The sequence below is a fragment of the Capricornis sumatraensis genome, chromosome 22 (genome assembly GCF_032405125.1).
Source record: "Capricornis sumatraensis isolate serow.1 chromosome 22, serow.2, whole genome shotgun sequence".
Taxonomy (NCBI): domain Eukaryota; kingdom Metazoa; phylum Chordata; class Mammalia; order Artiodactyla; family Bovidae; genus Capricornis; species Capricornis sumatraensis.
In genome coordinates, this window is record NC_091090.1 from 21273246 (window position 1) to 21395141 (window position 121896).

Below are 121896 nucleotides of genomic sequence, written 5' to 3' on the forward strand. Positions count from 1 at the left end.
AGAAATTGAGAAGTGTATGGAAACGATGAGATAGTGGGGGAACTTATTTAGATCAAGAGAGAAGTTTCTAGAAGAGGAGAGAAAGAAAAGGAAGGAAGGCTGGGGTATGGGTGGGGGGACACTGGAGTTAACAATTTGTGAGATACACTCAGTGCAAGGCCAGTGTTTGAATTTTTCTTTATGTATAAAAAAATAAAAATCTGTCAAGCAAGGTAGTTATTTAACTAAGAAAGAAGCATTGTAGTTATTAATAGCTTTGGAACCAGACAGATGTGTGTTCCAATCCTGGCTCTTTTCCTTCCTTTCTGTACTGACTCCAGTAAATTATGTAACCTCTCTGGGGGCCTGTGCCGTTGTTTCTCCCTCTGGATTGAGGGTTTACTTTGCAGAGGAAATTCACGAGAATTAATTGTGAGATCATGCATACAAAGGGTTAACAGTGCCTCACCCATTTGGAGCTTAGCTATCCTGCTTTTTAAAATTACTGTTGTTAAAAAAAAATAATAACGTTAAAGCAGTGTTTAATTAGACTAGTCTGCTAACAGTGAATCAATGAATGAATGGCTCCTTTAGAAAATTACTTTTTATCTTAAGTGAATAATCCCTGTTAGCCAGTATTGCCTTCCAAGACCTAGACATTGCCCCTTGAAATTCCTGTTAGTTTTCTAGTAGTATACTTTTATCAGAACAGCAGGGCATGTTTTCCTCCCAAACATTTAGAGATCAAATATAACAAATTCCCCTCTTGACATTTTTCAGCTCAGTTTATTATAGAAAAGACTGAGAAATTTAGTAGTAGAAACCTGACGTTACTTTAAAATCCACCTTCCAAAACTCAGTGTCCTGCAGAACACTGGTCTGCAGAATGCAGGTTTAAAAAATGCTGGGAAAGTTAAAAAAAAAAGGCATATGGTATTAGTTCAGGCTGCCATAGCAAAATACAGTTAACCCTTGAACAAAGTGGGCTTGAACTGCATGGGTCCACTTATGTGTGAAATTTTTTTCCCTGAATACATACTGCAGTACTCATGATCCGCAGGTGACTGAATCTACGGATGCAGAGGAGCTATCTATGTAGGGGACCCGACTATAAAATTATATGTAGATTTTCAACTGTGCAGGTGGTCATTGCCCCAGACCTTGGGTTTAAGAGTCAACTATATCATAGGCTGGATGTCTTAAACAGCAGAAACTTATTTTCTCCTATTTCTGTAGGCTGTGCAATCCAAGATCCAGGGTGCCACCCAGTTAGCTTGCTGGGGAAGGCTGCCTTCTTGATGTCCTCACATGAGCCCTGGACTCTCTTCTTACAAGAGCACCAGCCCTACTGGATTAGGGCTCTCCCTTCGTGAACTCATCTAATCTCAATTACTTCCTGAAGACTCTGTCTCTCTATTCAGTCACATCAGAGCTTAGGGTTTCAACATGAGTTTTGGAGGGGACACAGTTCAGTCCATGGCAGTCACTGGTAGGCAGTAGGAATCATAAGTGATCTTCATTTTCTTTATACATTTCAATATTTTGCAGACTTTCTGCAGTTGAGGGTGTTTGGGTGAAACTGGGTTCTACTTCTAGATTCCATTTATATGAGTTACCTAGAGTAGCCAAACGCACAGGGGCAGCAAGTTGGAATGGTGATTGCCAAGGGATAGGGGGAGGGGAAAGGGAAAGTTAGCATTTAGTGGGTAGAGTTTCAGTTTTTACAAGAGGAAAAAAACTCCTGGAGATGAATGTTGGTGATGGTTGCCCAACAATGTGAATGTTCTTAGAACCACTGAACTGGACAGTTGCAAATGGTTAAGATGGCGAATTGTATGATATGTTATTTTTACCACACATACACACAAAAATGCTCAGCCCTTTCTCCAGAAGGACCAAAAAAAAAAAAAGTAGAGAAAACCCACCTCCCTGAAACTTCTAAAAAATATTTATTGCTTTTGGAGTTAAACAGACTGGGTTTATTACATGCTGTTTCTGTGTTGACTTCATGGTACGCAGACATGGGTGTGCATCAGGACTGCGAAGGCTTGGTGAACACCCTGAGTTCCTGTTCGGGTGGGTCTGGAATGGGCCTCAGAATCTGGATTTTTGACACACTGCCATGTGATTGAGAAGCCTACGGCAAGTCTTGGTTTTCCTTGTTTAAATGGGTCTGAGAGCCAGTTGTGAGGCTTATCTGAGAGTACCTGATTGAGGAACTCTCAAAATCAATTTTGGTTTCTTTTTAGCAAATTTCTTTGTTTATATTTCCTTGAATAATTTATTTTTTTCTCATGTATTTAAGATAATTTTTCACAAACATGAAGAAATAACTTTTTTTTAGAAATATATGTTAAAGTCTTTAAGTATATGAGAAGCATGTAAAATTAACTTTGCTTCTTAGAAGATGAGGATTATTTCAGTCTAATGGCTAGACTAGGGTTGTCTTTAGAACTGATACTTAATATTCAACTTTTTCCTTTTCTAAATTATGTCCTTATGTATGTGTGTGTGTGCGTGCATGTGTGATACTCTGGTGAAAGCAAGTGTTATGGCAACTCCATTCCCTTCATCCCCCCTTCCTATAAAAAAAATCCCATCAACAAAACCTTTTGGAAGCCATATGTAAATAATTATTCATACCTTGTCAGTTGTTCTCAACTCTTAAGATTTCCACTTTGTGACTGTCCATAAAGACTAACAAGGGGCAAATGAGCCTGTAGGCCAGTGTTTTTCCTAAACTAAGTTCTATAAAAGAAAGTCTCCACATAACTGTCTAATATGATGGCCACAAGCCACATATTATGGCCATTAGTGCTTGAAATGCGTCAGTAGCGATGTACTGTAATTGTAAAGTCCACACCAGATTTTGAAGACTGTGTGTGAAAAAAAATGTAAAATATCTAGTTAATCTAGAAATGATTATCTTAAGTACTAAATAAAATCTTTAAAAATGTCCAAATATTTTTGAGTGTTCTGGACAAAATAAAACACAGTTGACCCTTGAACAATGTGGGGGTTAGGAGCACCAGCCCCCTAGCAGTCAAAAATCCATGTACTACTTTTTATCCCTCCTAACTTAAAATAACTTAAAACCTCCTGTTGAATAGAAGCCTCACTGGTTAACATATATGTGGTATATTTCTTATATGCTGAATTCTTACAAAAAGCAAGCGAGAAAAAAATTGTTAAGAAAACCATACAGACAAAAAAACACATTTAGAGTACTATACTGTATGTATCCGAATCATAAGCTTACAATATCTGTTCAGAAGATGAATTTTCTTGTCTGTCAATACCTATTTCAGTATTGTCTTATATAAAATGCTGTAGATGTTACATGTCTTTCTAATCAGTTCAGTTCAGTTCAGTTGCTCAGTCGTGCCTGACTCTTTGCAACCCCATGAACCACAGCACTCCAGGCCTCCCTGTCCATCACCAACTCCCGGAGTTTACCCAAACCCATGTCCATTGAGTCGGTGGCGCCATCCAACCATCTCATCCTCTGTCGTCCCCGTCTCCTCCTGCCCTCAATCTTTCCCAGCATCAGGGCTTTTCAGATGAGTCAGCTCTTCGCATCTGGTGGCCAGAGTATTGGAGTTTCAGCTTCAGCATCAGTCCTTCCAATGAACACCCAGGACTGATCTCCTTTAGGATGGACTGGTTGGATCTCCTTGCAGTCCAAGGGACTCTTCAGAGTCTTCTCCAACACCGCAATTCAAAAGCATCAATTCTTCGGTGCTCAGCTTTCTTTATAGTCCAACTCTCACATCCATACCTGACTACTGGAAAATCTAGTCTTTCTAATACTAGACATCAAAAATGAAAAGAAAATGTGAAAAAGATTTATGTATTTATGTGTAGGTATAGTGATTCATGCATTGGTAATGAAGAAGCAGCTATGTGATTGCTTTATGGTGGCCTAATGTCATTGGTCGGAGAAGGCGATGGCACCCCACTCCAGTACTCTTGCCTGGAAAATCCCATGGACAAAGGAGCGTGGTAGGCTGCAGTCCATGGGATCGCAGAAGAGTCAGACATGACTGAGCGACTTCATTTTCACTTTTCACTTTCACGCATTGGAGAAGGAAATGGCAACCCACTCCAGGGTTCTTGCCTGGAGAATCCCAGGGATGGGGGAGCCTGGTGGGCTGCCGTCTATGGGGTCTCACAGAGTCGGACACGACTGAAGCAACTTAGCAGAATGTCATTGGTATGATGACTTCACAGTAGCCCAGCCTCTATGTTAATGAATGAATCATTATCAGATGTTGATGGCATACAGTAACAGTCATATTCATAATACAGTATTGGAAACATTGTTATATTTTTCTTAAAGAAAACCCATGATGATAGGCAGATATGCAGGTTCTCCCGTTACAAGAGAGAGAGGCATATTTTATGGTGATGTAGGGAATGATGCTGAAGCTGAAACTCCAGTACTTTGGCCACCTCATGCAAAGAGTTGACTCATCGGAAAAAACTAGAATGCTGGGAGGGATTGGAGGCAGGAGGAGAAGGGACGACGGAGGATGAGATGGCTGGATGGCATCACTGACTCGATGGACATGAGTCTGAGTGAACTCTGGGAGTTGGTGATGGACAGGGAGGCCTGGCGTGCTGCAATTCATGGGGTCGCAAGTCGGATACGACTGAGCAACTGAACTGAACTGAACTGAATTGTTTGAAAGCAAAGTTACAAAATGGTAAGAATAGAAACATCATTAACTTTGTGTTAACTATCACTCAGCTATGCCTGTGTAAGGATAGGCTATATATACAAGTCTTGCATGTGATATTCTTTCTTGTATATATTTGTAAATGTATCAGAAAACACCTGTGTATAAATGGACCTTCACAGTTCAAACCTATATTGTTCAAGGATCAACTGTGTATTAAAACAAATTACACTGTAAAAATTTTACTGCTAGAAAATTTTGAATCTCAAAATGTGTGCCTCTCGCTCGTGCCTCGTGGTGTTTCTGTGGGACAGCTCTGCTGCTCTAGACCCACGGGAGTTCATGGGTGTTGGGAGTAAACTTGGGAGAGAATGGAGGGATCTGGGGCAAAGTCAGTGGGGGAAACAGTGACTTTTAAAAAGCAGGTGATCTGATGTGCACATACGAGAAGGGTATGTGATAATGTAGCATCTCCCGAAGTTACTTCATTATGGAGCCTCTGCCAGCCTTTTCTATTGAAAAGACTCCTCTCCCCCAAGTCTTACATGGAAAAAGACTGTAAAATGTCAGCCACAGTGTTCCCACAGCTCCTTTACCCAAGCCAGTTCTAATATATTTCTCCCTGCTTTTCACAGTGATAGATTTACAATAATGTGCTTCACTTTTCTCAGCAAAAATTCCAAGTTGATTTAAAATTTTAGAATTTTAATTGATGGAATAGTGAGGGTTTTTGCTGTGGGAGAAAATGTTTTTTAAGATTCTCACCGAATCTCACCATGCCAAATGACACGGGAAAATGTTGACAGAAATCAGACCTTCCAAGAATCATGTTTCCACTCATAGAGATGAGCACCAGCATGGGCTTGGGAGTTAGAGATTTGAGTTCAAACCTCTTGTCCCACTGCTTGTAAACTACAATGTTGGGCAAGTGTCTTACATTCTCACTTACAGGGATAATGATTCATACCTCTCAAGACTGTCAGAAGGATTAGAACTATGTAAAGTACATGGCGGGGGGGAAGGTACTTAACGTTAGCTGCTGCTACCGTCTTTATCACATCATGTCCCTTCATTTATTAATAGTAATTAATGTTGATTTATATTTTTATAATAGTAATAATAATTAATTGTAAAAAAGCCTTGTTATTGTAAATGTCCATGCTAGGATATGTTTATTTTCATGCACATTGATAATGCTTTCTACAGTTTGGAAAATTATTTCAGAGGTCTTGCCTTTCCAATAAGGTTATCAGTTTCTTGAGAGCTGGGACATATATACTTGTGTGGGGTCTTTTGTATTTCTTTAATCCTGTACCCTGCCCTTCCAGCACATGCTTATTTAACAAGTAAATAATCATTGAATCAAGTCATCATTACCATTAGTACGATAAATTACAGTACTGCGTAACATATCATGCTATTTTAATGTACTTTCTTAAAGAAAACTTGTGATATTAATGATCTGAGGATCATTAACAAAATTTGCACGCTTTCATTAGAAGTTTAAGGAAAAGTTAAATAATAACAAACCTTCATACAAAAGTGATTTTTACTAACTGAGGCAAAGTCAAAGAACTTAAAATATTTAAAGAGGTAAATAAGAGGTTCTATAGGCAAGACTATTAAGACACAATGAAGCAAGAAAAATTTATTCTAATTTGTCCAAAAGAGCAATATTGAATAATGGCACTAATAGCGCTATGAGTCTGTCGTATTTCAGAGTCTGTCCTATTTCAAATGACCCAGAAGTAATAGAAGAAGGTCAAACTGAATGAAAAGTCTTTACTTCTTTCCTAAGGAGAAGGGTTGTGTTGTAGCCACAAGTATCTCAGAAGAAGGGACTGTGTTCTAAACAGGTCATACAGTTTTCCCAACCCCATTTACTTCTTTTGTTTTTTAAACTTTTTATTTTGTATTGGAGTATAGCTGGTTAACCATGTTGTGATCGTTTCAGGTGAATAGTGAAGGGACTCAGCCATATACATACATACATACCCATTCTCCCCCAAACTGCCCTCCCATCCAGGCTGCCACATAACACTGAGCAGAATTCCCTGTGCTAGCAGGTCCTCGATGGTTTAACTTGTCCATCTCAGACTCCCCGTTTCTTCCCCTGGCAACCATAAGTTTGTTCTGTGTGAGTCTCTTTCTGTTTTGTAAATTCATTTGTATCATTTCTTTTTAGATTCCACATATAAGGGATGTCATATGATATTTCTCCTTTTCTGTCTGACTTGCTTCACTCAGTATCACAATCTCTAGGTCCATCCATGTTGCTGCAAACAACATTCTTTCGTTCTGTTTTTATGGCTGAGTAATATTCCATTGTGTGTGTGTGTGTGTGTGTGTGTGTGTGTATGTGTGTATATATATATATATATATATATATATATATACTACATCTCTTTATCCATTCCTCTGTCGATGGACATTAAGGTTGCTTCCATGTCTTGGCTATTATTGTAAACAGTGCCCCAACACTATTTACTTCTAGCACATATGACTGCCACCTTCAGAATGATGTGGTTTTAATTTCTAAAATCTTTTAATTACACTGAGTTGGCCTTAAAAAAAAATGTATTTTCATTCTTAGATCTCCAGAGGCTGTTTCTAAATTACTTGACTCTCTTATATGAAGGTTCAATAATCTATAATGGGATAGCCCAGAAGTGAGTATAGACAAAGGTGTTAATTTAGATATGTGTTCAGTTCCAAACATTCATGTAAAAACTGGAAAAGTTAATGATTATGTGACTATTTTCTGCATTGAACATTTGGGAGAATGAAGTACAAATTTTGACTAAGCTTTCCAGAAAGAAAAAAAAAAAACCAACTTGTTGCAAGTTTATCAGATGGAACTTGTAACTCACTCTGGTCCAAGGCTGAGAATGTTGATGGTCTTTTCCACTGCAGTGTCAGGCTTTTTAAATTGTAAAATGCATTTCTGTTGCTCTCTACTAAGCTTGCAGAAAACTAGGTTACTTGACCTTCCTCCCTCAGAGAATTCTTTGATAACTTTGGTGATGGTGAAGAGTGTCCTTTCTGCATTGTGAAAATTGGCAGCTTGCTGCTACTATCCTGTGTATCTGGCAGCACCTTCAGCATCTTTGTATTGCAAAAAAGTACAGTGTGTAGAAATGGCCATTGTGTGCTTAGCAAGTCTAAAAATATCTTGTGAATTATATTCAGATGTTCAGAATCCCATTGTGTTTGTTACTGGATTTGAGTTTATTTGTTTCACATGTTGAACAAACTGTGTTGGACCCTAGCAGGGCAAGGGCTCCATGGAGTGACCCCTAAAGGATCTCTGGGTAGAATTGGGAAGAGGGAGGCCCATGAATTTGAATATGAAAAAAGTCACATTTTAACTGGTCACATGGGTCCTCTCCATCCCCCAAAGGAAGATGAGGTAATCTGCCACACAGACCCCTTCTGTCCCCAATAGATGGGTTACCTAAGCCTGAAGTAATCCTTTTTGTTTATGACTTTCTCGTCTTGCCTTTAAAAATCTTCCCTTTCTGTAGCCCTGCTCAATGGAGGGGCTGTTGCATGATTCATGAATCATTCAATAAAGCCAGTTAGATCTTTTAAAGGAAAAAAAAATAAATTGCATGTTATTTTTACTAGACTCCAGTTGAAATCTATTATTTCCTAAATCTATAAGTAAAAGGCCACTAGCCACAGTATTATTGATATTAACAGTGCCTGGAAATATTACTTGTAGAAATATTATCTATCATATTACATTTGCTGATATCTTGAAAGATTACTCTCTCCTAAATGATAGTAGTTACTAGACTCACCACTGTGTATGTGTGTGCATTAAGTCGCTTCAGTCATGTCTGACTCTTTGTGACCCTGTGGATTCTAGCCCACCAATCTCCTCTGTCCATGGGATTTCCCAGGCAAGAATACTGGAGCGGGTTGCCATGCCCTCCTCCAGGAGACTCACCACTACATCTAGTATATTAATACATCGATGAAAAACCTTGTATACAACTCTCTTACAATATTTTTATAACCCTATTTCAAAAAATCTTCCATATATTATGCATTTTGAAATATTACTCTGAGGAGGGATCCATAGGTTTCACCAGACAGCCAAAAGGCACACCCAGGGTTAAGAACCCTCCTTCCTTCGCGTGATGATTTCTTTCTATTAATACATCTGTGCCCATCGGTAGTTGGGGGGTGATCTGCCTCAGCTTCTTCCACCCCACTGATTGTTGGGGTTAATTTTAACTGATGAATCATGGGTCCCTCATTTCCCCTCATTGAGCATCTGTCCTGATGCTGCCAGCTTGAGGGAGAGGATACTTTTCCAGAAATAGGAAGATTTTTAATCATAGATGTACAACTAGTTATTTTCCAGCAAACCCTTTTGGGTTATTTTTTAAAGTAGGAATATTCATAGATGATTTTTGTGTGTGTGGTAAAATATACGTGACACAGAACCTACCATTTTAGCCATTTGAAGTACAGTTCTGTGACATTACGTACATTCACATTGTCATGTATTTATCACTACTGTTTTTCCCAGAACTTTTTCATCTTCCTTAACTGAAACTTTGTATCTTATGGTATTTTGGTTGAAATAACTGGCAATTTAAATTCCAGTTCACATGGCATTTCTTAAAGTTTGTAAAAAAATTCACACTAGAGGGAAGTTTGTTTCTTAAATGGAGTTTAGCAGAGTGAGATTAATTCAACTTCTTTACAGTTTTTGTAGAAACCGGGAGATCTTTATTGGCATAATATACCCCATGTATATTTGCTGATATTCTTTTTGAAATGGTTTTTAAGGTTTAAAAAGTTCCTTATATTTTCTTCTCCTTAAAAAGTGGACTTCATGTGTACATCTTCCTTTTGAGCCTGCTTTTATAAAAGGGGATCTTCAGCATGTCTTCCTTGGTAACATTGTTGACTTTGTAAAATGGAATTTTGTTTGTTAATATTGTTAGTTGTTTTTATAGAGCTTGTTTTTCTTGGAACATACCATAAAACCAAAATATTTTTAATGTTACTCATTGACCGAAAGCAGTAAGAGTCAGGAGTTTGCGTAATAACTTTAACTGGATTGCTAATACTAAAGCTCAATAAAAGAAAAATAGTTTTGTTTATAATTACTGCCATTTCAAAGTATTTTAAAAAGCAGTTCTATAGAGACAATAACATGTACAAACTATGCTAACACAGAGCAATGGTGTCCTATTATATTTGAGGAAATACAAAGAAATGGCTTCCCTGGTGGCTCAGATCGTAAAGCATCTGCCTGCAATGCGGGAGACCTGAGTTCAGTCCCTGGGTTGGGAAAATCCCCTGGAGAAGGAAATGGCAACCCACTTCAGTATTCTTGCCTGGAGAATTCCCGTAGACAGAGGAGCCTGGTGGGCTCCAGTCCATGGGTCACAAAGAGTCACACAAGACTTTGATTTTTTAAATAGCTTATTATCATATTGTACTCTAGTGAATTTTGTGACTGTGGGATGGAAATGCAGATGGCAGTCCTTTCTCTGTATTTATCCACTGTTTTTCAAAATAAAAAAAATTTGCATTGGATTTTTCTTTTACTTCATTTAAAAGAAATGTTCTCTAAAAGAAATCCTTTTCTATTAGAAAAAACACAAATGACTCAGTAAATCTCCATTTAATAAAATATATTTTTCTGAATGAAACTAGAAATTTAAAAAGTGTCAAGGGCAGTTTGTGTTTAATATCCAGGTAGTTTGTTTTTATGGAGAGGATGCAAGTAAGACTTATTTTTGGCTTTCTTGTTTTTAATTCCTGTTCCTAAAATTTTGGCTAATGCGTTTTTGGTTGATGCATAACCAGGTTTGTCTTCATGAGTGTTTATTTCACCGTTGGCATTGCTTCTTTTTGCTAAGTCCAGTTCTCACTGGAGCCAATTCTCTGAATGACTGATTATTTTTAGTGGAAGAAAGTAATAAATATGGCAATCAGTGATTAAAACAAATTCACCTTTTGTTTGGAAGTAAAATAGAGTTCTTTGATTGAAATGTAGTAGTATAGCTGAAGAGAATTGACTCATTTTTTTTAGTACTTATTATTCTATGTAGTGATACATTGTGAATTATCACAAGGATAGTTTCAACTTAACTTTACTTATTTGCATTTAGCAGCAATTAGGACAGAAGCATTTCTTGGTCATTTCTCAGTCATTTCCTGTGTATTGTTTTCCATCGTCATTAAAATCTTGTCAATTATAAAATACAGTAAAGACATTACGAAAACATTTTTGGCAGAGCATCTGTTTTTCCTATATTGTAGAGTTGGGATTTTTTTTTTCCTGTAAAATCTAGTGTTGACGCCCTCAAAAACCCTACATGGCTATGCCAGAGGCTCTTCATCTTTTACTTCTGAGTCTTTTAATGAACACAGCTATTATTAATATAATAAATTAACTGCTCAAAATTTGGGGACTCTCAGAATTATTTTATGTTCATGTTCAGTGCATAAATCCCTGTTTTAAGGAGGTTTATTAAATATCATGAGCTTTGTAGGTGGCGCTAGTGATAAAGAACCTGCCTGCCTGTGCAGGAGACTTAAAGAGGCACAGGTTTGATCCCTGGGTCAGGAAGATCCCCTGGAGGAGGGCATAGCAGCCCACTCCTATATTCTTGCCTGGAGAATCCCATTGACAGAGGAGCCTGGTAGGCCACAGTCCATGGGGTCACAAAGAGCTGGACACGACTTAACTGACTTACACATACACACATTAAATATTAACAGGGTTATCATGGAAGGATACACAATATTTTTTATCATATGGATCTTAAAAAATGACATTTCCTTATGTGTCAGAGAGTTGAACCATCTGATCTGAAGCAGAGATGGGGAAATCAGTCAACCTTGCAAGGCTTTTTCTCCCCAGCAGGAATACCTGGCTCGATAGATCAGGGCCCAGCATAATGACCAACCCTGCATTCAAATCCTGTGCTTTGTGGTGGTGCTGAAGTGCTCCTGTGTAGCCTAGCTGCATGTTCTTGGAAACCAAATGATAAGGAACTGATATCACCCCTGAAAAAGTGAAGACTAAAATTTTAAGTAATTCAACTAACAGAACACGTTTATGGGCACATTTGTATCAGGTATTGCACTAAACTCTGGTGACATGAAGATGGAAAGAATTGACCTGGCTTTCATGGAACTTGTGAGCTAATAAAGGAATCAGAAAAGCAAGGTTTTGTGATACACATGTCAGATCTAGTAAAATGTCAAGTGTGCTGTAGGGATACAAATAAATAAGGAGTTTTGCTTCAGTAAATTTTTTTTTTTTTTTAAAAGAAAGGCATGGGCTTCCCTGATGGCTCAGTGGTAAAGAAATTGCTTACTAATACAGGAGACACAGGTTCAATCTGTGGTCCAGGAAGACCCCACATGTCTCAGAGCAGCTAAGCCCATGCACCACAGCTACTGAACCTGCGTGCCCTAGAGCCTTTGCTCTACAACGAGAAGCCCCATGCACGCAACTAGAGAGTGCCCCCCCACTTGCTGCAACTAGAGAGAAGCCCGCACAGCAACGAAGACTCCATACAGTCACAAATAAATGTATATTAAGAAAAAGAAAGGCAAAATCATTTTACTCAAAACCTTAAAAGATAAGTAGATATTGTCAGTTGACCACTTGGAGATTGGCAGAAAGGTCTTTTATCTTCTAAGTAAAGAGAAAAATGCAAAGCCAAAGAATTTGAAAAAGTAACATGTTAAATTTAGGGGACATTAAATGGTCAAGATGGCAGAGAAGCAAGGAGGCCAGAGCCTGTTGTAATGGGCCAGGGCTTTCAATTCACTGATAAAACCGTGCAGTCTAAAAGTTGCTTGCCTTTAGGATGGGAGAATTCACTGTACTCTTAAAGCATTTTATACTTCTTTTGTTTACATTTGGCTTCTGCTTTTAGTTGGGTATAAAGTCTTCTTTCATAGGCATAAAGCACAGGCATAATGAAGTTAATCACCCAGAACAGTGTCTGATGTCGCTTTTAGAATTCCGGTTTAAAGGACTTCCCTGGTGGCTCAGTGGATAAGAATCTGCCTGCTAATGCAGGAGACGTGGATTCAATCTCTGGTCCAGGAAGATGCCACATGGTGAGGAGCAACTAAGCCCGTGGGCCACAGCTGCTGAGCCCATGTGCTGCCAACTACTGAAGCCTGCACGCCTAGAGCCTGTGCTCTGCGGTGAGAGAGGCCACCACAATGAGACGTCCATGCGCTGCAATGAAGGGTAGACCCCGCTCGCTGCAGCTAGAGAAAGCCCTCGCACAAAGCAACAAAGCCCCAGTGCAGCCAAAAATAAATATAGAATTCTGAGTAGAAGACCCAAGAGACAACCTAAGGTTGTCAGAGAGAGACTCACAAAGGTAGAGTCAAACTAAGTTTTGAATAATGGATGGAATTTCAGTAGATGCAGAAGAGGAAGAACATTTCAGGTAAGAAAATTGTCACCTGGACAAGGGCAGATGCTGGGAAAGTGTGCATTGTATTCGGGGGCTAGAAGAGTGGCAGTTTGACCAGAAACAGAGTGCAGGGGAATAGCGGGACGTAACTTAGCCCCACTGTACATTCTAGATTTAGACATAATTCTTTGTTTTCCACTTTAGATTGCTCTCCCATAGGAATAACCTGGTGTCCAAAATAAGCATGCTTTCTTGGAAAACTGGTGTGTCTGATCCTGTTGCAGGGCTTTCCATTATGTGGCCGACATACTGGAAAGGGTGATAAGTTCAATTCAAAAACTGTTCATTGATCACAACAAGATACCATCCCACACCTGTTAGGATGGTTGCTATCAGACAAGTAATGACAAGTGTTGGCATGGATAAAGACAAAAGCAACCCTCATGCACTGTTGGTACGAATGTACACTGGTGCAGCCACTGTGGAAAATAGTATGGAAGGTCCTAAAAAATTTAAAAATAGAGCCACCATAGGATCCAGCAGCCCCACTTCTAGATGTATATTTTGGTGGAAATGAAATCACTGTCTTGAAGAGATATCTACACCCTCATTTTCATTGCAGCATTATTCACAGTAGCCAAGATATGGAGACATCCCAAGGGTCTGCTGGTGGATGGATGGATAAAGAGATTGTTACATATAAACATAAACATATGGATAGTTGGATGTATACAGACACACACACAATGGAGTGTTATTCAACCACAAAAAGAAGGAAATCCTGCCATTTTGTAACAAAATGGATGAAACATAAACGAAGTGAAATAAGTCAGACAAAGATATCTCATTTATAGGTAGAATCTTTAACTTGTAGAAACAGAGTAGATTGGTGGTTGCCAGGGACTGGGGTGAGGGGTAGAAATGGGATGTTGGTCAAAGAGTACAAACTTTCAGTTAAAGATGAATAAGTTCTGGGGATCTAATGCATAACATGGTGACTATAGTTACTAAAATATTTTAGACCTGCAATTTCTTGAGAGAGTAGACTTTAAATGTACTCACTATACCAAAAAATAAATAACTATATGAGGTGATGGATGTGTGTGTAGTAATCATTTCACATTGATAGACTATGTCAGATCATCAGACTGTACCCCTTAAACTTACATGGTCTTATTTATCAATTATATCTCAATAAAGCTAAGGATGTTCATTGAGCTCCTGACATGTGCCAGGCACTGGTCTGAGGTTCATGAGTGATCAGACAAACCTCTGCCCTGGTGGAGCTGACGTCCTAATGCAAATATAAGTCAATACAGAGACGAGGGGAAGGGAGAAATAAATTATTTGAGAGGGAGGAGTAGAAAGGGACAGGTATGAGGGTGGTCGAGAGTGATGCACCCTCAAATGAAATTTCACCCACAGCATTTCCTTCAGCCAGATCACCAAGAAGCAACCGTTCACCTGAGTCTGGAGGGTTGGTAGCCTCAGTGTGGGTCTCTGAGCTGACCAGAGGTCTTTGTTTGAAAGTCTCCCCTGCCTGGTGCAGAAAGAGAAGAACTGAAGAGCCTCTTGATGAAAGTGAAAGAGACGAGTGAAAAAGTTGGCTTAAAACTCAACATGCAGAAAACTAAGATCATGGCATCTGGTCCCATCACTTCATGGCAAATAGATGGGGAAACAATGGAAACAGTAACAGACTTTATTTTGGGGGGCTCCAAAATCACTGCAGATGGTGACTGCAGTCATGAAATTAAAAGACACTTGCTCCTTGGAAGAAAACTTAGAATATTAAAAAGCAGAGACATGACTTTGTCCACAAAGGTCCATCTAGTCAAGGCTATGGTTTTTCCAGTGGTCATGTATGGATGCGAGATTTGGACTATAAAGAAAACTGAACGCCAAAGAACTGATGCTTTTGAACTGTGGTGTTGGAGAAGACTCTTGAGAGTCCCTTGGACTGCAAGGGGATCCAGCCAGTCCATGCTAAAGGAAATCAGTCCTGAATATTAATTGGAAGGACTGAGGCTGAAGCTGAAACTCCAATACTTTAGCCACCTGATGCGAAGAACTGACTCATTGGAAAAGACCCTGATGCTGGGAAAAATTGAAGGCGGGAGGAGAAGGGAACAACGGAGGATGAGACGGTTGGATGGCATCAACGACTCGATGGACATGAGTTTGAGTGAACTCCAGGAGTTGGTGATGGACAGGGAGGCTTGGCATGCTGCAGTCCGTGGGGTCACAAAGAGTTGGACACGACTGAGCGACTGAACTGGACTGCCTGCTGGGGGGCCAGATTTCCCCAGTTTGCCTGAAATATGCCCAGGTATGTGCTGTGACAGGGAAAAAGAGGGACCAACCTCAGGGGGGCAGGGAGAAAGCCCCCTACAACCCTAGATTCCTGGTGGACCATAATCTCTGGAGTGGGCAGGGGAGACAGGATTCCATGTTTTTGATAACTGACTTCAGTCCATGTTTTGTGAAGCAAATCCCAGACATCTTAAAAGTTAGTTCATTCGTGCCTATTTCAGTGTGAGCTCTCTAAAAGGTATGAGTTCTTTTTAAAAATGTGACCCAAATGTCATTATTACACCTAAAAATTTTATTGGGATGTAATATATTTAATATGTCACTAGTAATTGCAAATTTTCAATGCGGGTGGACCTTGGGAAATTTTACATTTGTGAGGATTAAATTAGAATTATATGAATTTTTAAGACAGCACCTTTGGGAACACAATCTTTACACAAATCGCAGCTGCCCTACATTTAAACCCCAAATATTTTCAGTATTTATTATATCTGTTTATGTGCTATTTGCTGTGGATGTGAAGATGAATATGACAAGATTCCTGATTTTGAGGGTACAGTTCAGTTCAGTTGCTCAGTTGTGTCTGACTCTTTGCAACCCCATGGACTGCAGCATGCCAGGCCTCCCTGTCCTTCACCAACTCCTGGAGCCTGCTCAAACTCATGTCCATCGAGTTGGTAATGGCATCCACCCATCTCATCCTCTGGCACCCCCTTCTCCTCCTGCCTTTAAATCTTTCCCAGCATCATTGTCTTTTCTAATGAGTCAGTTCTTTGCATAAGGTAGCTAAAGTATTGGAGCTTCAGCTTCAGCATCAGTCCTTCCAATTAATATTCAGGACTGATTTCCTTTAGGATTGACTGGTTTGATCTTCTTGGAATCCAAGGGACTCTCTAGAGTCCTCTCCAACACCACAGTTCAAAAGCATCAGTTCTTCGACGCTCAGCCTTCTTTATGGTCCAACTCTCATATCCATACATGACTACTGGAAAAACCATAGCTTTGACTATGTGGATCTTTGTCAGCAAAGGAATATCGCTGCTTTTTAATATGCTGTCTAGGTTTGTCAGGGCTTCCCTGATAGCTTAGTTGATAAAGAAAACACCTGCAATGCAGAAGACCCTGGTTCAATTTCCTGTGTTGAGAAGATCCTCTGAAGAAAGAATAGGCTACCCACTCCAGTATTGTTGGGCTGCTCTTATGGGTCAGCTGGTAAAGAATCCACCTGTGATATGGGAGACCTGGGTTCAATCCTTGGGTTGGGAAGATTCCCTGGAGAAAGGAAAAGCTACCCACTCCAGTATTCCGGCCTGGAGAACTCCATGGACTGTATAGTCCATGGGGTCACAAAGAGTCGATGACAGCAACTTTCACTAGGTTTGTCATAGCTTTTGTTCCAAGGAGCAAGCATCTTTTAATTTCATGGCTGTAGTCACCATCTACAGTGATTTTGGAGCCTGAGAAAAGAAAGTCTGTCACTGTTTCCATTGTTTCCCCATCTATTTGCCATGAAGTGATGGGACCAGATGCCATGATCGTAGTTTTTTGAATGTTGAGTTTTAAGCCACCTTTTTCACTCTCTTCTTTCACTTTCATCAAGAGGCCCATTAGTTCTTCGCTTTCTGCCATAAGGGTGATGTCATCTGCATATCTGAGGTTATTGATATTTCTCCTGGCAATCTTGATTCCAGCTTGTGCTTCATCCAGCCTGGCATTTCGCGTGATGTACTCTGCATATAATTTAAATAAGCAGGATGACGGTATACAGCCTTGATGGACTCCTTTCCCAATGTGGGACCAGTTCATTGTTCCATGTCCAGTTCTAACTGTTGCTTCTTGACCTGTGTACAGATTTCTCAGGAGGCAGGTAAGATGATTTGGTATTCCCATCTCTTTAAGAATTTTCCACAGTTTGTTGTGATCCACACAATCAGAGGGTTTACATATAGTCAATGAAGCAGGTGTTTTTCTGGAATTCTCTTGCTTTTTCTATAATCCAATGGACGTTGGCAATTTGATCGCTGGTTCCTCTGCCTTTTCTAAATCCAGCTTGAACATAATTCTTGGTTCACGTACTGTTGAAGCCTAGCTTGGAGAATTTTGAGCATTACTTTGCTAGCATGTGAGATGAGCGCAATTGTGCGGTAGTTTGAACATTCTTTGGCATTGCCTTTCTTTGTGATTGGAATGAAAACTGACCTTTTCCAGTCTTGTAGCCATTGCAGAGTTTTCCAAAGTTGCTGATATATTGAGTGCAGCACTTTAACAGCATCATCTTTCAGGATTTGAAATAGCTCAGCCGGAATTCCATCACCATCAGTGAGGGTAGCACTGTAATAGTGTCTTATATATAAATCTGTTAGTAACATTTAGATTTGAGATGAGTCTTTTGGTCTACTGTACTTATTGTTGTTGTTCAGTTGCTAAGTCATGTCCAGCTCTTTGCAACCCTATGGATTGTAGCACGCCAGGCTTTCCTGTCCTTCACCATCTCCCAGAGTGTCATGTCCATTGAATCAGTGATGCCTTCCAACCATCTCATCCTCTGGTGCCCCCTTCTCTTCCCACCTTCAGTCTTCCCCAGCACTAGGATCTTTTCCAATGAGTCAGCTCTTTGCATCAAGCTGCCAAAGTATTAGAGCTTTAGCTTCAGCATCAGTCCCTGGACAGAGGAACCTGATGGGGTACAGTCCATGGGGTCACAAAAAGTCAGACACAACTGAGCAGCTAACACTTTCACTCCACTGTACCTGAGCCATAACTTAATACCCAGAGGTCTTTCCCACCAATAGCTGTGCAACAGAAGAGCAGACGGTTAAGCGTGTCCTCATATGCCGTGTTACTCTCAGAGTTTGGTTTCTCTTGAACCACCTCAGAGACTTTCAGAACTCAACCCCCAACCTCTTTTGATGTCCTCCTTTGTTTTAGACCCGCCCATCTACCCAGCCTGGCACCACATGGCAGTTGACATTAAAGGATGATAAAGAGAGGTGTTTTCCCCAGGACCATCTTCACATCAGTCAGACAGTGCATACACAGGTCTTCCATCAGTGGATTCCTGTTAAATCTCAAAAATTTGAGAGGCCTTCAGCAAACATGTTAAGCAGAATTTTTATCAGCCCTGAAATATTTCAGCATGTGTATTTCTGGCTGGTTTTAGAATCTGTTGATGTTTCTCAAACTTGAGAACTCAGACCAGCCAGGATTATTTCTTAAGATACCAGTTTGAGAAACACTGGTCTGTGTATGGTTAAATGGTTCTATAGCCAGTAAACGTGGGTCATTATCGCTATGTTGGAATTTTGCGCCTGGACCCCTCAGAGAATCCAAGGTCTCCAGGGATCAAAGTTTTAAAATCACTATCCTGGCTATTAACTTAATTAAGGATAAAAAAAAAAAACAAGCCCTGAAACATTGGAGTGTGTCGGTAGTTGTCAATGTCAGTGTCCAGAACAAGCCCTCTGACTTCCAAATTCAGTGGCCCCCCCACTCCACAGACCCTGTAAAGCCTGGCCAGACTTCTCCCTTACCCCCTCAGATCGGTCCCTCTTTCTCCCCATGTTATGGTACGTTGTGTAGTGAGCTTGATTCTTAATTTATTAGGTTTGTGTCTACTTCACCTCGTTCCAAGTTGAAAAGTAAAGCAACTTAAAAGCTTTCAAAGTCTTTTTTTTTTTTCTTTCTTTCTTTTCTTTTTTTTGGCTGCACAGCAGGATCTTAGTTCCCTGACCAGGGATCAAACCATGTTCCCTGCATTGGAAGTCCACAGTCCTAACCACTAGACCACCAGGGAATTCCCAAACTTTGCATTTCATGAGTTGAACCATGAAATACTGATAATTGCCTACATTAATAATGGCCATCTTTTCTGACTTCAAGGAATTCTTTGGTTCCTAACTTTCCCTCCTAATAATGTTTTAGTTTTTTCCACCTTTCTTCCTTGCTGCTAGTGGGCTCTAGCTGGTGACAAAATAAGTGAAGTTCTTGGTTGAATAACAATGGAAAAACTCAGAAGCCATCATGCTGAGTTTGACAGTTTCCTTTTATTACATATGGGTATAACTGTGAGGATATAGTCATTTTTTTTTCTAGCAAAGTGTATTATTTCACAAAAACGACCAGTGACTTCACCTGAAGAAGCTTGGGAACCCCCTGCAAAAGCTCTAGGACTTCTTACATTGCGTTGCGTTGAATTATTACATCTGTCTTCCAAAAGAGAGTGAGTTCCTTACAGTTAGGAACTGTGCCAGAAAGTCTGACACAGCCTTACAATTGCAAAATTTAACAGTCCATAACAATAACAATATAATAAAAGAAATAAGATGAGAATACTTTATATCCTAGGTGACATAAACAGTTACTTTCCCTGGGTAAGTGGCTGTTTTATGGTGTTAACTTGTTGATCATGACACTTATTGGGATATTGTTTGCTTAAATAAACACAGTAACTTACTTTTTGGCCTTGCTTTTACAGTCCTACAAAAATGCTAAGGGTATTTATATTTACCATTGCATTTTATGTCGTACTCATTCAACATTCCCAGTCCTTAACACAAGACCTGGCACATAGTGGGCACTGAGTGTTGGTTAAATATTTACTCTCTTCACCCACCGAGCAACTTCATTAAATGTAGTAATTAAAGAAGCAGGTTTCCCCGTTCCCTAAGCTTTTTTTCAGGGTAGAAAACAGAAGGAGGCAGGGCTAAAGCAATTTACTGTCCTCCTTTTCTCCTTCCCTCCTCCTTTTAGGATTCTCTGATCCCACAATTCATGCTAATGAACTCATATAAGCTGTTCTTACCTCCTAAAGTAATTTCTTCCGAAGATGGAATAATAGGGACTGGATTGACCTTCTTTCATAAAAGTTAAAAATTAGATAAAACATGGTTATTAGACATTGAGTATCAGGCAGCCCAGGACAGTGACTCATGAGAAAGAGAAAAGGCGTAAGATGGGCCCTGTAACTTCCCCAGTGTCCTGTCTGGGGAGAGTTTCCAAGCCACATGATGACACCTGGTAGTCTTGAGTTGGGCTGATGGTGCTGGCGTGTAAAAGTGGCTAAATTCGTTGGGGCAGAGCCCCAGAGAAGAGAGCTGCAGTGAGATAAATATAAAACCCTGGAGAGTGTCTCCCTTGACTCTTCAGCTGATACCCAGTCAGTCCATGCATATGGGGAAACTACCCAAGTCCTGGGAAAGGACCAACCAAAGGGATTAGAGGAATTAACACTTGGAGGTCACACAGGGCAGAGAATAGTTTGTATTTCCACTTGTAAGAGTGCAAAATCCTTACAATTCTGTAGTATCAAGTGAAGTACTCAGGTGGGTATTGGGCAAAACTGACCCTAGACTAAAGACTGACAAAGCTTAAAATCAGACCTCAAGAGAATCAAACTATTCCTACAACCAACCTAATTGTGTTCTAGAGAGAGTTAAAATAGAAAAATATCCAGTACTCAATAATGTAAAGTTAGCAATGTCTGGAATCCAATCCAAAAGATTACTCGGCATACAAAGGAGAAAAACACTACCCATTATAAGGAGAGAAAAGATCAGTCAGTAGAGACAGACCCAGAAATGATACAAATGATAGAATTAGTAGAGAGCGATATTAAAAAGTTGTCACTATTCTGCATAATTTCAAGAAGGGAGAGGAAAGATTGAACATATTAAAGACAAGAAAGGTATTTTTAAAAAAATACCCAACTACTAGAGATGAAAACTAAATGGTTGAAAATTTAAAAATACATTGGATAGGATTAATAAGTGATTAGACACTGCAGAAGGAAAGATTAGTGTGCTTGAAGACACAGCAATAGAAACTATCCTAAATGAAAACTAGAGATACAAAAGGGCACTTAAAAAGTTTCAAAACAGCACCAGTGAGCTGTGGAGCCACTTGAAAGCAGCACAATCATAGGTAATTGGAGTCCCTGAAGGAAGGGTAGGAGATAGAGAATATAAAGTAATGGCTGCAACTATTCAAGATCAGCTTACCTGCCTCCCGAGAAACCTGTACGCAGGTCAAGAAGCAGCAGTTAGAACCAGACATAGAACAACAGACTAGTTCAAAATTGGGAAAAGAGTACCTCCAGGCTGTGTATTGTCACCCTGCTTATTTAATTCATACGCAGAGTACATCATGTGAAATGCTGGGCTGGATGACTCACAAGCTAGAATCAAGGTTGCTGGGAGAAATATCAACAACCTCAAATATGCAAATGATATCACTCTAATGACAGAAAGCAAAGACAAACTAAAGAGCCTCTTGATGAAGGTGAGAGAGGAGAGTGAAAAAGCTGGCTTAAAACTCAACATTCAAAAAACTAAGATCATGGCGTCTGGTCCCATCACTTCATGGCGAATAGATGGGGGAAAAGTGGAAACAGTGGCAGATTTTCTTTTCTTGGGCTCCAAAATCACTGTGGATGGTGACTGAAGCCATGAAATTAAAAGATACTTGCTCCTTAGAAGAAAAACTATGACAAACCTAGACAACCTATGAAAAATCAGAGACATCGCTTTGCCGACAAGGGTCCATCACAGTCAAAGCTATAATTTTTCCAGTAGTCACGTACGGATGTGAGAGTTGGATCATAAGAAAGTTGAACACCAAAGAATTGACTCTTTCACACTGCGGTGCTGGAGAAGACTCTTGAGAGTCCCTTGGATAGCAAGGAGATCAGATCAGTCGATCCTAAAGGAAATCAACCCTGAATATTCATTGGGAGGACTGATGCTGAAGCTCCAATATTTTGGCCACCTGATGGGAAGAGCTGACTCATTGAAAAAGACCCTGCTGCTGGGGAAAATTGAGGGCAGGAAGAGAAGGGGGCGACAGAGCCTGAGATGGTTGGATGGCATCACTAGCTCAATGGGCATGAGTTTGAGCAAGCTCAGGGAGATAGTGAAGAACAGGGAAGCCTGGCGTGCTGCAGTCGACAAGGTCGCAAAGAGTCTGCCACCACTTAGCAACTGAACAACAAACGACAACAACAGTGGCTGCAATTATTCTAAATTGGAGGAAGATTACAAACTTACAGATTATGGAAATTTAATGAATCCCAAACACAAGAAACATGAAGAAAACATTGCCAAGGCACATTGTAATCAAAGTGCTTAAAACCAGTGATGAGGAGAAAAATCTTTAAAGTATCGGGGGTGGGGGATGAGGGTGGGGAGGGGAGACCTGTTCTGTACAAAAGGACAAAAGCGAGAACCACAGAATTCTGTTTAGAAACAGGGCAAGCAAGAAACAGCGTAGCAGTATCTTTGAAGAACCAAAAGAAAACAGGCTCAATAGACAGGAGTTTGAGCAAACTCCAGGAGATAGTGATGGACAGGCAGCCTGGAATGCTGCCGTCCATGGTGTGGCAAAGCACTGGACACGACTTAGTGGCTCAGTGACAGAACTATATATATCCAGTGAAATGCATTTCAAAAATTAAGGCAAAACAAACATTTAAAGACATATGAAAGAATTCATCACCAGATCTGTACTTCGAAATATTAAAGGAAATCCTTCAGAAGGGGGGAAAGGATACCAGATGAAAATCTGAATTCGGTCAAAGGATTGAACAGCACTGGAACTGGTAAATATATGGGTAAAAATAAAAGTGACTACAGCTCATTATACCTTCAGAGATCACTTGAGAAGACTACCCATTCCATAGCTCAGTTCAGTTTCAGTTCAGTCGCTCAGTCGTGTCCGACTCTTTGCGACCCCATGAACCGCAGCACGCCAGGCCTCCCTGTCCATCACCCTCTCCCAGAGTTCACTCAGACTCATGTCCATCGAGTCTGTGATGCCATCCAGCCATCTCATCCTCGGTCGTCCCCTTCTCCTCCGGCCCCAAGTCCCTCCCAGCATCAGAGTCTTTTCCAATGAGTCAACTCTTCGCATGAGGTGGCCAAAGTACTGGAGTTTCAGCTTCAGCATCATTCCTTCCAAAGAAATCCCAGGGCTGATCTTCAGAATGGATTGGTTGGATCTCCTTGCAGTCCAAGGGACTCTCAAGAGTCTTCTCCAACACCACAGTTCAAAAGCATCAATTCTTCGGTGCTCAGGCTTCTTCACAGTCCAACTCTCACATCCATACATGACCACTGGAAAAACCATAGCCTTGACTAGACGGACCTTAGTCAGCAAAGTAATGTCTCTGCTTTTGAATATGCTGTCTGGGTTGGTCATAACTTTTCTTCCAAGGAGTAAGCGTCTTTTAATTTCATGGCTGCAATCACCATCTGCAGTGATTTTGGAGCCCAAAAAAATAAAGTCTGACACAGTTTCCACTGTTTCCCCGTCTATTTCCTATGAAGTGATGGGACCAGATGCCATGATCTTCGTTTTCTGAATGTTGAGCTTTAAGCCAACTTTTTCACTCTCCACTTTCACTTTCATCAAGAAGCTTTTTTAGTTCCTCTTCACTTTCTGCCATAAGGGTGGTGTCATCTGCATATCTGACGTTATTGATATTTTTCCCGGCAATTTTGATTCCAGCTTGTGCTTCCTCCAGCCCAGCGTTTCTCATGAGGTACTCTGCATAGAAGTTAAATAAGCAGGGTGACAACATACAGCCTTGACGTCCTCCTTTTCCTATTTGGAGCCAGTCTGTTGTTCCATGTCCAGTTCTAACTGTTGCTTCCTGACCTGCATACAGGTTTCTCAAGAGGCAGGTCAGGGAGTCTGGTATTCCCATCTCAGGACTCTGCTTAAATAAAGTTTCCTACTGATCCCTGTGCTAGCTCAGCACCTTTTAAAGGCAAATTTGTGAATGATTGGAAAATTATGACATATACTGATACTATACCAAATGAACGCAAATAAAGCAAATGTCAGTAATTTTTTTTTGCATGTTGGTAAGATAACCTGTTTTATTGATTCTTGATGATCTTTTAAAGTTTTAGCTTACTAGTCATCATTTTCACTAGATAATGTTTTTGGAAGAAGAGAAAACAGAAAAGCATATAAAGGAGAGAGGAGAATCATTTGTGATGCAGTCACATAGCAGATTTCATTTTGTGAATTATTTGAAATCCTGTGTTATGACTTTTAATGTTTTCTTCTGCTCCTAGGTTATAATGTCTTAAATCAGTAGAATTGATTTGCTTAGCTAGCTTTCCTGAAATTTGTTCTTGAAACCAACGCATTTCTTGATATAAGAGCTCCGATTTTTTCCTCCTATGTAAATATATATACATATATATATATATATATATATATGTATATATATAGCCTACCATCTTCCTTTTTATCTCTGGCTTGGCAGTCTTTAAAATCTTTGTGTGATCTTGAATATCAAACTGTCTGTAAGGTATTTCTTCTGAGATAGCTGATGTAGGTTATTCTTGAGGGCACTGGACTGCTTGAAAATTTTCCAAGTATTTGATATCCAGTATGCTTACCGAGAGTGAGCCTGACTTGAGGTTCTTGTGTTTCATGGATCTCCCTATCCTCTTTGTTTTATTAATTATATTGGGGTGGGGGCCACTGCTCAGCTTGTTGGATCTTAGTTTCCTAACCTGGAATCAAACCCAGGCCCCAAACAGGTAAAGCCCAAAATCCAGCCACCCAGTTTCCCTCGCAGAAGCAGCTGGTATTGCTGGTTATTTGTGCCTTATTTCAGGGTCTGGATATTTATAAGCACATGTATATATTTTCCCTTTACCCAACACTTGGGTATCAATTATATTCACCTACACAATGGATTGTTACACAGCCATTGAAAATAATGAGGCAGATGCATACGAACTGACTTGGAAAGGTATATGATCAAAGGAACAAGAAAGGTGCATACCTCTTTCATTTCATTTTTTTTAATGCTTTAAATATAATTTCAATACCATAAGATTCACCCTTTAAAGTGTACAGTTTTCCGTGGTTTGATTCCACAACATTTCCATCACATTAAGAAGTCCCATACTCCTCCCCTCTAGGTTTTTATAGTCTGTTGTTAAAAACCAATCATGCTACAGTGGATAAGTGTGGAGACTTAGCCCCCTGACCGCTAGGGAAGTCCCCTGTATTGGATAGTCTTATACACACAGCATTTCACACTTGTGCAAGAATATCTGTAGGACAAGCACCTGGAAATGTTTGCTAGGTGACATGATTCATGCATTTAAAATTTTTAAAGTAGTTGCCCTCTCCAGAGTTTATGCTCTCACTGCTGCTGCTGCTAAGTCGCTTCAGTTATGTCTGACTCTGTGCGACCCCACAGACAGCAGCCCACCAGGCTCCCCCATCCCTGGGGTTCTCCAGGCAAGAGTAACGCTGTCACTACCAAAGTGTGAAAGTCTCTGCTTCCCATTTCCTGACTAGCATAGTCCTTAATCAAACTTTGTCTTTGCCAATCTGACAGATAATCTTATCTCATTGTAATTTTCATTTGCATTTCTCTTATTCTAAGTGAGGGTGATTACTTTTACACATTTAGGGGCTACTTGTCTTTCCTTTTTTATGGACTGATTTTTCATACCCTTTGGTTTTCTGCAGGGTAGCTGACCTTTTTAAAAATATGAGCTCTTTATATATTAGGGAGAAAAGCTGCTTGTGATATGAACCGAACGTGTTTTCCCCACTTTTTTCATTTGTTTTTAAATCTTTGTTCATTTTTTTTTCTTTTATCATGCATAATTAAAAAAATTTTTGTCATCAAATTTGGCAGACTTCTGCGTCTTGTGACATACTTATCCTTTCCCTACTCCAAGATTATAAAAACAAAATTCTCCCATATGTTTTTCTTAAACTGTAAGTCTCTTCTCCTCCCTTCCCCGCCCTCCGCACGTTTAACTCTTAGATCCATCTGGAATTTATTTTTGTGTAAGATAGGAGGTATGGATCCACCTTCTCTTCTCTAGAGGGCTAATGTTTTCTCCCGCTGACTTGAAATGTCAGTTTTACATTGTCTTCTTGATTAAGAACAGTATGAGCAATTTTAAATATTAGCTTTCACTTTCTAGGAGTGGTAGTCAGGGATTTCCCTGGTGACCCATGCTTAAAACGTTGCACTTCTAATGCATGGGGCGCTGATTCAATCTTGGATCAGGGAACCAAGATCCCACATGTGGCCAAGAAGTAAAAATAAATCAATTTTTTTTAAAAAAAGTGGTAGTCAGGTGTGTCTGGGCAGTGCCTTCTGATCTCTTGGGGCACCTATAGGAACTGCAGTCCCCTTCTCTCCCTGCCAGATCCTACTGCTGCAAACTGCTATCACCCAGGGGATGTGTCTTGCTCTAGTGTGTGAAACCAAGAAGTAGTTTGTAACCTCTGATCTAGGGACTTCCTCTTGGAAGAGGGGCGGCCAGAGGCCCATCTTGTGAATCCAGAGTCATTACTTTAATGAGGGCTTCAACGAGAGCCCAGAAGTAATGGGAGAATCTTTCCATGAAAAACTCAGCTCTTCACTTTGGAGTTATTAGTTTCTATCCTCAGGTTGACTTTCCGCTTTCGAATCCTAGTCAATTTCTACACATTCACTCTGGTAGATGTACTCTGATGGGGCCATCTGTCCTCCTGGGGAAAGAAATACTGGCTTGGGCTGCATGTGACTGTATTTGGGCACCATGTAGAGCTGGGTGTGTCGAGGTAAGAGTCATCTCTTCTAATCTGAAACTGTTTAGTCGAAAAGAGTGTGGCCCTTTAAAAAGAAGAATTCTCAGAGTACCCCTGACTATAAAGGCTTGTGGAATTCTACCCAAGGGGCGCTGGAGGAGAAGGTCTGTCTGGCAGGACTGATGCCCTGAGTAGGGTGGATGTCCCCAACGAGTGTTCTGTCAAGTGTCTGGGCAGCCCACTTGGTTTGGTAGGGGAGGATGTGCAGTGGCTTGTAATTTCATCCCTCTTGTACAATTGTTCTTGTATTGAGTCTACTCAGGGAGTAGCTTGTCACTGAACTATGGGGTAGCAGATGCTCTTCTGTGCTTGAAAGTCTTGGTGGCAGTGACACTTGGGAGGAGCGACTGGTGCTGCCTTCCTGTCTTGGTGTGTGTGCGTTAACCCTGGGGCATCTCACGCGCTGGAGGAGCTGATACGGGTGTAAAGGGAACCAGGGAGAGACGTGAACAGGTTCTGCCCTGATGCAAGCTGTTTTTCACATACATTTAGTTTGTTCTGAAAACAGACACTTAAAAAATGAATTTACAGAGGGTACAGTGGAGCTCCAATTAAATAGTCATATTTAAGTAAAGAAATAATATGCATTTTATAGGCTTAATTATACATCATGATTAGCTAATGTAGTCCCTGTGATTGGGATGTCTGGGAGACCAGCCCAGGAAACAGTAATGAGCAACAGCTAATGTGGTTCTGCAAGCTAAATGTCAGGATTTAAGGGCAGACCTTCACACAAATTTCTACCATATCTACTTGATGATAGTTTTCCAATTTCTCCTTCCTGTCCCTTTTCACCCCTCAAAAGCCATGTTAGTAAAGTCATCCTAGAATGCCCCTGGGTAACTCAACGTCTGAGCCCTAGACACAGATTTCACTTGGCCCGAGCTCCTCCCACAGTTGTGGCCATGGCTGTTAGCATTGGATAAGCTGTCCACACTGACCTCCTCCTGTCTCCCATCAGCTCTCCTCCCCACCGATGATCCAGAGGGATAATCCACAGCAGCTGAACCCTGTCACCCACCAATGGGGAGGTCCCACATGGGGGGATACTTACCCCTTCCAGACCCTTCCTGAGGAAAGCAAGTTTCCCTTCATGTGGCAGGAGTAATTTTTATATTTGTTTGGCCTTGTGACCGATAGGATGGGAAGTTGGGGGGAAGTGGAGAGGAGATGGCAGTTTTAACCAAGAAAAAAAAACCTTAGTAGAAACTCTGCCTTCTTCGGGCGTGTCCTTCTTCTGGGCATCTCTTCAGGATTTCATTCCTCCGTCCAACTGCCGTTCACAACTGCCCTTTCCAACGGCTCCAGAACTCTTGGCCTTGGCATTCCATGATGTAAATTATTCCACGCATGGCTCGAAATGGGTGCGAAGCAATGTTGCCAGGTGTCGGATCACTAGTGTAAGTTTCCCGGATCTCGGGGGAGGGAGGAGAAAGAAAGGGGGAGAACCACTCTTGGAATTTGTACAGTTGTTACTGTTTCAGCCAGAACACAGCAATTGTGCTGGCTGAGCTGGATGCTGTCGATGGCTGGGGAGAGAGGGAGCTTTGGGCTTAGAGCTGCGGTGAACTGGGAGTTGAGAGTTTCTACTTTAAAGATTGTAGTGTTAGGATGTACACTGTTTACAACTGAACAGTTGGCATTGCTGCTGCGGAGGGAGGAACTTGGGACCTTCAGTGCAAAGCCTTTCACAGTACTGCCTGGGGCAACGGTGCCTCTTCTGTCTCAAAAAGTAGGGAGAATTAACTTTTCTGTTTTCCTAAGGATAGCTAAAATATGGCTAGAAATCCAGATTGCTCACCAGGTTTGGAAACATCTAGTCACAAAATTCAAAGACCTCTGTATGCACGGGGTTTTCTTAAAAACAAAACTCTGAGTGCTCCTCTTGTTCACTGTACTTTTTGAGGAAGTTACTGTTCCTGGTTTACTCCCCTTGTGGGGAATTGCATGTGAAAGTTTGCTGCCAACCCCCTTAGATTTGTCCGGATTCCTTTTTGACTTGTAAGTTCAGGATTTGTGTTCAATAAAAACAATTTAAATTGAATATTTGATCTCTTGAATGACCACAAAAATTTTAAAAATCACATTCATAATAAGCAATTAGCGGGAAATGCACATGAATTACAGTTATTTATCTAGGAAAGTATAAGGTATATTTTTGTGTTGCGTTGATGCTGGTGGCTTTAATCTGCTCTGCTGAAACAGTGCTTTCTTATTCCTTTTCTTTATAGTTGTCATGGATGATGATGACGACTCGTGTCTCCTTGATCTTATTGGGTAAGACGCTCATTCCGGGATTGGGGTGAATTGAGTGTGTGAGGTCTGCTGTACTGACACACCCTAATAAGCGCATTGAAACCAAGTGGATTTTTTAAATAAAAATTAAATAATCATCATAGGTATAGTAGATATATATAGGTAGAGTAGGTAAGTATAATATGCCTACCTATAGGCATATATAGGTATAGTAGGAAGACAGAGTGACATGGATTAACATAGGAGTCATCATTAGGTAATCCTTTGTTACATTTATTTTCTAAGAAATCCTAGGAGGCCGAAATGAGTGCTAGTAGGAAATGGAATGACAGCAAAACAAAACAGATAAAAACTACTAATAGTTTTAAAGCAAGGAGAGGATTTTACTTGAGCTAATATGTTATTTTCTTTTTACCCTAGTAAAAATGACCCTACACATAAGTAATGCATTCATTTGCTGTTGTCTCTGGTTGTTGTTTTCTAGAGACCCACAGGCGTTGAACTATTTTCTACATGGACCTAGTAATAAATCGGTGAGTAATACGCAGGCTGTCACAGTCGTACGTTTTGCTGCTGCTTTTACAGTCTGAGTGATCATTTTTTTGAATTTGTACCTTTGCAGAGCAATGAGGACTTGACTAACGCAGGATATTCTGCAGCCAATTCAAATTCGATTTTCGCCAACTCTAGTGTGAGTATCGGAAACTGCAGTGATCAGGTGTTTCTGTCTCATTGATGCCTGGTGACTGGAAGCTATAATTGCTTTTGGATCATGATGGGAATCCTCATTTCGTCTTTTGCAGTTGCCACAAGAGGAAAATCTATTGAATTATGTTGACAGTTTCTACTTTTAACTTAGCCTATTAAGATTTTTACTTTACTATTTTCCTAAGCTTTCAGTTTTCTTTCTAAAATGCCACAGACACATAATCTGAAAAACTTAGAGGCTTTTGAACACTGTTACATAAGCTTTAAGAAAAAATCCTTCTGAATTATGGTTATGTTCTCATCCTTTTCATCTTAAGCGAGGAAAAGGTCATAGTAACTGACACCTGTTAAGCACTCAGTATGTTCTTGGCACTAAGAGCTTAACAAATATCAACCACACTAACCCTTACAATAATTCCGTGAACTATAGTAGGTTCTGTTAGTATCCATATTTGAAGATGAGGGAACTGAAGATTGGTACTTACCGAGTATTACACAGCCAGGAGTTGCAGAGCTTGGAATTGAACCCAGGCCACCAGGTTCCAGGGTGCAGGTCCTTAAATTCTAGGAGCATCCAGATAAGAAATCTGACCTGGGGGACAGGGGAGTCCTGCCTGGAAACTGTATCCAGATGGCTGTGTTTAAGCCCATGTTACTTTAATCTCTTAACTGCTTTGTTCTCCATGGATGATAGCCCAGAGTCCCACTGCCCAAGTTTGAATCCTTGCTCTGCCCCTTTCTAGCTCTGTAACCTTGCTTGTAGTACTAAATCTCTATGAGGCTCGGGTTCTTTATTTGTAAATCCAGGAGAATGCTAGCTCTACCTCACGGGCTGGTTAAGATGAATGGAACTAGTCCATGGGCACACTGTTCAGTTAATGTCAACTTATTGTCATCATCAGGGTCTTTATTTTCTTCATCCATAATATGGAGTACCATTGGAGTAGCATTTGGAAAGTTCTTAGGAACGTACAATTCTTTAAAGTATTTGAGTTGTGTACAAAGTATGTCAGATCCTCCACATGCTAGGGGTGGGTTTAAAGTCACAACACTATCTCCTGTAAGGCTTGTGAATCAGTAGCAATTCTGAAATTCATTCTGCATGGGCAATAACTGCATGCATGCCTATAGCCCATAAAGAAGGTATTTAGCCTGTTTCCCGACACTACTGATGTTTACTCACCAGCTCTCCCCCTTCCATCTGAGTATGATTCTAACTCTTCAGGCTGCTTCATGCAGGGTGTATTTGGGGGGACTTGTATTATGTCATGGCAGTCGAAATATTTTAAACGCTTTGCAAACTATGAAGTTTTAAACCCATGGTCTGTTAGTTTGTGCACTGTGAAAACATTACTGTGTATCACCACTCAGGAGATAATCCACTGTTGCCTTGACCTTTCTCTGCAGAAACAAGCAAACACACCTCCTTGGTTTCGGTGGCTTTCCCCCACTTCCTTTCAAGTGACTTCAAGTTCTAATTGGGTGTCAGGTGAACTAGTCTTGCTTTTCTACCTTGTTCTTCCCGTCTTCTAGCCCCCAGAACACCATACCTTACTAGCCTATGGCTGAGAATTTCTAGGGTTTTGAAAACCGGACTGTTCATTCTTCTTTTTTTTTTTTCAGTCACACTGTGCGGCTTGCAGGATCTTAGTTCCCCAGCCAGGGATTGAACCCAGGTCCTGGCAGTGAAAATACCAAGTCCTAACTGCTGGACCACCAAGGAATCCCTGGACTGTTCATTCTTGCTTGATCTATTTTTAAATGTTTTTCTTCACCTTTAAAAATTTTTAATTATGTTATACTATATATATAACAAGTTTACCATCCTAACCATTTTTAAGTATACAGTTTGGTAGTGTAAAGTATATTCACATTGCCTTCACCTTGTGTTAAATAACTATTGATTTCATTTTTTTTCTTTTGTAATCCTGTTGTATCCCATGATAAACTTCTGGCCCAGTGGAGTGTCTCTGACTTATCAGTAACTGTGTTCAGTTCTCCGCATATGCCTGTCTTGTTGTCTCTGATTGGAATGCCCAAACCTTAAGGACTCATTACGGACAGACACTAACACACAAGTGAGCACTTGACAAATGGTGACCAGCTTTTACTCTTGAATAGGACACTGATACAGTTTTTACAGCATCATAATGAGCTGATTACTTCTAAGAAACCAAATGCCCATTCACTCATTTCACATGGGAAGCTTCTTTTCATCCAGACTGATCTTGCCTGGATTGGGACAGGTTAGAACTAGGGGAGTTCTGAGAAACCTTGAAAGTCAAGGCTGAATCTGGGATACCGTCTGGACATCTAGTAGAACCACACTCAGAACTCGCAAAATTCACGTCTCCTCCTGTGGTACAAAGAACTAGACACTGCTGTCTCCTGGATATACACATACCCTAGGCTGAGTCCCATTCAAGCTTTGGACTTGGGAACAATCCTGAAAAATAATGTCTGTGCCACTATCTCAAAGAATAAAGCTACCCAGGTAGCCATGAGTATGTTTGCATTATTGATCTGTTCCCTATAAAATAATTTACCAAAATAAATAAATAAAAAAAATAAAATAATTTACCAGAGCAATGAATGCTTATACTTAGCCAAAAAAAAAAAAAACTTAAACATCATTACTAAGGAAATCAAGTGTCAGAATAAGATGAGCAGTTTGGAGAGTTGAATCTAAAAAGCAGACTGTTATGCTTTATTCATATTCAAAAGTGAGATTCGTTTTTTGTTCTAAGAATCTCTTTCAGAGGTGAGATACGCCGTGTAACCTCCCGCTTATTTTTTTAGAATGCTGATCCTAAGTCAGCGCTCAAAGCTGTAAGCAGCCAGCTTGGAGAAGGGCCCAGTGATGGACTGCCACTTTCAAGTAGCCTTCAGTTTCTCGAAGATGAACTTGAGTCTTCTCCTCTTCCCGATCTCAGTGAGGACCAACCTTTCGACATTCTTCAGAAATCCTTGCAGGAGGCCAATATCACTGAACAGACATTGGCAGAAGAGGCATATCTGGACGCCAGTATAGGTTCAAGCCAACAGTTTGCACAAGCTCAGCTTCATCCCTCTTCATCAGCATCCTTTACTCAGGCTTCTAATGTTCCTAATTACTCAGGTCAGACGCTGCAGCCTATAGGGGTGACTCCTGTGCCTGTTGGCACGTCGTTGGCAAGCAATACGGTGGGCGTGCATCATGGCTTCATGCACCACGTGGGGATCAGTGTGCCCAGCCAGCATTTGTCTAATAGCAGCCAGATTAGTGGTTCTGGACAAATACAGTTAATTGGGTCATTTGGTAATCAACCTTCCATGATGACTATTAATAACCTAGATGGATCACAAATTATACTAAAGGGTGGTGGGCAGCAAGCCCCCTCAAATGTGAGTGGAGGGCTTCTTGTTCACAGACAGACTCCTAATGGCAACTCCTTGTTTGGGAACTCCAGTTCCAGCCCAGTAGCACAGCCTGTTACTGTTCCGTTTAACAGCACAAATTTCCAGACATCTTTACCTGTGCATAATATCATCATACAAAGGGGTCTTGCACCAAATTCAAATAAAGTCCCAGTTAATATCCAGCCAAAGCCTATCCAGATGGGTCAGCAAAACACATACAATGTGAACAACTTGGGAATACAACAGCACCATGTTCAGCAAGGGATCTCGTTCGCCTCTGCAAGCTCACCCCAGGGCTCAGTGGTTGGTCCGCACATGTCCGTGAACATCGTAAACCAACAGAACACAAGGAAGCCCGTCACCTCGCAGGCCGTGAGCAGTGCCGGGGGCAGTATCGTTATTCATTCTCCTATGGGCCAGCCTCACACACCCCAGAGTCAGTTCCTCATACCTACAAGCCTTTCTGTCAATTCCAACTCGGTACACCACGTCCAGACCATCAATGGGCAGCTTCTTCAGACTCAGCCCTCTCAGCTCATTTCTGGCCAGGTGGCCTCAGAGCATGTCATGTTGAACAGAAACTCTTCCAACATGCTCAGGACCAACCAACCATATTCTGGACAGATGCTGAACAACCAGAATGCCGCCGTCCAGTTAGTGTCTGGGCAGACATTCGCTGCCTCCGGAAGCCCAGTGATTGTCAACCACGCCTCTCCTCAGATCGTCGGTGGACAAGTGCCTTTGCAGCAGGCATCACCCACCGTCTTGCACCTGTCCCCTGGGCAGAGCAGCGTCTCCCAAGGAAGACCTGGCTTCACCACCATGCCCTCGGTGACAAGCATGGCAGGACCTAGTCGGTTCCCTGTCGTCAGTTCGTCCAGCACTGCCCATCCTAGTCTTGGGTCTGCGGTTCAGTCTGGTGCATCAGGATCAAACTTTACAGGAGATCAGCTGACCCAGCCAAACAGGACTCCAGGACCGGTCAGTGTGTCCCATCGTCTTCCAGTTCCTTCCTCCAAGTCTACCAGCGCCTTCAGTAACACACCTGGAGTAGGAAGCCAGCAGCAGCTCTTCTGTCAGGTAATGTCCCCTTCATCAAACAAATGCTTGGGTGATTGCAGAAGGGAAGAATGGAATATGTATTTGTAAAGAATATAATTTTCATCTTAGGGTCCCAATTTATTATCTTAAGATGTTCAACTTATAATTGATTGCCTTTTTTCTTCTTAGTTAAAATGTTCTATCCCACATAGCCTTGTGGTTTAGGGTGGAGACTTCATGGATTTGACTCCATGGGAGCAAGTCTCACCTTAACTAACCTCTCTAGACTTAAGTTTTTCCATCTGTATAATAAACTTTATATTAATAATACTACCATCCCACATAGTTATTGAGAAAGTTAAATGAGATAATCTGTATAAAGCGCTTAGCATGGTCCCTGGCAAATGACAAATACTCAGTGTGTGCTTAGCTCATCGTGTCCAACTCTTTGCAACCTGGACTGTTAGCCGGCCAGCCTCCTCTGTCCATGGGATTTTTCAGGCCAGAATACTGGAGTGGGTTGTCATTTTCCTCCTCCAGGGGATCAAAGAGCCAATATTAATACATATACATGATGGAATGTGTTATAGGCATTTAAAAGGAAAGATTATTTCAGATTATTTACTTACATCAAGGGATTTCCCTGGTGGATCAGACAGTAAAGAATCTTCCTGCAGTGTGGGAGACCCAGGGTCAATCCCTCGGTTGGGAAGATCTGCTGGAGAAGGGAATGGCAACCCACTCCGGTATTCTTGCCTGGAGAATTCTATGGGCAGAGGAACCTGTCAGGTCACAGTCCATGGGGTCGCAAAGAGTCAGACACGAGTGAGTGACTGACACTTTGGCTTCACTCTCACTTGCATCATATAGAAGCCACTAGGTCCTATGACTATGGACTAGGTAGAGAAGTCGTGGCTGTTTCTTGGGTGCCAACTGGAAAGGCTCAGGGACCTACTGAGACTCAGCAGTGGGTAACTGGCCTGCACAGAGGGATGCATACAAGAGGGAAGGATCCAGGGCACTGGATGGACCAAGTACCTGAGCCTGTTCTTACCAGGCTGCTGTGCAGGTGAATGACCAGGCAGTCAGTTACACCATGTGAAGATGGTGTTCCTGAGAAGCCTTTCAAACACTTGTCAGTGGTGGTCTCTCAGCCCGTCTGCCAGTCCTTGAACTCCTATGGCTTCTGGCTCTCACACATTCTGAGAATGTTCTGTAGCCGCAGTTCCGTACCCGACCTGCCCTCTGTGGTATACCCTCTCAACTCCTCCATTTTCCCTGCCTTTCTCCTCCACATTTAGAAGAACTCAGAACCTCCTCTCTACCACGTAGGTCAATATTTTTTAAACTGTATACCTTTGACTTAGTAACTCCATTAATCCTAAGGAAACAAAGATTATTTATGATTAAGGATGTTCAGTGTATACTTTTGGTATCAAAACTGTTTGTTTGTGTGTTTTGTTTGTTAAATTTTGTTTACATTTATTTGGCTGCCCCATGTCTTAATTGTGGCATGCCAGATCTTCGATATTAGTTGTGACATGTGGGATCTAGCTCCCCTGCATTGGGAGCGAGGAATATTAGCCACTGAACCACCAGGGAAGTCCCTCTGTATGTTTTGAAATAATGTCAGATTTACAGAAAAACTAGAGTTGTAAGAAGAGTGTAAAGAATTTTCGTGTACCCTTCAGCAAGATTCTCCAAATGTTAACTTTTTACCCCGTTTGTTTTATTCTTCTCTCTCTCTGTTTCACACACACACATACATAAACACACACATATAGTTTTGAAGAGTAAATTGCAGGCATGATGCCTCTTGACCCCTACATACTTCAGTCTTAACAGGTTTATTTCTTGAAGTCAGGGGCATTCTACTACATAACCACAGTACTGTTATCAAAACCAAGAAGTCAGCATTATTACAATATTACTATTAAATCTATAGACTTTATTCTGTGTAGTTCATTTTCCTAATAATGTCCCTTACGGCAAGAGAGAATAAAATATGTTTTGTTTCGTTTTTATGGTCCAGGATCCAACCTAGGATCACTGCCTAATTCTGTTGTCATGTCTTTAAATCTGAAACAGTTTCTTCATCTTTTATGACCTTGACTTTTTGAAGAGTACAAATCAGTTATGTTATTGAGTGTTCCTCAATTAGAGTTTCTCTAATGTTTCCTCATGATGAAATTCAGGTTATACATTTTTGGTGGCCTTCCCTGGTGGCTTAGCAGTAAAGAATCTGCCTGCCAATGCAGTGGATGTGGGTTTGATCCCTGGTTCAGGAAGATCCCCTGGAGAAGGATACAGCAACCCGCTCAGGTACACTTGCCTGGAAAATCCCATGGACAGAGGAGACTAGTGGGTTATAGCATATGGGGTTGCAAAGAGTCAGACTCAACAACTAAACAACAACACCTTTTTGAGAGGATTGGCACAGAAGTGGTGTGTGTGTCCTCGTGAGGTGGACTTGTCCCACTCCTGGTGATGCTAACTCTGAGCACTTGCTTAAGGTGGGGTCTGCTTCATGTGGTCTCTGATGTGTCATTAACAAGCTTCTTTGGGGAGCTACATTGAGATCATGTAGATATCGTTTCTTGCCAAACTTGAACAAACTAGTTTAAGCTTTCATTGAAAATTCCCAACTGAATCAGTTATTAGTCAGTCAGCTGTTACTGTGATGGTCACCACATAGAGACTTTCTAATTCCATCAAGTTTATTCTACCTTAATAGTTAGCATTCTGCTCTAAGGAAGAGCTTTCCTGTTTCTCCCTTTTACTGCTATCAGTATAGACTCATAGATTCTTATCTTATTTAATGGGTTAAAAATTGTTGCAATCAAAAATTGTTGCAATCATTTATTTTGATGCTCAAATTGATTTTTTTAAATTATTTTTTAACATGAAACTTGAGATCATATGCTCTTTTTATTAAAAATTTCACTTTGATGCTTAGGTTTGTTGGGATTTATATGTTTATTTAATTTTTTGGGTGCATGGCATGTGGATCTTAGTTCCCTGACCAGGGGTTAAACCCACATCCCCTGCTTTGGCAGCGCAGAGTCATAACTACTGGACCACCGGGGAAGTTCTACTCAAGTTGATTTGATGGCCATTGAGCGCCCCTCCAAATTGGCTGCTGGTCCCTCTGACATGTTTCCACTGTGCTTGGAGCACTGTCTTTTAATTTCTGGGAAAATATGGTGTTCCATGTTCATCTTTCACTTTCCTGCCCCTGCCCTGGAATTCCACCATTTTAGGGGCCTTGCTCTTTCTAGTGGAGAACAGTACTTAGAAGCCAAGATCTGAGCACTACATATTCATTGCTACTGACGTTGTCACAACTGGGACTTACATATGTTTACACATACACATCTGTAGCTATCTATTATCTATATATCTATGTTAAAAACAGTGAGTTCATATTGATACTTCAGTTCTAATCCAGGACCACCAGATTCGTTATTCAAGTCTCCTTTTCCATATTTATCACTCCCTTTTCTAATAGTGAAGAAGCCTGCCACATAATATTTGCTTATTTGCCCAGTCCTAGAATACATAGAAAATAGTTTTAGAATCATTAATTCATGGGCTTCCCTGGTGTTTCAGAGGGTAAAGCGTCTGCCTGCAATGCAGGAGACCTGGGTTTGATCCCTGGGTTGGGAAGATCCCTGGAGAAGGGAAAGGCTACCCACACCTGTATTCTGGACTGGAGAATTCCATGGACTATATAGTCCATGGGGTCGCAAAGAGTCAGACACAACTGAGTGAATTTCACTTATAAAATCATTTTAAGTGCACATTTAAACATGAAATATTTAAAATGTACATTTAACTGTAAAATAGTTAATAAGCAATTTGCTATCTCTTTTAGAAAAATGATGAAAGACAATATGGTGAACTAGAAAATAGAAAACCCTCTTGCTTACCAAACACTCAGAAACTTGATTAAAAGGAAATGTACTACTCCATCAACAGCAGTTCCTTGGGTGGTGGAATTACAGATACTCTGTTTTCTTCTAATTTAAAAAATTTACCCATGGTAGAGGAGGTGATACCTGGAAAGCATTTATCAACATATTGATGCATTTTTTAAAAGAGTAAAACTTCCCATTGGTAAAAATTAGAAACAGTTCCAAAATAGCTTAGAATGAAGAGTAAGCCCTCCCCTTCCAGGTTTCCCTACCAGAGGCCACCAGTGTCTCTGAGTTCTTTCTCTTTCTCTTCCCCCAGACATCCTTTGCATATTCAGCACACGTCACATATACACTTAACTCTGCAACACACCGTACCTGTTTCCATACCCATTTTTACTTAATTAGATAATTTGAGGATCTCATGATATCTGTATATATTGGTCTACTTCATGTTTATTATAATTAATTACACATAATCAGCCACAGCATGGTCATTTCCTTTCTTTTTCATTTTTTTCAATAATGCTTCAATGAAGGGGGGAAAAAAATCTCTCTCTCTAACTCCCCAAAGTTTCAATTATCCAAAGGTAACAAGAAGCATATTCCAGCAGCTCCAAAGTAATTTTTTGTGACTTTTAATCTCAAAGAAAATTGGGAACTAAATCTTGCATTATACCCCATGTGTTCTGCTCTAGGTTTTCCAGAACAATTAAAATATCAGGTATTTTGGAATAAGGAGGACATAACCTCAGAGGCTGCACAAGCTGGAAAAGTAGTGTTGAGGTGCCGTCTAACATTTACACTCCCAGGAAATCCAGAAGCAGAGTGACTCTTTTTACTTTATAATTTCGGTATAAATTACCTTACAGAACATTGTAAGGAACAAAGATACCATTATCAAGGGCCTTCAATGTTTATTTACTTGGGGAAATTTCATTTAGCAAGTTTTGATACTATAAAGCGTTAATATTAAATGAGTTTTAAATATAAACTGTATTTATTTTTGCCATCGATAATACACTTATTTGGTTCAAAATTCAAAAGATACAGAAAGTTGTGTGCTACAGTGAAAAATTTCCTTCCTCCTATCGCCAGCCACCCAGTTGCCTCTAGTTTAACCAGCTTCTTAAAGAGTGAACTTAAGTCCCCGCCTCACCTTTTCTTTTATGAAAACTTTCAGAACCACAGAAAAGTTGGGAGAGTACAGTGGACCTCTGCAGTGAGATAGAAAAGTTGGGAGAGTACAGTGGACCTCTGCAGCGAGATAGAAAAGTTGGGAGAGTACAGTGGACCTCTGCAGCGAGATAGAAAAGTTGGGAGAGTACAGTGGACCTCTGCAGCGAGATAGAAAAGTTGGGAGAGTACAGTGGACCTCTGCAGCGAGATAGAAAAGTTGGGAGAGTACAGTGGACCTCTGCAGCGAGATAGAAAAGTTGGGAGAGTACAGTGGACCTCTGCAGCGAGATTCACTACTTGTTTATGTTTTGCAGCATTTGTTCTGTTTGTGTCTGGATGTCTCCAGTTCTCTCTCCAAACACAGACACAGACACACACACACACAGACACACACACACACACAGACACACACACACACACACACACACACGCACACGCGCACTTTCCTCTGAACTATTTGAAAGTAAGTTGTAAAATGGCATGAGATGTGACCGCTAAATTCTTTAGCAAATATCTCCCCAAAACAAAGACTCTCTTCAACACAACCTCAGTATCACTATCATGCCCAGGAAATTTAACATTTGTATAATAACATTATATCAGATTTCTTCCTGTTGAGCCAGTAACACCCTTTATAACAATGCCTCACTCTGGAAAGCACTGATCACTTACTGTCACGTCTCTTTAGGCTACAGCAGCCTGGATCAGTTGTTTCAAGGGGGGCCCTCAATGCATTGACTGATCGTTTCCTCGTGGTTAGATTCTGGCCGAGTGGCTGGCATATAATGTTTGTTTGTCCCTTTATGGGTGATCACTTGGTTCCCGTGGCCCCCCTGGCCAGGTTTCTCCTCGAGGTATTCAAAAGTATCTTATTCCAGTACAAGGAAGACATAATCTCTGGGACGGTGTTTTGGGACTCTGTGACCCTCTTGTTTCTCAGCCTTTCACCATTGACTTCACTGATACATATTACATTAGTGATTGTAAAATGATTTTATAATTATCCTATCTACTGTTAGTGATTGAGATTTTTCCAAAAAGAGAGCTTTTCTTCTTCTCACATTGTATATATATGTGTGCTGCTGCTGCTGCTGCTAAGTCGCTTCAGTCGTGTCCGACTCTGTGCAACCCCATAGACGGCAGCCCACCAGGCTCCCCCGTCCCTGGGATTCTCCAGGCAAGAACACTGGAGTGGGTTGCCATTTTCTTCTCCAGTGCATGAAACTGAAAAGTGAAAGTGAAGTCGCTCAGTCGTGTCCAACTCCTAGCGACCCCATGGACTGCAGCCTACCAGGCTCCTCCATCCATGTGATTTTCCAGGCAAGAGTACTGGAGTGGGGTGCCATTGCCTTCTCTGGTATATATGTGTATGTGTGTATATGACGCTATGAGATCATAGTTGTTTATTTTTTCTTTTTAATTTATTTAATTGGCTAAGCCAGGTCTTAGTTGCAGCATGTGGGACCTAGTTCCCTGACCAGGAATTGAACCCAGGCCCCCCTACATTGGCAGTGTGGAGTCTTAGCCACTGGACCACCAGGGAAGTCCTGACATCATAGTTTGTTTTTTCATTCATTTTAAAACTACGTATTATGGGGAACTTTATTTACTTATTTACTTTGGCTGCATCAGGTTTTCATTGTGGCATGCAGGATCTTTATTGCATCGTGTGGGGTCTATCGTTGCCATGCACCGACTCAGTTGTGGTGTACAGGGTCAGTAGTTGTGGCCCATGGGCTTAGTTGCTTTACGGCATATGGGATCTTAGTTTCCCAACCAGGATTTGAACCCATGTCCCCTGCATTGCAAGGTGGATTCTTAACCACTGGGCCACCAGGGGAGTCCCTATGAGGAACTTCAAACATGAACAAAAGTAGACAAGATAGTGTATTGAACCCTCATGCTCAATCGGCTTCAGGGCTGACCCACTCATGGCTGCTTCTGTGTTATCCATACCTGACTCAGGCTTCCCTGCCCAGTGTTATTCTGAAGCTAATCGAGACACAGAAGTTCATCTCTAATTTTTTAGTTTATTTCTCTAAATATCGTGTATTTTCTTTCATAGTTAGTGTTGCAATCTATTGCTTTCCTTATTCTTTTGATGCTTAAATCCTCCCCAGTTTGGTCAGTGGAGGCGAGGGCTGCTTAAGATGGCTTCTGAACTCTTTTCACCTCCCCACCTCCTTTGAGCACTCTATGGGACAAGACGTTATAGGCATGCCTATGATTTCCTTGCCTCACACCTAGAATCAGCCATTTCTCCAAGTCCTTCTCTGTGAATTTAGATCTCTTCCTGCAAAGAGTCATTTACAGGACTTAGGCTTTCTCATGAATGCTGCTGCTGCTGCTGCTGCTGCTGCTAAGTCGCTTCAGTTGTATCCGACTCTGTGCGACCCCATAGACAGCAGCCCACCAGGCTCCCCCGTCCCTGGGATTCTCATGAATGGATTAATATTTTACAAATCACTGATTGAAGCAGTTTGCAAGAGTTTAGCCTAAACAAAGTAAGTCCAACTCTCTTTAGATCCAGGCAAGAATACTGGAGTGGGCTGCCATTTCCTTCTCCAGGGGATCTTCCTAACCCAGGGATCGAACCCAGGTCTCCCACATTGCAGGCAGACCCTTTAACCTCTGAGCCACCAGGGAAGCCCCTACTAACTAACTAACTATAAAATTCCCTGAGAAATTTGTGTGAGAGATTTCTGGAGTGGTCACCACTGAAGTCTCCAGCCATCCCTGCCCCTCCCTAATTCCTTCCGCATCCAGCTCAGCCTGCCTACCTTACCACGGAACCACTGAATGCTCAGACGCTCAGACTTCATAAGCTAGGTGTTCTTGCTTTTTTCTTTTCCTTCTATACTTTTAATAGGTTACTAAATCCTACAAATTTTTCTTTGAATGTCTCATATCCATTCCTCCCAATGACAATGAAAGTAATAATATTATTAACAACTGGTACATACCTTGGGGCCACAGGTAGCATTATGGTTCCCATTTTGCAGTCAAGGACTTGGAGGTTCAGAGCATGGGCGAACTGCTGTAAAGGCAGACTTCACCTGCTAGCTGTCTTACCGCACTGCCTCCCATTGCTCTGCTTTCTGCATCCATACTTGGGGCTAGACTTTAAGAGGGACAGCAGTATAATGGGTAAAACGAGAGTTGGAATAGCAGTCAGAGCTCACTTGCAGGTCATCTTCTGCCAGTCACTGGTTTTGTGATCCAAGTTCATATCTTAAATTCTGAGCCCTTGTTTTCTCTTGAAAATGAGGAAACCCTAGCCAAGCCATAGAATCATCTGGGGAGCTTTGTAAAAATATGGATACCCCCATAAATTCTGACTTAAATGGTTTGGATTAAAGGCTCTACGCATTAGCATTTTTCAAAAGCTCCTCAAGTGATTCTAAAGTGCAAACAGGAAGAAGGGCCAATGAGTAGATGGTTCCCAAGGCCCATCCGTATTGTCATTAGGTGGCTGTCACCATTGTCTGAGTGATTAATCTGCCTTCAGCCTCTTCCCAAAGTCTGGTTTATTCATCTTGCCAAAGCATTTGTTCGATGACCTAAACCACATCATCTGGGAGCTTCTCATTGCACAGGAAAAAAGTACAAACCCCTACCCTAGCCCTTAAGCTGAACTCAAGCTGAACTCTTCAGGTTAGCCAGGCATGACCCCTCATGGTTTCCCAAACAGGCCAGACTCGCTGTGAGCCCCAAGCCTCTGCTGATGGGTATCCACTGAATGTCCTTTCCTGTCTTGCCTGACGGCTTTCCTTCCATCAGGGCATCCAGACTTCTGAAAGAGTGAAGCCTTTCTCACACCATCCATTGATCTCTTCTCTGCACTTTTTGTTTATGCTGCCCACCAGGTACATAACCACTCGCTGTACTGTTTGCTTCATTGATTCATTCGTTCAGCAGTGTATTAGCACCTGCGCCGCCAGCCCTGGGCCATACGACAGGCTGTTGCAGGGCAGAAGGCAGCGGACAAGCTGACCAGTATTCTCAGTGCTCCGGTGGGAGCAGCCCAAAGCTCCAGGCTCCCGAAAGGAGCCTCTCACCCAGATGGGGCAGGTTTGCATGAAATAGTGGTTTCTGACTGAGCCCTCCTAAGGGAGAAGGAAGTCATCCAGCAAGAAAGGGTCTGAGTCAAGAATGTTCAGGCAGTAGGATCAGCGAGTGCAAGGCCGTGGGCAGGGAAGAGAATGTGGTTCTGCAGGGGAAGGAGAACAGGTTCAAGTGAGGCATGAAGATTTAGGTGGGAAAGGTGAGCGGACACTAAATGCTACAGGACCTTGATGCTGTGTCACGGAGCCATCAGGGTGTCATAACCTAAGCCTGACATAGTGAAAACCGACTCCGCCTGGGTGGCTGTAGGAAGGGCGAGAAGTGAAATGGATTTGAGGCAGGTTAGATAGAATTTCTGATTGATTGGCTGGAGTGGCAGAATAAGGGTGACACAGATTCCTGACTTTTTTAAGCCAAAAAGTTGACTTAAAACTCAACATGCAGAAAACTAAGACCATGGCATCTGGTCCCATCACTTCATGGCAAATAGATGGGAAAACCATGGAAACAGTGAGAGACTTTATTTTGAGGGGCTCCAAAATCACTGCAGATGGTGACTGCAGCCATGAAATTAAAAGACGCTTGCTCTTTGGAAGAAAAGCTATATGATCAACCTAGACAACATATTAAAAAGCAGAGACATTACTTTGCCAGCAAAGGTCCATTTAGTCAAAGCTATGGTTTTTCCAGTAGTTATGTATGGATGTGAGAGTTGGACTGTGAAGAAAGCTGAGGGCCGAAGAATTGATGCTTTTGAACTGTTGTGTTGGAGAAGACTCTTGAGAGTCCCTTGGACAGCGAGGAGATCCAACTAGTCCATCCTAAAGGAAACCAGGCCTGAATATTCATTGAAAGGACTGATGCTGAAACTCCAATACTTTTGCCACCTGATGTGAAGAACTGACTCATTTTAAAAGACCCTGATGCCGGGAAAAACCGAAGGTGGGAGAAGGGAACAACAGAGGGTGAGATGGTTGGATGGCATCACTGACTTGATGGACATGAGTTTAAGAAAGCTCTGGGAGATGGACAGGGAAGCCTGGCATGCTGCAGTCTATGGGGTCACAAAGAGTTGGACACACTGAGCAACTGAACTGAACTGAACTGAGATTCCTGACTGACACCCAGGTTCACTGAAATAGAGAACAGGGGGAGACATCGTGGTTTGAAGGGAAGTTCTGAGTTTAGTTTAGGATGTTTGTCAAGGGTGGGGTACTTGTGTGACAGCGGAGTTGTATGGGAGGCGGCGCCGCATGCTGAAGCAGAGGGTGAGATGCCAGCTGAAGTGGGGCTGCCTTGCGTGTATATCACGATGGAAGCAGCCAGAGGGGAGGCAATGCATCAGGAAGAGCGTGTCAGCAGAGAGGAAGAGTGGCCACAAGAGAACCCTAACACACTTCAGCACTTGGGGTGGATGCAGAAAGACAAGTCCACAGTGAGACTCAGGATGTTCCAAAAAACCGAAAGGTCTTGCCAGTTTGGAAGCTAAGAAAGGAAAATGAGGCAGGCAGGGAGAGCTGGGGCCCATAGAGTTGAGTGTCACTGAGGGGCTGGTGGAAGTCAGGATGGGAATGTTTCTGACATATTTAGCAATAGGGAGGCAGTTGTTGACCTTGGTAACATTTGTTTCCATGGAGTGATACGTGCAGAAGCCAGATTATAGATGAGGGGAGATGAAGAGTGTGGTGATGAGCATGGACAACTTCCAGAAAAATGACAGTAACTGACCCCGCAGTAGCTCCACAGATGTGTGGAGTCCAGTGGGTGATTTGTATAAAATACGGGAAAGCCTTGACCTTTTTTCCAAAGCCTTGGAAAGGAGAAGGACATGAATTCCAGGGCATCAGTGGGATTCTTTGTAGAAAAAAGAGGAGAGATGCTTCTGCCACTGTAACAGGGAAGGGGGGAAGGGATGACTAGGGATCAGGTGAGGTCATATCTTTGATGGTAAAAGGTGGAATGAATTCTCACCTGGCTTACAGGTTTGAAGACAATGAACTAGCCTTCAGTGGAAAATGAGCAGGGAGCTAGCCAGAGAAAGAAAGGGTTACTGGTCAGGCCTGAGGGCCTGAGATTGGCCACCGTAACTGTGGTGCACTGATGGGCTGGGTTTGGGCCCGCCTGGGTGTTCTCTGGCTGGTGAATGTTCAGAAGGCAAGGCCTATAGCGGTATCCTTCAGCCTCCCTCTTTGATTACCGTGGTATGGTGTATACAGTGAACGCCCAAATGTCTTAGTCAAGGTACTTTGGGTTGCAACTATCAGAAACTCACTCTAACTTGTTTAGCAAAAAAGAAGAACATCTCATGGAGTGCAATTCCTTTATAAGGGCCAGAACCAGGCTCTCTGCTGTTCCCTTGGCCTCTCCAAGATGGCATGTGCCTACCTCTCTCCTTCACAGTCCCCTCTCCCTCTTCTGGCCCCAAGTGGCCAGCCCAGGCCAACGTCACAATATTTGCCAACCATTTAACAGAGACTGGGAAAAGAGAAAAAAGAAAAACAGAGACTAGCAAGTGCAGTGGTTTCCCCACCTTCAGAATACATCAGAATCCACTGGAGAGCTTTTTTTAATAAAGGATTCCTGAACGCCACATTGGATTTCTGAACCCATCTTTTTGGATGGAAACCCAAAACTTTGTCTTTCAGAAGCTCCCCCAGGTGATCTTGATACAATTAGGGTATAAACCTGCACTTGAGAACTACTGCTGTTAGGTGCCCACCCACTCCCCCCATTCTCAGTTCCAAGGAGCATCTGATTGGCCCACCGTGGTTCAGTCAGCCTTGACCCGAGGAGCCAGTCGTGGGTGACCTGAGGAAGCAGCCACATGGGGCCTCTGCTGCTCTGTACAGAGCCTTTGTTCAAATTAGGAAAAAGTGCGCCCTGAGCCGAAATAAAGAAAGGCACCCCTAGGAGGGAGAAGCTGCTCCCTGGCAGGGTTGGCAGTTTCCACGGGAAGAAGAGGTGCCCCTGCCCTGGATTCTAGCTCTGCACATCCTCGAGCCCTGTGTGTGCCCACCACCCTGGCTCCACCCATTTCTGTGGCAGGGGGCAATTCCCAGAGGAGGGCATGGGCTGGGAAGATTCCCAGTGGCCTCCCTCATTCACCAGATGCCTGATGCTATCATCTTGCTAGTTTGTTGTGGGCTCTTACAAAGGGTACCACAGAGCTGGGGACGGATAGATTCTGTACTCTGATTCATTGGGGGATTTCTCTGTATTCACATGGTATCAAGATAATGCAGGATCTAAAGAGTTAAAATCATACACTGATGTGAGCAGAGTTCTTGGAGCCAAGTTCGCAAGAAGATAGCCTTCAGTAGCTTCTCTATCATAAAGAAAATATATTTCAAGAGGAAGGTATCTCCTTAGAGCTCAGGAGAAAAAGACCAGAATGATCAGTTTTATTTCTGGAAAAGACTGTCAGTTGGGGGCAACCTAAACTGGGGGGCGGGGAATGGCAGACAGTTGTTGGCTGCTAGGGAGAGCTTTGGACTAGGAGGAAGCAGGGACCCCTATAACTTAGGCTTCTGTGGAATTCACTCACTCATTTTCATCTAATAGCGGTTCACCCTGTGCTCGCTGTGGTGTCAGGCCCTCTTCTGGTGCTGGGGATTCAGTAGTGCACCAGACAGAAGTCCTGCCCTGAGAATCAGGGGACTTGAAGCGACCAGTGACATCTGGAAACAGAGCGGGTCTGTCGGGCAGCAGAGCTTTCCAAACATACAGACCTGGTGAATGGAGTTGTAACCCACATTCCCAGTGGATTGCTATTCTGCCATCACCCTGGCCCACCCAACCTCCATGTTATCCCATCGATCAGCCGGGGAGATCATTCCAGTCCCCAACGGAGGCACACAGTGAGGGGCACCGGCAGCAGCTGGAGGATGAAAATGTGCTGATGCCAGCGTTGAGCCCCCACTTAGGTGGGCGAGAGGCCTGTGAAACACTCATACCAGAACCTGCTCAAACGAGAGGTACCCTGCGGGTAGAAGCCTTGCTTTCAGACACAGCGGCAATTTATGCCCTTTGCTGTTACTGTCGTTTGGTCACTAAGTCATGCCCCACTCTTTGCGACCCCATGGACTGCAACACACCAGGCCTCCCTGTTCTTCACTATCTCCCAGAGTTTGCTCAAGTTCATGTCCATTGGGTCGATGATGCCATCCAACCATCTCATCCTCTGTCATCCTCTTCTCTTGTCTTCATTCTTTCCCAGCATCAGGGTCTTTTCCAGTGAGTTGGCTGTTCGCATCATGTGGCCAAGATATTGGAGCTTCAGCTTCAGCATCAGTCCTTCCAATGAATATTCAGGACTGATTTCCTTTAGGATTGACTGGTTTCATCTCCTTGCTATCCAAGGGATTCTCAAGAGTCTTCTCCAACATCACAATTGGAAAGCAGCTTTGACATTAGATTAGATTGTTCAGGGTATTTTTTTTTTCTTGTTACTCTTCTATATTATGAAAACACACACACACATTTAGGAAAATAAAGAAAACAAATGTACAGCTACCAAATAATTTTAAGCAAATACCTGTGCGAGTAACCACTCAAGAAATGGACTGTTCTCAGCACCCACACAGACCACCTCCTCCTTCCGTGTGTCTCCGTAACCCCAGCCCGCTCCTGACTTTCATGATGATTTCTTCTTTGCTTTTCTTATGTACTTTTTAACTTTTTTTTGTTTTGGCTGTGCTGGATGTCTTGTGGGGTATTAGTTCCCAACCAGGGATCAAACCCGAGCCCTCGGCAGTGAAAGCTTGGAGTCCTAACCACTGAACTACTGGAGAATTCCCTAGTGTTACTACTTATGTATGCATGGATTTTGTTTTATTTGTCTGTTTAATAGCTAAGAGTCATTCAGGGTCGTGACTGATGAATAAGTTGGGAGATCAGGCTGTGTAGTGAGTGCCATTTACTTATTCGGTTTTTCAAAGTTGTATGCTCTTAAGCAAATAAGGATGAAATTCTTCTGTTTCATGTGAACTAGGCCTATTGAAAGAAATTCCAAAAATGTTGTGTCCTGGTAGCACTGCTATGAGGACTTTGGTCATAAAAATGTATTCCTTCTGGTTCATCTATTCATCTGTTGATCTCATTATTTCAGAGTCCCGTCTAGAATATAGCCTTGCCCTGTCAGACCACATTTTTCCAACTTTTATCTGTTTTTTTATCCAAAGCGGTACCTTTCTTTCTTTCTTTTTTGACCACACCTTGCAGCTTGTAGGAACTCAGTTCCCCAACCACGGGTTGAACCTGGGCCACAGCAGTGAAAGCCCAGAGTCCTAGCCACTAGGTCAAGGGGGCCTTTAGTGTTTGTCTGCTGGAAATACTTGTGAGGAAAGCCACAGTCCTCCCTACAACATGGATAGCCTCCTTGTGGCTTCTCTGCAGTAGGAGAGTGTGGAGTTCTGTTCCAGGGGAAATTCTGAAGACTGGGAGGTTCTCCCCTGTGGTGTTCTCACTAAGAACATATGACTATTGCCTGTAGACTTAGGAGATGGAGGTCCAAGCTTTCCTGCTAATGGAAAGATGAGCAAGTGACCATTTCCATCTTTGTAATGACCTCCTCCAGTCTCTCTTGGATGATGTCAAATCCCTCTTCATTTTTGTATTAGAAAAAGGAGCCAAATAGATCATTGTTTAGCATAATTCACTGTTTAGAACAGAAATACTAACATATCTAGTTAACTGGATTGTTGGCTAGTGACCAGGCATTACCCAGTTCTGTGAGCGGCCACATGTGAATGGTTGGTGGGAAACTTTTCCTTAGGCCAGAGTCACAGGTCATCAGCCATGGAGATGGTGGCACTGAATCATCTGCTGGTGTACGAAACTGAAGGAAAAGCTGGAAACACTGCGCTGTGAAATAGTGATGACGTAAAGGATTAAAAATTGGGTGTGGTTTAGAAACCCACCCTTTATTGTGTGTGCGTTGTGTGCCCAGTCACTTCAGTCATGTCCCACTCTTTGTGAACCTATGGATTCTAGCCTGCCAGGCTCCTCTGTCCATGGGATGCTCCAGGCAAGAATACTGGGGTGGGTTGCCATGCCTTCCTCCAGGGGATCTTCCCATCCCAGGGATTGAACTTGTGTCTCCGGCATTACAGGCAGATTCTTTACCACTGAGCCACCAAGGAAGCCCAGAAACTGTTTATCACTTTTAATGCATTATAGAGATAACAGATTTTTTTAGACCTAGAACTTGTTAGCCCTTAAACATCACCCAGTTCATCTTCCTTATTTATAGAAAACCACATAACAGTTTAAACATCAGATTAATTTTTCTAGTCATATTTTGCTCAGACTAATATTCAGTTGAATTTACATTTCCCAGTTACCTGCCACCTAAGGCTGTTATTTCACGAACCAGAGATCTCCCAGACAGCAGGGGTGAGAGGTCCTTCAGATCATCTACACAGCAAACAGCGAGTGTTGACAATAGATTTGGGGTTGGCACTTAGGCCCTGGCTGGGTGCTCAGCATTCCTGCAGACCCTGAATAGTCAAGGTCATAATCCTTGCAGGTGTGATAAAGCATTCCTGAAGCTAGAAACTCTTGAGGGGCAGAAACTGAGTTCCAGGCTCAGCTCTGCATCTGAGCACCATGGACACAGGAGTTCCAGGAGCAAGAAAGCAGCTGGTGTCAATGCACTCTGCATCCCTGAATGGTGTCAAGAAGACATAGCATGCCTGGAGGCTTTAGAGGGTACTCTTTGCAGGTCTCCCAATGTGACAGGGAAAATTGTTTTGTAATCTAACCTGAAGGCGATGCAGGAGACTCATTAACTGGCTTGGTTGGCATTTTAAGTGATCTTTTAAAGCTTTTATCATGGATTTAATTTTTCCATCTTGGCCTTGTTTTTCACAGGCTCAGAAAAAAAGCTTGAATCAGACTTCCCCCATTTCTGCTTCCAAGACCACAGATGGCCTGAGGCCAGCGCCCATGCCAGGCCTCTTGAGCACCGCACTGCCAGGTCAGGAGCCCCCCCTGAGCTTGCCTCAGTCCGTGCCCGTCTTCCCAGGGGGCACTCTCTGCACACCCGTCATCCTGCATCTCTTCCACTCCGCCTCACCTCTGCTCTGATCCTGCCTGCCTTCTGTGTCCCTTCCACCTGAGTTATATACCGTGCTGCATCTGTGCCATCATTTTATATAAAAAATGAGAAATCAAAACACCTCTGTTAAGCTATATTCAAAAAGTGTGCTGCTAAGAAAGAGTGAAATCTAGTTTTTTGAAAATAGTAAAATGAAAATAGTATTATATGGCACATGTGACTTTGTGGCCATCCTCGTGTTGCTTTGTTTAGGTATATTTAGAATTCACCCCTCTGAGACAGAAAGTGTCATGGGTCATGTCTCCCATTGCTTCTAAAGCTTTGAACACCCACACTGCTCAATAAGTACCAGAAAAGATGACACTATGAACACGCATAGCCAGTCCTGTTTGGGCCTCCCTTTCCTGAAGTTGTGAGTATTTGGAGGTTCGGCGGTACTGACAGATCACTGGCCCGAGGCCTGTTCTGTAGACCTTAGATGATTGGAAACTGCAGCATTGACAGCTTTTATTTATTACCATTCAGGGATGTGTTTATTTCTATGTGTTACCTAAATAATCTTTCCTAACCCTTACCTCTGCTTTTTGCATTTTGGTAGATAAATGTACTTCCTGCTTTCCTTTCTCATAGCCAACATCCATGATAAATTTATTTCAGCAAGTTCAGTCATGTATGTACATTAGACTCTAGGGGTTACCTGCCAGGCCTGATTTGCTGTTTCTGTTGAATGTTGTCTCATGTGTTCATTCTAATAGGGCAGGATTCTGGAAGCAAAGTTATACCAGCGTCCTTAGGAACCACACAGCCCCAGGAAAAAGTCGTTGGATCACCTCCTGGCCAGCCAGCGGTGCAGGTAGAAGACAGTTTGCCTGGCTTCTTAATGTTCAGTGTGATTGAAAGAAAATGTCACATCCCCTTCTATACAGTCAGCCCCGATGCCCTGTACGCCCACAAAAGTGCTCGCTGAAGACCTTCCCCAAGGGCCAGGTCTTGTCATATCAGTGTTTCTAGGATGAATGCATCCATTCCTTACATACTTTCAGTGCTATGATTTCTTCATGAATCAATAAGATACCAGCAGTTGTCCACCTGAAACTATCACAACATTATTAATCAGCTGTACTCCAAAACAGAAAGTTTAATTAAAAAGAAGAAATTAATCCTCAAGAGCAAAAGTAAATAGAATGTGTCCCAAAATAAAATAGTAATACATTAATACATTTGTTTAAAGAAAGAATAATTTTTTGCCTTTTAATTACATTTTAGTTGAAAAATTCCATTCTCATTTTTCTTGGAAAATGTATTCATGTGAAAATATTAAGTACTTACTAAATAAAACAAAACAGTGCAAAAATTTATCTTTTAAAAATAAAAATGATTCTGAATACAAAATAATATACCAGCAGCCAACACATAATAGGCACTCAAAAATGAAGTTTACTGTTGAATGATAATGACCATTATCTTATCAAAAGTGGATCTGTTCCTCTTAGCTGTACTAGAGATTTTTTTCCCCTGTCAGAGTGTAGGAAGTAGTCAGACTCTATGGTCTTTTAACTCATCCACTGGTCTAAAAAGGAAGAAACAAATTTTTTGTCTTCCATTTTCGAAGGCCTTAGTTTCTTTTCCATCAGTTTTACCAGTTAATAGCAAGGCAATGGCACCGCACTCCAGTACTCTTGCCTGGAAAATGCCATAGACAGAGGTGCCTGGTGGGCTGCAGTCCATGGGGTCACTGAGAGTCGGACACAACTGAGCAATTTCACTTTAACTTTTCACTTTCATGCATTGGAGAAGGAAATGGCAACCCGCTCCAGTGTTCTTGCCTGGAGAATCCCAGGGACGGGGGAGCCTGGTGCACTGCCATCTATAGGGTCACACAGAGTCAGACACGACTGAAGAGACTTAGCAGCAGCAGCAGCTTAATGAAATTTGTGATTGTCTGGGCCTGCCTGGAATACTCAGTGAAGGACCTGGCTCAGTTCTCAGGTTCTGACATAAGGAGTATTTGTTCCTTACTGTGATCTAAGAAGTACCCTGCTAGATCACACACCTGGACTGGATGTAACAAGAGCCCAGATGTGTTTGCTCCCTTTTTGACTACTGAGAAGATGAGTTAAGGACTATCTACTGAATGTTCAGCTGTTTATGAAGCTGGCACTTAAAATATGATTTTTCAAAAATACAGTGAAAGGACTTCTCCGGTCATGCAGTGGCTAAGACTCTGTGTGCTTCCAATGCAGGGGTCCCGGATCGATCTCTAGTCAGGAAATTAGTTCTCACATGCTGCAACTAAGAACTGGTGCAGCCAAACTAAAAACAATAATGAGCATTTAAGGGCTTCCCTGGTTGTCCAGCGGTTAAGATTCTGTTTCTGCTGCAGAGGGGCATGAGTTTGATCCCTGGTCAGGGAAGTTCCACGTGTCACGAGGTGGCCAAAGGAAAAAATAAAAACATAGTGAAGTGTTTGTAGAGGGAGCTGGGAATTCAGGCTTTAAGGTACAAGTGAATCCCTTCAGGGAGCTGATAGCACAGCTGTCTATAATCTTGACACAGCGCAGCTTTGCTGAATGGGTCTGTGGGACTTCCTTGTTTCGTTTTCCAACGTGGCAAATTCTACATTCTTAGAGTGTGCTCTTGATAGAGAGTTGGAAAGGCTGCAGCCACAGTGACCTTTATGTGGAACTGTGTTCTGCTTATGTTTTCTACAGAAGGGACTAAGAAGAGGTGTGTTTTGTCCTCAGGTGGATGGTCATCCGGGAGGACAGAAGAGGCCTGCTGCCAAACAGCTGACTAAAGGAGCTTTGTGAGTCCCCTTCGGAAATGACCCATTTTGAATGTTTTTCTAGATTTCTAACCTTCAACAAATAGACAACAGCCGTCAGGTCACGATGCTCTATGTTTTTAAAGTATACTCTGGAAGCCTTTCCCTATAGTTTGTTAGCACCTGTATATGTATCAAATGTCCTTTGAGCCCACTGCTTACCCTTTTGTTCTTAAGAATAGTTCTTTGTCTTCTTAGCAACCACATGCCCTTTGACTGGCCTCGGGGTCTCTGAGAAGCAGGGTTAGATAAATCCCTCTGTTCAGAACAGAAATGTTAACCAGAAGCTTAGCTGGCCAGTGGTGAGGCTTTGTCAGGGTCTGTGTGAGCACCTGCACTTGAATGGTTGGTGGGAACATGGTGCTTTAGAGGCCAGGGTCATACTTTGAGACTAAACTCAGGGTCAGACTAAACTAAACTCACCATGATGTACAGAGTATAAAACTATACTATAGATGATAACATCCCTGGATGTCTCATTGTCTTTGCATACGAATGACCATTGTGATGAGATTTCTTGACATGATTCAACACAGCCATCGGCAATTTCTCTCTCACAGCATTCTCCAGCAGTTACAGAGGGACCAAGCCCACGCGGTGACGCCTGACAAAAATCAGTTCCGGTCACTCAGTGACGCGGTGCAGAGGCTGCTGTCCTACCACGTGTGCCAGGGCTCCATGCCCACGGAGGAGGACCTGAAGAAAGGTGAGCAGGCTGGAGCCCCAGAGCGCCTCCTGGAGACACGGCCCACGGGAGAACCTGAGCTCGTTGCCCCCAGGTGGTTACTGGAGTACTCTTTTTCACCGCAGACCTGCCATCTCCCCAATTTGCTTGGTTTCCCAGGCCATGTTCAGAATTGTGACTTATTTTTCTCTGCATTCTGTGAAGGGATACCCAAATGTCTGGACATTTTATGGGCAAGTTTGAGGGCAGTGAATGCAGAACATTGTCTGGACTCTGGCTGCAGCGGGGACAGCCCTGGGCTAGGTGCTCTGCACAGTGATTCAGGCACAGTCCTTGCGTTTAGGCTGAGTACACACATACCCTGAGCTGTTAGCATCACCTTTATGAATTAGATAGATGCTGTAGCCCTCTAAAAGCTTTGAGATTCCAAAGGCAGTCCAAGGCACTGCCCCACATCCAGAAACTGGAGAAACGTTTAGAGGTAACATCCTCTTATCCCACCTCGAGCTTTGCCCATTCCGATGCCTGGCCCTGCTGCCTCTCTCAGCCACGCTGCCCAGTTCTACTCTCCTTCCCACCACGTTCCCAGCCTGGACCCTGTTAGGCACCCTCCACTGCTTGAATCAGCCCCTCAGCTGCCCCCAGACTTGTCCTTTTAGCCAGGGTCTCTAACGGGAGTGCAGCCATCAGCCCACTGGGAGCTTCCCTGGGAGGGCCAGGGTGCTCTTCATCCTCATCCAGCATGAAATAGGGATGTGGAGGCTCTGAGAAGAGCGAAGTGGAAACTGAGACATTTGGAGACAAAGGACAGAGCCACAGGACCATGACGTGCGAGATGCCGTGGGCCAGTTGGTGTGGTTACGGGAGCCTGGTCTGCCCAGCCCAGACAGTAGGACCCCAGTGTCTCAGTGGTTTCAGATTTTCATGCTCTGGAAGCAAGTGGAGGCTTCGGTCCCCTGAGCTAGTAGATGACTCTCTGTTCACTGATATTTGCTGCTGTGCTGTGTTTCGTGGTTTTCTTTTATAGATGATCTTAAAGGAGTTATGTTTTGGTTTCCTAATCAGAGTTAAAACAAGCTACTATTAAAATGAGTTTCTGAGAGCACATGCCAGTGAACAGGAAGGGAAAGCCGTGCAGAAGCATCACGCCTAACCAAGGAAGAGCCAAACTAAGAGAGAAAATGGAGGAAGGAAGGGCCTAGTGGTTGATGTGCACTCTCTCACTGTTTTTTCCCTCTCTCTCTTTTTAAAGTTGACAGTGAATTTGAAACAGTTGCCACTCAGCTCCTGAAAAGGACCCAAGCTATGCTTAACAAGTACAGATGCCTGCTCTTGGAGGACGCCATGGTAAAGTTCCACTGAGCACAGTTTGTTTCTTAAACTCCACAGGTCACAGCTACTAACTCAGAGAGAAAAACTTCAAGGAATTACATTTTCCCACCATAGTTTAAAAGGAACAGATACTTAAAATTGTAGAAAAACTTACCTTTGCCTGTATCTACTACTAACAGCAGCTGTGGGTTGGCCAAAAAGTTTGTTTGGGTTTTCTGTGCATTTTCCGTACGAACTTTTTGGCCGACACAAATACAAGCGCTGTGCTCTCCGTGATTGATCACTCTCAATGCGTGCCATTGTTTTCCTGGTGCCAAGTGAGGAACTGGGGCTTGCTTACGTAACTTGCCCGACGCCATACAGCCAGGAAGTTTGTTCTGTAATTAGCAGAGATGGGATACAGACCAGGACCACCTGACCCGCCTCCATACTCTGATGCTGTCCACTGCCTCTCATCAACTGAAGAGGCAGGAGAGGACTGGTGACACTTCTGCTGAAGGTTGTTCAGAATAATATCTGAAAAGATGAGGCGACAGATGTTAAAATTAGTTTTGTTTTCAGTTGAGAGATCACTAACGTCATAAAAATCATGCTTCATTTTAAAATGTACAACCTGATGGATTTTAATATGTTCACAGACTATGCAGCCATCAGCACCCCCTAACTCCAGAGCATTTTCAGCCCTCCAAATAGAAACTAAAATTGATTTTAAAGCATAGTGAACTAGAGAAAGGAGTAAGATTATCTCTGAAAATGATGGAAAGACCAAATCTATCTGAGATTTTAGAAGCAGTTCTAAAATCATACAGACTAATAAATTGGTCTCTTACAAGTGGCTTCTTTTTTTTCGGTTGCGCTGGGTCTCTGTTGCTATGTACGGGCTTCTCTCTGGTTGCGGCAAGCGGGGGCCGTCCTCTCGTGGTGCGCAGACTTTTCACTGCAGTGGCTGCTCGGGTTTGCAGGCTTTGGTAGTGTCAGTTCCCAGCCTCTAGGGCACAGGCTTAGTAGTTAACGGCATGTGGGCTTCGTTCCCTGAGTCATGTGGGAATCTTCCCAGACCACAGATGGAACCCGTGTTCCCTGCATTGGCAGCTGGATTCTTATCCACTGTACCACCAGGGGAGTCCATAACTGGCTTTTAATTTGAAATCAGCTTTGAAAATTTACCTTGGAAGTGTAAGTGAACTACATTATATGTGTTTACTGTATAGTGTAAATATGTATGTATGTTTGTGTTTATGCGTGTGTGTGTGTATATATATATATAAACAGGCATCAGTTCAGTTCAGTTCAGTCGCTCAGTCGTGTCCGACTCTTTGTGACCCCATGAATCGCAGCACACCAGGCCTCCCTGTCCATCACCAACTCCCAGAGTTCACTCAAACTCATGTCCATCGAGTCAGTGATGCCATCCAGCCATCTCATCCTCTGTCGTCCCCTTCTCCTCCTGCCCCCATTCCCTCCCAGCATCAGAGTCTTTTCCAATGAGTCAACTCTTCGCATGAGGTGGCCAAAGTACTGGAGTTTCAGCTTTAGCATCATTCCTTCCAAAGAAATCCCAGGGTTGATCTCCTTCAGAATGGACTGGTTGGGTTTCCTTGCAGTCCAAGGGACTCTCAAGAGTCTTCTCCAACACCACAGTTCAAAAGCATCAGTTCTTCCTCACTCAGCTTTCTTCACAGTCCAAATCTCACATCCATACATGACTACTGGAAAAACCATAGCCTTGACTAGACGGACCTTAGTCGTCAAAGTAATGTCTCTGCTTTTGAATATACTATCTAGGTTGGTCATAACTTTCCTTCCAAGGAGTAAGCGTCTTTTAATTTCATGGCTGCAATCACCATCTGCAGTAATTTTGGAGCCCCCAAAAATAAAGTCTGACACTGTTTCCACTGTTTCCCCATCTATTTCCCATGAAGTGATGGGACCAGATGCCATGATGTTTGTTTTCTGAATGTTTTAAGCCAACTTTTTCACTCTCCTCTTTCACTTTCATCAAGAGGCTTTTTAGTTCCTCTTCACTTTCTGCCACAAGGGTGGTGTCATCTGCATATCTGAGGTTATTGATATTTCTCCCAGCAATCTTGATTCCAGCTTGTGCTTCTTCCAGTCCAGCGTTTCTCATGATGTACTCTGCATAGAAGTTAAATAAGCAGGGTGACAATATACAGCCTTGACGTACTCCTTTTCCTATTTGAAACCAGTGTGTTGTTCCATAAACAGGCATACGTCAGAGCTATTGAGGGTTTATTTCCCCAGACCACCTCAATAAAGTGAATATCACAGTAAAGTGACTCACGTGAACTTTTTGGTTTCCCGATGCATATAAAAGTTATGTTTACACTATAATCTGTTAAGTATGCAATAGCATTGTGTCCAGAACAAAAATGTGTATGTCTTAATTTAAAATACTTTATTGCTTAAAAATGCTAACCATCATCTGAGCCTTCAGTGAGTTGTAATCTTTTTGCTGGCAGAGGGTTTGAAATATTGGGAGAATTACCCAAACATGACAAGAGACATGAAATAAGCAAATATTGTTCAACGTTTGCTAGGAAAATGGTGCCAATAGACTTTCTCAGTGCAGGGTTGCCACAAACCTTCAATTTGTTTAAAAAATTGCAATATCTACAAAGCACAATGAAATGAGATATGCCTGTAACTTATATATATTTATTTTAAATTGTGCCACCAAAGTCAAACAGTTGTTCTTGCTTTGACAGTCATTTCTGTAATAAAACTGAGCTATCAAGAAGACTAACTGTCATTCATGAGAAAGGGATCATTTGTACAGATTTGGACAAATGAACTAATTATTTGGACAAATTATGTCTGCCATGAATTATGTTAAATTATTTTATGTTGAATAAATAAAACATAAATTATTTTATGTAAAATAAGAGTAAATAAGATTTGATTCTGTACAGCAGGAAATAATTCTAAGGAAAGCCTTAATACAAAACACAATCATAGGGAATTCCCTGGTGGTCCAGTGGTTAGGACTCTGCACTTTCACTACCGTGGCCCAGGTTCAGTCCCTGATCAGGGGACTAAGATCCCACAAGCTGTGCTGCAAGGCCAGAATACAATTACAGCATAGCAGATCATGAAGTAAGAGTTTCTGAACAAAAAGATTTCCAGCATATCATTAAGCAGAGGAGGGAATAAGGAGAGAATAGTGCATATAGTTGCTTGTCATTTGTGTGCAGGAAATCGAGAATGAATAATGTAAATGTGTGCGTGTGCATAAAGTCTCTCTGGAAGAGTTTGCCACGGCAGCGGGTGCCTACAGAGAGGGCCCTGGGAGGGCGGGGAAGGCAGGCTCACTTTCCACCTCCCCTTTTAGTACCGTTTGAAGTTTGTGCCAATGTTGTGAATGACCTTTTCCCAAAAAATACAATTTTAAAAAATATGTCAATGATAAACACATTTTCTTCTCTGATTGCTTCCTCTGTCCCCCAAATGCAGCAAGATGTTCGCAGTTGTTAAAAGGCATCTGAAATGACTAGACTCTCTCATTTTTAGCGGATCAACCCCTCCGCTGAGATGGTGATGATTGACAGAATGTTCAACCAGGAGGAAAGAGCTTCTCTGTCCCGGGACAAGCGTTTGGCACTCGTAGACCCCGGTAAGAAATGTCAGAGTGAAAGCCGAGGAGAGCTCCTGCCAGGGTTCCGGGGCCGTGGCTTTGGGGAGACCGTCTGAACTGACCTTGTGGGATAAGACCTGAAGGTAGAGCCTGGATTCCAGGGAGAAAAAATCCAGAGTTGAGAGCACAATATGAACCCTCTGAGAAGGTCTATGTTCTGCAAAATCCAAACCGGAATTTGACATTTGGTTAACTGAGTCTTCTCCTCTCCTGTAAACTGACACTTCTCAATCTTTCTCTAGTTTTCCCAGAAGCAAGTAAACCTCAGCCAGTTATTGAGTTGTCTTACTGTGTGCCAGACCTTGTTGGGGGGAGTCAGTGAGGCACGGTCCCTGCCCATAAGCTATTGGATGGTAGTGCTCCTTGTGGGTACTCTGAACACCCCATCAGCTTCCTGCCGTTTGCATCATGCTAGAGTCAACCCACATTCCGCCTTTTAGAAATGGGTTCTCAGGACTGCCCTGGTGGTCCAGTGGTTACGAATCTGCCTGCCAATGGAGGCAGCATGGGTCCCATCCCTGACTGGGAAACTAAAATCCTGCATACCACACGGTATGGCCAAAAAATAGAAAAAAAAGAAAGAAAAAAGTATTCTCCATACTATTTTCTAGCCTCTGAAATTTTTAAATCCAATAACATTATAACAATTTGTGGAGTATGGATTTTCACCCATATTTTCACCATCCTATAAATGTTTTTATTCCTACCAGCTTTCTTCCAGTTCTGGTTCCACTTGTATATATCATTTACAGGTTGCTTTTATAGGGCACCCTCCAACTGTGCTTCTGCACGTTCCTGGACGTGAACGACTGATTGAGAGGGCGGGATGGGGCAGTCTGCACCTGACCCACTGAGGGGCGGCTGTCTAGTCTCACTGTCTCCTTCTTTCATTAACATCCTTTTCGTTCCCAATTGCAGAGGGTTTTCAGGCTGATTTCTGTTGTTCCTTCAAACTCGATAAAGCGGCCCATGAGATGCAGTTCGGCCGGAGTGACCAGCATGGCGGTAAAACAGCAAGTTCCGTGCATCTGACGGCCAAGGCCCAGAGCAGAGACCGAGCCAAAGCAGGCTTGGCAGAACCAATGAATCATGACCAATTTCATCTAGTGCCTAATCACATCGTGGTCTCCGCAGAAGGAAACATTTCTAAAAAAACCGACTGCCTCGGCAGAGCACTGAAATTTGACAAAGTGGGCTCCGCTCAGTACCGGAGTGCATCTGAAGAGAAAACCAGCCGGAGAGACTCCGCAAAAGGCAGCGAGTGCTCCCCTGGGCCTGAAGGCCACCGGAAAAACTCGTCCAGACCAGATCATGGTCCCGACAGCAAACTCTCAAGCCTCCTAGTGGATTCGCACCTGGAGATGACCTGTAACAGCTCCTTCCAGGACAAGACGCTGCGGAATTCTCCAAAGAATGAAGTTTTACACACAGACATCATGAAAGGGTCAGGCGAGCCCCAGCCCGATCTCCAGCTCACTAAGAGTTTAGAAACGACATTTAAGAACATCTTGGAACTCAAAAAGGCTGGGCGGCAGTCCCAGAGTGACCCCACGGTTAGCGGCTCTGTCGAGTTAGATTTCCCCAACTTTTCTCCAATGGCTTCGCAGGAAAACTGCCTGGAAAAGTTCATCCCGGACCACAGTGAAGGCGTTGTAGAAACTGACTCTATTTTAGAAGCAGCTGTAAATAGTATCCTAGAGTGTTAATAGCGCAGTCCTCCCCTCACCTGCCCCGAGACCCCGCCCCGGACAAGTTACATTCTTTCCTGGCAAAAGCAATGGAAACGGTCTCCTGTCTCCAGCCTGCTTGATCTTTCATCACAGGTTATTCTTTCTAATTTCAATCCCATTCTTTGTTTAAGAGCAATACTCGTCGTGGTTACAGGGAGATCCTTCAGTAAAGCTGATCCTTATTAGAAAGCAGTCTGATAGGCCCTATACATTTCAAGTGTTTTAAAAGTGCTTATCGTCATTTTTGTTGTTGTTTTTTTTTTTTTTCCCCAAACACTATAATTCAATGAGATCACAGTACACTTGGCCCTAGGTAAAATTCTGACAATCATAAGTCATTTGAAAAGAACAGACTTTATTAAAGAAAATCAAACAGGACTGTTAGAAGATACTTTTTAAAGAATATCCCCACTGCATCTCCAAATTTGGGCTTCGAGGGGGGTGGGTCTTGGGGCTGTCGTGGGCCAGGAGACCGCATGGCTCTCCCCTCGGCCTTCTGTGAGCAGTTAGTCCTGGCTACTCTGCTGGGACCCACAACCCCGGCCTGAGCACCTATAGCGCACAAGCAGGGCTTCCTGTTCATTCAAGTGCTTTTCTGATGCTCCCTGAGCAAAACCTCACCTCTTATATCCATGTTGAATTTCATGTAGGGAAAACTTTGTTTTGAGTTGCAACAGCATGACTTGAGATAATCTCACCAGGCAAAATAAAGGAAAAATGGAAACCAGTTAAGTGGCACAGTGTACAGGGGAGGCCAGGATCGAGCCTTGAGAAATATAATATGTATATATGTAAAAGCATATATATTATGTTCACTGTTGAGAAAAAAACAAGTGTTTTGCATTCTACAATTGGGTCTAGTCAACATACAGTGTATGTTTTTGTTGGTTGCTGGGTTTTGTTTCATTCAACCTCTCTTCGCACCCCCTCCCACAACAAATAGCCAAGCGTCAAAAGCACTTTCATTTGAAAACTGTGTTATAATTTTTCAGTTTAAGTGTTAAGGGGACTTTGGCCTTGTTTCTGCTTCTTCTTGTCTGAGAACAGTAGTCACATCCCCCGGCAGCAATCATTACCAAAACACAGACAGACCAAAGGTAACCAGCCAGCCCACCACTGAAGGGAAAGGTCTGAGACCCGGATGCCCACTTGAGAGCCAAAGGACACGCCCTGTCATGGTTTGGCCCTTGTTCATGTTCATGGGTGTGACTTACTGCTTTATTTATTGATACTTCTTTTCGGGGAGCTTTCCCCGTTTTCCTTTCTGTATGCCTGCTCCAGGTCCTCCCATTTCTGTTGTCACTTTCATTCTCAAGGTCCCTGCAACCATCAGTGTGTCCCAGCACTGGGAACGCTACACGCGGCATTCCGTGCATGCTGTCTGACATGCGTGCGTGTGTCTGGGCTGTTCAGGCACAGAGGCTATTTTGGCTACAGAGTGTACAGTCACCCTCCCTCTTATGTGGACAGGCTCTCATCTCTTCTGTCCATCTCTCTGGCTTTAGAGGAACTCCCACTGGTCTTCACTCAAACACGTTGCCAAGATCTACTTCTGGCCTTCCCCAACATGAGGACAACCCCCTGTCGTCATGTTGGGCATTTCTTTTCCAGATTGGCCTGCAGTGGAAAGGAGGGCTTCTGATTCCTAGAAAATAACAACAGAAGACCTAGACTCTGCCTGCCCCTTAGTGCCCTCCCCCGCACACAGACAGAGAAATCCTGGGAGACTGCCAGTCTTCCAAAAGCAAAATACCTTCTCCCCACTCCCAGCCCTGAGCCAGTAGAAACCAGAAAGTCTGGGGCATTTCACAGTTGCCATGTTTTCCTCATGTGTGCCAATGTCCAAGTTGCAGATTTCCCCTTTTTCCCCGTATTGTAACATATGAGAAAGATAAGTCGGTGTTGCCAGCTGGAACTTTCTGTTTGGGCAGCCCTGGGATAACACCCTGCTCTGAACCCCGAGATGTCACAGGCTCTTCTTCTCTTAGGGCTCATGCTTCCCTTGTTACTAGCAAGACTTTAAGGTGGTTCCTCCTGGTCAAATTCTTCTCATTGTGGAAATTTATACCTGGAAGCCTTCTTGGGGGCTACTGATGAGTTACGTTAATTACTGAATCAGTGGAATTCTTAAGAGACAAGGTAGATTCATATATGTTTGTCACCGCTCTCCTTCCCTACCCTGCCCCGCTACCCCAGTCCCAGCTTTTCAATCTACCATCGTAAAGGGTTTTGTAAAGACTTGACACTTGTCTTGAAAACAGAGAGCCTAATTTACCAAAATGAAACTTGTAAATTTTTGTGTCCTTGTATGTAAGTTTACTTTTAACGGAGGAAAGTTCTAGATAATGACAAATGACGATTACGAAATACATTTTACTCCTGTGATTAGGTCATAACTCGCGTGTCGAGGCCCCTCTGGTGGAGGTCGAGAGCTCAGCCTCGGATGGCCAGCATCCAGTTGTTAAGGTTCATTAGTCAAAGTTAAGTTTTAGAGCTACTCGTGCTCAGTAACAAAAATCATTTTCTTTTCTTTTTTTTTTTTTCCTGTTGTTGTTGTGGAAGAGTGTGAATTTGTTATTAAGCATTTGATTTTCTGTGTCCTTAAGTACTGCCTAAAGATAAAGCAAATTTTAAACTGGCAATTACGAAAAAGAACTATTTTAGCGCTGAAGAATTTAGTAGACTTTGTTAGATTAGGGAGGCCTTACAGACTGACTTGACTTAAAGAGGACGCGTCACTCACTGTCAGTGTGGTGTGGGCTTTATTTGCTTAAATACCTTCATTTGTATAGTATGTCTCACTTGAAATTGCTTTGTATACATTTTGTAAAAATATTTATAAAATGTTTTGTAAAAAAAAGTATAACAAATTGCAGTTTATTTTGTTATGTTGGATAAATACTGTTAAAAGAAACCAGTCAGTAACTATATTGTTAATCCATGGTTAGGAAATGTTTAGTTGGAGATTACAAAATGAAACAACCATTGCAATACAGCCAAAGATTTGGGAAAATGTGCAACTGTGATTGTCTTGATTTTGCAAAGAAGAATGGCTGCTTTTCCTAGAAGAAAAGGGTAAGTAAGTGTCCAGCGGGCTTTCTGTTATTAAATCCTGTTACCCAAAACTAGCTCTGCCGGTGAAGGAGTAGGATTTTAATTGATCAGCCTTTCCAAACAGTTTAAAGTTGATCAGTGAGAAAGTTTAGTCAAGTACATGTCAGGCCTCCCTCCCGGGACTCCTGCCACATGGGCCCTTAACTAAGGAAGGAAAAATGAGGTCATTTAAAGGTCTCAATCTGCGAGAAATTTCCTTTAGTCATTATATTTATTTTGTTTCTGCAGGGACAAGAAGGCTAAGGGATAGGTTAAAAATGAAAAAGATTAAGAACTGTCTGACATGAGGCTTGTTCTAGAATGAACACGTTTCCCTTTGGATCCACACATTTGACCAAATTATATTGAGAAATAACCCCTGTTATGTCTATAAAGTCAGCCCCAGGGGCACTTCTGAATTCCTATACTCCCTCCCAAGTGTAACTTTACTGAAATGGTCAGGAAAACTACCAGAGTGGAAACTTCGTGGAGTAAAAGTCTAAGACTCCTTACCTTTTTCTTTGGGGCCTAGAATTTATACTTGCTGCTGCTAAGTCACTTCAGTCGTGTCCGACTCTGTGCGACCCCATAGACGGCAGCCCACCAGGCTTCCCCATCCCTGGGATTCTCCAGGCAAGAACACTGGAGTGGGTTGCCATTTCCTTCTCCAGTGCATGAAAGTGAAAGGTGAAAGTGAAGTCGCTCAGTCGTGTCCGACTCTTAGCGACCCCATGGACTGCAGCCTACCAAGCTCCTCTGCCCATATGATTTTCCAGGCAAGAGTAGTGGAGTGGGGTGCCATTGCTTTCTCCTAGAATTTATACTCAGCCTCCTTATTTTATGGTTTAATGGCTCCCTTCCCCACCCCCACCATTAGGTGGAAGCAGTTGGGATATCAAGATTCTTCAGTAATCAATATATAAAGAGGAAGTCATTCTATGTCTTAACAGAAGTTAGAATAATGACATCAGTGGACAGATCCCTTAATATCTTTTGCAGCGGTGTCCTGCTGTCGAGCTTCTCCCCTTGCTAAGGACAGATACGTCACCAACATGACAGTCTTGCCCCTCTGCCCATTTACAGTGGGTGTGCCCCGTGAATAAAGAGAAGGATCCTCTGGCTACTTGGTTAGGAGTGAAGTCTGTGTGTTGCGCCGGAGCACACACAGAGGAAAAACCTCTTAGGATGGTTAGAGCCCTGAGCCCTGTGTACGAGAGGCCCTGTCCCAGGAGAGGGGTCCTAGCACTACCTGATGTAGGGAGAGTAGCCAGGGAGTTACTGGGGGAAAAGGGAAGGGAAAGGAAAGAAACTCTACCATCTTGGGGCACAGCAGCAGCATCGCTCAGGCAGGATATCTGTGGCACTGGATCTGAGCTCTGGCTCTGCTTCAGAGACAGAGGGCGGACTCCCAGCCATCTGGCATTAAGTATCAAACTATCGAGCAGTTTGCAGGCAGTGTGCTAAACCCTGGGCATCTACAGGTCACTCAGGTGTGATGTCTATGCTCAAGGAGCTCAGTCTAGAGAGGAAACAAGTCCATAAGTAGCTACATTCCAAGAGAAAAGAAACTTGGGGCTAAAATTTTTCCGGATCTCCACTTGGTAGAGAGCCATGATCTGTATTCCCATGCCCCTCTTATTTCCATGGTTCTTAGTGCAATTTCCTGAGGTACGTTTGAGAAAAAATAAGTATGATACTTTCTGCATGAATGAAGACAGAGGAATTTTATAGTGTTAACTATATGGAGAAATCTGGTGCAGCAGACACAAACTGCGGGAGCACCTTTGCATTATCAAGTGGATTCTAAAGGATACATACAGGCTAAAGTGAATAGCCTGTTGCTCTGGAGCACACACAGGCCTTCATGAGTCCCTGATCTATATTCATTGTAGGCATGTGCTGGAGCAAATCACGTGTGAAGGTCAAGGAAAGCGGTACAATGGGAGGTGGGAGCGGGTGGGCACGGAAAGTGTCTTTAGCAGCAGAACCTGGGAACAGGCCCCAGGACTTCACCTAAACTCTCATCAGACAGCTTCGTGCAAGTTACTCATCCTTTGCTTCCTTGCCTATCAACTGGGAAGACTTGTCCTGATTCTCCACTTTTTAAGGTGTAAAATGAAGTCTTAAAGGAATGTGGAAGGTAGGAAGAGCTAAAGTTCCATTATCCCCTAAATAATTGACAAGAGGTCTGGGTGGTTCTGTTTTGCATTTGGTCTAGCCTACAGCATGCTCTCTGCCCACGCCCTCAGCTCTCTCCTTTTCCCCTTTCACTTTTGCCCCCTTTGCTCGTTTATCAGGACCTAAAGCTGCTGTCCATGTTGTCTTTCCCAACTCCAGGCTCACCTGGTTGCTCTCTCCCACCAGCCGCCTGGGGGCCCCATGGCACTCTCTGAGGAGGCAACCAGGAAATCCTGAAACAAAAGTCGACTGCAAGAAGGGTCCTAATTCAAGAAAGAGGTTTGGGGCAGACAGGAAATTGCAAGTTGGGCCCACTTTTGGGTGTGTGAGGTGTGATGCTTTTGCCTTACTGAGAAGGCATGGATTCCAAATAATCCCAAAATGCAGATATATGTTAGGAAAGCAATCCCAGAGCCAATTCAGAGAACCACAGAACGTTGGCTCTGAATTTTTTTTATCATGGATCCTAGTTCCCCCATCGGGGATCTAATCGATGCCCCCGCATTGGCGTCTTAACCACTGGACCACCAAGGAAGTCCCTTGCAAGGAGTCCTAAAAAACAAACAAACAAACATACAGTCAAGTGGTTTCTGAAACAGGCAAATCACAAGAACCTAAGAGAGTGCTTTCTTAAGTGATAAACAAAGGGCGCACCACAAAGTGTCAGTCTTTCTCCTATTCCAGGCCCTACTCCCATTTCCCCAAAATAACCTCCGTCAGCACTTTCCTATGTGTGTGTTAGTTGTGTGTTAGGTGCTCAGTCGTGTCCAACACTGCAACCCCATGGACTGTAGCCCACCAGGCTCCTCTGTCCATGGGGGTTCTCCAGGCCAGAATACTGGAGCAGGTTGCCATGTCCCCCTCCAGGGGATCTTCCCAACCCAGGTCTCCCGCATTGTAGGCAGATTCTTTACTGTCTGAGCCACCAGGGCAGCTAACACTTTCCTATATATCCTTTGTACTCTATTCTGTATCTTGATTTTTCAAACATAGCCAAATGTCTGGGAGTTTTATAGTTAGGATTCTTTGGTTTTACGTAACAGAAACCCATCTGGTCAGTTAACAGCATAAAGTTTTATAGGAAGAATAAAGATTAAAGGAAGATTGAAGAGCTTGAAGACTTACAGGTATTTTCTGCTAATCCAGTAGTTAGTACCCTGTGCTTCCATTGCAGGGGCCATGGGTTTGATCCCTGGTCAGGGAACTAAAATATCTCAAACCAAACAGCATGGCCAATAAATAAATAAATATTAAAATTCTAAACTTAATCAGCAAAAAATTAATTAAAGTTTTTGGGGGTCAAATTCCGAAAACAAAGAATTTGAAGACTTGAGAAAGACAGGAATAAGAAAACTCCAGGAGGCCTTCCTTAGGAGGTAGAAATCCTTAAAAGTCTTGCCCTGGACTAATTCTGTTTCTTCCACTGTCACTCCGTTGAAGATTCAAAATCTGGAGGAGAGAAGGTTAGGGTCTTATGGGCAGGTGGGAGTTGAAAAGATGTTCCAGAGACCCCTTCAACGGATGTATTGGGAGGTCAAGTGTGTTTGGATTTGACGCCCCACCCTCCAAAGACTGTACCCAATGAAGGAGAGCTCACTCAGCCCACAAGAGAAAAGGGGACAGAGGTCAGTAGGCCAAAACAGAAAAAATACCACTGAGATTTCAGGACATAAAGACCTACCTCACTGCATATATCAATAATTGCATAGTCTTCCATAAATTCTTCTAACCATTCCCTAATGATGGACAACTGAAATGGTCAAGGAAAAAGAGAACTGAGGTCTATGCGGTCTGGCTGTAAAGAATCAGATTCTAGAGGCTGTATATGGCCATGTGCCATTCTCATTCAGGAACCTGTTTCAAGTAAAAAATCTATCTTGCCCAGAGCTCAGGGCATATATTCACTTCACTATAAACATGTAGTTAGTGACCATCTGGGCCTTGAGATGTACTCCATCTCTTTCTCTCTGGATCAGTCTGGTGGAATGACGGCTTTGGGCCTGAGAATACGTGTTCTGCTAGCGCCACCTGCTGGCCCTGGAGAGCCTCTCCTGACTGCTGGCCTCCAAGTCTCAGCCAGGAGCGTTACATGAAAGTGAAGAGGAGCTAAAAAGCCTCTTGATGAAAGTGAAAGAGGAGAGTGAAAAAGTTGGCTTAAAGCTCAACATTCAGAAAACGAAGATCATGGCATCTGGTCCCATCACTTCATGGGAAATAGATGGGGAAACAGTAGAAACAGTGTCAGACTTTTTTGGGGGGGGCTCCAAAATCACTGCAGATGGTGATTGCAGCCATGAAATTAAAAGATGCTTACTCCTTGGAAGAAAAGTTATGACCAACCTAGATAGCATATTCAAAAGCAGAGATATTACTTTGCCGACTAAGGTGCGTCTAGTCAAGGCTATGGTTTTTCCTGTGGTCATGTATGGATGTGAGAGTTGGACTGTGAAGAAAGCTGAGCGCCGAAGAATTGATGCTTTTGGACTGTGGTGTTGGAGAAGACTCTTGAGAGTCCCTTGGACTGCAAGGAGATCCAACCAGTCCATTCTGAAGGAGATCAACCCTGGGATTTCTTTGGAAGGAATGATGCTGAAGCTGAAGCTCCAGTACTTTGGCCACCTCATGCAAAGAGTTGACTCATTGGAAAAGACTCTGATGCTGGGAGGGAATGGGGGCAGGAGGAGAAGGGGACGACAGAGGATGAGCTGGCTGGATGGCATCGCCGACTCGATGGACGTGAATCTGAGTGAACTCCAGGAGTTGGTGATGGACAGGGAGGCCTAGTGTGCTGCGATTCATGGGGTCGCAAAGAGTCGGACACGACTGAGCGACTGAACTGAACTGAACTGAACACCTCTGAAAGAACTTCTAGTACCACAGAACCTATCTTGTATGTGTAGAGGGGAACTTACAAAACATTTATTTTGTTTCTTGCTTACTATGTAATGGATGTTTCATAGTTTGCTGGCCTTTCTGTTTTTGCCTTTCCACAAAGTAAGATACATGGTGAGGTGCTGAAAGAGCAAGTCAAAATGAGCCTCACACCACAGTCTGTGATTCTGAAGACCATGTTGTCCTTCGACATTTATTCATCAGGTACTGAGCTCTGTGCATGGTACTTCATGGTTGAAGTATTAATAGTTACATAGCACTTAACCAAAATGATGTTTTGAGCTTAGATGGTTAATAAGTCCCTGCAGGTGTCCATTGTTTTGAGAGGTGCTGTAGAAGATTCAGAGAAGTATGTGACAAGTTCTCAACCTTCAGAGAACCCAATCTAGTCAGGGAAACAATAAGGCAAGCAATACAGGATAATATCTGTGGATATGCCTGCAAGTGTGTGCCTGCATGCCTGCTAAGTCACTTCAGTCCTGTCCAGCTCTCTACAACCCTATGGACTTCAGCCCCCCAGGCTCCTCTGTCCATAGGGATTCTCCAGGCAAGAATACTGAAATAGGTTGCCATGCCTTCCTCTGGGGGATCTTTCCCAACCAGGGATCAAACCCGTGTCTTTTATGTCTCCTGCATTGGCAGGCGGGTTTTTTACCACCAGTGCTACCTGGGAAGCCCCCGTTCCTGTAAGTACAGTCAAATAATGACATTGTTTTAGATCTTAAGATAAATATATAAATATGTATATTTAAAAGATAAATATATGTACTATGCTAGACATGTGGCAATGCCTGGAGCATTTTTTTTTCTTTTTTGTCACAACTGAGGATGCTAGACACCCTATAATGCACAAGACAGCCGTCCCTGTCCTGTCAAAGAATTTTCTGGCCCCAAATGCCAGTAGTGCTGAGACTGAAAAACCTGTGCTGACGGTCATTAGATCAGTCATGAGCAAAGCAGGTGTGATCTCTGCTCTCCTAGTATCATGGGGAAGAGATGTTAAAAATATAATTGCTTCCTGACAGAATTCAAGACAGAGACTACTCAAGAACCTTGGTTGTCAAAGTGTAGTTTTCAGTCCTGAAGCATCCGTATCACTTTGAAGCATGTTTAAAATGTAAAGTATTGATCCCCGCCCCTTCCTGAATAAAAAGCATGCATTTTAACAACATCCTCAGGTAACTCCGATGCACATTAATGCCTGAGACACGCCGCTCGTAAGGTTTCCAGAAAAGACAAGACGTGAGTTTTCATTATTTTATGAAGACCAGGAAAGAAGGAAGCATGTTCCAGGCGCTAAGAGCTGTATGAGGGAAGGTCCTGAGATAGTAAGTTGGAATTTCTAGTTTTCGGTTCAGCACCAGTAACGATTAACATAGTGTTAAAAGTTCGCTTAGCGCCAGACTTTGTGCTAAGAGCTTTAGATGGAATGGTTCATATAACTCTCCCGAGACTAGTAATAAGGCAAGATCCATTGTCTATCTATGGGAAAAAGAAACTCAGGGACACAGGGGTCAAAGAATTTGCTCAGGGATCCACTGACGGAGCCAGGCCGATGGAATCAGAGCTGCGTTTTCCCACCATCCTAAGTGGTTCTTATTCACCTTTACCCACAAGAGAGCGCCAAAGCCGGTGTCCCAACTCTCCCTACCCAGCCACGCAGACGCGTAGCGCAACGAGCGGAAGCCGGAGAGCCAGCGCCCACACTCCACCGGAAGTCAGTGCATTGTGGGAAGCGTCTCGATGTTTATTTACATCCCCGCCTCCAGCGCTAAAGCGAGTACACTTGGAATGGAAAGGACTGGATTCTGAAAATGACACGGCTCCGAAAAGCTTCCAAGAAGTGCGAAGGAAGCTTTGTGTAACTTTTGGCGGGAATCAAGGCTAGCAAAACCTCAGCAGTTTACTACTGCCAAGACGGCCCGGGCCGCCCCGTGCGCCCCGCCTTGAGCTAGAGTAGACGTCTCTATGGTCGAGTAAACGTAGAGAGGCGTCTCTCGGCCCTGGGGGTTGGAACTGCGCATGAGTAAGTAGCTGCAGCGTTGGAAAAATGGCGGAGGAAGAGTAAGTGTTTGGGGATGTGTATCTCTGGCGTGGCTTCTTGAGCATCCGGTGCCATCCACACTGTTTATTTCTCGCTGGCGGAAAATAAGGGTACTTGTGGCCTGAAAGAAGAGAATAGGAAAGGCTCCAGATTACAGAGAGAGGAGTGAGGCGCCGTACGGCTTGAAGTGGGTGGAGGAAGGGGGCCGCCGCGGAGCTCGGGTCATCATCTCAAGGGGGCGAGGATTGACTTTCGGGCAGCGGGCTGAGAGCAGGCGGGGTTCCCCCAGCTGTGCTTAAGTGTTACCACTGTAGCTGGGTCTGCACGCGACCCAACTCCACGGGGCGGAATCTCATCGCTGATAGTCTATAAAGCTGTGGCATTAGAAGCTCCGTTGACGTGTATGAGGACTAGTGGCTGTGGGGTTCGTGACTTATTAAGTCTTTGGGTCCTAGGAAATGTGAAGGGTCCATTTTGAGGGCTAGTGTTAGAAACCACAGATTTCGGAAGGGCCACAGCCCTTACGAATTTGAAGATAGTGTTTCCCTAGGCCTGGGATATCTTTTGGAAGTCTGGTGCATATTTGTTTCTTAAATACTATCTCTGGTCTCCATTTTCTGTATCAGACCAAGAAGAAAGATCCCTTTGGTTCCAGAGAATCTCTTGAAAAAGAGGAAGGCTTATCAGGCCCTCAAAGCCACCCAGGCAAAACAGGCGCTTTTGCAAAGGAAGGAGGTAATGGTGGGAACCAGGTGGAGGGAATTAGAGTTTGTGTTTGAGTTGTATCCAGCACGTGTTGAACTAGACTTGGTACCGATGGCCCCTTCCCCCATCGGTTGCGTTGTACCTGATATTGGTTTCTTGCCTTTGTTTAGCAAAAAATGTATCAAACACTTTCCACAGGCAAAGTACTGGATTTGAGTTGTTAAGGAAGAAAGTAATTGCAGAGTTCCGGATTCATACCAAGTGATTTGAGAGACCAGAATTTGTACCTGGAAGAAAGTTTTTAATGTACCAGTTTTGTACAATTTTTGCTATTTGCTACATGATTTTGGAGAAATACATTTTGGAGGCAGTTTATGATGCCTAACACAGTGTTAGGGTCCCTAAACACTTGATGGTAAACATTGCTGCTGCTGCTAAGTCCCTTCAGTCGTGTTTGACTTTGTGCAGCCCCATAGATGGCAGCCCACCAGGCTCTACAGTCCCTGGGATTCTCCAGGCAAGAACACTGGAGTGGGTTGCCATTTTCTTCTCCAGTGCGTGGAAATGAAAAGTGAAAGTGAAGTCACTCAGTCCTGTCTGACTCTTAGCTACCCCAAGGACTGCAGCCTACCAGGCTTCTCCGTTCATGGGCTGACAGCATGTACATTGGTTTTTTCGTTTGTTTATAAGGGACTTTTCCCAATAGTTCCCAAGTTTTCTCAGCTTCACTTCTTTCTTGTCGATCTTGTTTTTTTATTATATAAGAATAGAGGGGCCGTCCCTAGCATCCCAGTGGCTAAGAATCCTTACTTCTATCCCAGGGGGCATGGGTTCAATCCCTGGTCAGGTAACTAAGATCCTGCATGCTGAAATGCAGCCAGAAAATAAGTAAAAATAAATATAAAAAAGTAAAAACAGAGGATGTTTGTTTGTGCCCCTTTCCAGACCATAGGGGAAATAAGCTCTATGAATAATGACTAGTGAATTACTCTTGTGAAAAAAAAGATGCATACAGAGGCAAAAAAAAATGGTGATGATGGTCTGCCTTACTCTGTAGCAGAGGAAAGGAAAACAAATCAAGTTTAAGCGACTAGAATGGTTTGTACATGATTCCTGGCGGCAACTACGGGACCGAGTGCGACTCAGACGGCTAAAAGTGAAACCGCATGGCTTGGAAGTGCCAGACAAACATTCCTTGGCCTTTGTTGTACGCATTGAAAGGTAGGGAACTTGGTGGAGTCCATGAGGCTGGGGAAACTGTTGGTTCAGCTTTAGACCCTTTTTAGGGAGATGAGATTTAAGCCCTAAAGGCAAGTTGTGCTAGGAATTCTGGGCTAAGTAAAACAGATTTTGTCTTCAAAATTAGGGAGACTGGAGGACTTCCCTGGAGGTCCAGTGGTTAAGACTTCACCTTCCAGTGCAGGGGGTGTGGGTTTGATCAGTGGAACTAAGATCCCACCTGCCTTTGTAGCCAAAAAACCAAAACATAAAACAGAAGCGATACTGTAACAAATTCAATAAAGACGTCTACTAACGTTAGCCACATGAAAAAAAGAAAAAGATTCGGGAGATTAGGACTTTCCTGGTGGTCCAGTGGTTATGACTGTGCACTTCCATTCCAGGAGGATAGGTTTGATCCCTGGTGAGGGAACCAAGAATCCCACGTGCCACAAGGTGCAGCCAAAAAATATATAAATATATTAGGGAGACTGACATTAAGCAAACAAACATGACAGTACACTAACTGCTGTGAAGGCAAAGTGCTGGATGTTAGGACACGGGGGCCACAGTGTGATCTGTAGTGGTTTAGGACACTTGAAGCAGGAAGCTGTGGCCTGCCCACATGAAAAGTTTGGGGGGCAGCTTTCCAGGCAGAGATGCAGGAAGTTCAAGTGTAGGATCAGGGTGGCTTCTTAGGAACGGAACCAGGGTCCAGCAGATGGTGCATAGTCAGTGCTGGGGAGAGCTTTTTCACATTCAGCGATAACCTTACCCATTCTTACCGGTACATACAGCGTTAGCTCTCCCTTTCATACCCAGTCATCCAAGTCAGAAACATGTGGGGTTTTGTTTTTGTTTGGCTGCAGCAGGTCTCAGTTTCAGCACACAGGATCTTCGATCTTCACTGTGGCATGTGAGATCTAGTTCCCTGACCAGGGATTGAACCTGGGCCTCTAGCATCAGGAGCACAGAGTCTTAGCCACTGGACCACCAGGGAAGTCCCAGAAACCTGTGGGTTTTAAGTATGTGTGAGCCTCCTATCCTTTCCCTTGCCCATAATCTCTTTTTTGCCTTTTACTTGTATTTTTAAAATTAGAGTGTAATTGGCTTTCATTGCCCATGATCTCTTTCCTGGCCTATCACATCAGCTGTCTAGCTAAACTTCCCAGACTTGGGTGTCACTTTTCTTGTTTGTTTTATATGCTCTCTTTGGTGGTTGTCAAATCTGGTTACGTCTCCTTAAAATCTTCTCTAGCTTTTAATACCCACAGGCACAAGTCCATTGTCCTTAGCTTGACACATACAACCCTCCCCATTACAAGTCCAGGGACCATTCCTATCCCTGTAGCACCTCGGGCTTTGCTCCACGTAGCGTGGCAAGTGATCTGTTTACATGGCTGCTTCCCACTCAGTTGAACCTGCCCTCTGGGTGCCCATTAGTGGCACACAGTTCATGGTGCTTGCTGGGCAGAGCCTGACTTAGCTGTTCATTTCAGGATTAATGGGGTGAGTTCACTGGTGCAAAGGACCATTGCCAGACTTCGCCTGAATAAGATTTTCAGTGGTGTCTTTGTGAAAGTGACCCCTGAAACCATAAAGACGCTTCGTATCGTGGAACCTTATGTGACCTGGGGGTGAGTATGGTTTTTTGTGTGAATTCACATTACACGATACTGGAGAATGTTGAGAACATTGGGATGCACAGGGTACTGTTCTCCAGCACTTATGTTGCTGAGTCAGGGGAACATTGTGCCAAACATTAAAACCCCAAAAAAGACTTGGATTTTCATTTAAAACTTTTTCAGACTCTTGAATAGGGTCACATAAGGCCAAAGTCCTAGATGATAACCCATGACTTTATTTTTGCTGGGAAATAAACCTCTTTACCTGGCAGTCATTTGTATCTGTAAATTTTAGTTTCTAATTACATAATTGGAGCTGTGGGTTTTTTTCACCTCCTTTGGGTGTATGCTTCCCAAGTGTCCCAGCTGCAGTGTTGAGGACACTCGTGGGGATGGGGTTGGGAGACTCCTTAGCCAGGCTACAGGACTGCGCTGCCAGCGTGGTGCAGCCTGCCAGGGGCGGGCGGTGCTGGGGTTGAGCTTCGTTCTGCCTCACGTAGATTTCCAAATCTGAAGTCTGTTCGGGAACTCATCTTGAAACGTGGACAAGCGAAGGTCAAGAACAAGGTCATCCCTCTGACAGACAACACAGTTATTGAGGAGCACCTGGGTGAGTGAGCGTCTGAGGAGTCAGCAGAAAGGGCCCCCAGAACTTGCCAGAGTGCTGAGTGCTGGCATATCAGAGTCTCACAGTATGTGCTGGGAAAGTGCTAAACACAGGAATCTGAACCTTATGTTTCTTAGGAAAGTTTGATGTCATTTGCTTGGAAGACCTCATTCATGAAATTGCCTTCCCGGGGAAGAATTTCCTGGCGATCTCAAGGTTCCTATGCCCTTTCCAACTCTCAGTGGCCCGTCATGCTACCAAGAATAGAGTGGGCTTCCTCAAGGAAGTGGGCTCACCAGGCTATCGAGGTGAACGCATCAATCAGCTCATCCGGCAGCTGAACTAAACCCAGGTGAGGTGGGGCTGAAACTGCCCTTTGGTGGACTCTGAATGGGCCAGGCCTCACTCCCTAAAAGGTCATCTTGCATTTATAAGTGTATGAGAATAACTTTGGGTGGGAGGTGGCTGGTACTCACAAATTTAGTGGATAGAGATACTTGAAACAGTGACTAATTTCAAAAAGGATATTCCTTCCTCTGTTGAAGGAATCTTAATTCTGGAAAGCTTTTATTGTTACGCTTAGGTTAGGGTTACGGTACATCTGTATTAATGGAGTTGTTTTTTCTTCCTCAGCGTACCTGAAAATAGTGCACTGGAAGCGTGTGTTTTATGGACTTGTCACTCAGTATCTTCAGGGAAGATTGTTTTCTGCTAGAATATATCTTCAGAAACTGGAGGAAAGGGCCAGGGGAACACAGTGATGTTCCCAGCCTGCACTGCATCCCACCTCAGTTCCAAGGAAGAGTTCCTGTGATGAGCACCATCCACCTCTGAAACCAGCAAAGGCTTATGCCACGGAGGAGGAAGTCCTCTTCTATCACGTCTCTCCTGGGCTGTACTGTTGGTGACTGAACACTTACCTATGAGTACAAGACGGCAGTGGACCAAGCCCAGGAGCACGTTGAACCTGGGGTTTCCTGGGGCCTTGTTTTTGGAAGAACTTGAAGTTAGAATTGAGTTAAGTTAGAACTTAAAATTAAAATTGAAAGCACACAAAAACGGTACTTGGTTGTCTCTCCCTTGAGTTCATGTTCTAACTTCAGCGACAGCTTGGCAAGCTCTCAGGCTGGCTCTAGGTATATCCAGTGTCTTATCATTGCAGCTGGCTTAGTGCTTTTCTCTAGCTCAGGATTTTAACCTACTCCTGGATCTGTGAGAAGGGCCCTTTCCCAGAAAAACATACACTCCAGTTTTTTCTTGGAAGTTTAGGGTATTTGTAGATCCTTCTCAGGGACCCAGGGACCTTATGTGAAGAAGTCCTATGCTATCAGTATTGGTCACACAAGCTCTGATCTTGCAGCCTCCTCTGGTTCTGTGCCCTGTTGGAAGACCAAAGCTTACCAGAGTTTTTTTTTTTCCCTTTCAAGCCAAGTGGATGTTTCCTACAATATGGTAGAATGCTGAGCCCCTGTGCCATTAATCAGTCGATCTAAAAAGAAGTGGAAAACTTTATCCAAGCCAAATTTAAGAATCATAACTCAAAAAGAGCATCTCAGAAAGCTCTAAGAACTGTTCTGATTAGAAGTGAAGACACAGTTACATAAATTTTTTTGAGAGGAAGGCTGTACATCAAATAACATTGACAGCTGATACAGTCCAGACCTGAGTGCCATGGGACCCCTTGTCAAATGGAATGTTACCTCTAAGGGCTTGTCTTAGGAGAATATTGCTCTTTATGGTTGAGGAAATTTCTGCCAAAGAGGAAAGTTTGGTCAATGCATAATGTAGCTAGATACACAATGCACAGTGGCAGGAGAGAGAAGGCCAGAGACGATTTCTTGTTTTGGAGATTTCCTTAGTCCAGTGGCTAAAACTCTGCTTTCAATGCAGGGGGCCAGGGTTCAATCCCTAGTCAGGGAACTAGATCCCAAATGTCTTAAGTTTGCTTGCATGCTGCAGAGATGGAAGATCCCATGTAGAAGACCTGGCTTAGCCAAATAAGACACTTAAAAGTCTTGCCATAAGGTAGTACTTCACAGTTTCCCCCTGTTGATCTTTAATCTTTTGACAAAGTGTTAGGTGACCACGTGTTTGGTCCCTCAAAGCAGGGATGGGTGCTTGCCTGCTTCAGGGCCATCAGGCCGCTTGATGCCAGGTCCTGAGAGCCCGGTTCTCTCTTTGGGGGTTATGCTAGCAGAATGTTGGTCAGGGACTGACAGTCAATTCTAGATTGTCCAGTAAGGGACTTGAGCTAATTGTCCTTGCATGTACATTGTGTATGTACATTATTTTATAGAGAACTATAGATGTGATCCAGTTTCAAGCCATTCAAACATCTGAACTTCAGAGCAGAAATTTGCCTCTTCATGGGTCTTAAGATGAGGAAACAAATACCATGGCCAAATGGTCCTATCACTGGAAAACAGAAACCAGTGTCCTGCACTGAAGGCAGACTGACAGCTTGCCAGGGACTGTTCTCGGGCTGCCTGTGAGTATCCTTGAGCCCAGGGGAAACGTGATTGTGCATCCCCCTAACCAACCTGGGGAGAGCTGAGGTCACAAAGTGTACCAAAAACTTACTGGGTCCTAGTAGGAAGTACCAGCCACTAATATAAAGGATTAGATATCGCAGAAAGAATCCACCTGCCATTGCAGGAGACAGGGATTCAGTCCCTGGTCTGGGAAGATCCCACGTGCCATGGAGCAGCTAAGCCTACGTGCCACACTGTTCGGGCTTCCCTGGTGGCTCAGCAGTAAAGAATGTGCCTGCCAATGCATCCTGCCTGGAGAAGGAAATGGCAACCCACTCCAGTATTCTTGCCTGAAAAATGGCCTGGACAGAGGAGCCTGGCAAGCTACCATCCATGTGGTCGCAGAGGTGGACACAACTTAGTGACTACACAACAACGGCATGGCAGAAGAGGCATCATTAATTGGCTGGTGAAAGGGTCTCAGTGATACTGGCAGTGTAACAGCTTGCACAATGCTAGACTGTCTTAAAATAATTGCTTTTTGAAACTTGCATGTGTTTGAGCCCAAGAAATACATTTGGTTCCTAAGCAAAACTAAGAGCAATTGTCAAAATAGTATACAAGCCTGGTCCAGAACCTTGGGTCAGCTGTCTTATTTCAGGTGTCTTATCATGGTCTGGTAGTGCTGGTCTTAAAATCAGGTGTCAAAACAAGTTTCAGTTTATTCAGGAAAGGCCTTCTAACATGGCTTTAAGGAATCCTTTATCCCATGTCTTTTCCAGTATGAATAATATCCCGGTTGCAGGTGATGGTGAATCCAATCTTCATCCAAAGTTGGATTACTGTTGTAAACCAACTATGCCCCAAATAAACACTCACACAAACACAAAAAACCCCAAAGTTAGATTATTGTGATAGACTTCAGAAACAGTGTCCTTTTAATAACTAAACTTACAAGGAGCTATCTGGGAAGTGAGTCTTAATCAGTAAATATACTTCAATTAACAAAACTAGAATGTTCACTGAAACAATCTTTTTCTTTCTAAAATTACCCTCATTTCTACCAAATAAGTGGTTAACTGACCATATTGTTAGCTATATATGACAAAAACTTTCAAAGTCAAGGTTAAAGACTTTGATTACATTGCAATTGAAAAGCAATTTGATTACTGACTGCTGTGACATACACTAAATCTATGACTGATATCACCAGGTCATACCAGAACTTTAGGAGTTCCTTATAATTTCTAGTATATATCTATTAAAAATGTTTACCCATATGACACAACCTAAGAAGTTTTATCACCACTTGTTTAACAGTGCTTCTCATTTAACATACCAAATAAGTCTAATCAGTGTAATATTCCTCTGAGATGGGAAGAAAACAAGTATTTTGAGGTGTTCCAGGGGCAATTAGGAAAACCTCAAAGTTAGCTAGACAGATCAAATAAACTTCACTTAGAATTTGATCATTGGAAAGGTTGTCAGAAGTATCAAAAAGTTTTAAAACACTTGGTCAAATAGAATCAGGTCACTGTGAAACAACACCTAACCAAAGTGCCAGTGAAAGATCTCAATGGCAAAGTCAGGTCACTGAAACACAAACTCATAATCTATTAACAAAAGCAGCTCAATATTTTAAGAAAAATTTGTCCTCTTAGAAGGCCAAATTCAGGTTTTGTACCACTTTAAAACTTTTCCTTAATTAAGTTCAGTCTTAGCCAGTCTTGACCGTGCACAAAACTCTCACAGTGTCCTTTTTCACAAACCTCGATAAATTTCTCTATCTGTAAAGAAACAACCAGCTCTAGGACACCACCTTTTTTTTCCCTTTAACAAAATGCATTTTCATTCCTTATACTTTTCTTTGTTGAAAACACACATCCTACCTTCCTTGCATCCTGAAATGTCTCCTTTATAATTCTTAACCTTAAAACCTTAAAATTTCGGGATTTCCCTGGTGGTCCAGTGGTTGACTCTGAGCTTCCACTGCAGGAGGTTTGATTACTAGTCAGAGAACTAAGATCCACCTGACATGCATGCTATGGCCACACACACACACACAAAAATCTCTAGTGAAAACCAAGAAGTAATTGTAAACTGCTGTGATATCAGCATTTCCTGACTGACAAAATTAGGTGTTAGTTTTCCTCTCTTAAGAACAGACCTCCCCAACAATTAATGTTCTGGTATTTCATCCTATTTGAAATGACCTGGATAGCAAATGAATTCTCATAATTGAATTTGGTTTAATTTCTAGTTACTAAGATCTGGAGATACTATTTTATTTTTTTGCCTCACCACACAGTTTGCTGGAGCTTAGTCAAAGTGCCAAGTCCTAACCACTGGACCATCAGGGAATTCCCTGGTTTGAGTTCTTTTAGGTGGCTCAGTTTCTCTCAATGACACCATCATGAGTGCTTGAAGCACTAGGCAATCAGCCTCTGTCATGCCCCCAGATAAGCAGTACTTACTTAATGATCATAGTGGGGTTTCCTTATGGGACTGCTACAGGTCATGAAAACGGACCCTACAACACTTCTGGGAGATCCTCTGTCATCTTAGAGTATCTTGTGACTGGAAGGGGCAAAATGTTCCTTTATTCTTTGGAGATGAAAAACTCAGTCTCTGATTTCACTAGTAATATTTTGTTCAGACCATATATCAACTTTTTTTTTTTTTCAATTTAAGCCAAATTTGACAAAAACCCAGCCACACGTTTCCCTGGTCCTCTTGTCCAGACCCCCTAGGTGCCTAGGAAATGCACCAGTGCCCTAAAGACAGCAAGTCTTAAAACCAGCTCAAATAAAAATTTTAGGATCAACACCCAAACAATGAGATCTAAGTGTCAGGAGAACTTACCAAGAACTGAGGAGTGTTGAGAAGCTGGTGGGGCTCAGTGGGCCCATGCCAGTACCAAGCACTGGTTGAGTAGACCCCAGGTAGCCTCTGGCAGGAATCTCTAATAGCCTACAGCAAGCATGTATTAATGAAATGAAAAATAAATCTAAAAAAGAAACTTAAGCTTTTATTTGAGCCAAATTTGAGAATTATAATCCAGGAAGAGCATCTCAGAAAGCTCTGAGAACTATTATGCCCATAAGAAGTCAAGTTATATAAGTTTTTTGAGACACAGGGCTGTACATTAAATGACATATTGTTGACAATTTGCATAATCCAGATCTGAGCACCATGTAACCTCTTAGGAAGGAATATCACCTTCAAGGAGTTGTTTTAGGAGAATGTTGCTCTTTACTGTTGAGTGGCAATTTTGACTGATGGGGAAGGTTTCAACTGATGCAAAATACAGGTACACAATGCCCAGTGAGGGAGAGAAGAGGCGAAAGGGCAGAGATTTTTTTGTTAAAATTTTTCTTCTCTTGGCCATAAAATATGAATTTTATTTCATAGTTAATTGGCTCAAGAGTTAACCTGCCAGGAATAGATGTTACTCATACCGTAAAGCACTGTGAAGTCAGATTTATTTAAAATGATGTATTAAAGTCACGAGAAAAGAGCAGTTGTGAGTGTGGAAGCCCAGGGTTTATAGCCCAGATCTTATACTAAATACAGGAATGTTACTACTTTTGCCTGTAAAATGGAACTAATATAGTGTTGCCTGTCTGCCTCTCATAGTTGAGTATTATTATAAAGGAGGTTTAAAAATTTATGCTCTTCTGTATTGTATGCCATAATATATACCATTCCCTGAACAAATTGTGGGACTACCCTTATTTCTGGGAAAAGCTAGTCCTTTTAATGTGTGCTAATATGGGTTCGTGAGTCATGAACGGGATATGTTCTAGGTGTAGGCAGAACAAAAAAACCTACTTTCAGGAAGCAAGAGTAGGTACAGTGAGCCAAGTAGCTGATTTAAAGAGACTGACTTTAAAAGGTAGTTAAAGCTTTTCCTCAGCTCTAGACCCTCTAGCCCCTTGCCTGACCCAGCTGGTTCTCAGAGCCTAGGGTTCTAGGGGTTGTTGTTGACTGGCTCTTTTTATGCTTTGAGATTTCATTCATTGTCATTCCAGGGCCAAGTTTTCTCATCAGACTTTTTTTTTCACTGCCTATCTGGAGAATGGTTATCTGAAATCAAAATGCCACTTGGATCCCAAATTCACTTCCACATCCACCAGTATAAACTAAACTGGGAGATAAACACTGATGTCTAAACTCCTAAGAAATAATTCCCAGTGGGTCAGAACCATTTAGTGTTTCCTAAGTAGCATTAAAAAATGAAAACATATCTATGCACTGCAAGTAGTAAAGTTATGAGATTTGTTTCAATTTATATAAGGACTGAAACAGAATCTAAAAAGATAATCTTTTAAACTGAGGCTCCCAGTCCAGAGATACAACTGCAAAACCACCTCAGTGATGCTCCCAGGAGGCTTAAGTCCAGCTGATAGATAGGGGTGAAAGCACAAGAAAGAGCAGAGTGGCCAGTATCCAAGGTCTGAGTCTATGTGGGTCATGGTCATTCCCTCCAGATCTCAGAAAAACACACAACTTTAAATGGAGAATTATGTTTTATTTGGTGAACGTTTTGAGCAATCAAGCCTGGGAAGCAGCCTCTCAGACAGCTCCAAGGGACTGCTCCAAAGAGGAAAGGAAGGAGCCAGGATATTCAGGAGTTTTTCAATGAAAATCAGGTAGTCAGAACATCAAAAGATTAGTTAGAAAATCCAAATATCTCAATTTAACGAATTTAATACTTTTCTATGTATGGGAAGATGCAAGAGTCTGGGCTTACTGAAACCATTCCTTTGATATGCACCTGACCTATCCAGGACCAGCATCCTGTTCTTTCCCATCCTGAGTTCCCTCAGGGTGCACCCAGGTGGCTACCCAGGTGAGGGCCTGGCAGCAGGCAGCCCACCTGTCTCTCCTGAGTTCCCTCAGGGCTCACCATCAGGGGCAGTTGTAGCAGCTGATGGTTTGATGGCACTGCCCCTTTTGTTTGTTGATATGGCAGCCAACATTTTTCATCCACAGTGCTTCCACTTAGTAATAAAATTCGACCAACATTTGGGAGACATTTCATGACCAATATGGTTCCATGTTGCTAGGAAGGCTCATTCCTAGCTCAGGCAAAGATTCTATTGATAAGCTACTCAATGTATTGAGAAGTTTTCTTGGAGCAGGCCCTGTTGATAATCTAAAAATTCTCTGGATCCCTTGTCTTACTTGTCTATTATGATCGAGGAAAGGTTTTTCATTGTTGCTTCTTCCCATATCTAGGATCATACTATTACAACCATTGATCTATTTCCTTGAGATGTTTCAGTTCAGTTCAGTCGCTCAGTCGTGTCTGACTCTTTGTGACCCCATGAATCGCAGCACGCCAGGCCTCCCTGTCCATCACCAACTCCCGGAGTTCACTCAGACTCACGTCCATCAAGTCAGTGATGCCATCCAGCCATCTCATCTAGATGTTTACCCATCATTAATTTTGTTAGAGACCTGGTTACACATTAAGCAATGCAAGAGAGAATCTTATAAACTAGCTGGGATAAGTAATAGAGCTAGTAACATTAATAAGATCATAGTACAACAGAGAGAGACACAAACCGTAAACAATCTGAAAACAAAGAACAAATTAAAACAATGATTAGTATGAAAGTGAACATGTTAGTCACTCAGTCATGTCCGACCTATTGTGACCCATGAAGTGTTGTCCACCAGGCTCCTTTGTCCATGGAACTGTCCAGGCAAGAATACTGGAGTGGGTAGCCATTCCTTTCTCCAGGGGATCTTCCTGACCCAGAGCCTGAACCTAGGTCTCTTGCATTGCAAGCAGATTCTTTACCATCTGAGCCACCAGGGAAGCCTATAACTACTTGTAATTTGGTTGTAATAAGCCATCAAGTCCATAGGAGACCTAGCTGGAGAAGCCAAATTCTGAGAGCATTAGGTACAGAGAAAAAGATAAATGTTTAATTTTTATAAAGGTATATTTTATCAACATCGGAGGAAAGGTTTTTCTGGAAAATAAAGATTTAAAGCCAGTATTTTGCAGAAAATTTCATAAAATTATAAATAACATTTATTTACCAGTTCATTCAGTCTTATGTAATTAATTTCTGATGATCTGGATGAAGTACTCGGGTTTTTCATTAGAGTTTTATAATTTCTTACCCAGTTCAGTGGTATGATCTAAAAGTTATCAGAACTTAACATTTGTCAAAATTCCTTTTTATGAACTTTTAAAGATTTTCATTTTATAGAAAATCAGAGTAAAACTGACTGTCAACAAATGATAAGACTTAAATGGCATGGTTAAAGATCTGATTGCAATGCAGCTGGCAAGAAATTTGGATACTTCTGTGACATATAACATTTTAAGATAATAACTAGAATTATGACTAAAAACATTATACCAAAGCATATCAGAATTTTAGAAATTTCATATAAAATTTAGAATATCTACAACATTTATCTATATAATATAACCTAGGGTTCATCTCCAATCATTTGACAATGTTTCTCAAGTAACTGAACATATCAAATAAGCCTAATTAGCCTAATAGACTAATTACAATGCCTTACAGGTCATCTGAAATATCCCAGACTTAACCACAGGTCAAATGAACCTTAAAGTTTGATATCCGGGAAATTTGTCAAAAATATTAACACTTGGTCAAATAGGATTACAGGCTTCCTTGGTGCCTCAGACAGTAAAGAATCTGCCTGCCAATGCAGGAGACCCAGGTTCGATCCCTGGATTAAGAATCCCCTGGAGAAAGAAATGTCTACCCCTCCAGAATTCTGGCCTGGAGAATCCCATTGACAGAGGAGCCTGGAGGGCTACCATCCACAGGATTGCAAAGAATCAAACACGACTGAGCAACTAACCGTTTCAAATAGGATCATAGGTCACTGTAAAACAATACTCGCTTAACCAAAGTGACAAAATTTTTAAAAAGCAACAAAAAACAGATCACTTAAAAAAACTTCACACAATCTATTACCAAAAGCAGTATATCAAGAAAACTTCTTTCTCTTAACAGACTAAATCAAATCCAAGCTTGCACCAGCCTACTTTTAATAACATTATCCATTTACCTAATTAAATTTATCTAATCTGAGGAGACAGGGATCAAGACCGTCCCCATGGAAAAGAAATGCAAAAAAGCAAAATGGCTGTCTGGGGAGGCCTTACAAATAGCTGTGAAAAAAAGAGAAGCAAAAAGCAAAGGAGAAAAGGAAAGATATAAGCATCTGAATGCAGAGTTCCAAAGAATAGCAAGAAGAGATAAGAAAGCCTTCTTCAGTGATCAGTGCAAAGAAATAGAAGAAAACAACAGAATGGAAAAGACTAGAGATCTCTTCAAGAAAATTAGAGATACAAGGGAACATTTCATGCAAAGATGGGCTTGATAAAGGACAGAAATGGTATGGACCTAACAGAAGCAGAAGATATTAAGAAAAGGTGGCAAGAATACACAGAAGAACTGTACAAAAAAGATCTTCACGACCCAGATAATCATGATGATGTGATCACTAATCTAGAGCCAGACATCTTGGAATGTGAAGTCAAGTGGGCCTTAGAAAGCATCACTATGAACAAAGCTAGTGGAGGTGACGGAATTCCAGTTGAGCTGTTTCAAATCCTGAAAGATGATGCTGTGAAAGTGCTGCACTCGATATGCCAGCAAATTTGGAAAACTCAGCAGTGGCCACAGGACTGGAAAAGGTCAGTTTTCATTCCAATTCCAAAGAAAGGCAATGCAAAAGAATGCTCAAACTACCACACAATTGCACTCATCTCACATGCTAGTAAAGTAATGCTCAAAATTCTCCAAGCCAGGCTTCAGCAATACGTAAACCGTGAACTCCCTGATGTTCAAGCTGGTTTTAGAAAAGGCAGAGGAACCAGAGATCAAATTGCCACATCCGCTGGATCATCGAAAAAGCAAGAGAGTTCCAGAAAAACATCTATTTCTGCTTTATTGACTATGCCAAAGCCTTTGACTGTGTGGATCACAAGAAACTGTGGAAAATTCTGAGAGATGGGAATACCAGACCACCTGACCTGCCTCTTGAGAAATCTGTATGCAGGTGAGGAAGCAACAGTTAGAACTGGACATGGAACAACAGACTGGTTCCAAATAGGAAAAGGAGTACGTCAAGGCTGTATATTGTCACCCTGCTTATTTAACTTCTATGCAAAGTACATCATGAGAAACGCTGGACTGGAAGAAACACAAGCTGGAATCAAGATTGCCAGGAGAAATATCAATAACCTCAGATATGCAGACGACACCACCCTTATGGCAGAAAGTGAAGAGGAGCTAAAAAGCCTCTTGATGAAAGTGAAAGAGGAGAGTGAAAAAGCTGGCTTAAAGCTCAACATTCAGAAAACGAGGAACATGGCATCTGGTCCCATCACTTCATGGGAAATAGATGGGCAAACAGTAGAAACAGTGTCAGACCTTATTTTGGGGGGGCTCCAAAATCACTGCAGATGGTGACTGCAGCCATGAAATTAAAAGACGCTTACTCCTTGGAAGAAAAGTTATGACCAACCTAGATAGTATATTCAAAAGCAGAGACATAACTTTGCCGACTAAAGTCCATCTAGTCAAGGCTATGGTTTTTCCTGTGGTCATGTATGGATGTGAGAGTTGGACTGTGAAGAAGGCTGAGCGCCAAAGAACTGATGCGTTTGAACTGTGGTGTTGGAGAAGACTCTTGAGGGTCCCTTGGACTGCAAGGAGATCCAACCAGTCCATTCTGAAGATCAACCCCGGAATTTCTTTGGAAGGAATGATGCCAAAGCTGAAGCTCCAGTACTTTGGCCACCTCATGCGAAGAGCTGACTCACTGGAAAAGACTCTGATGCTGGGAGGGACTGGGGGCAGGAGGAGAAGGGGACGACAGAGGATGAGATGGCTGGATGGCATCATGGACTCGATGGACATGAGTCTGAGTGAACTCCGGGAGATGGTGATGGACAGGGAGGCCTGGTGTGCTGCGATTCATGGGGTCGCAAAGAGTCGGACACGACTGAGCGACTGAACTGAACTGAATCTGAGCCTGGCCATGTACAAAACTTTTTCATGGCTTTTTTTTTTTAACAAATCTTGTACAACTTTTTGTATCCATATTAATTTGTCCATTTTTTAAATCCAGAAATAACCAGCTCTAGGGAATCATTCTTTCCCCTTAATAAACTGTATTTCCATTCTGCATGCCTTCTTTTGCTGAAAACACACATCCTACTTCCCTTGCATACTAAAATAGTTCCTTTATTATCTTTAGTAGTTCTAATTACATGCAATTTTAACCATTATAAACCTTAATCTCAGGATTTCCCTGGTGGTCCAGTGGCTAAGACTCACCCACCAGAGTTCGATCCCTGGTCAGGGAACTAGATCCCACATATCCCAACAAAGACCTGGGGGATCCAAATAAATAATAAATAAATATTAAGAAAAAAACACTCTTAGTCTCTAGCAAAAACCAACAAGCAATAAGCAATTATAAACTGTCACATCAGCCTTCCCTGACTGGAATATTCCAAAACCTCTAGAAACATATACCATGATTTCTTTCCTCAATGTGGCACAACATATGTTTCTAATAAACACTTAGTTTTCTTCTCCTAAGAAAAGTGGTTAAATGTAGACCTGTTTAGCAATTAATGTATCAGCATTTTCTTATTTGAAATAATGTAGACATTCAATACATTCTCCTCATTTAACTTAACTTCGCAAAACTCAAGTTACCAAAACTCTGGAGAAACTTTTAGATAGACATACCCAAGATATAATTACTTCTAAGGGTTCACCTGAAACTCTCATCATAGTTACCTTTGTTTTACAACTTATAAAAATTCTGCCATAACAAGGAAATGTGCTGTTGGCAAACCGTAACAGAAACAGCATGAATCTATTGACCTTCAGTAAACCTAGGTACAATACAGACATGTCTATATTGATTAAGCTAGCAAGCTTAAGCTACTATTAATACCAGATTTTATACTATATATAAAATAGATGATAACCAACAAGGACCTACTGTATAGCACAGAGAACTATACTCCATATTTTTCTTTCCCTTATAGGAAAAGTCAAAGAAAAAATGTATATATATTTGTATGTGTATATATATATATGTATATAAGCTGAACTGCTGTGCTGCACTAACACCTGAAACTAACACATTATAAGTAATGCTATGTCAATAAAAACATTTTTTAATGAGACATTAATATTGAATATTTCTTAGATCCTGTAAACCTGAGATTCATTCTGGCCAGTTTCTTTCATATTTAGAAATATTTAGTTTGTAACATCTTACTTTTGAGTCAATTATATAGAGCTCTTTTTAAAATTTAATTTTAATATTTCCTAGAGGTAGACATCTCATAATAATGAGATCTCATAGCTTCACTTTAAAACTTAGTTATGAATCAGTTATTACAATATAAGCTTACTAGTTCAAAAGTAAGTTGGAATAAATTAAATTTGCTTGCTAAGATGATGAAGGCTTTATTACTTGTGGAAAAGACTTAAGATTTGTATTTGATCTTAATAAACCCTTAAGGAGGCTATGAATTAGATTTTGGTGGAGGGTACCTTTCCACCTGTTTTAAGTTTTAAAAGGCCGCCTTTTCCTTTTTTCTTCCTTGGTTTTAGGTTCTGAGTCAATTAGGCTGAGTTTCAGGTTCTTGTGGGTTGTATTTACATTTCTGGTTTATCAAGACTTGTGAGACAAAAACTTTTAAATTTCCAAGAACTTTTTAGTCACCTAAATTATATTAAAAGGTTGATTTGAAAAGATTTCTAAATGTCAGAGTCCTGTGTTCTTAAAGTTTAGGGTTTAATTTATCATGCCTTCAGAAACTTCCCTGGTGGCTCAGAGAATCCACCTGCAAATACAAGAGACATGGGTTCCATCCCTGGGTGGGGAAGATCCCCTGGAGAAGGAAACGGCAACCCACTGCCTGGTAAATCCCATGGACAGAAGAGCCTAGTGGGCTACAGCCCATGGGGTTACAAAGAGTTGGACTTAACGTAGCAAGTAAAATAACAAAAACTTGCAGAAGGCATTTAAAAAAGGCTCTCTTTTTGAGTGCACAGGTTAGGCCCAGAGCAAAATCTCTTATTAGTTCCTGAATATGAATTCTCAGGTTCTTACTTTATATGGTATGGGCTCAGATAATCCTAAGATTTCCTTTAATATGTTTAATATTTCCTGAGGGGTAGATATATACGCCCATTCTTATAATATCAAGCAAGGGAAGCATTCCCCAGCAAAACATGTCTATTCCACAATATAATTAAGCAAAAGAGATGTAACTATCAAATATAAGGCCTATTTAATAATTTTTATTAACTTTTATCTCAATTCTATCAACTTTTATACCTTTAACTTTAGTTTTCATTAGGACCCAATGAACAAGTTTTGGTCTTACAAGGAATTCTAGAACTCTATTTCCTCCAACCATTTTACCTACTTTGTATTTTTATACTGGGGCTCTGGAGTCCCCAGTCGAGCCAAGGGATTCAGGCCCTTTTGTCAATCTTTTAACTTGATTAATTAGCCTGTCACCCCAAATAATTGTTGGTCAAGTATCTCGGTGTACTTTTTTTTTTTCAGTCCTTTAAATATATGTTTTAACTGGGGTAGAGTGGATTTGTTTGGTATCCTTTAAAGCTGGAGACCACTAGGGGGTCCCTTTGGCCCATCCAACCTTAGGTAGTGTTTTATCAAACCTTTGATTTAATCCTATTAACACGTGTTTTATTTATCCCACTTTCAAGTAACCATCTAAGGAATTCTTTATCCATTTGGGACCAGTCACCTTAAAATCTCCACCTTGTTGGGGGAAGTCTGTAGACTTTCCCTTCAGTTTCTTGTTTTCCTGTTAGTCAGCCTAATTAATTATTCCAATGTTTTTATTATCATCTATAAGACCCACTGAGGGGAAGAAGAGACCACAATAAGGCTTCCCAAACCTTGTTTGTTTTAAACTAAGGGAGTTCTCAGGTTAACCATCGTATTTTTTTCCCACCTTCCTTTCTCCTCACAGATACCAATAAAACAGCTGTTTATAATGAGAGCTCTCTAAAAATTTTACCTATTTAGAGTTTCTCCAATTTAAAGGATCCATCATCTGGCCATTAATGAGAGGTATCTTAATAGTGACTCAAACCAGTAAGATGCAGGAGGCATTCCCCACAAGAGTGTGTGAAGATGCCACCTAAACAAGACCCAGAAAGTTTATTCCCCAAAAATAGTCTTAAGAAAAAAGGCCTTTGTGGTACAGGCTGCCACCACCAAAGTTAAGATGGCAAAAAGCCTCAGAGGAAAACATAGGAGATACTCTTTGACATATATCGACATACATCACAGCAAGATCCTCTTTGACTCACCTCCTAGAGTAGTGGAAATAAAAACAAAAGTAAACAAATGCGACTTAAACGAAAAAGTTTCTGCACAGCAAAGGAAACATAAACAAGATTAAAAGACAACCCTCAGAATGGGAGAAAATAATTGCAAACAAAACAACTGATAAAGGGTCAGTTTCCAAAATATACAAGCAGCTCATGCAGCTCAATACCAGAAAAATAAACCAAAAAATGGACGCAACACCTAAAGAGACATTTCTCCAAAGAACATATAAAGATGGCCAACAAATACACAAAAAGATGCTCAACATTGCTCATTATTAGAGAAACACAAATCAAAGCTACAATCACCTCACACAGGTAAGAATGGCCATCATTAAAAAATCTACAAACAGCAAATGCTGGAGAGGATGTAGAGAAAAGGGAACCCTCTTGCACTGTTGTTGGGAATGAAAATTGACACAGCCACTACGGACAACAGTATGAAGATTTCTTAAAAAAACTGGAAATAGAACTACCATATGACCCAACAACCCCACTACTGGGCATATACTATCCTGAGAACACCATAATTGAGACACCTATACCCCAATATTCATGGTAGCACTTTTTACAATAGCTAGGACATGGAAGCAACCTAATGTCCATCGACACATGAATGGATACAGAAATTGTGGTACATATATACAATGGAATATTAGTTAGCTATAAAAAGGAACACAATCGAGTCAGTCCTAATGAGGTGGGTGAACCTAGAGCATATTATACAGAGTGAAGTCAGAAAGAGAAAGATAAATATTGTATATTAACACATGCATATGGAATCCAGAAAGATGGTACTGATAAACCTATTTACAGGGCAGCAGTGGGGCAGCAGCAGAGAAGGAGATGGCACCCTACTCCAGTACTCTTGCCTGGAAAATCGCATGGACGGAGGAGCCTGGTGGGCTGCAGTCCATGGGGTCGCGAAGAGCCGGACACGACGGAGCAACTTCACTTTCTCTTTCACTAATGGAGCAGCAGAGAGAGCAGACATGTGGACAGTAAAGGAGAGGGTGGGATGAATTGAGAGAATAGCATGGAAATATACACAGTACCGTATGTAACACGGATACCAAGTGGGAATTGTGTGACACAGGGAGTTCAACCCAGTGCTCTGTGACAACCTACAAGGGCAGGAGATGGGAGGGAGGCTCGAGAGGGAGTGGACATACCTATACCTGTGGCTGATTCATGTTGCTATATGGCAGAAACCAACACAATGTTGCAAAGCAGCTACTCCCCAGTTAAAAAATACACATATATGGCAAAAAGCCCATCAGAGTTGGTATTCAGACAAAAGACTGCTCAGAATCCCAGCCTATATGACTGTCTGCCAAGTGTACACCATATGTGCCCCTTCCGGATGGCAGAGACCAAGTTCTCAAAAAGGCCTAACACAAAAGGCCTGAAAAAGATGAGGTAGAATATTTACATCGCAAACACACAGAAAAATGCAAGCTCCCCCTACAAGGGCTTTTGTTTTTAAGGTCAAAATTCAGATGTTTTTTATCAAGCTGGCTTTTTCTAACTTAATCGCATAGTCAATAAGAGAGCCCCAACTTAAGTCATTTTCAGGGTGGGATTTCCTTTAATTCCCAATTAAGTAGGTACTTGCAAGTATGAACTCTGTACATTCACAAATCTGGCTGGAGTGTTGTTAGTCTGAGGTGGGTTTTCTGATGTCCCTCATTTTTGTTTGAGAGAATCTATTTCCCATTTTAAAGATGAATTTCTCGGGGATAAGATTTACTTTTAAATCTTTTATCCCGATGAATTCTTTTTAAGGTATCCAATTTGAGGAAGGCCTCAGGTGAGCCTCTTACTGAAACATGCAGCCCAGACTCCTCATCTTTTCTACTGGGCAAATCCCAGTGTCCTTCAACCAGGCTCCCTCTGTATCTTTCAGCTAGGGGGTACTTTCTTCCGGTGTCGTTTCAACAGAGCGCCTCTAGTATCTTGTCAACTAGGGAGGTCCCTCCCCAGTCTTTCAATTGCAAAGCCAGGTACCTGTTAGACACTGCCAAGCAAAGCTCAGAATACTCCATCAAAAATTAGGAGATCCGAAAACAAGGAGAGACTCACCCAAATTCGTCTGAACTCTACGAGGAGGTGGGTGGGCACAAGAGGACTCTGCTAGTACCAAGGCTCCATTTCCCCGTAGAGTTCAAGCGAAGGAAAGAAGTCTGCTGTCGGTTCCCTGAGTGGTCATCAAAACTGTGGACTAGGGGGAAAAAAAAAAAAAGCAAAACCTAAAAAGTGGAGAATAGTTTTATTTGGCAGACTGAGAACTCAAGCCCAGGAGGCAGCCTCACATAGCTCTGAGGGACTGCTGTGTAGGATATACAAGAGTTCTGCAACAAAACAGGGTAGTCAGACCATCAAAAGATTACTGTTAAAGAAAACCAGACAGCTCACGTTAAAGAATTTAGCTTTTCTCATGCATAGGAAGTCATAAGAGTCCGGGCTCACTAAAATCATTCCTTTGCTATGAACCTTAGCTATCCAAGGCCAGTATCTTATTCTATCCCATCCGGAGGCACCTCAGGGTGCACGGTTGGGAGTGTCTGCAGTGGCTGAGGGCTCCGTAGTAGTCAGGCCATTCTGGGGGTGTCCCTTGGGGCTGCAGTGTCCTTTGCCGACAGGGCAGCAAAATTTTTCATTCACAGCTGCAAAGGACATCGAGCCTCAGAAACGGCCGAGCCAGGCTCCTCCAGGCGGCTTCTCTGCCCACTCGGAGGGTCGGCGAGCCTGCGGTCCCCAATCTGGAACTGTGGCGCCGGGTGCTCCGCGGAGCGCGCGGCCTCCCAGGGCTTGGGTCTCCGCGGGAGTCGGGACGCCGTGGGTTCGTCAAGGGTCGCCGCGACCTGGCGCCTCTCCAGGCCGGGGAGTTCCTGGCCCTGCTGGACCAGCTGCAGGAGCTGCGCAAGTGTCACCGAGGCCGGGGTTGACTCGGCGGGCGAGGGAGCCGGGCTGGACTCGCTCCGACAGCCAAACGGCTCCATGGCGGGCGCGGAGCCTGGGCGCTTCCGGTTGGATGGGCACAACCACGGCCGGAGGAAGTGAAGGGGGACGCAGACCGTACCAAGTGGCCCAGAGAGCGGGGGGCCAGCTCCACGCCGAAACGCTTTACCACACATAGAGCCCTTAGCTGGACCCAGAGCCCCTGACATAGAATGCTTTAGAAGCCGGGAAGGCTTGCACAGAACGGAACTGCATGCGCACACGCCGATACAAGCCAAAAGACCCGAGTTTGCACAGATGCCCGGGCCATGGCAACTCACCTGCTTTCACGCACCGGCTGAGACTACTGCGTAGACACGTGGCGCGTGGTGGGGTGCGGGGCCCAGCAGTGCCAGACAGAAAATAACGGAGGCGATGTCTCCGCTGGCCTCAGGAGGATTGGGAGCAAGCGACGCCCCTGCAGAGCCTCGCCACTCTCCCCCCACGCCCCACGTCCTGCGGTGGAGACTATTCCTGGCTTTCACAGAGTGGAGGAGTGAAGATGAAGGCAGGCCAGGAGGGCTACATTCCCTTCAGCTGCTTGGGAAATCAATGCCAATAAAACCCAGGTTTCTATGTTTATCGAAAGCTAGCCTGATCTGGCGTACACCGCCTTAATCAAGCGAGCAAAACTTAATTACTACTAATTGGACAAACTAGCTTCATCTGTCTCCTGAAGTGATGGAAGCACACTACAGGTTTAGAAACACTACATCTCTGTAGCGTTCCTGCCAAGAACGTTCGCTCTGAATCTAAACTGGAGGAATGAATAGACACAGTAGGAGACATTCTTAAAAATGACTGACCTGGACGCTTTATAGATATAGAGGTCATGAAACACAAAGACAGAAAAGGACAAGACTGAAGGTCTATGTCAGACTAAAGGGGAGGTGGAAAATGCAAAGTGTTCATCCTGGATTGGAGGAAGATGAGGGGGAAATCAGTTACACAGGACATTTTACCCTTGGGAAAACTTGAATATGCTCTATATATTAGATGACAATATTATATCAGTGTTAAATTAAGCACAGTAATTGTGTTTTCCTTATGTGGGGAATAGGAGATACATGCTGAAGTACTTATGGGTGAATATCATGATGAGAGAGAAAAGGTTTATGTGGCAAAACTAAGAATTGGTGAATCTAAACAATTTGAAATTTGTCAAAAAGTTGGAAAGGGTGAGCTATAGAAATCAGTCTGGAGGAAACTGACCACACTAGTGTTGTATAATAAAGAATTTGGCCTTTGTCCCTGGTTCCTCACAAGAAGACTAAATCCCGGGAATTTCCCAAGTATTACAAGTGATATTCATGGTGGGCCCTGATCGTTTATGCCAAGAAAGTGACTCGTGGTGGCCCCATTTAGGGGTTTCAGGACTAGGAATGACCAGTCATATGATTAGAGGGTTGGGGCTTTGAGCCACGGGGGGTCCAGGAAGTGGGACTGAGTTCAGCCTCCAGTCAATGATTTAATGAGCAGTGCCTATGGAATGAACCCTCTATAATAACTCTGGACACAAAGCTCAGTGGAGCTTCCTGATTGATTAACTCATCAGTGTGTCGGGAGGGTGGCATGCCCTGGCTCCACGAGATGACCCAGAAGCCCTGAATGCGGGCTATCCTCAGACCTTGCCCTAGGCGCCTCTTCATCTAACTGGTCCTTCTGATTCCCTGTGGCTCAGACTGTAAAAAATCCACCAGCAATGCAGGAGACCTGGGTTTGATCTCTGGTCTGGGAAGATCCCCTGGAGGCAGAAATTGCAACCCACTCCAGTATTCCTGCCTGGAGAATTCCAAGGACAGAGGAGCCTGGCCGGCTACTGGCTGGCTACTGTCACTGGGGTCACAAAGAACTGGACACAAGAATGACTAATACATACACTTTCACTGGTTGATAGCCTCTCTAACAAAAGGTGGCTTAGCTGGTAAAATTGGGAAACTAAGATCCAGCAAGCCGTAGCCAAAAACAAAACAAAACAAAAAAAAAACACACCACCTCACCCCTTTATGTCTCTTATGCTAAGATGAGGGCATTGATGGGAAAGGGTGGACCTTGAGATGGAGACATTTGGGCAGACATGGACAAGACTAAGAACTTGAATTCCCAGATTCTCTTGAAGTGTCTTGTCTGTAGAGACAACCTCCTCTTGTCGTGATCCTGTCTCCTAGGAGGCCAGTCTCAGAACCACTCCCCCTCCATCCCTTCTGACCCCAGGCCCTTCATGAGTTAGATCTCAGCACAGCCTGGGTGGAGGAGCACAAGGCCCACGCTGAGAAAAGGATGCCCAGACAGAGTCACAGGCCCTTGCCAAACTGCCTTGGCAGGAGCCATGGGAGCGTGTGTGGGGGAAGTTCTAAGGGAAATAGACCCGGGAGGGTGGATGCAGTTTGGCCAAGATAAGATACAGTTTGGCCAAACTCATGGCCATGGATGCTCGTACAGGATTTGGGATTTTATGTGTTGGCTCAAGCACCTGGGAGAGGAATTAATAGTCTGCTAAGATGCTTAATTAAAGCCTGGACTTAATGGTAGCCTAGAGTTAATAAACTTGAAATGCCAGAATTTCCCTGGCATGCTATAGAGGAAGGAATCCAAAACCTCAGAGAGATGGGAATGCTGGATTGGATTTATTATGTGCAATCTGCTTAACTACTCCTAGCCATGTATTTTAAGGCGGTCTGGAAAACACTCTCTTTCACCAAAGGATTAAGAAATGCATTGGTGGACTTCTCTCGTGGTCTAGTGGTTAAGAATCCCCTGTCGGTGTAGGGGACATGGGTTTGATCCATGGTCTGGGAAGATTCTACATGCTACAAGGCAGCCCGTGCAGCGAAACTGCTGAGCTGGCGCTCTGGAGTCATTGAGCTGTGAGCTCACTCTAGAGCCTGTGTGCCACAATACTGAAGCCTGCAAGCTCTACAGCCTGTGATCTGCAACAATGAGAAGCCCCCACACCACAACTAGAGAGTAGCCCCCACTCGCCACAACTAGAGAAAGCCCGCACTCAGCAACAAAGACCCAGCATAGCCAAAAATAAGTAAATAAATAAAATCTAAAAATTAAAAAAATGCCTGGGTGAGGGCCACCAGCTCCTAGACTAGCTCTGATGGCCATCCTCTGTAGGCTGGAGATGCTAATGAGGGATATCAGATAGTGAAACTTAATTCCCTGATCTTGATGAGAATAATGATATCCTAGTGGGGTAAACAGCAGGTGGTGATGGTTAACAACCAAAGAATGACCCAGAATAAAGCATGGGAAAGAATGGTCAGCAAGTGGGCAAAAATGACAGGCTGTGGACCACTGTCAGCCTTTTCCCCAGGCACTCCAGGGCTTGTTCAGTGGACCCGTGGTAGCAGGCATGGAAGCTATTGCTTTGGCTTAATAACATGGTCTTCCCTGAGGACTTCCCGTGGTCCCTGAGGCTAGTCTGGCTGTGGCCAGTGCTGAGTGACCACCCTACTTACGGCCTGACAGAGCACCATTCTCATTTTGACTTGATTTGGCCCCCCTAGAAAGGATGGGCTGTGCTTTATCTTCAAGAGGACACGTGTTCCAGATATGACTTCACTGTTGCCTCCAGTGTTTGCGTCATCACCACTATTTTATGGACTTAAAGAATACCTTATCCATCACCATGGCACGCCACATAACATCGCCTGCAACATGGGCACATGTATTATGGCCAAGAATGCATACAGATGAGCTCATACCCAAGGCATTCACCGGTCTTACCAGGTGCCCCATGACCCAGGGGCGGCTGGCTTGATAGAATGGAGGACGCGCCAGCTCTAGGCTCAGTTAGAGCAGAGAAACTACAGCCTACAAGGTGGACGTTCTATCCTGTAGGATACAGTGTATCCTTTAAGCCCAAACCAGAATTGTGTGTCCCAATACACTGGGATTTCCCTGGTGGCTCAGTAAGTAAAGAATCTGCCTATAATACAGGAGATGCCGGAGACGTGAGTTTGATTCCTGGGTTGGGAAGATCCCCTGGAGAAGGGAATGGCAACCCACTCCAGTATTCTTGCCTGGAGACTCCCCATGGACAGCAGAGTCTGCAGGCTATAGTCCATAGGGTCGCAAAGAGTCGGATACAACCGAAGCAACTGAGCCTGCACACATATATACAGCCAAGAGGTGGGGGTAGCTGCAGGCTTTTCCCTATTATAGCTAAAGTTTGGGATCTACTGAAAGAGCTTTTGCTACCCATCCCCATAACCTTGACCTCAGGGAGTCTGGCATTTCTAGCATTCAAGGGAGAAACACTTGCACTGTGGAATGATCCTAGTCCTGATTATTTAGAAAAGCTGAGATGACCCCTGGCCATTTTGGTTTCTCATGCTACTGAACCAGCAGGCAGAGAAAGAGGTTAGTGTAATATCTGGGTTGACTAATCTCAATTACCAGAGAAAATTTTGCTTGCTACCACACTCTAGAAGTAGGTGCTAGATCTGGAACCCTGGGGATTTACTAAGTGCCTCTTAATTCACTGCTCAATGCCGCAACTAAGACCCAGTGCAGTCAAATAAATAAATGTTTGTTTTTTTTTAAAGAATCAGTTCCCTAAAAAAGAATTCTCTGCTCAATTGTCCTGGTTAACAGAGAATTTCAGCAACCCACTATGTCAAGATTCTCAAGGACTCAGACCCCATAGGAATAAAGGTCTGAGTCACCACCAGGTAAAGAACACAGTCCAGCCAAGGTGCTGGCAAAGGATAAAAAGAATACATCATTGAAGGGCAAAGGAGGCAGCTGTGAATATGAACTTAGTTCTCCTAACCCCATTGTCCCCTGCTACCTTATGTGAACAACACTGATGGGAGCTAATATTTTAGGTTTCAGTTGACATACGACGTCACTTCCCAATGATACAGTAGTCGATGGGTCCCTGCGTGTTCTCTGTGCTGGGGACATGGATTTTTCATCTGCACAAAGATTAAGAGGAGCTTCTCTGTGACCTTCCAGACTCTTCCTCCCGCTTCCCATCCCACCAGCCCTGTGCCCTGGAAAGCCTCAGAGGACTCTCATACCCCGTACTTGTCAGTGGGGGACCAGCCAGAGGTCTAAGGCTGGGAAGATGGCAAAGTCAGGTCCTTTATTTTCCTGCTTCCCTCCCTGCCAGATCAGCAGCACCTCCACTATTGGGAGGTCACAGCTGTTGTCAAGGACCCTCTCCACATAGCTGTCTCTGGCTCTGGGTTCCTGTAACTGCTCCCCTCCCCTCTTCTGGCCTCAGGGGCTGACACCCCACTATTACTAGCCATGGGGTGCTGCAACAGCCTTAGCAATTTCTTTATACCCTGCCCACACCTTTACAAACAATCCCTTTATTAAACTCTCTTCAAATTACCCATCAGTGTTTCTGCTAGGACCCTGGCACGTACAACATGTATTTTAATTAGGATTAGTTTGGCAATGAGCAACAGAAACCCTAAAATAACAATAGTGTACACAGACTAAAATTTACGTCTTTCTTATGTAAATTAAACTTGGTGCTAAGCAACCCACGCTGGTGTGGTGTCTCCATGAACCTCAGACCATACTACATATTCTTTTTTTAAATCCTTGAACATCATCATAAAAGTTTTCCATGACATTTGTCATTGTTCAGTCGCCCAGTCACGTCCGACTCTTGGCAACCCCATGGACTGCAGCATGCCAGTCCGCTCTGTCCCTTATCATCTCCCGAAGTTTGCCCAAGTTCACATCCGTGGCATTACAAGCTTTTTAGAAAGAATCAAGACTTGGCCCAAGCATCATCTTCTAAAGAATTTTCCTGATTCTCACTCCAGCTCTAGAAGAATAATCTCCCTCTTCTAATACCCCATTCTCTACTCCTAAACATACACACATACATAGACATGTCATACTCCAAGTCCCTGATCTGTTTATGAGCCCGTCTCCTTCCATGACCACAAGGAATTTCTCTTTTTGTCTTATTATGTCCAGCCCCAATCTTTGGCATAAAACAGACCAGTAAATGGGTCTGAATGAAAGGACATTTTAAGACCTGCATAATATTTCATCATGTAGACTTATTCTAGTTTATTCAGTTATTACCTTAATATTGAACATTGAGGTGATTTTATTTTATTTTATTTTTGAACATTGAGGTGATTTTAATTTTTCATTTTAAATATTATTGTAGGGGGGATATCCTTGGTGGCCCAGTGGTTAAGACTCCACCCTTCTACTGTGGGGTGTGCGGGTTTGATCCCTGGTAAGGGAACAAAGATCCTAAATGTTGCCAGTGTGGCCAAAAATAAATAAATAAATTAAAATTACTGTAGGATTTTAAGTTGATCAATGGAACAGGTATCCCTGTCAGTACTTTTTTAAAGGCTGCACTGGGTCTTAGTTTGCAGGATGTGGGATCTAGTTTCCTGACCAGGGATGGGACTGGGGCCCCCTGCATTGGGAGCTCAGAGTCTTAGCCACTGGACCATCAGGGAAGTCTCCCATCAGTATTACTGAAAGAAACTTCTACTCGATATTTCAGTAGACACACATGCTGACTCCCTGTTTGCCCCTCTGGTTACGGTTGAATCAGGTAGGTCAGATTCACACTCCGTAATTACCGGTAGCATCAGCAATCTTCTCTAATAAGCATTGCTACTTTTCCTAAACTTTCTTTTTCACATTCTATGTGGCTCATCTCAGTTAAACAACAGCCCTGGGTTTTCTACCTGTGCCTGTGAAAACAGAGGGGAGAAGGATAATCCGCTGTGCACCAGCAGTCAGGTGGGTCCTCGTATTAAGTTGAATTCTCCCCACAACCTTGTGAAAAAAGCTTTGGAGAGAGACAGACCTATGAACACATACCTGGAATGAATGGCCAACTTCACATGCCTACCAGAGAATCCTCTGCGATGTAACTGCGTTTTTCAGAGCCTCAGTTTCCTCGACTGCAAAATTGGGATATCACGTGATCTGAGAGGCTGAACTGAGGATTAATGAGATGTCTGTTAACACCCTCTGGCTCTAAATTGTGGATCTGCAAATGGCAGGTTCTGTCCCAAGTGAGGAGCTCAGGGAAGGGATTCAGTTCTGGGATCTAAAACCAGCATCCTCACCATCCTGGGGGGAGGGCATCTTTAGAACCTGCCAGGCTGTGAGGTCGGGGTTGGGGGAGATTCCTGGGGCTGCTGGAAGGAGGGAACCAATGTAAGAGCAGGCAAAGAAATCTTCCAGGCCAAGCTGTGTCAGGGAGCTGGGAATGGGCCAGTAGAAGGGTAGCTGTCCCAACTCGAGGTGGCCCAAGCAGACAGCAGGTGAAGCAGGCTGCTGATGGCACGGATGGGGGTGGGGGTCTTCAGCCTTCTTATTCTGGGAAGATCTTGAAACTCAAAAACAAAGCAAGCCGAAGGGCTCTTCCCCATCTGTATTGTGGTAACTGAGCCCAAGCCAGCACCTCCACTGGCTGGAAGGCAGGAGAGTCGTTAAGGACACCTGCCTCTCTCCCTCCCCCTCCCGGCGGGAACCCACTGAGACTGCAAGACTGAGAGCACCTGGGCCAGGGTGGCGCCTGGGAACACGTGGCACCCAAAGCCGTGGCACCCAAAGCCGTGGCACCCAAAGCCGCCAGGCGGCCCCATGGGAAAGGGGTGGGAACTCAACCTGGGCTTCGGGGGTCCCTCAGGTCACCGGAGAGTGTCATCAATGAGATTCTTAAAATAACCATCCAGGCGGAAACGAGTGAAGATGGTACCAGGATAAAGAAATCAGGGAGCCAGGAAGAAATAAACCCGCCAATGTAAAAGATATTAACATGTAATAAAGAATATTTTGCAAATAGTGAGGACAGGAAGGATTATCTATGAATAATCCTGGGATAATTGATTTGTTCTTTGGGGGTAAAAAATGAAATTTAGAGGCACATCTTCTACAACATACCGAAATAAATTTGGTTCCTGATGGCGCTAAATTGGAGGTGGGGGATTAAACAACACTTGCACAAAAAGACAAGTGGGAATGTATCCATCCTTTAGAGAGGAGAGGATTTTCTAGGCTTTAAAGGTATGAGATAAATCCCAATAGGGAAGATGGATATGTTGGTTCATACAAAACAAACAACTGCAGGTTTTTTTAAAAAAGTGAAATTAGAAGTAGTCAGCAAATTGGGAAAAGGTTCCAGCCAAGTGTATTATAGGTCTTCCCAGGTGGCTAAGTGCTAAAGAGTCCGCCTGCAATGAGGAGACTCGGGTTTCATCTCTGGCTCAGGAAGATGCCCTGGAGAAGGAAATGGCAACCTTCTCCAGTATTCTTGTCTGGGAAATCCCATGGACAAAGGGAGCCTGGCTGGTCATAGTCCATGGGGTCACAAAGAGTCAGACACAACTTATCGACTGAAACAACATGATGAAAGTGCATTATACAAAGAGTTGATATCTTTAATATGTTAAAGCCCTTATAAAATTAATTAGACACTAGGACTAAAAGAGGAATATAGACAGCACAGTAAAGGAAACAACTAAAATGGGAAAATACTGTCATCAGGGAAATGAGATGCCATTAACTGATTAAAGTAGGATTTTTTTAATTTTTTACTTTATTTTTTAATGAAATGCCAAAGATTGAAGGCAGGAGGAGAAGGGGATGACAGGAGACGAGATGGTTGGATGGCATCACTGACTCAATGGACATGAGTTTGACCAAGCTCTGGGAGATGGTGAAGGGCACGGAAGCCTGGAGTGCTGTCGTCCATGGGGTTGCAAAGAGTCGGATACAACCGAGCAACTGAACAACAGAAACAAAGCTCTGGTAGGAGTGATATGGGCCTTTTGTACATTGTAGTGGTTTTATACCAACACAGATCATAAGGGGCTTCCCAGGTGGTGCAGCGGTAAAGAATTTGCCTGCCAATGCAGGAGACACAAGAGACATGAGTTTGATCCCTTGGTTGGGAAGATCCCCTGGAAAAGGAAATGGCAACCTGCTCCATTATTCTTGCATGGAAAATCCCATGGACAGAGGAGCCTGGAGGGCTACAGTTCATGGGACCGAAAAGAGTGGGGCATGACTGAGTGATCGACCACAAGCACAAAATTAGTATAACAGGTGTATCAGGGAGACTTAAAACACGGAGGCCTCAGACGCGCAACATCACTAATCATTCAGTTCAGTTCAGTAGCTCAGTTGTGTCCGACTCTTTGCAGCCCCATGAATCACAGCACGCCAGGCCTCCCTGTCCATCACCAACTCCTGGAGTTCACTCAGATTCACATCCATCAAGTCGATGATGCCATCCAGCCGTCTCATCCTCTGTCGTCCCCTTCTCCTCCTGACCCCAATCCTTCCCAGCATCAGAGTCTTTTCCAATGAGTCAGCTCTTCTCATGAGGTGGCCAAAGTACTGGAGTTTCAGTTTTAGCATCATTCCTTCCAAAGAAATCCCAGGGCTGATCTCCTTCAGAATGGACTGGTTGGATCTCCTTGCAGTCCAAGGGACTCTCAAGAGTCTTCTCCAACACCACAGTTCAAAAGCATCAATTCTTCGGCGCTCAACCTTCTTCACAGTCCAACTCTCACATCCATACATGACCACAGGAAAAACCATAGCCTTGACTAGATGGACCTTAGTCGGCAAAGTAATGTCTCTGCTTTTGAATATGCTATCTAGGTTGGTCATAACTTTTCTTCCAAGGAGTAAGTGTCTTTTAATTTCACTAATCATTAGGGAAATACAAATTGAAACCACCATAAGATAACACTTCACACCCATTCCAATGGCCACTATCAAAATTAAAGTTAGAATTAAATTACTGTATGATGCAGCAATTCCACTTCTGGTATACACACCAAAGAACTAAAAGTAAGGTCTTGAAGAGAGGTTTGTATACCCATGTTTACAATAGTTATAACGGAGAAGCAACCATTGAGGGATATCCAGTGAGAGATGTACAATAATGTGAATGTACTTAATATCACTGATCTTAAAATGGTAGATTTTATGTTATGTGTACTTTACTGTGTGGTAAAGAATCCACCATCAATGTAGGAGACTTGGGTTCGATCCCTGGGTTGGGAAGATCCCTAGAGAATGAAATGGCAACTCATTTCAGTATTCTTGCCTGGAGAATCCCATGGACAGAGGAGTCTGGTGGGCTACAGTCCAGGGGATCGCAAGAGTCAGAGATCACTTAACGACTAAACCACCACCACCACCACTTTACTACAATTTTAAAAACTTTTAACTTAAACAGAAGCCCTCAAAATCACTGAGGGCTTTAAGCTAATCTTAAGGAAGTAAGTATGAATTCGGAAAATACTTTATGAACAAAGATAACTGTTGCCCCAAACTGGAAAACCCAAATATCTACAAGTAAAGGAATGGCTAAATAAGCTTCTACTATGTCTGTAGTTTTATGTTTTAATAATGTTTATCATCCTGATTTTTACAGGTTTATCATAGAAAATTGAAGAAATAAGCAATTATAGACATGAAAAGAAAAACTATTCAATATCCACACATGCAGAGATAGCCACTGTTAATGTTTGGTCTGCTTCCGTCTAGAAATAATCGTATATTTCTTATGCAAAATTGGTTGTATATTTTCCTTTTAAATTTGAATCCTGTTTGTTTCAGTTTTCTGTATATGTAATTTAGCATACACATATATACAGAAAGAGAACATTTATTGACTTCTTACTATATAGAGAGAATAATGCTAGACCCATTTCATGGGTGATCTGTTTAAGCTGAGGTATTATCATTCCCATTGTACAGATGAGGAAATTGAAATTTAGGGAAGTAAGTAATTTGGTGTAAATCACACAACTTCTGAATGATATCGTCAGGATTGAAAGCCAGGTGTTCTGGCTTCACAGCCCACACACTGAACCAAACTCTAGTCTATATCCCAAGTCATTAAATATTCTTTTAAAAACATGATTTTAAAAGGTACTGCATACAGGAATTCCCTGGTGGTCCAGTGGTTAGGACTCATCACTTTCTCATCACTCATCACTGCCATCCCTGATCAGGAACTAAGATTCCCCCAAGTGGCCAGGCATGGCAAAAAAAAAAAAAAAAAGCTGCTGCGTAACATTTACTAACATAAATACACCAAGCATTAGTTCATTCAACTCTTCTCCAAGCATTGAACATAGGTAGTTATTTTTCTTGGTTTGATTTTGTTGTTGTTTTGGGGGTTTTTTTGGCTGCACATTGCGGCTTGCAGGATCTTAATTCCCCCACCAGGGATTGAACCTCAGCCCTTGGCAGTACCAAGTCCTAACCACGGGGCCGCCAGGGAATTCCCTCTCTTGGTTTCTAATATAATACTTGAAAGAACGTTTTTGTGCCCAAATCTTTGTCTTACAGTGATTGAATCTCTTATTCCATCAGGATATATATCTGGATGTGAAGTATCAGGGTCAAATTGATAGTTACAGCTAAAATTTAGGGGAGTCACTGAAAATGACATTTTTAAAAGTCTACTTTTAAAAGGGGGCTTGAGGACTTCCATAGTGGTACCGTGGATAAGAATCTGCCTGTCAATGCAGGAGACATGGGTTCCATCTCTGGTCAGGGATGACTCCACAAGCTACAGAGCAACTAAGCATCACAGCTCCTGAGCCCGTGAGCCGGAACTGCTGAGCCTATACGCCACAACTACTGAAGACTTTCGCTCTAGAGCCTGTGCTCTGCAACGGTGAGACGCTGCAGTGAGAAGCCCAAGCACCAACCAAGAGGAGCCCCGCTTGCCACAGCTACCCCCACACAGCAACACGGACCCAGCACAGCCAAAAGTAATTTTTTTTTAAAGCGGGAGAGGTGGCTTGGTGCAATGGGGCAGGGAGTATATGGGAAATCACTTTTGCTGTTAACCTGAAACTGATCTAGAAAACAAATTCTATTTAAAAGGATTATATTTAACTACATGGAAATAAGCTTATCGGGCTTTTTGGCTATAGTAAGGCTAGCCATCAGAAAACAGTTCAAGCCCTGTCTCTGCCACTGACTGGCCAGCTGGGTGGCCTTGGGCAGGTCACTCAATCTCTCTGAGCCTCGGTTCCCTTGCCTGTGAAATGGAACTCACAGCAGTTGGGTGATGGAATGAAGTGTTGGATGTTAAGCCCCTGACATACCATCAAGTGCTCTAGATCCTGTAACTGACAGGGGCAGTGGCTGGGAAAAGGCCTTGCACGCTGTGGAGTGCTCTTCAGATGGGAGGGAGTGTGGTGCTCCGAGTTCCCTGGACTGGTGAGAGAAGGCTGGGTTTGGGGGCCAGGCTGGGGGTGGGAGGCTCCTCACCGGGGAAACGGCTCCGTGGTGGAGCAGCTGAGATGCAGCTGTGCCTGTGGCCTGCGAGGCCGTCTTGTGGCTGCCTCCTCCCCCAGCCCACACGCAGGTCTGCAGCTGGGCCCTGCCTCCTCTCAGGTGGGCCATGGCCGAGTCTTGGTTGCTGTTTCTCCTGGCCCTCGGGTGTCCAGCCCTGCCCACAGGTGAGCAAACCCCTGCACCCTTCTCTGTGCCCCTCTAGTGGGCCCAAGCCCACGCCCTCACTCTGGGCATCCCTGGTGTGGGAGGGATGCAGGGAGGCAGGACAGAGATATTTGGGGTCCCCTGAGGAGGGTCTTGCCAGAAGCCCATTATCCCCTTCCCCATTGTACTCCATCTCCCAGCCACCTTGCTCTGGGGCCCCCAAGTCCTGCTCCCCTGGAGTCCACCATGTTGGGAGGGAGGGTGCTGACCTCTTGGAGTGAGCTGGACAGGTGTGATGGGTGGGGGGGGGGGTAGCCTGGCTGTAGTGGGCTATACGGGGCCACAGGACATGGGCAACACGGTGAGTCCCCTGCTCCTTCCTGTCCAGACTCCTGCCCACAGGGCTCAGGGTATCTCATGTTCGCTCCCAACTCCCCCTACCAATAGGTGTGTAGAAGTCTCAAGGCCTCAGTGACTTTCCAGGTGTATTGACCCCTGACCCCGCCCCTACAAAGATGGGGGCTGGAGACATAGTACTGAACTTTTGAGAATTCCAGGTTCATCTAGTAGCATGTGCATGTTCATATGTTTGTGGTGGGGAAAGGTCCTTGACCTTTGAATCAGGACATCTCCTTGTTCTAAAGCTGCCCCCCAATATGTCACCAGCACTCCCTTGCTAGGGAGATAAATCACACCCACGTGGAGTAGGAAGAGCCCGTGGTGGGAGACCTGAGCTCTGAGAAGGAAGCAGCCAGGGTGAGAAGGAGCAATTCTGGGAGGCTTCGTGGAAGAGGCAGATGCTGAACTCAACTTGAGGAGTGTTTCTCTATGTACAGCTGGAAAGGCTCAGGAGGCTGAGGCTCCTGGAACCCATTCTCAGCCTTTCCTCCTCCATTTGATCCTGATGCCTTATTAATACTAGTATTGATGATACTAATCCTTATCTGCCAGGTGTTTTATGTGCATGATCTTTATTATCCACCACAGTTTCCCTGTGTTGGTGCTATTAACCCCATTGTATTGATGGGAAAATTAAGACTCAGTAAATTAAGTGGATGAGTCAAAAGTCAAACCAACTCTGCCTGAGGCCATGTCCCAGGCTTGGTCCTACGTGATATGTAGGAAAATCTTGGTCATCTTTCCAAGTGGGTTGGCCTGTGAAATTGGGAGTCACAGAGGTCTGAATCCAAACGCTGAGTGACTACTTACCATCTGCCTGCTGACCTTCAAGAAATCTTTTGTGGACTTCCCATGCGGTCCAGTGGTTGAGAATGCACAGTCCCACTGTAGGGGGCACAGGTTCGATCCTTGGCCAGAGAACTAAGATCCCACATGCTACATGGTACAGCCAAAAAAAAAACTTTTGTGAGCACCCCCTACCTCTAGGTCCTCACAAGATTCTCTAGTGCCTTCCCTGAACCCTGGGGCATTTCTTTAGCTTGGCTGTGCTTAACTCATGGGGTGAGTTTATTTGTAGGTTTTAACTTTTGAGATTCTGTTTATATGAAAAGACAGCCACCCATTCAAAAATAGCATTTTGTTATATATTAAATGATTCATCTTTATTGCAAAGAATAAATTTGTGGAAAATCAGGACTATTTTGAAAAATACAGGACAAATGTCTGCAGTACTTACATGACTTATTTTTGCTTTTTAAAAATTATAAAATAATACAGACATACACTTTAAACAGGTGAATTGTGTGGCATGTAAATTAAATCTAAACAAAGCTGTTAAAAATGCTACAGACTTAACAGAAAAAAAAAAAACCCTGAGACTAATACAACAAGCACCCAAGCATAGGCTACTCAGATTAGCAGATGGTTAAAATGTTGCCACATTTGAATCTAATATTTTTAAAAAAGAAACAAAAAGGTGCAGAGCATTTGAGGTCTCTTTGATCTCATTCCATATCCTACCTCCTTCCTTTCCTCCCCAGAGGTAACCACTCTCCTGAGGCCGGCACAACAAGGTGCTATAAGTATTTGTTTGCATCTATGGCCTTTCTCATGGGATTGAAATCACTGAGAGCAGGGACAATATTTTAATTGATGTTGTATCCCCAGTGCCTGGCACAGAGAGATTCAGATGTGACAGATAGATGACAGAAGGATGGATGGATGAATGAAGGAAGGGAAGATGGATAAATGGATGGATGGATATATAGAGACTGAAAGTAGAAAGAAGAGATGTAGGGAAGACAGATGATAGTAGAAAGGATGGAGGGAAGGAAGGTGGTTAGGTAGGTAAATGCAAGGAGAGAAGGATGGATGCCTGGGTAGGATAGATTGATGGCTGGTGGAAGGACTGATGGAAGAGAAACCCAGATGGAAGGATATGAGACGGGGACCTGGGAGGGCATGCACAGTTCTAGGCCCCCTACAAGTGTGTGCTCTCTTGCAGGTGTGGGCAGCACACCCTTCCCCTCTCTGGCCCCACCAATCACACTGCTGGTGGACGGGAAGCAGCAGACGCTGGTGGTCTGCCTGGTCCTTGACGTTGCACCCCCTGGCTTTGAGAGTCCCATCTGGTTCTCAGCTGGCAATGGCAGCTCACTGGATGCCTTCACCTATGGCCCTTCCCTGGCGGAGGATGGCACCTGGACTCGCTTGGCTCAGCTCTCCCTGCACTCCGAGGAGCTGGCAGCCTGGGGCACCTTGGTCTGCCACACCGGGCCTGGGGCTGGGGACCACAGCCAGAGCACACAGCCCCTACAGCTGTCAGGTGGGGACAGGGCCCGGGCCCCTGGGGGTTGCTCCCTGCCCCCTTTCACACACTCTGGAATCAGGATGTGGTGGGAGGGCGTGCATGCTACAGACCAAACATCTAGGTGAGATGATGCCTGGGCTCAGAGCAGGGTGGCCTCAGGGCCCCTGGGTCCTGGGATTTGCAACTGTGATATCTCATTCAGATCCAAGGTCTGATGTGTGACTTCTGAGAGGTAATAATGGCTCCTCCATCCTGAGGTCACTACCTTTCTATGTATGCTATGCTGTGCTGTGCTTAGTCGCTCAGTTGTGTCTGACTCTTTGCGACCCCACGGACTATAGCCTGCCATGCTCCTCTGTCCATGGGATTCTCCAGGCAAGAATACTGGAGTAGGTTGCCATGCCCTCCTCCAGGGGATCTTCTCAACCCAGGGATTGAACCCAGGTCTCCCACATTGCAGGCGGACTTTTCTTTACCATCTGAGCCACCAAGGAAGCCCCTCTCTACGTATACCCAGGGTTAATATCTATATCACCCTAACTGTGACACCCTACCTATTAGAACCAAACAAGAGTTAAATAGTAAACGCTATCACTTACTTATTGTTTGCTCTGTGCCAGGGACTGTTGTAAATGCTTTACATTTAGGTCATATCACCGTATCACAAGCAGGTCATGCTAGTCTCATTTTATAGGCACAGAGAGGTCAAGTAACGTGTCCAAAGCCAGCTATTATTATTACTGACCAGATGACTTACTTCGATTTTTTTTTTTGGATTATGTTAGTTTTCTCATCCTCCAAATAGGAACATTTGTTGAATAAATGTCCTGCCTTCCAAAGAAGACTGCTAAGAAAACTGATTCCTTGTCTAAACGTGCTGAGGCATCTCTAAGGGCACAGAACAGAGAACAGTCAGGAGACAAGGAGATCTGGGCCCCTGACAGGACTTGCCACAGATGGGCTCAGGGTTTCCACTGCTGGTTCGTTTGTCCATTTATCCAACACACCATGAAGAGCTGCCCTGAGCAGGGCTGGGGCATAGCCCTGGGGTGGAGAGCACAGCCAAGGACTCACTCCCTTTTCCTTGGCTGCCAGGAGCCGCTTCCTCGGCCAGGACCTGCCTCTGGGAGCCTCTCCGGGGTGAGTACTGGGACCCAGGACCTCAGCCCCCGCCCGACTCTGGGCTAATATACTCCCTTGGGGGGGTGGGCAGTGCAGGTTGGTGGGTATCCCCTGAAGAGGTTGCCTCCCTGCGTTGGGGCACTGGCTTAGCCTGGGCCTCTGTCTACATCTGGGTCATAAGGAGGGAGATCCTCTGACCCCAGCATCCTTTCTTGACACCAGGTTGAGAAAAGGGTCCTTGGACAGCCCAGAGGGTTGGCCCCAGCATGAGGGTCTTGGGAGACTCTTGGGAGTCTAGGGAGCCTCAGGAGACCAGACATGGGCTGGACATAGAGTGGTGTTCACAGCCAGGCTCTGCCTCCTGCCTGGCCTACATCCCCTTGGTTGTTGGGGGGTGAAACAACATGAAGGCTAGGAAGGTGTCTGTTATTATTCCCATTAGTCAGAGCTGAGGTTAGACACCAGGAAGGCCGCCCCCTGGTTCCCCTCCTCTGGGGAACGTTCCATTGCGGGTGGGGCCGCGCCAGCCTCCAGGCCGCTCACCGGCTCCTCCTCTCCCGCAGGGACGCGGGCCCTGGTGCTGCGGCTCGGGGCGCTACGGCTGCTGCTCTTCAAGCTGCTGCTGTTGGACGTGCTGCTGACCTGCAGCCGCCTCCGCCCCCCGCCTGCCGCGCGGGGGGACCCGGCCGGGGCGCCTGGCTCTGGGGCCGCCGGTCTCCCCGCGCCCCCCGAGGTCCTCCGGGCGGATAGCCGCCTCCTGCCGCTGCTTCCGGCGCCCCGAGGATCTTCCGCAGGCCCCGCCGACCGGATTCGCCGCAATCATGGGGGCACCACAGGCCGAGGTCTCAGCGTGTCCGCCTCGCCGCCGCTGGAGCCCCAGGACCGCCGCCGCCGGGATCACACCCGCCCTCCGGGTCGGGATCCCAGAAGCCCAGTCTGGGAGGAGGGGCCGCCGGTGCTCAGGGCCTGGAGCTCGGGACCCTCCTTCAGGCTTCCCACTTCAAGCCTTGGAGCATTTCTCTGTAATCTACCTCCTTCAGCTGACCCGAGCTTCCCCGGGGGCTAGGCTCTGTCTCCCCCTCAGACTGAGGTTCTTTCTGAGCTAAAAAAAGCTTTGTCTCTCCCATTAGATTGGAAGCCCCTTGAGGGTGGTGATCCACCCAGGCACTGGGACATCTGAGGTGCAGATAGTTGACAACGATTAAAGGATAACATATATAACACAAGCAAACAAAAAGTATTTTAATTCATATCTGCTCTGGGAGAAGGGTATTTGGCATATTTAGAGGAGGCAGAAATCTGGGAAGGCTTCCGGAGGGTGACAGCCTGGGGAGTGGGGCTGGAGGTTGGGGAGAATGCGGGGCCCACCTCTGTCTCCTTTCCCCATCATCAGGCACTGGGTAGGCCCCCTCTCTGTCTCCTCACACTTGCCCAAACTTTCTGAGAGGTCAGGGGGAGGGGCCTGGGAACTGAGGAAGAGGGTGTGCTGGACCTGATGTGAAGGCTTGTATAGACTGGAGGGAAAAGAACAGGGCCAGGATTCCAGAGTAATAGGATCATATCCAAGGGCAAGAGCACAGACAGTAATTCCAAAGTATACGTCATTAGTCAAATAAGATCATTATTCACTTGACAAATATTCACTGAGCATCAACTCTGAGCCAGGCACTAGAGAGGTTTTTGTTTTGTTTTTTCAACAGGGCTCTTGCACTGATAGAATATGAGGTTCCCACAATGGAACATAACCTGTGTGTCCCCTGTTTATCCAGTGCTGGCAGGAAACCCAGGGTTTTCTCTCCAGTCATCACCCCAAGAATCTGGACGCTTACATGTGAATCCAGATGTCCCCCCAGGGCAGCACAGGACAGTTACCTGGATCACTGGCCCTACTGTAGTTTTCCTTCTCCCAAAGAGGCAGTGGCGCACTCCGTTCTAACACTGCCCACCCGCCCACCCACCTCCGCCCACACACAAGGTGTCAATGACACTCCCAGCTTCCTAGAGCCTCTAAGCCCTCTCAGCTGCTGTTCCATGAAAACCCTCACCTCTCCTCACTGGTCCTCTCTCACCAGCCTGTAAGGAGGTTCTCCCACCTCTGTTTTAGATTCTCCGAGGCAGAGGACACAGCTTCTGGGGGTCAGTCTGTTCACCAGCCCCACAGGGTCTTCTCCGTCCCTACCACACAGACTGAGGGAGGGGGCGGCTGGGTGGGGGCAGGGGCGAATGCAGACTTTCTACAGTCACTGTCCCTTCCCAGCTCTCAGCCCACATGTTGAACCCAGAGCTCCCACCAAACTAATTTATGTCTCAGTAAGTGTGCTCTCAGAGGCCCTTTTGTTTATTCTGGAAGCAAACCTCCCTGAGCTTCAGTGCTTCTCTCCGTCTTGCCCGCCTTCCCCCAGTCCTGCCCTGCCCCAGACTCTGAATCCCCACTGTGGCTGGCTTAACATCATTTCCTAGGAGGGCTCCTGGCCAGACTTTGAGCCTCCCCAAGTCTTCTGAAGACTAGAGAGCATGGAGGACCTCAGGACAGTGATCTGATCCTCTACATTGTGGAATTCTACACACCACAGCTCCTGCCTATCCAAGAGTGCCTTGGCAGCCACAGAATTGTTGAGAGCAAGAAGCTAAGATCAGGAAATGACAACTCAATAGACTTGAGCATCAGTCCTTTAAAGTCTTTATAAAATACCATAAATATCCAACCTCCAGGAAGGAAACAGGAGGCACTGGAAACAGGGATTTATGGGCAAAAAATGGAATTTGCAGGCAATCTCCCAGAGAAGCAGCCTTACTGTGTGTCCATAGACCACTGACCTCAGGGGCAGAATGAAGCCATCCCCCAAAACCCAGAGAGTCCTCTTCCTGATGACACAGCATAAGGAGGTTTCACTGAGTAACTCCTTGTGCCAAGCGCCCTGATGCCGGGGATGTGGACGGGAAATCAATCGTTCATTAGTCAAGTCCCTGCCTGTGGGAGCTCAGAATCCAAAGATACAAATACTAGGCCAGAAAAGGAACTGAGTTCACACACTAATATGAAAATTAATGCATGAACTTTTTACAATCCTCTCGATAAGTTTTAATTCTATTAACCCGTTCGAGCTTCCCAGGAACAGGTAAGCCTTGAACAGCAGCTAGGAGGATCACTTTGCCATCAGATAAAAACTGAGGCTCAGAGAGGAAACGATTTATTCTAGTTACCAGCGGGATAAACTTAGGGCTTTATGCGACAGGTGTGTGCGTACTCAGTTGTGTCCGCGACCCTATGGGGTTTAGCCTGCCAGGTCCCTCTGTTCAGGAGATTCTGCAGGAAAGAATAGTGGAGTGGGTTGCTATTTCCTCCTCAAGGGCATCTTCCCCACCCAGGGATAGAGTCTGTGTCTCCTGTGCCTCCTGCATTGCAGGCGGATTCTTCACCGTTTGAGCTGTCGGGGAAGCCTAAGGTTACCGGGCACAAAGAAAGCTGCTTGAAGGCAGGGGACTCTGAATCGTCCAAATCTCATCCACAGCGCCTATTCGAGTGACAGTAACAACAAAAGCAATAATAATAATAAAAAGACATAGGGCTGGCTGCCCTATGATCCCAGGGGTAAGTGGCGTGCAAGAAGGCGGAGAAGGCAGTGAAAACTGTCTTTCCCATACCTTTCAGGACCGGAGGGTTGCTCCCTCTCCCCTAATTCTGGTCCTCGAGTCCCTCCCAGAGCCTCCGTTAGGAGGTGGGAAAAGATGTTGCCATAGGTCACTGAGGACACCATTCGTTCTCTCATTGGCCGAAGCCTAAAAAAGAACGTCCTCCCATTCGCTAGAAGGCAAGCCCCGAAAAGCCCATTGGCTGCCGAGTCCGCGGGCCTCCGTCGTTCTGGGGGCGGGCCGAGGTAGCTGGAGGGGGAGCGGTGTGTTGCGGGGGGGGGTGGGGTGGGGTGGTGCTCGCCGTTGCCCTGGTTACGCCGAGGCACGTGTGCAGTCCCGGAAGCGGCTCCGGGAAGCTGCCCAGCGCGCGCAGCCGGAGGAAGCACAGCCCCGGTCCGCTCGGGTCGGGTCCGGCTGGGCCATGGAGCCGTTACCTAAGCCCGCGTCCGGGCCCCGACCCAGGCCCCACCGTCTTATGCTTCTTTCCCTGCTATTGCTGCTGCTGCTGCTACTGCCGGCCCCGGAGCTGGGCCCCAGGCAGGCCCGAGCCGAGGACACCGACTGGGTTCGACTGCCCAGCAAATGCGAAGGTGAGGGGGCGGGCCCGTGGGGAGTATCCTGCTGGGGGGCGGGGCTTGCGGAGAGGGTTGGGGGAGGGACCGTCCCGGGCTCTGAGCGGGTCTCCGTTCCTGGAACCTACTCTGTGCCTGACACTGTGCTGGACGCTGGGAACGCAGGGGCGGCCGAGAGATCGGGTCTCGGTGCACCTGGAGCTCAGAAATCGGTGAAAACAAGCAGTTACAATGGGAGTGGGTAGATGCCACGAGAGAGGAGGCGCCAGGCTTTGGGGGCTGGGTGAGGAGCATCTAAATCTAGACCCCAAATGCGGGGAAAGGCTTCCTCCTGGAAGCCCTGAGCGGTTAGGAGTTAGTCGAGTGAAGAGAAGCGAAGTCACAAGATGCTGAGGCCTACAGGCAAAGGGCAAATTTGAAGAACTGAAAAGATTCACATGACCGGTCTTGGGGGAAGAACTTGAGACGCTCCTCTTGTGCCCTGACCACAACCGGCTGTGTGTCACCGGCCGTCTCCTCCACCAGCCGTGAGCTCCTCCAGGGCAAGGGCCCTTATCTAGGTAGCTGTTCACATACAGGCATGAGTGAACGTGGGTGAAGCTGGGGTGCTGTGGGTGTGTGTGGAGGAAGGAAGAGGGTCTGAGACCTAAGGGGTCACTTTAGGAGAAAAATAGAACCTGAGGGAACTTGGTGAGAGAGGGAGATTTTAGGGATATGGGAAGAGAGTGAATCCCAAAGACAGAGAGGTGGAAGTGTGGCACTTGTGTGTGTGAGAGAGAAACAGAGATAGGGAGGGAGAGAGAGAAGCATGCCAGCACACACACCAGCCAAGGGCCTATCTTTTTTCCCCTCCTCTCCATTTCTCAGTTTTGTCCTCAGACTTTTACACACACTCCTACGTTCTCACCTCTCTAACCCCAGCCCCTCACCCCTGAAAGCTGGCTATAAACCGGTTGCATCCTAATTCAAAGCCTGTAGCCAGCCAGATATTTCCTGAGCACTGGGAAGTGTGGGTGGTTTCGGAGGCATAATCCTTTCATTTGAGAGATTAAAGGTGAGTTGCTTCAGAGATGAGCTGACCTCACTGGTCAGCCTGCCAGTATGGGTTCTAGCCTGTACTTTCTCCCTCACTGTGGTGAACAGACAGTCACAGGGTTATAATGCCTTCCTTTCACTCTCTTGGCCACAGCTAAGGTCCTTTGGGGATTTCACTTCCCCTTCTCATTTTCTATCTTATTCTGATGCCAAAGGGCCCTTATGGTTTCTCTTGTTGTTCTCACAGCCTAAGAAGCTCACACTTCTTCTCCATAGGAGACTCATAAAAGCATAGAGCTGGCAAAAATCTTTAGATCATTCTAATCCAACTTGATTTTGTAGGTAATTGGTAAAGAATAAAAGGGATTTTCAGTCATGGGATGGCTTAACCTAAGTGTATATTTGCTTTTATTTATCACTGTGACACCTTAGTTATTAAGTGCTGACTGGCCCACAAAGCCTGCCTCTGGCTTAGTAGCCTGAGTAGAAGAGGCCTTGGCACAGAGGAAAGAGAACCTGCCCAGAAAGAAGTGGGTGGATGTTCACGGGGATGTAGGGTCTATGCCATGAGTCTCCTCCAAGTCTGGTTCTGGGTGGGTTCCCCAGAGAGGGTCTTGAAGAGGTAAGGTTTGGGAGAGTTGAGAGGCAAGGTTGTACTTGATGGATATAAGAGAAATGGATTGATAGGTTCCCACCCCCTGGGCCTGGCATACTACATATTGAGCACCTGGGAGAGGGGAGCACAGGAGTCAGGAAAATGATAAGCTTGCACAGAGTACAGGACAGAAGAGGGCGGGAGCCTCGGTGGCCCTGGATGGAGAGCCAGGGAGGTGAGACACCCTCAGTTCATCCTGGACTCTGAGATCAGTGGCTGACGTTTTGGAATCTTCATGTGTTCCAAGTTCTCCAAGCCATCTATTAATGCATATGTTATAAAATTTCACCAAGCAGGCCTTCAGGGGGTTTGTTTCGGTGGTAAATTGGTTTTCTATCCAACTCTGCTGATGTTGTTAAAACAATGCTGTTGACATTTAGCCTGCAGATCATATTCCATTCAGAGACATCCGAAGCTGCTCGATCAGAAGCACAGTCTCTCTAGGCAGTATTTATCAAGTATCCAGTACATACCAAGTCCCAAAATAGGGGAATAAGGAAGAAATCCAGCCCATGAGCCTCACTTCGAGTGCCCTTGTAGTCTAATTGGAGAGTCACATGAGATGATCAAGGCCCTTGGTGAGAGCATGGGTCCTACAGTGTCTCAGGATGAAATCAAGAGCAGGTGGGACTCATCCAGAAGGGCTTCTTGGGGGAGCAGGCTTTTAAGATGAAGTGGAGAGAAAGGACAGACAAGCCCTGAAGCACTTCCCTAAGGCCCCAAGCACTGCACACTTTCAGTGGTAGCAGTGTTATGCAACGGTAATTATTTGTTTACACTTCTTTCTGCTCCATTAGACTGAGTATCTGGGAGGGAGAGACCTTGTTTTCCTCTCTGTATCCCCAGGCAGTGCCTGACACATAGGAGTTGCTTAATAACTATTTGAAGAAGAATAAGAGGAAATGAGAAAATAAATGTACAGAAACAGAAACAGGCCTGTGGGGGGAAATGGAACGAATTAACTTGGTAGGAATAGAGAAGTGGTGTTGAAATAACATATGAAATCAAGAAATAAAAAGCCATAAAAGACATCTTGGGAACAATTGGGGAATTTGAACATGGACTGAGTATTAGATGAGATAGGAATTGTTAAATCTTCAAGCATGGTGGTGGTTTTATGATTAGTAGGGGAAGGTCCTTGTTCTCAGGAAGTGCTCGATGACTTGTTTAGGAGCAAAGATCATGATGTCTTGCAGCTTATTTTCAAAATGGTTTAGCAAAAACAGTGCATATATTTTGACATCTATTATTATCACATTGCTTTATATTATAAATCGAAAATAGTGGTAAATCACTGTTGTGTATTTTTTTTTACTAACAGCTCTTTTTGTTGTTTTTTCTTTCTTTTTTAATTTATTTATTTTCTTTTTTACTAACAATTCTTGACTGTGAGTATAAGGTATATAGTTATTCATTGTACTCTTTCAGCTTTTCTGTATGTTTGGAATTCTTTTCAGTGACATAAATGATTGTGGGGGTAGGGGACAGGAAGGAGCTGGGAGAAATGGAGGCAGTAGGAAAAGGGCCCAGAGAGAACAGGGGCCAGTGGATCTTGGAGCCTACTTTCACCCGCTGAACTCTATTGCTGGTCTGCCCACTGAACTGTACTGCTGGTCTGGTGCTGACTCCTTTCTCTGCCCCAAGCATCAGCTCAACCCAGTCCCAGCGAGGCATCCGCTTGGGTCTATTTTGCTGGTAGCCGGCTCCCAGCAAAGACTCATATGAACTCAGTAGGTGGTGCTGTGTCTGCCTTCCCCAGTGTGTAAATATGTCGCTGTGGAGCTGAAGTCAGCCTTTGAGGAAACTGGCAAGACCAAGGAGGTGATCGACACAGGCTATGGCATCCTGGACCGGAAGGCCTCAGGCGTCAAATATACCAAGTCGTAAGTAGAGGGGAGGGAGAGGGGCACCAGCCTGCCCTGCTTTGTTCCTTGAGGCATCAGCATCTTGAAGTTCTCTTCTCCCTTCCTGCTAGGCAGACCCACCAAAAGGAGGCAGCTCTAACTGAGACCCAGGTTTGCCCACTGATTCTACCCTGAACTGATTGTATGGCCTTCCTAAATCCCCAAGTGCCTCTGGGCTTCACATCCTTCATCTGTAAAAGCAAGACTATTGGACCTCACCAGTAACTCCCAGTGTTTGGAATTTATGGACCAATCTTTAAAAATATAGGATTGCTGGGAAATTCCCTGGTGGTCCAGTGGTTAGGGCTGGACATTTTTCATTGCCATGGCCCAGGTTCAATCCCTGGTCAGGGAACTAAGATCCTGCAAGCTGCTCAGTGCAGCCAGAAAAAACAGGCTCACCAGCTTTTAATCTTGCCAGGTATAAATATTGAAAACAAACCAAAAAGCATTTCCATCAAATATGATCATCCTTTCCAAATGAAACACTATCTCGACATCAAATATCCATACATGTTGCTTTATTTTTTAAAAATCTAGCTAATCATTTAAGACAACAACAACTTTCTTCCCATAGAACTGTTAAAATTGTGTCTCTCTGGTCTGTGTTCCAGCATTTCAGAGCCCCCCTGATGACCTATCTCCCTCCCAGCTCTGCCTTCCCATTGGTGAGCCTTGCAGGTGCTGGGGTAGCAGGGCTGGAGGGCTGGACCCCTAACCCGCAGGGTCGAGGAGGGGAGCTCAGGCAGGGACTGTCTTGTGCTGCTGTCTCGGCAGGGACTTAAGGTTAATTGAAGTCACGGAGACCATTTGCAAGCGGCTCCTGGACTACAGCCTGCACAAGGAGAGGACCGGCAGCAACCGATTTGCTAAGGTTGGCTTTGTATATGCCCTTCCTCCCCACTGGGGCCGGGCTTCGGGTCTCAGTGTGTCGCCTGGTCTGAGTGCCATCAGAAGATCATGCCCTGGGAGCTTCCCTCCTTGGCAGCTTCCTGTTCTTTATCCATTGCCATTTGCATTCCTCCCATCCTGAGCGGCCTGACTTTTCAGTGCAGGTGGGCACATTGCTGATGTCTGGGCCTGCCCCCTGGGGTCCTGCCTCAGCCTAGGACAGAAATGCTCCTAGGTGGCAGCCCCCTGGGGGCCAGAGCACTTTGTGCGGGGGAGAACTCAGGATGCGCAGAACTGTGGGAGTTTAGAGATGTCAGAAAACTCTTGGGGAGGGCATGATGACTGCCATGTCCCTTCTCTGGGCCCATAGGGCCCCACCTGGATCTCGCTCATGATGCCTTTATGACATTTATTGCACTCACCATGTACATGAATGCTTCTTTCACTGGAGAATGAGCTTCCTTGCAGCAAGGCCCATGTTTCCTTTTTTTAAAATTTTCCCTTGTGCTATTTATTTTTCTATCCACAAAAGAAAGGTGCATGAGTGTGTGAGAAAATAAATAAAGTGAATCAGTTTAAGTTCTGATCCAGAATGAGATGTGTGATGGGAAAACAGATCCGTACAACAGCAATCTTGCTCTGGCCCAGGGTTTTAAAGTCCCATCGAAAACCGGATGTCTTCCCTTTCCTCTTCTTTTGCTCTTGCCTCATCTCACACATTCTGCTTGAAGACTGTGTCACACGGATGCAGTGGCTCAGAAGTCAGTACACGTATGTGAGCGCACCACTCTCATACACAGAATCTACCAGCCACGCAATTCCAGGGAGTGGCTTGACAATAAACTGATAATAAACTCTTCTGTGGCTTAATGATGCCAGGACTCCTGGACATTGATAAGATGTCATCCTACCCACCTATCTCCATACCCCTCCCCATATACCTGTTGCCATGTGTCTTTCCAAAAGGATCCAGAGGGGGTTGGGGAGTGGGGTCTGGAGGCTCATGTGTCTCCTGTCACTCCTACAAGGGCCCATGTTTCTTTGTCTCTGCATCTTCTATGCCTGGTAGAAGAGCTGTCTCCCACGTTCCTCCACCTAAGTACCCTTCTAGCAAAGGAGATCCTTCAGAAACCCTTGGGAAACCTAGAGGAATACTTCTAAGCCACAAAAGTCCTAGGTTTTATCTTTATAATTTGTATTAACATTGTACTTGGTAATAAACCCATGTTTAATGTAATAATGTTTAATTTTATTTTCTATAGTGAAAAAACTAGAAGCAGCCTGACCATTCACTAGTAGGGGAGTGGTTAAGTAAATTGGCCATTCATTGGACTCTTAGACAAACTGTACAATGAAGAATGAGGTAGTTCTTTATGAGTTGAACTAAAATCACCTCCAGAGTATAGTTGTTTAGTCACTAAGTTATATCCAACTCTTTTGCCACCCTATGGACTGTAGCCTTCCAGGCTCCTCTGTCCATGAGATTTCCCAGGCAGGAATAGTGGAGAGGGTAGCCATTTCCTTCTCCAGGGGATCTTCCTGACCCAGGGATGGAACCTGAGTTTCCTGCATTGGCAGGCACATTCTTTACCACTGAGCCACCCAGGAAGCCCTCTCCAAAGGATATTATTAAGTAAAAAAACGCACGGTGCAGAATATCGTGTATGATACATACATTGAGCTGCTTGTACGGGGGTGAAGTGGGGGTGGAGGAGAGGCTATTTTTGTGTGCGTAGTGGGTTGCATCCACATGCGTGGTCTCTGGGAGACAGAAGAAACAGGTAGTGTGTTGTCTCTGGAGAAGACCTAGGTGGCTGGCAGAAATAATTTTGTACAGAACCAAGAGTCTTCCCTGCCTTGCCTGTGCTTCTTCCCAGCAAGGAAAGATACAAGTTGTGGGAAGAACCAGAAGCAGGGAGTAGGCTGGCCACGGGGGAGGCCACAGTGAGGGGAAAGAGACAGGACCAGTTTATTATCCTGGAAAGGAGTATTTGCTCAAAGGGTCCTGAGAGCAACCTTTCTGAAAGGAGGAGGTGTGGGGAGGGGCTGTGGGACACAGGCCTCAAAGAGGGGAGGAGAAGGTGAGGATGAGCATGAGAAGCTGGAGAGGGTCTTGACCTTGGCGGGGTCCCTGGATCTCCAGCCGCACCAGGAGAGGAGCAGGGCAGGGAGGGGAAGGGTCTCTGCCTCTCACATCCCGTCGCTTCTTCCAGGGCATGTCAGAGACCTTTGAGACGCTGCACAACCTGGTGCACAAAGGGGTCAAAGTGGTGATGGACATCCCCTACGAGCTGTGGAACGAGACCTCGGCAGAGGTGGCCGACCTCAAGAAGCAGGTAGGGGCCCCGCCCCAACTCTGGGCTCGGTGAGGGTGGGTCCTCAGTTGACGAGGGCCATCGGGAGCTGGGGGACTGTGGTCAAGCCGTCTCACCCTGCCTCTGGCTGCGGCCTCCTCGGGGGAGTCACAGCCACCAGCTGGGTGGGTGGTGAGACAAGGCTTAGGCTCACCCGGCTCCTCTGGGAGAGGTCAGGCCCAGGCATTGCCAACGTGAGGCCTTGTGGTTAACAGTGCGATGTCCTGGTGGAGGAGTTCGAGGAGGTGATCGAGGACTGGTACAGGAACCACCAGGAGGAGGACCTGACTCAGTTCCTCTGCGCCAACCACGTGCTGAAGGGCAAGGACGCCAGTGAGTCCCAGGGCAGCAGGGCTGGGCCCTCCATACTCTCCACTTAGGGGAGGTGGGTGAGGAGAGGATGCAAAAGAAAGAAGAAATGGTGGCGTTGGAGCCTCCATCCTCAAGGAGCTGGATGGTACAGGGCGGGGTCAGGGCCTGGTGCCTCAGATGCCCCCCAGATGGGCCGGGAGGGCCCCAGCAAAGCAGAGCTGGGGCCAGATCCCGTCACCACCCCCGGTGGCTCTGCAGCCTGAGCTCCTTACCCAGCCAGCCAGCCTGTTGAAGGTGTCTCTCCCTGCAGGCTGCCTGGCAGAGCAGTGGTCTGGCAAGAAGGGGGACACAGCCTCCCTGGGAGGCAAGAAATCCAAGAAGAAGAGTGGCCGGGCCAAGGCCTTGGGCAGCGGTGGCAGCAAACAGAGGAAGGAGCTGGGCGACCTCGATGGAGACCCCAGCCCCGAGGAGGACGAGGGCATTCAGAAGGCTTCCCCGCTCACACACAGCCCCCCTGACGAGCTCTGAGCCTAACCCAGCAGCTCCTGCTGACCGAGAGCCTGAGCTGGGAGCCCAAGGGTCTGGGCCCCCGGCTCCCGCAGATGGAGCAGTGCGGGGTCCCAGTGGTGTCTGCCTGGCTGGTGCCGCCTCCTGCCGTGGAAACTCCAGCCCTGGGAGAACTCGGATCAGCTGTGGGCAGCCCAGGCCGGCCTCTTCCCTCTGCCCAGCGTTCCTCTCCTGACCCAGACTTCAGGCGGGCGCCGTGATCTCAGGACTGCCCAGGACTCCAGTGTGAACTCCAGTGGGCAGGTGTTGAGCTGGACCCAGGACCGGGGCTCCAGAGCCCCCCACCCCCTCGCTCCTCCAGCACCAGCTCCTCCTCTCCGCACCCCCTCTTCCTGTGGACACCTTGTGCTCTGCCTGGCCCTCCCCTGGGGCTCACAGAGTAAAACCTTTCGGCCTTTTTCATTCAGATTTCTGAGTCCCCTTCAGCTCCTTAGAGGGGCCGGAGCCCCCTGCCACTCTTTCCTGCCCCACTGTTCCCGCCTTGGGGGCTGAGGATGGGAGGCTGTTCCTGTAAGCCTGCCCGCTGTGGGGAAAGCAGGCACAGGGAGGGCCCTGGGGCTCTGGGGTGAGGGCTGGGCCTTGGGTATGGGGTGGGCATAGAGCTCCGGCCCTGCCCCCCAGCTGTCTGTGGCCTCCCT

The 121896-nt window shown here is 44.2% G+C and overlaps 4 protein-coding genes and 2 non-coding genes across 7 annotated transcripts; 4 read left to right on the forward strand and 2 right to left on the reverse strand.

Annotated features, from left to right (window-relative positions):
- Positions 1-29234: 29234 nt before the first annotated feature.
- BICRAL (BICRA like chromatin remodeling complex associated protein) lies at positions 29235-61010 on the forward strand. Its single transcript, XM_068960940.1, has 11 exons — positions 29235-29275; positions 29739-29787; positions 29877-29945; positions 32762-34441; positions 50431-50536; positions 51373-51470; positions 53362-53423; positions 54002-54147; positions 55379-55473; positions 58987-59089; positions 60029-61010. Exons 1-11 carry the CDS (start codon positions 29235-29237, stop codon positions 60814-60816), a joined length of 3237 nt encoding a protein of 1078 aa, XP_068817041.1. The 3' UTR covers positions 60817-61010.
- TRNAG-GCC (transfer RNA glycine (anticodon GCC)) lies at positions 40965-41038 on the reverse strand. Its single transcript has one exon. It is a non-coding gene; the product is annotated as a tRNA-Gly (tRNA).
- A 9800-nt stretch (positions 61011-70810) lies between the features above and the next one.
- RPL7L1 (ribosomal protein L7 like 1) lies at positions 70811-76239 on the forward strand. Of its 2 annotated transcripts, none has more exons than XM_068960820.1 (7): positions 70811-71067; positions 71674-71782; positions 72810-72973; positions 74470-74607; positions 75096-75205; positions 75340-75554; positions 75836-76239. In XM_068960820.1, exons 1-6 carry the CDS (start codon positions 71054-71056, stop codon positions 75546-75548), a joined length of 744 nt encoding a protein of 247 aa, XP_068816921.1. In that variant the 5' UTR covers positions 70811-71053; the 3' UTR covers positions 75549-75554; positions 75836-76239. The 2 variants fall into 2 exon arrangements, with proteins under 2 accessions (XP_068816921.1, XP_068816922.1); XM_068960821.1 differs by having other exon boundaries at positions 72813-72973.
- On the reverse strand, positions 73898-73970 carry TRNAR-CCU (transfer RNA arginine (anticodon CCU)). Its single transcript has one exon. It is a non-coding gene; the product is annotated as a tRNA-Arg (tRNA).
- Positions 76240-105465: 29226 nt separating the features above from the next.
- PTCRA (pre T cell antigen receptor alpha) lies at positions 105466-110401 on the forward strand. The gene is made up of 5 exons (XM_068961115.1): positions 105466-105523; positions 107444-107476; positions 107908-108228; positions 109309-109353; positions 109899-110401. The coding sequence occupies exons 1-5, from the start codon at positions 105466-105468 to the stop codon at positions 110399-110401; spliced, it is 960 nt and encodes a 319-aa protein (XP_068817216.1).
- Positions 110402-113329: 2928 nt separating this feature from the next.
- On the forward strand, positions 113330-121639 carry CNPY3 (canopy FGF signaling regulator 3). Its single transcript, XM_068994266.1, has 6 exons — positions 113330-113558; positions 116990-117113; positions 117912-118008; positions 120239-120361; positions 120595-120712; positions 121002-121639. Exons 1-6 carry the CDS (start codon positions 113390-113392, stop codon positions 121217-121219), a joined length of 849 nt encoding a protein of 282 aa, XP_068850367.1. The 5' UTR covers positions 113330-113389; the 3' UTR covers positions 121220-121639.
- Positions 121640-121896: the final 257 nt, after the last annotated feature.

Coding starts and splice junctions, on each gene's coding strand:
- BICRAL (XM_068960940.1), top strand. CDS start 29,235: ATGGATGATGATGACGACTCGTGTCTCCTTGATCTTATTGG. Junction 29,788..29,876: donor ATGGACCTAGTAATAAATCG/GTGAGTAATACG, acceptor GTACCTTTGCAG/AGCAATGAGGACTTGACTAA. Junction 54,148..55,378: donor GGAGGAGGACCTGAAGAAAG/GTGAGCAGGCTG, acceptor CTCTTTTTAAAG/TTGACAGTGAATTTGAAACA.
- RPL7L1 (XM_068960820.1), top strand. Junction 72,974..74,469: donor TTTGTTGTACGCATTGAAAG/GTAGGGAACTTG, acceptor TGTTCATTTCAG/GATTAATGGGGTGAGTTCAC. Junction 75,206..75,339: donor AGTTATTGAGGAGCACCTGG/GTGAGTGAGCGT, acceptor TATGTTTCTTAG/GAAAGTTTGATGTCATTTGC.
- PTCRA (XM_068961115.1), top strand. CDS start 105,466: ATGGCCGAGTCTTGGTTGCTGTTTCTCCTGGCCCTCGGGTGTCCAGCC. Junction 105,524..107,443: donor GTGTCCAGCCCTGCCCACAG/GTGAGCAAACCC, acceptor TTTCCTCCCCAG/AGGTAACCACTCTCCTGAGG. Junction 109,354..109,898: donor CCTCTGGGAGCCTCTCCGGG/GTGAGTACTGGG, acceptor CCTCTCCCGCAG/GGACGCGGGCCCTGGTGCTG.
- CNPY3 (XM_068994266.1), top strand. CDS start 113,390: ATGGAGCCGTTACCTAAGCCCGCGTCCGGGCCCCGACCCAGGCCCCAC. Junction 117,114..117,911: donor GGCGTCAAATATACCAAGTC/GTAAGTAGAGGG, acceptor CTGTCTCGGCAG/GGACTTAAGGTTAATTGAAG. Junction 120,713..121,001: donor GCTGAAGGGCAAGGACGCCA/GTGAGTCCCAGG, acceptor CTCTCCCTGCAG/GCTGCCTGGCAGAGCAGTGG.